At 35.1% G+C, this 144,179-nt stretch overlaps 8 protein-coding genes and 1 pseudogene across 14 annotated transcripts; 6 read left to right on the forward strand and 3 right to left on the reverse strand.

Moving 5' to 3' along the window:
• The first annotated feature begins 12,302 nt into the window (after window positions 1-12,302).
• Window positions 12,303-12,400, forward strand: LOC131172403 (small nucleolar RNA R71; annotated as a pseudogene).
• Window positions 12,401-30,494: 18,094 nt separating this feature from the next.
• On the forward strand, window positions 30,495-34,909 carry LOC110664757 (cell division cycle protein 48 homolog). The gene is made up of 9 exons (XM_021824597.2): window positions 30,495-30,662; window positions 31,065-31,230; window positions 31,321-31,549; window positions 31,663-32,429; window positions 32,526-32,747; window positions 33,118-33,189; window positions 33,320-33,601; window positions 33,747-34,106; window positions 34,403-34,909. The coding sequence occupies exons 1-9, from the start codon at window positions 30,619-30,621 to the stop codon at window positions 34,700-34,702; spliced, it is 2,442 nt and encodes an 813-aa protein (XP_021680289.2). The 5' UTR covers window positions 30,495-30,618; the 3' UTR covers window positions 34,703-34,909.
• Window positions 34,910-36,693: 1,784 nt separating this feature from the next.
• LOC110664758 (leucine-rich repeat receptor-like serine/threonine-protein kinase RGI4) lies at window positions 36,694-40,829 on the reverse strand. The gene is made up of 2 exons (XM_021824598.2): window positions 37,630-40,829; window positions 36,694-37,356 (listed from the first exon to the last, which is right to left on the reverse strand). The coding sequence occupies exons 1-2, from the start codon at window positions 40,463-40,465 to the stop codon at window positions 36,851-36,853; spliced, it is 3,342 nt and encodes a 1,113-aa protein (XP_021680290.2). The 5' UTR covers window positions 40,466-40,829; the 3' UTR covers window positions 36,694-36,850.
• Window positions 40,830-51,822: 10,993 nt separating this feature from the next.
• LOC110664759 (kinetochore protein SPC25 homolog) lies at window positions 51,823-55,706 on the forward strand. 2 transcript variants are annotated; one of them, XM_058132544.1, is made up of 8 exons: window positions 51,825-52,186; window positions 52,419-52,484; window positions 53,030-53,176; window positions 53,947-54,042; window positions 54,126-54,215; window positions 54,311-54,433; window positions 54,590-54,813; window positions 55,370-55,706. In XM_058132544.1, the coding sequence occupies exons 1-8, from the start codon at window positions 52,012-52,014 to the stop codon at window positions 55,379-55,381; spliced, it is 933 nt and encodes a 310-aa protein (XP_057988527.1). In that variant the 5' UTR covers window positions 51,825-52,011; the 3' UTR covers window positions 55,382-55,706. The 2 variants fall into 2 exon arrangements, with proteins under 2 accessions (XP_057988528.1, XP_057988527.1); XM_058132545.1 differs by lacking the exon at window positions 53,947-54,042 and having other exon boundaries at window positions 51,823-52,186.
• Window positions 55,707-56,260: 554 nt separating this feature from the next.
• Window positions 56,261-59,938, reverse strand: LOC110664761 (short-chain dehydrogenase TIC 32 B, chloroplastic). Its single transcript, XM_058132546.1, has 8 exons — window positions 59,302-59,938; window positions 58,339-58,570; window positions 58,159-58,238; window positions 57,420-57,573; window positions 57,184-57,262; window positions 56,809-56,896; window positions 56,667-56,713; window positions 56,261-56,540 (listed from the first exon to the last, which is right to left on the reverse strand). Exons 1-8 carry the CDS (start codon window positions 59,573-59,575, stop codon window positions 56,349-56,351), a joined length of 1,146 nt encoding a protein of 381 aa, XP_057988529.1. The 5' UTR covers window positions 59,576-59,938; the 3' UTR covers window positions 56,261-56,348.
• Window positions 59,939-67,868: 7,930 nt separating this feature from the next.
• LOC110664764 (FKBP12-interacting protein of 37 kDa) lies at window positions 67,869-73,477 on the forward strand. 4 transcript variants are annotated; one of them, XM_021824608.2, is made up of 14 exons: window positions 67,869-68,011; window positions 68,099-68,150; window positions 68,250-68,311; window positions 68,674-68,723; window positions 68,846-68,882; window positions 69,260-69,347; window positions 69,476-69,540; window positions 69,630-69,707; window positions 70,328-70,375; window positions 70,951-71,004; window positions 71,520-71,681; window positions 72,128-72,197; window positions 72,810-72,865; window positions 73,272-73,477. In XM_021824608.2, exons 1-14 carry the CDS (start codon window positions 67,985-67,987, stop codon window positions 73,431-73,433), a joined length of 1,011 nt encoding a protein of 336 aa, XP_021680300.2. In that variant the 5' UTR covers window positions 67,869-67,984; the 3' UTR covers window positions 73,434-73,477. The 4 variants fall into 4 exon arrangements, with proteins under 4 accessions (XP_021680300.2, XP_021680303.2, XP_021680302.2 ...); XM_021824611.2 differs by lacking the exon at window positions 71,520-71,681; XM_021824610.2 differs by lacking the exon at window positions 68,250-68,311.
• Window positions 73,478-75,187: 1,710 nt separating this feature from the next.
• On the forward strand, window positions 75,188-92,631 carry LOC110664762 (uncharacterized). Its single transcript, XM_021824605.2, has 3 exons — window positions 75,188-75,547; window positions 76,113-76,388; window positions 91,318-92,631. Exons 1-3 carry the CDS (start codon window positions 75,353-75,355, stop codon window positions 92,407-92,409), a joined length of 1,563 nt encoding a protein of 520 aa, XP_021680297.2. The 5' UTR covers window positions 75,188-75,352; the 3' UTR covers window positions 92,410-92,631.
• LOC131168828 (uncharacterized) lies at window positions 79,597-80,910 on the reverse strand. The gene is made up of 3 exons (XM_058132547.1): window positions 80,365-80,910; window positions 80,155-80,273; window positions 79,597-80,055 (listed from the first exon to the last, which is right to left on the reverse strand). The coding sequence occupies exons 1-3, from the start codon at window positions 80,894-80,896 to the stop codon at window positions 79,609-79,611; spliced, it is 1,098 nt and encodes a 365-aa protein (XP_057988530.1). The 5' UTR covers window positions 80,897-80,910; the 3' UTR covers window positions 79,597-79,608.
• A 28,833-nt stretch (window positions 92,632-121,464) lies between the features above and the next one.
• LOC110664765 (tryptophan aminotransferase-related protein 2) lies at window positions 121,465-125,362 on the forward strand. Of its 3 annotated transcripts, XM_058132549.1 has the most exons (7): window positions 121,465-121,780; window positions 121,878-122,141; window positions 122,275-122,556; window positions 123,830-124,133; window positions 124,219-124,499; window positions 124,582-124,880; window positions 124,991-125,362. In XM_058132549.1, the coding sequence occupies exons 3-7, from the start codon at window positions 122,303-122,305 to the stop codon at window positions 125,200-125,202; spliced, it is 1,350 nt and encodes a 449-aa protein (XP_057988532.1). In that variant the 5' UTR covers window positions 121,465-121,780; window positions 121,878-122,141; window positions 122,275-122,302; the 3' UTR covers window positions 125,203-125,362. The 3 variants fall into 3 exon arrangements, with proteins under 3 accessions (XP_057988532.1, XP_021680308.2, XP_057988534.1); XM_021824616.2 differs by having other exon boundaries at window positions 121,895-122,556; XM_058132551.1 differs by lacking the exons at window positions 121,465-121,780; window positions 121,878-122,141; window positions 122,275-122,556 and adding exons at window positions 122,696-122,843; window positions 122,952-123,636.
• The last annotated feature ends 18,817 nt before the right edge of the window (window positions 125,363-144,179 follow it).

The raw sequence follows: 144,179 nt of genomic DNA on the forward strand, positions 1-144,179 counted from the left end.
ATTGAAATATAATTTTTCCCTTTAATTACTTTATTTTCTCTGTAAATTGAAGAAAAAATAATAAGAGTAAAATAATTTTTATTTTTCCTTTTTCGATTATTTTCTTTTCATTTTTAAAAAAAAATATAATTTCAATTTATTTTCTTTTATTATTATTTTTTCTTTTTCTTTTCTGTGTATCCAAAAATGAATTCAGGTAAAGCAAAAGGTGCAAAAGAGATGTATAATATGCAAAATAATTATTTGTCTTCCATTACAAGACAAATAATCATTTAAAATACGGTAATGGGAAATGTCGAGTCCTTTCACTTTCTCCTTTTCCACATTTAAAATAAGAAAAGCTTTCTGCTTTTCCACATTTAAAATGAGAAACTCAAAAGCTTCCAATTGTAAATATGACAGCCCTACAAGTGGTGAAGGTCCATATTTCTCTTTTCTACCACTGTTTATTTCAAGAAAAATTATTATTTAATTTTTATATTTTAATAAAATTAATTATGTAATTTTATATATTTTAAAAAATATATTATTTAATTTATATATTTTCTTTTGGCTAAATCATTTAGTTTTTTTCATAAATTTTTTATTAATGAATGAATTATAATATCAATTAAATTATTATTTAATTTTTTTATTTTAATGATATTAATTAGAGAGTGTTTAATTCACCTGTTTAGATGGAGTTGATAGCTGATAATATCTAAACAGGTGAATTAGAGTGTTCGGTAAGTTTAAAAAAAATAAAGCTGATAGCTGATGGGTAACTGATATGATACTTATCAATTGCAGTTTATATCAGCTCTATTTTTAGAGCTGTTTCTAATTAGCTAATAGTTGATTTGATTTTATTATTTATTTTGATCATATTATCTTTTTCTATTTAACTTAAAAATTAATATTATTAATACTTTTATCTTTTTTATTTATAATTTTAACATCTTAATTAACGCATTTAAATTTTGTTAAAATATTTTTTTATCAAGAATAACATAAAAAATAAAATATTTATTTATATCTAAAAACTTAAAATTAATTATAATTTTTTTTCTTTATCAATAATAATAATTGTTTTATTATTTTATCTATATTTTTAAAGTTACTTAATTATTTTTTAAAGAATTTAATTATTTTCTTATTTCAATAATAAAATAAATAATATAATATAATAAATTAATAATTTTAAATCTATTTCAATAATATAATAAATGATATAATATATTAATTTAATAATTATATATTTAATTTAATAATAAAATAAATAATATAATATAATAAATTCATAATTTTATGTTTATTTCAATAATAAATCAACTATCATTAGTTACCTGCTATCAGGCATCGATTAACGGTAATAACTATCATTTAACAGTTATGAGCTACATTCAACAATTAAATCAAACAGGCCTTTATTAATAATGTATTTTGAAAAACACTATCTTAAGTGGATCTCTAATTCATTGGGTAGCTAGCCGATTAGCCGTCCAATGTAGACAGCAAGTTCTTTTCCTCGCAGGTCGCAGCAGACATTACCAAGTTTTGCTACAAGATTGTCTATCAAATTAACAAAATCTTCAAGAGTAAAAATGGAAGAGCGGTAGCCCAAAATATCAAACTACCAAAGCTTGTTTTGGATCTCTATTCCAATTCGGTTTGTTCATGTATCATCCCATAAATTCTGCCTACATCAATGCACAGGTTAAGAAACTCGTGATCATCTAAAGTGTCCTTCAAATCCAAGAAGAAGCCATGTTTTCCGATAACTTCTGTGGATTTCATTTTCAGTGCAATTTTCTGTATAGATACTAAATTAAAAATTAAATACCAAGTCACTTTGGATGAACTCCTGGGCGATGCTTCCATGTCTTTAGGTTGACAGTAGAGTTGGACCATGTTAGCCAAGAATAAACGTGCTAGGAATATATAAAAATCAACAAAGTTCATGCCAGGTGGAAAATAACCAATCAGTACACAGCATAGGGTATGTATAATCTAATGAAACAACTACTAGGATACTAGCCCACAAATCATGTGCCTCCCTCATGTTTGGAAGGTCAAAGATTAAAATCCCAGCATCTCGTCACCAGTTTAAAAATCTCATGTAACAAGGGGCAGCTTTTCTGGGATTCATTGTGCACTGTATGGTGAAAGATCAATCCACTGAATCCACTCCCCAACTTAAAAGCAAAATGGTAATTTCCTTTGCACCTATATTTCCTTCAATCATCTTTGTGAAGTCCAGCTTATGATGGTCAATGGAATTATATGCAGAGTCTTAATAAGTTAGATTATCAGAACTCTAAATTTGTTATTTTATTTCATTGGATTTGTGCTTATTTGACTGGAACTATTTCCTAAAAATGGTTCTGTTATATTCCCTTTAAAGCAAAATGATTCATAATTACCATCAGTCCACTGTGATTTAACGGACACTATCTAATCAAGTTATCATCATACAACGTTTATGGCTTCAGAAAATCTACTGTATTCATTCTAGCTGCACAATCGTATCCATAAAATAATGAAAGATATAAAATATGCTGTGATAAACTATATATTCCACTTGCCAATAATGTACCTGTGTCAGCGGCAAGATTGCCTTGGCAGACACCTTCAAAGTCAGCTCAGATGTCCCTAATGTCTTCAATGTACTCCTTCGCCTCCTCCTAATCTCTCCAAAGCAAATGCCACTGAAGGAATAAGAAAAATTGAAGACCCATGCTTGGCTTCCCCAAGTTTATTCAAATGCATGATTTTTTTTCCATGAATTAACCCAAGCAAGGTTGTATGCATTAAATCCATTGTGGTTCATTTATATCTTATCTTCTTGAAAACATTATGGACACGTGTTAAAGAAGAAAATAGATAAACAAATAAATACCACAAAAAATAAAGAACAATGTGATACATGCATATTAGATAGTCATTTAGGTTAAATTTCATAGTCATTTTATTAGTTTGATAGTCATTTTTAGTTAGTTTTATTAGTTATTTATTTAATTTTTCATAATTGTCAATTTTTGGATTAGTTTGTAATTTTTTTTTATTTTGTAGATAAAATAGTATTCTTGAGGGACTAAAAGGTAATTATGCAAGTGAGAGTACTTTCAAGTCCAAAAGTGCCAAAAATGAAGCTTGAAAATTGAAGAAATTAAATCTATCAAAATCTACACAGGGTACTTGCACAGCCTGTGCACCTTCACGGGAGAAAACTTAAACCTGCCGAGACTTTCATAGAATGTCGCACAACCTATGCAAGTTACCTGTGCATCTTAATGGAAGATCTTCAGAACTGCCAAAACATACACAACCTCCTGCACAACCCATGCAACTTGCTTGTGCACCTTCACAGGAGATCTCTAGACTTGCCAAAATGTAACACCCCTATATTAAGTAGGCTATATATTTTATTGATTCGGTGACTAGTGTCTGTCTGGATAGTTAGGATATCTAGAATTATGTTTAAATCATCTAAAAAAAAGTCATAAATGAAAATTAATAGAAATTATATAAAAGTAAAATGGAAATAAGAAAAACAAAGTATGATCAGTTAAATGAGCCGAGGTCCCGACGATGGGTGATCGAAATAGGAAGTGACTGCGAGCTCAGATGCTGCCCTAATTTCGTGTGGGACCCTGTGACATCTCAGGCCTAGAGATAATTGCAAAGTTATTAGAAATGTGAAAACCACAGAAAGTAATTAAGAACCAGCTCAAATAATTGAATCAGAGTTCAGGAAGCAATCTAGTGATATTGGAAAAACGGATCAGACAGATAAAGGGCAATATAGTCAATTCACTCTTAGAAGTGACTTTTGGCCTAAATGTCCATTAAAATGTAGGAAATTAAAATTATGAAAAATATATTTAAATTGAAGAGGTGAATGGAAGAAAAGGAAACAAAAGAAAAGAAATTCAAAAATTAAAAGTTTTATGACATCATGCATGACCTCATAAATTTATAATTTTAATTATTGAAAATTTGGGGGATAATTATAAGAGAAAATAAGACAAAAATTTAAAAGGATAAGAAATCATCTTCTTCCTTCCTAAGGGCCGGCCACACACACTCTCTCTCTTTCTTCTCTTCTTTCCTCCATTAAAGAGCACTTCAAGCTCTAAAATACCAAAATTTTCCTATATTTTCCATATCTTCTTGAAAGAAAAATTTATTTTAAGTCTTAGTAGTGAGATTGGAAGTAAGAGGAAGGGGAAAACTTGAAGAAATTGAAGCTTTGAAATTTGCCAATTGAGGTAATTCTCTCTCTTCTTTTTTAAAATGGCTTATGCTTATGGAAATGGTGTTATGTTAGTGAAAATTTCTTGGAAAAGTGAAAAATCATGCATGAAGAATGTTGTATGGAATTGGGCCACCTTGAGAAGGATTAGGGTTTGATGGTAATTGATGGTATTAAACATGTTTTATGATAGTTATGAAGTGTTGGATTTGATTAGTGTAGTGAAATTTACATGAATTAAGCAATTAGAAATTAAGGTTCTTGGCAATTAGGAAATTGGGGAAAATTTTGGTGAATTGATGCCCAATTGACATTATTGATGCTTAAATTGGTCAATTGGTATGCTTATAAGTGTGATTGAATGCATGGAATTGAATTAAAGTGTGAATGTGGTAATGTCCAAATCTGGACAGCTTGACCCTTGCCAATTGAAGTTTTATTGCTCCAATTGGTGTGAGGACAATTGCTCCAATTGCCTACTCAAATGGCTATAACTGAAATTTTATTGCTCCAATTGGTGTGAGGCCAATTGAAGATGAAAATTAATTCCCAAAGCAAAAATTTTCATGTAGAAACCTTGCCCTAAAACCGATCACAAATTGGTGTAAAATTTGGTTAAATCCGGATTAGGTACCCTACCACTGGACAAAACTAACCATATGAACAATACATGTTCAAATGGTCATAACTTAGTGTAGAAAGGTCCAAATGACATGATTTTTATATCATTGGAAAGCTTAGACATAGTAGAACAACTTTAATGAAGAATAAAAACCCAAATTATGACCATAACCTAGTCAAATTGCCAACCAAACTTAGGTCACCAAATCTGTCAGACCTAAATTTGCCTAGAATTTCTGAGTTTTGACTAATCCAGGCAGCCTTAGTAAAAATGACATAACTTGAGTTACAAAACTTCAAATGGAGTGATTCAAAAAGGAAATTAAACTAGGCACAATAAGGAACAACTTTTATGAATGAAGTTTAGCCAAATTTCCATTGTAGATTGGTCCAATAGAACAGTAAATCCAAGTGACTGATGGATTGTGTCCGCAAGTGCACGGGTCACAGTAGTATAGTTTTAAAAAAAAATGATATCGATCCCACAGGAAATTGTGCTTAAATTGAAAATAAAAGGATAAGCTAATTAGAATAACAAAATTTAAAGATATAAAATGAAATTTAAAATTTAAGATTGGTAATTGAGGAATTTAAGCTAAATCAAACAATTAACTAAATTAATTAAACTAGATTATCAAAATTTAATTTGAAATTTCTATTTATGAAATTGGGAGGAATTAAATCTAAATTCAATAAAAATTAAAGTGATTCTAGAGATTGGATTTTCCATATTATTTACATGTGGTTTATCCCCAATTTAGCCAAACATATGAGAATTGCAATTTTGAGGGAAATCAATTCTTAAATTTTTGAAACCTTTTTCAAGCATTTCAAAGTTGGTTTTCATTAAATCAAACCCTGTTTTCACGGTATTTCAAACCTAACAAAAACCCAATTAAAGCTCTAATTGATTTTGGAAAGTCCCCTTAATCCTCTTAGCTTATCTCCAACACCAAGAAAACTAAGTTTATTGTAAGATTATCTATCCCAAATATTCACTTTTCAGTCCATCTATTAAGGATTAAAGCTTAACTTAATGAGGGCCCATTCATCAAGCAAGGCAACAAGCTCACAAGCAATAAATTAAAATGTAACAAACCTCATTTAAATGACTAAATCAGTTCAAAACCACAATACAAAGCAATATTTACAAACCCATCTCTAGAATCTCAAATAACTACTCACAAATCATAGTTTCAAGACAAACCCAAGTGTAGAAATGAAGAAATATTGAAAATCTAAGTTAAGGAATAGAAAAACCCAGAAGAATGGTGAAGTATCAGCTGCTGGAGAGTTGCAGAAACGCCTCTGCTGCTGCTGCAAAAATGCCTTCACGTGCTCCTCTCTTTCTCTCCTTCTTTCTTGCCAAAACTGCCTCTCTTCCTCCTTTTTGGAAAGAAAATAAATAAAGGAGGTTTTATATGGGTCAGATATCTGCCCTAGAATGGGTAAAAAGGTGGAAGATTCCAGAGAAAGTGAGGTATGAAATCAGAGTAACGAAAATGCCACGTCAGCCATTTCCAGTAAAAACGACATAAGCTGAATCGGTTGTGTCGCGGGTTGTGTCGCAGGTTGTGTAACCTGCGGCCTGAGAAAAACTGAATATCTGACGATCGACACAACCTGCGACATAAGCTAAATCGGTTGTGCTGCAGGTTGTGAAGCTCTCGGCCATTTTTTAACTCAACTTCAAAAATTTTTGCAATTCAACTCTAATTTCCTCCAAATGGCTACTTTGATCAAAATACACCAAATTTCTCCAAATTTAACCTATAAAACAAATAAATTTCGAAAATTAAACTAAGAAGTGTAAAATTGTAAAATTGACTAAATATATGTTAATATCTATAATAATGGCTATGAAAAAGGGTAAATTATATGCAAAAATTACACCTAAATGATGATATAAAATGCATGCATCAAATTCCTCCATACTCAAACTCTTGCTTGTCCCCAAGTAAAATTTCATTAAAACACATTTGGAAGGGAATAGAATCAGTCTTTAAAAACACAAAAATCACTAATCCAAACCACCAACTTACCCCTAACCACCAACATTCCAAGTTCCCACCAGCGAAGCACAAAGAATGAAGCAATCACTCTCAACAATTACAGAATAGCTAAGAATTAACTAATCAACCCAAGCAACAAATAACAACCAGCTACAAGAGTCAATTGTGCTAAAACAAACCTAAATGAAATAGATAGCCAATGTGTCTCAAATAGATGGTGAGTAATGTATGGAAGATTATATTGCCAAACCCATATGCAAGCATAAAAGATCTAACTCTACTAATGTAATAAGCATTTTTCAAAGAATCATTAGGTCTTTTTAATGGTTGTAATGGGATCAAATAAGGTAAAATTGTGGTTAACAAAGAAAGGGAATAAGGAAAACAAAATATGAGAATAATATTAATCATGAAACTCAAAGTGCATCCAATTTTCTTTTTTTTTTTATATATATCAAGAGGAAAGAAATTCATGATGAATCTCAAGTGCTATCACAATGATTATATAAAGGGACTACTTTTATACTTTTTTTATTTTTTTATTTTATTTTTTTTTATTTTGTATGTGTCCCTATTTCATGTCACACCCAAAATTACCTTTGGGATATTTTGGTGACCTTTTTTTTTTTATCAACTTTTCACAATTACTCTAGCACTTTTCAAGATGTTTCAATGCTCCAATTTTTTTTTAAATCATTATTTTTTATGCACTTAATTGCTAAAATATTATTCTCATAAATAGGTGGTAGTGCTTAGGTTTTATGGCTAGGTAAATGATTTATGTTCCAAAGAAATTAGGGAATTAAGGTTCAAGGGGGTTTGCAAGAGTTGAAATGAGATTAAGGTAGGTTAAGGCTAAATGTGAGGTTTACAATATGAAGGAATGCCTAAATCATATTATTATCAAATGCAAGTTAAAATTTTCGCTTTGAAAGATCTAAGATGCTTGTTCTAGGAATGGTGAGACGACAATGACCATTTTCTTCCTTAAAGGCTTATTCAGACACTCAAAACTCAAAATAACTAATCAGAATCTGCATACCTAGATAAATATATTAATTTTCAGCTATTAAGTAAGAGAAAGAATAATGCTTAAGACTTTGTACCCAGCTGGAACTTTCATTCCACTAACCATCTAAAGGCAAGTTGGATTGCTTGAATAAGCAGCTTATGGAATTCAAAGACTAGTTTAAAAATTCAAAAATTTTAAATGAATAAATGAAATGCATGAGTGTATAAATGTATAGTCAACTTATATGTAACTAAGTATGCATAACTAAGTATATGAAGCTATATGCAGTGTATATAAGTGAATATGTGCAAGTATGAATTAATGAGTATGTCACTATATGCAAGTGAAAAAGAAAAATAATTTTTGCAAAAAATTTACCCTCTCTCCCATACTCAGAATGAACATTGTCCTCAATGTTAAAAGATTGCAAGGAATGGGATAATTTGGCTATATGTGCATAAAGAATTATTACCCTGTTTCATAAGTGATAGCACAACTTGTATTGAAAGTGACACAAGCTGAGATAAGAATTGTTACCTCATTGAAGGTACAGCTAATTTAAGTAAATAAAATTTGGACAACTGCTGCACTCATTACAAAAGAAACAGTGGAATGGAATCCATTAAATCAATTAAACTCAAAAAGTTGAAATAGGGAAGTTAAGCTCAAAAATATAACCATGAAGTGTAAATCCGAAGTAGCATATCAAAGCAAGTGAGCAAAGTACTAAATATTCAAAAGAAAAATGGACTTATGAGGAACTAAAAAATAAAAAAATATACTGAATAAGCAATGTTTCAAGTAAAAGAAAAGCACACAAGCAAAATATTAACTAAACAAGCACTAAAAAAAACTAATTAATGAAGCAACTAAAATAAAGACATGAAATGTTTTTTTTTTTTTTTATCATGGGTTAGTGGGCCTTTTTGGGCTTGGGGTGGTTGCGGGCCCATTCTGGTGAAGTGGGTTCTCAACCTATAAAACAAACAAACGACACAAGTTAGAACACAATGATGGGGGTTATGCCGGAAGTTGTGAAATAATCTGCCCAAATTTTGCCCAGTGAACATAAGCGACGACACAGCCAAAACCGGTTATGCCGCAGGTTGTGAAATAATCTGCCCAAAATGCGCCCAGTGAACACAAGCGACGACACAACCAAAATCGGTTATGCCGCAGGTTGTGAAATAATCTGCCCAAAATGCGCCCAGTGAACACAAGCGACGACACAACTAAAATCGGTTATGCCGCAAGTTGTGAAATCTGCTGCCCAAATTTGACAAAATTTCATAGTATCTGAAAAATTAAAACAAATTAGATTTCAAATGATTAGACCTTCATAACATGAATTCTAATTGTTCAACTTGTTATGTTCATCAAATACTCATAAAAAAATAATTTTTTCAAAACACCAATTCACACATCCACATTCAAATAATTTTCTTTTTAGACCAAGATGTCAAAATTTGGAAAAACTTCCTCTTAAAATTAACAAAAAGGGCAATAAATCCAGCAAGATTCACCAGCAAATACTCAACAATAGAAAGATGAAAATTATAAGCGAACGAATTTAAAACTAAAATTTAAAGCTAAAATTTAAAGCTAGAACTAAAACAAAAAAAAAAAAATTTTTATGCTCATTTGCTTGCAATGAATTGTATCCCATCTGCACAAGAAAATTGGAACAATGTTAAACTCTGAATAAAGAGTATAGAAAAACTTAAAACAAATATATATGAAAGAAATAAAGAATCAATGAAAAATTATAGGTTATGTCCAAAAGTGCTAAGTTTAGGTCTTTAGCTTGACCTTACTCACTCAAGATTTTTATGGAGAATGAGAGAGATAGCAGGTTGCTATCTTCTCAATTGGCTCACCAACTGAATAATGCCTCAACCTTTGCCCATTTACCTTGAAGTTACCATATTTTTCACCAAAAATTTCCACAACACCATGAGGGAAAACTTTCACAACTTTAAATGGACCTGACCATCTTGATTTTAATTTTTCTGGAAAAAATTTTAACCTTGAATTGAATAAGAGAACCAAATCTCCTTCTTTAAAGTCTTTTTTCTTGATGTGCTTATCATGCCATTTTTTAGTTCTTTATTTATAGATCCTAGCATTTTCATAAGCATTAAGTCTCAATTCTTCTAACTCATCAAGTAGTAAAAGTCTTTTGTGTCCAGCAGCTTGTAATTTCAGGATTTTCTTTTTCACAATATCCTTCTATGTAGGATTCAATCTTCTTTGGTGTTCAATAGAAGGTCTACTATTTGGCTCTAGGAAAATCCTATGCATACAGATTGTTGGACTAATTCCCTTTATATCATCAATTGCATAACCCAAAACTCTTCGATATTTTCTCAAAACTCTCAACAATTTTTCATTCTCAATATCAGTCAAAGATGCATTAATTATAACAGGATATGTTCCATTTGGTCCAAGAAAAGCATACCTGAGGTTGGAAGGAAGAGGTTTAAGATCTACCTTTGGGGCATCCTCTACCATTAATGATGGTGGTTTGATCTTCAAAGTTTGCACTTCTTCAAGCTAAAAAATTGTGGCTTCAGGATGTGGTGGAGAGCTCTCCAAGTATTGTGCAAAAGCAGCTATGTTGTGATTGTCATCATCAATGCTCCCACCATGGACTAAGCAATTTTCAAGAGGGTCTTGTGGATGGCTTTTTCTAAAATGCTCTTGAACAATCTCATCAATAATGTCTACCCGCAAACAAAACTCAACTTCTTCATGTTTCCTTTTCATGGCTGGATTGATGCTAAATATCATTTGATCATCTCCCACTCTAAGTGTCAATTTCTCACCCTTTACATCAATTAATGCACCAGCTGTTGCTAAAAAGGGTCTTCCCAATAAGATAGGAACTTTTGTGTCTTCTTCCATATCTAAAATGACAAAGTCTACCGGAATGTAGAATTTTCCAACCTTGATAGGCACATTTTCTAGAATGCCTTCGGGATACTTAATTGAACGGTCAGCCAATGAAAGATACATATTTGTGGGCTTCAACTCTCCCATATTCAACTTCTCATATATTGAAAGTGGCATTAGGCTGACACTAGCTCCAAGGTCACATAAGGCATTTGCCACACAATTATCACCTATATGACAAGGAACGGAAAACACACCCGGATCTTTGAGTTTGAGAGGTAACTTCTTCTGAATTATAGCACTGCATTGCTCTCCCAAGTTGATGGTGTCATAATCTTCTAGCCTTCTCTTGTTGGAAAAAATCTCCTTCAAAAACTTGGTATAATTTGGCATTTGGGATAGTGCCTCAGTGAATGGCACATTGATATACAACTTTTTTAGCACTTCAAAGAATTTGCCAAATTGTTTGTCTAGCTTATGCTTGATGAATCTTTGAGGGTAGGGAAGGGTGGGCTTGTAAGGTTCAGGTGGGATGTATGGTTTCTCTCCCTCATCTTGTTCACTTTTGCTTTCTTCTTCTTTTTCATTTTTCTTGCTCTAAACTGAATTTTCTTCTTTTGTGCTCTCTTTTTCTTCTCTTTTGTTTTCACTCTCTTGACCAACTTTCTTACCACTTCTCAAGATCACAACCTTACATTGTTCATGAGGGTTTTGTGGTTGGGTAGGTAGTTTGCCATAGGATTTGCTTCCTGATGAGCTTGCTTGTTGAGCCAATTGAGTCTCTAACATACGATTGTGGACTTGTAATTGATCCATGGTTTGTTTCATGTGTTGCATTTCTTCCTCTAATTTGCTATTCATCTTGCTTTGTTCAGCAAAAAATTTCTCCATCATGCTTTCCAAGGTTGGCTTTGGTTCATGAGGTGGAAGGGATTGTTGTGCTCTTGCTTGATATCCAGGTTAAGGCTGCCTTGTGGGCTGAAATTGAGGCTGAAATTGAGGCCTATTCTGCTGCATATACTGCTGGTTATGAGCATAATTTGAGCTTTGACCTTGTTGAGCAAAAGTTGCTTATGGTCTCCATGTTGAGTTGTTAACATTAGAGTAAGAATTTCCCATAGGTTTCTGTTGATAACCTCCTGCATAAGCAGCTTGTTCTAGCAAATAATCATCACCATAAGAAGAGTAATCAACTCCACAACTTTGGCTTCCATCTGTGTAGGCAACTTATTCCATAGTTGTAGGAGTTGACGTTGTTGCTTTTGTGCAAAAATCACTAAGAAGCTGAGTCAACTGATCAAATCTTGCATTTATGTAGCTAACTGAGTCAATTTCATAAATCCCGGCCTTCTTTGGCTTAAGTGCTCTTGGATTTCCCCACAAATGGGTATTATGCGCAATCTTCTCTAATAAATCATAGCATTCTTCACTTGTCATTCTCATGAAATCTCCTCCTGGTTGTGAATCAATTGTGTTTCTTATGGCTGGAGTAACTCTGGTATAAAAATTTTGAACAATCATCCATTTCGGTATTTCATGATGAGGACATTGCCTTTCAAGCTCCTTAAATCTCATCCAAGATTCATACAAAGTTTCATCATCCCTTGGCTTAAAAGCTACCATGAAATTCCTCAAATAAGTAGTCTTCCCAGATAGGAAAAATTGAGATAGAAAAGCTTGAGATAGCTGCTCCCAAGTAGCTATAATAGCTTGTGGAAGTGAGTCATACCACTCTAATGCTGAATCCCGAATAGAGAATGGAAATAAGGTGAGCCGAATCACTTCATCTGAGACTCCAGGCTGCCTTTGTGTACCACATATCATCAAAAATTTCTTCAAATGAGAATGAGGATTTTCAAGTGGACTACCTCCAAATTGTGAATTTTGAACCATTTGAATAAGACCAGTCTTTAACTCAAATTGATTAGCTCCAATAATAGGTCTGTTATCTCTCACATCTACACATCTAGGAAAAGCATAATCTAACATGGATCTTCTCTGAGGATCATTTTGATTAACCACTTCATTTTGCCTATTTTGCTCATTTCCTCCATTGTTTCCACCAATAGCTCTATTTTGATTCTCCATATTTTCAATTGTCACCTCTTGCTCAAATCTTTGTTGTTCTTCTTTTTCTGCTTCCTTTCTTCTCTTGTATTCCTTTTTGTTGGCTCGACAGAATTTTTCAATTTCAGGATTGAACAACAATTCAGTATCACTTGTGCTTTTCGATCGTCTCATAAACAAGAAAAGTACCTGAAAAACACAAGGAGCAATAGTGAAAATAAAAGAAAATAAAAATTCTAATTAGCTTAAAACAATTAAAATCCAACTTAAAAACAAACAATTCCCCGGCAACGGTGCCAAAAACTTGATGGATTGTGTCCGCAAATGCATGGGTCACAGTAGTATAGTTTTAAAAAAAAAATGATATCGATCCCACAAGGAATTGTGCTTAAATTGGAAATAAAATGATAAGCTAATTAGAATGACAAAATTTAAAGATAGAAAATGAAATTTAAAATTTAAGATTGGTAATTTAGGAATTTAAGCTAAATCAAACAATTAACTAAATTAATTAAACTAGATTATCAAAATTTAATTTAAAATTTTTATTTATGAAATTGGGAGGAATTAAATCTAAATTCAATAAAAATTAAAGTGATTCTAGAGATTGGATTTTTCATATTGTTTGCATGTGGTTTATCCCCAATTTAGCCAAACATATGAGAATTGCAATTTTGAGAGAAATCAATTCTTAAATTTTTGAAACCTTTTTCAAGCATCTCAAAGTTGGTTTTCATTAAATCAAACCCTGTTTTCACGGTATTTCAAACCTAACAAAAACCCAATTAAAGCTCTAATTGATTTTGGAAAGTCCCCTTAATCCTCTTAGCTTATCTCTAACACCAAGAAAACTAAGTTTATTGCAAGATTATCTATCCCAAATATTCACTTTTCAGTCCATCTATTAAGGATTAAAGCTTAACTTAATGAGGGCCCATTCATCAAGCAAGGCAACAAGCTCACAAGCAATAAATCAAAATGTAACAAACCTCATTTAAATGGCTAAATCAGTTCAAAACCACAATACAAAGCAATATTTACAAACCCATCTCTAGAATCTCAATTAACTACTCACAAATCATAGTTTCAAGACAAACCCAAGTGTAGAAATGATGAAAGAATGAAAAACTAAGCTAAGGAAAAGAAAAACCCAGAAGAATGCTGAAGTATCAGCTGCTGGAGAGTTGCAGAACGCCTCTGCTGCTGCTGCAAAAATGGCTTCACGTGCTCCTCTCTTTCTCCCCTTCTTTCTTGCCAAAAATGCCTCCCTTCCTCCTTGTGGAAAGAAAATGATAAAGAAGGTTTTATATGGGTCAGATATCTGCCCTAGAATGGGTAAAAAGGTGGAAGATTCCAGAGAAAGTGAGATATGAAATCAGAGTAACAAAAATGCCACGTCAGCCATTTCCAGTAAAAACGACATAAGCTGAATCGGTTGTGTCGCGGGTTGTGTCGCAGGTTGTGTAATCTGTGGCCTGAGAAAAACTGAATATCTGACGATCGACACAACCTGCGACATAAGCTAAATCGGTTGTGCTGCAGGTTGTGAAGCTCTCAGCCATTTTTTAACTCAACTTCAAAAATTTTTGCAATTCAACTCTAATTTCCTCCAAATGGCTACTCTAATCAAAATACACCAAATTTCTCTAAATTTAACCTACAAAACAAATAAATTCCGAAAATTAAACTAAGAAGTGTAAAATTGTAAAATTGACTAAATATATGTTAATATCTATAATAATGGCTATGAACAAGGGTAAATTATGTGCAAAAATTACACCTAAATGATGATATAAAATGCATGCATCAGTGACCAAAACTGAATTTTTGAAATTTCTCTTAGGGAGTTTGAAATTTCAATTGACAACCAATGCCAACACAATTGTAACTCAAAATGTGGTATGTGGGGGTAATTAGAATTAGTATACCTATTATGTATGAGAAAGTCAATATTTTACCCAATTAGTCACATGAATAGTAACCACCATAACCAAGAACACAAAGAACTCAATTTATGGACTATATAAAAAAATTTTAAATGCAAAATTTAATTGTTAAAATTATTATTAGAAATAAATTGGGTAAATATTGAAACACTTTAATTTTATGTTTCAGTGGCAAAAGAGCCTTCAGATGAAGGAAATAGAAGGGAGTGAATTAAAGAAGAGCTAATATACGAGGTTTGTGCATAATAATTTTTAACTTCTTATTTGCTATTTGAAAATTTTATTTGAATATGTATGGTGAACAATTTGTGTTTATTATGGCTTTGAAAAATGTTGTGCTGCCTATTTTACAAATGAAAATTTGGAATGAAAAATGCTTAGTGCTTTGCATGAAATGTTTGAATAATATGATTTTGAATTTGGTTTTGAATTCACACTTGGCATGGCAATATCATTGTGTTCCTCCTCCATTTATGGGATTGAGATTAACTATGTTCCTCCCTCTTTGGCTTACCAGTCTGAGGTTGAGATTGGATGAGCACTCATATAGCTAGCTAGCCACCTCCCTCATTGATTTCGATTAGTGGGGTTGAGATTGCTTTATCGTGGTATACAACACGGCATTATTTTGAAATTTTGTGTCATGACTTAAGTTGTGTTTTTGATTGGTAACACTATGATTTATAATTTATTTTGATAAAATAGTATTATAAATGTTAACATCAATTTTGTGAAATGTGATTGTGAAAGGTTTTAAATTTCTGTTTATCGATGAATGCTTTTATCTTCAGCAACTTTAAAATTTTTATTGTGCACCATTGAGTAAAATTAGTCAGCAATGACTTTTTATTACTGTCACAGATAGGGAAAAGGATAAAGCAGTAGAGTGAGCTACTACTCATTTTCGAGATCGGCTATCCCAAGGACTGATGGGAGTTCGTTCACAAGTAGATTCTCCTTCCTCTTGACTGGAGCCTATTTTTCCTTTGGCCAGGTAGGCTGATTAGTGATCGGAACGATAGCTGTAGTAGGTTCGGATTGCTCACCTAGTCTGGCCTCATGACTTTCTTCGAAGGTCCACAAAAAGTGAACGGAGGGCAGGCATACAACTCTTTGACTGTCGGTATTACTCATTTTCAAGAAACGAAGTTAAATTTGATTGGAAAAAGATCAAACTCTTACCAGATTGTAAATCGGCACTGGAAAAGTTGGGAAAATCGAGAGAGAGCATCGAGATGCTTGAAGAAATGGAGAGAGCAAAGTGTGCAAATGACAGAACCCCCCTTCTTATTTATACTCATATGAGCATTAAATGCTCGCGAGGCCCTAGGCGATGCATTGATAAGCAGGAAATCCAATCATATCCCAATTCTTTGCATCAAGAGAAGATTCTAGAGGGAGAAGAGATCGGACAAGTGAGGTTGGTTGCCAGGATTAACCAGAGATCAAATAGTAATAGGGTCCGGACGAAAAAGATCGGTTGAATAAGGGTATGACTAAAGATCAGATCGGATAAGGTTATGACGAGATCGGATTGGTTGAAGAGGATATTGGTTAAGAGAGAGATCGGAAGGACAATCAATGCAATGCAAACAACAAAGAACATAATAAAAACATAATAAATAAAATAAAATAGTGTCAATCTTAAATAAAAGTCCATTTTATTTTCAAAAGATCATATTACATCATTGGGCGGTCTTCCCCAACCCAATCATTAATTATAGATAAACCTAAATTCTACCCTACATTTTACCCATTTTGCTTCCACAGTTTAGACACCTTCCAATCTCAAGATGACGATCAAGAGATAAATGGAAATCGGGAGGGTGGTTTTCGTTAACTATGGTAAAGTCTATGGAAAGCTCGATGTCATTATCGATGTCATCAACCAGAACTGAGCTATAATCGGGACCCCTGAGATAGTTAGGAGCCAAATGAACTTCAAGAGGTGGCCATCGATATCAAGATTGAAATTAACAGTCCCCTTACCCAAGATCGGTCTGTAGTTTAGACCGGTAAGCTGATTAGAGATAGGCACGGTAGTCATTTTGGACCCTAATCGGCCATTTAGTCTGATTCCCTCACAATCATCAGATGATGTTCTCATAATTTTCTGATCATTGGTGTTGTCCATTTTCAGGTGATAGGCAAAGAAAGTTATCAAAAAAAGATCAAAACGGCCGCCATGTTGAAAGTTGGTGCCGGAAAGGCAAGGCATGGGGAAGAACATGACAGAATACTTCTAAAACTCTAAGCAGCACGTTAGGAAGCGAAGAATTTAATGCTTTCCTAATTTTCAAAGTGCACCAACAAAGACCATGTGAAGAGAACGAATGAAAAGATCGAAAATGTAATAGGAGGTCGGATGTAAAGGCAGAAGATTCAGAGATGGGATTGGTTAAAGATTGATGAAGGAAATCAAGAGATCGGATAGATCGAGAGGTTGGAAAATCAATAGAAGTTACTGTCGCAAAGGGATTTCGCGGTCGCCTGGACGATCACTCACCGAAGTGGGAAAAGTGAGGAGTCGCCACCTTAGTTTTGAGGGAAACTAAAGAAAACCATTTGGGAAGATAAATTAAAAATGAAACCACTTCAAAACAGAGATTCTAGGTTCGGGGTCCGTAAACGGGTGGGGAAGGTGTTAGGCACCCCACCTCGTCCCCTAATAAGGGTAAGTAGATTTAATTTTGCGTTCTTTATAAATTAGTTAGGAGGGCTTGAATGGGAATGTCAATCCTTTTGGCTAAAGGAACATTTGATTTCTCACTGAATTTGGATCACCCAGATACACAAGTAAATGAGACCACCTTAGTGAATTGACGTTACGAATTTTTTAGTTCTGAGATTATTTTGCGTATGGGTTAAGATTTGGTGTGAGAATCGGATAAGAACTCTCCTCCGATCTCTTTTAAATTAAAATTTTGGGAGGGAGATCGGATAAGAACCCTCCTCCGATCTCCTCTAGACGTTTATTAAAATTTTAGAGTTGAGACCGGATAAGAACTCTCCTCCGATCTCTATTTAATGGTTATTTATTAAAACTTTGAGTGGAGACCGGATAAGAACCCTCCTCCGATCTCTATTTAATAGTTATTAAAATTTTGAGTTGAGACCAGATAAGAACTCTCCTCCGATCTCAATTTAATAGTTATTAAAATTTTGAGTTGAGACTAGATAAGAACTCTCCTCCGATCTTTTTTAAATGTTTATTTATTAAAACTCTGAATGGAGACCGGATAAGAACCCTCCTCCTATCTCTATTTAATAGTTATTAAAATTTTGAGTTGAGACCAGATAAGAACTCTCCTCCGATCTCTTTTAAATTAACAGGAGCCCGAAAGGGACTTTTCCGATCTCCCGGATTTTAATTTCAGCTACATGACATAAGAGCCTAAAGCTAAGGATTCTGGCATTCGAAGATGCTGGGGATAAGGCTTCTCGATACCTTTTGGCTAGATGGGGAAAACTAGACTTGATTTACCGACCTTCCATGTATTCATTTTACCAATATCTATTAATGACCGATCTATTCTGTTTTGTTTATTTTGGTTTTATTCCACTTTATGACCTCTTTGTCGAATTGTCATTACGCCACCTAATAGTTTGGCTATCTTCCGACGCGTTATTCAGGTTCTTTCTTTTAAAAGGGATCCTTAAGTTGCAGTTACCTACGTCTTACCGGACCATTTACACGCTACTAGGAGCTAGAAAAACTTGCATTCAGAAACGACGAAAATTAATAAAATAACGGACTAATCACTAAAGAGATAACTTGAGAGTAACATTCTTTTGGGTCCTTTTGCACAAAATGAACTTGGAGAAAATCACATACGTAAGAAGAACAAAGAAAGTGTGAAAAATTAATGTAAACACTTAGTAAAGCAGCAATATGAACTCTTACCTGTGAGGAGCCAAATCTACTGAAATAGCTACGGGGTGGCAACTAGAGATAAGACAGTGGACTGATTAGCCTGAGCCGATATTCACTTGAAGTGAAGGGAGCTTAGCTAAAATATAATCAGATTAAGATAAAAGCCGAGTGGAATGAAGTTTAGCTTAGACAGTGGGAATGAAAATAGAGATGATAAAGGGCTGAAAGTGAGGGCGTGACCAGATAATGAACAAACTGGAGATGTAGAGTTCCAGTATTCAGAATCCTTTTCAAGAAACACTTCAGAAAACTAGTTTCAAAAGTTTTTCCAATCAACACTTCAGAGTAGCGGAATAACAAACTAAATGAAGTTTTCAGAGTTCTTCCGCTATAATAACAGCCTCTCCTTTTTTTCCGTCCGTCCTTGAACAGTTTTTCATGCTGGTATTTATAGGAATCGGGTGCTCCCCATGAAGGGTCAGGATTTATTTTGAGGGAGATGGAGGGTCAAGATTTCGAAGGACATGATCGGATGTCTAGGAATTAAAGAGAATCAAAATGAATGGCTGAGATCCCTCTTCAGAAACTTTGTCCTTTTCTTCTTTCAATCTGACGGTCCCAGATCTTCTTGTCCGGAACGATCTAAGGGCTAAGAGCGAAAGACGCTGGTATTGTCGTCTTCTCTCTTGATCCAAGGGTTCCGGGTTTGTCCTTATAAGTGAGATCAACGGTGGGGATTGGGATGTACAAAACTGTCACGACATACCCTGGCACCTATCAGCATTGTGGGCGATTCTTAGGCGTGCGGTGGAGATCTCGCCTGCAACGCTTTAACTACCTCGGCTCTGATTCTGACAACGGTTATTTGGGATTTGTCTTATTCCTTTTGTCTTCCGATCCCTCTTCTTTCTGATCTCTTTCACACGTTCTTTCCGATCTTTCATGCTGGTCTCCCATCTTCTGATCTATTATTCCGATCTTTCCCTTCCTTAGGTCCGGTCTGGTCAAAGCATTAATTGCCCCTCGATTCGTGCGTTAGCTTTGTTTTCAAGAATAAATGCTCATTTTCACCTATATATACCCCTGTCGACAGAGACATTTCCTTCATCTGATTTTCCTCTCTTCCTTCTTACTTTTCCTGTCCTAGCTGCTCCGGTGGAAGTTCCGGCCATGATGGTGGTTTTTGATCCCTTTCCGATGAGCTTCTTTAACCACCGGCTGAAAATTTATGATCCCGGTGATCGCATAACCCTAATCGACGATGGTGAGAGAACCGATTTGACCGACCTGTATGCGGACCTTGGTTGTACCGATCTCGAGTCGCTCAACCGAGTTCATTCGCTTCTCATCACATTGAGTGTTCCGACAATGCTTTCCTCCACATTGGGTGTTCCAAACGCGCCTCGGTTCGGTGACACCTCGTGGATCGATCACAATGTGACATTCCGATCCCTAGAGATCGCCCAAATGATGTATTTTGTTTTCAATGCAATCCGATCTCTAGAGATCACAGAAATGATGTAATCCAATTTTAGTGTAATCCGATCCCTAGAGATCGCCCAAATGACGTAATCCGATCTTTTGAAAATAAAGACTTTATTTTGTCGATTATCATCTTATTATTTTGCATTGATTATTTTCTGATCTCTAATGTGATTATCCGATCTGGTTCTTTACCTTAATGACACTTAACTGATCCTTTATTCAAAATATTTAACTTATTATGCCGATCTCCAATTAACCGATCTCGGAACATTCGAATATTTGAGAGAAGTGTCAGAACAGCTGTCGAGTCCCGCCAATCGATGCGTTGCCTAGAACCTCGCGAGCATTAAATGCTCGGACTAGTATAAATAGGGGTGGGAGGGTTAGCCAGTTGTTCTCTCATTCCATTTTTAATTCCCTGCTCACAACTTCGAAGTTCTCTCGTTTTCTCAAGTTCTTCCGACGCCGATCAGACTCCGGTAAGGGCTTTGATCTTCTTTTTTAGTTTAAGTTCTTTATTCCTTTTGAAAATGAGCGGTGCCGAAGGTCAGAGAGCGGCGAGCCCTCCTTCCATTCAGTTCTCATGGTCGTCTGATGACGAAGAGGTAGTCGGGCCAAGCACGCAACCCGAACCCCCTAGGGTCTCCGCTCCAGCTCGGGGGCGGATCATACCATCAAGGCGCACTGCTTTGTGGAGGAGACTCTCCCTATAGATGAGCTACCTTCGGTTCTTCTAGTATCCGATCCGCAATCGCTTAGCCAAGAATACAACATTCGGCCCGATTCGAGCTAATCAAGTGCCACTACGATCTTTGTGTCGATCACTCCTTTGAAGAGAATGACATGGTTATGGTGTACGAGGAACGCTTAAAGGCCGGTCTTCTGGTTCCGTCTAGATGACTTCTATAAGGAGGTCCTAAAACTTCACCGAGCGTGCATTGCTCAAATTCACCCTAACTCGTGGCGGATCTTGGTAGCCTTCCGAGGTCTATGCCGAGCTAAGGGAATCAGACCTATGGCTAAGGTTTTCGCCGAGCCGCATGCACTAACTCACCAAAGGATGACGAACATCGGTTCTTTCAGCGAAGCCTCATTGCGGCTCTTTTCCGATCGCCTCATCCCTTAAGAAATGGAAGAACCATTTCTTCATTCGAGGAGCAAAGATCCGAGCCGCTTTGAGGACTTCCCGTAGTGGTGGTACGTGGGCCTTTGCTTCCAAGCATATTACCAATCAGAGGAAAGCTTAATAGTGATGGATCTCAAGAGTCCGCCGCCACTCAAAAGTATTCTTGTTTGGATGCGGTGATCAGTTGCACCATTGGACCATTCAATCGCTCATCGGCCAAGACCGCGAACTTCCGCTCTCTCGACTCGGCAGTGGTATTTTCTATATCTCAGCTCTCCTGACCTTAGAGATCTCACGGACCTTTTCTTTGTTCATGTATGGCTGGTGGTGAGGGTTCTAGGAAACGGAAGAAGGACAAAGAGATCTCCCGGAGAATAAAAGAGATGAAGCGTTCGGAAATGCTTCGAACACCTGATCATGAATCTGGGGAAGTACAAGGGGACCCGCCTCAACCTTCGGATCTGCCGATCAAGCCGTCCGATCTCTCCTAGATTGGAAGAGCAACCTCCGGCTCTTCCAGCTTGTTCCAAGCACGGAAAGGGGTCCTTCTCAATCTTGAGGACCTCTTCTCGTGGCGCTCAAAAGCTAATCGAGTCCTCAAGAATAACCTGATCGTCGAGAACCCCGGTTTTGCCCAAGTCTTGGGGTCTTCCATCTTTCTTCGGGAGGATCGGGACAGGCTATCCTTGAACAGCCTTGATGATATCTTGACTCAATCCATGAGCCTGAACGTGGAGTGCCTGGTGAATCAGACCATGGTTTGGGACGTCTGGGTAAGGAGATCGGGAAGAAAAATCAGGAAGTGGCTTCCCTCCGATCCCAACTCTCATCCGCTCAAGATTATATATCTCAAGTTGAGGGGCGGGCGAAGTTTTATGAGGACAGGGTGGCCGAACTGAATCTTGTTATGGCTGAAAGGAATTCTCGGAGAAGTCCAGGCGCTACAGGCCAACGAAGCTGCTCAGGTCGCCCAACTCATCGACGAGCTTAAAGAGAAAGACGGGGAGCTTAAGGAGAAAGATGAAGAGATGGTGACGGGAATAGCCGGGGCCTATGTGAATGCTCACAAGGACCTCTTGGCCGAACTCCAGAAGCGTTACCCAGGGGAGGACTTCTCTTGGATGGCCGACCTGGCTCCTGAGGGCGACGATGAGGACAGTGAGGGGGAAGCCGAGGGTGAGAGAGAGAGTGAGCAAAATGTAAATCAGGCTGGGGGTGACCCTCCAGCTGAATAGCTTGTACAAAAAAATGAAATGAAATGGGCTCTCTTTTGTTCAATGAATGGATGTGATTGGAAAATCTCAATCGCCTAAGTATTTGATTGTATGAGCATAGCGAAACAAGAACTAAATGCAATTATTAATCTAAGTATAAGAGATCGGAAAGCACAATAAGCATGAGATCGGTGGGGAAGAAATGCTGAACGGGACTTGATTAAAATTGAAAATTTAACTTGAACACTTAAGATCGGAATCCTTATTAAACCGAACCAAAACCTTAACTCTTAAACTTTCGAAAGGGAGATCGGCAATAAAACTGGTAGGAAAAGATCTAGTGCCAGTTCATTTATCAGGAATGTACTTGACGGGTCCTGAGTTTCGACAATGGGTTTGAGAGATCGGTGAGCGACAGACTGGTAAAGCTTTGACTGATGCGAGAACTTAACAATTTGATTTAATTCTTTGCAGGGAGAGATCGGAATTGTGACAGCCTATCAAAGAGGGATCGGAAATGTGATTAGCTGTCCGAAGGAGACTTAGTACCGGGGATCGGTTTCAAAGTTTTATTGATTTTGGGGATCGGCCAAAATATGGTGTCGACAGTTACTTTAGGCCATGACCCTCGATCTACGAAGTCAGCTTTCCCCACCATTGGATTTGAGTTTGTTAAAGCATTTCATGTACGATCTGATCCCTACTATCCACTTCATTTCAAAACAAGAATCTGAACTGTTGGATCTGAGGAAGTTAAAGAGGAAGTGAAAGCATTTGGTATGCCCCAATCTGTAACTTTGATTTCACCTGTAAGGATGGATTTTGGACTATTGGATTAAAGTAAATAACATATTCAGCACCTTTCATTCTCAGCCTTTAGATCCATTCTGAAAGGTAAGGCCCTTAGCCACTGGATTAGTGAAAAAAGGACAAAAGAGTCCCGAGCTAAATCTTAGCCTTCAATTTTTTTGGTCTCTTTAATTCCTGACCTTTGGATTCAGTCCTTTTAAATCCACAGCCTTCAATCTTGCCATTTGAAATCCTGGTCGTTCATTCGAAGACCCCAGTTCCCTATAAATACCCAAATGCTTCACTGTAAGAGGGGCTGGAGTCTGGGTTTTGAGATTTTGGGTATTTGTCCTTGGCTTTTGATCTTGAGATCTTGATCTTGAAGTTTTCCTTAGCACTTTGATCTTTGGTCTCAAGTTTTAACCTCTGGTTTTCATCCATTTCCTGGAATATAGAGTGATTGGTGTGAAAGAGGCTTTAGAAACGTGTTTTCTAAAGAATCTTGTCTCCAGAAGTTGCTAATACTCCGTCCGATTCTTCAGTAGATTTTGCTCAGTAGTTCGTTCAGTGGTCCAACTTTGGTTTCGTTATTAGGATCTTGTTCCCATTACTCATTGTCTCAAAAAGGTGTTCCTGGTCAGCTTAGCGACCCCATCTTTACGTGAGACATCAGCACTGGCTCTGCCATCACCCTAGTAGCTCTCCACAGGTAAATGTCTTAATAGTCCTTCCTTCGATTGAATGCAACGAGGCTGTATTTATGATGTAAGAACTTTTAGGATATCGAATCATACCAAATTTTTAGAATATATTAGTGCTAGATTGGTTTATCTCACAAATATTACCTTTGGCATGCTATAGTAACCTGTACGTCATTTCAAAAGATTTTTTATTTTTATTAGTGTAAGAATAAGAGTTCAGATGATATAAATGTTGCTGGAGTTTTGGAAGAATAGTAAAGAGTTCGAATGGGAGAAAGGTAAATACGAGAGTGATGACATGGAGAGTTCGGATTTGATTAAAGAGATGGGAAATAATAAGGGTGAGTAAATGTAAGTTCGGGTAGATATGGAAGGTTCGGATAACTAATAAGAGATCAAAAGTCAAGAGGATGGGAAAGGATTTCGAATAATAGGAAAGGAGATCGGAAGTCAAGAGGAGGAGAAAGGAGTTCGGACAGTAAGAAAGGAGACCGAAAATTAGGAGGACAAAGAAAAGAGTTCGGACATCAATAAAGAGATTGGGAGATAATGCATATGATTTACCATTTCACATTCTTTATATCATCCCAGTCTTTTAGAGGGAGTTCAGGAGAGAGTCCTTTCCTCGAACCCCTACAATTTTATATTTTATTATAAAACTCATCCTTTATAAATATAGGAGTTCGAAAGAAAATCCTTACCTTGAACCCCCTTTTGTTTTATGGAGATCATTCTTTACAAAATTATGAGAGATTGGGAGAGAGTCTTTTCCTTGAATCCCTGGTGATTTTCACAAAACTCTGTGAACTCTTACTTCTTTTAAACAAAAATTATCAAATATGTTTTAATGTTCGATTCAAGGGAGAGTTCTTTCAAGAACCCCAAACTTCATATCGGGGCTCAATGGAGAGCCCTTCTTGAAGTCTTCATGCTAATATTCTGAAGGAGAGTTCTGCCTTTAGTTTGGTTTAATTAAATAAAACACCATAGCCACAAAAATATTAAATAGCTCAAGATGAAACGATAGGGGTAAAGGTTTTACGGGTAATGATGCCGATGATTAGACATTTCTTCATTAACTGAGAGTCCTCATTAATGAAGGGAACTCTCTAGGTTTTAATTAGCCCATTCTTTTTGAGTTAGAGTCCTAATTAAAAGGAATGAAAATCTATAACCATATCGGTTCATGCATATTCACTACACATTCTGCACCTTCAATAATTTGGATGCCAATGATGAGGTGCACGATGCATGAGCTGAGAGTCCTCCTTACTCATTATGACCAAAATAATACCTCTTCGTAATTGGAGTCCTAATTTCAGGGAGGGAGGAATTTAATAAAACACATTTATAATGAATTTAATAAACACAATCTCAACTCACTTCGGGGCTGTCCCACTTACCCGTGTTTTTGGGAAACCCAGAATAGTGAAGTATCAGACGTTCTTTTAATAAATAATAGGTACCAACATCATAATTTTAATCCCAAAATTATCGGTCTTAAATTATAATAAGCACATTGTTAAATACACTTGCTCTCATTGAGGAACGATGTTGGGTGCCTAACACCTTCCCCACACGTATACAAACCCCGAACTTAGAATCTCCTATTTAGAAGTAGCTTTACGATTTAAAAAAAAAAACAATAAATAATTTTCTTTAATTTTTCTCAAAATTCAAGTGGTGACTCTCACTTTTCCACTCCGGTGAGAATCGTATGGCGACCACAAAACCCTTGCAACATACATAAAATTTCAATATGATTTCTAAGTTGCTTGCAATGCTTTTTGTTTTCCTTTTCTTTACGGCAATCAATATTTACAGCTTCTTCTTCCTCGGTTCCTCCTCTCCTTTTTGCATGACTGGCTAGTTATATTTATGTGACGAGTGCGCAAAATCAATAAGAATGAAAGAAAATAAGGCCAAGGATGAACTGGAAAGAAGATTCGTGTATCTAATTTAATTAGAGCTCTTACTTCCTCATAAACAGCCATGTTATGATTAACATTTGATTACACCTTGGACCATTATACATCATCCTGAAATCAAAACTTAAAATTCCAAGAATTATTTTATTTCAGTTAAGTGATGCAACAAACAGTTAAATACACGGAAACTCAGCTGTGCACCAAAAGAAACATTGAAATTGAAAACGCCAATTAATGGAGAAACTAACTTTAAAACTGTACCTTTACAAATGCCAGTCCTTCAAATATAGCAGTGACTTGCTATTACCTTCAAGCAAATGATCAATAAACTCTGAAACTGTCATTTCTACTCTCTTCTGATACGTAAAATCTCTAACCCCACAATCTCGCACTGAACTCATTATAGGTCAGTTCTTTGCCATTCACCTTCTCTGTTTTCTCTCCGATCTCTATATCCATCTCTCTCTCTCTCTCTCTCTCTCTCTCTCTCTTCTCGGTTTAGCAGACTTCTCACGGAGAAAGAAACCGAAGCACAAGAATTGTCACTGATCTCCTTGAGCAAGTAAACTCATGCCAGTTACACGATGAGTCGTTTCAGAAGCACACCCTTCAATTCCGACATTTTATCAGCAGTCAAACGACTGACCGCGTGAGTCTTGTCTCCGTTGATGCGTGAAACGTCGTATCGTTTTAGTCCACCAATGACAATTTGATTTAATGGGATGGAGGATATAGCTGAATTTGATAATAATAAATTATTCTATATTTTGATTGGTTGAAAAATAATATAATATTTTATTATTATTTAAAATTTTTTTAATATGTTTGATTTGTTTATTTTCAATTTAAACTCAAAATTTATTTTATCAAGAAATATAATTTTATTAATAATTTTTTAAATCAAATTGAAAATTAAATCAATCAATATAAAATAACATTTCAATCATATTATAAAAGCCTATTCTAAAATCATATTAAAATGCCATGTTTTTCTAAAGGAAAACCGTAATTTAGACATTATGACCAATTTCAAGTTAGTTGAAATTTGGTCTTTTTCTATTAAGGTTGAATTTTTTCAATTTAATTATTAAAATTTATTATTTTATTTTAATATATGAAAAATCCTAACATTAATGAGAAAAATACATTACTTGAAAAATATATTATAAATCTTAATATCACAAAAGCAAAATTAAAATAAAAAAATCTGAAAAAAAAAGAGAAAAATCTTATCAGAAATTATGTTTTCTAATTTTATTTTTTATGGCTTTTTCTTGTAAGCCTGAATTTTTTTCTATTTAATTATTATTTTATTGCTATATAAGAAAAATATTAATAATGAAAAAAAATACATTACTTTATATATTATAAATTTTAATATTACAAAATAAAATTGAATGGAAAAAAAATAAAAACTAGTATTATGAATCATTAAAACAAGAGAAAAATAAGTATTTTTCTATTAAATTCCATTTCAACTTGACAATTATATAAATATATTTAAAAAATATTTTTGAAATCCAATTATTTTCTACTAAAATTATATCTTATCTTATATATTAAACTACTTGCATGAAAATTGATATCTTACTTAACAACTTTCTTTTTTTACAAAAAATAAAATGTTATATTATTTAGGTTTCATATATTAGTATTCAATTTGATTAAGATATTTTAAACTCTTTAATTTATTAAATTATTAAATTAAGTAAAAAAAAAGCTAAAAAATTTTAAATTTAATGCCATACAAGTAAAAATTCTTAATTAGAGTCAATCATATAAGTCAAAAATTTACTAGCTACTATCCACTATTGGTAGATGTTATATATATATATATATATATATATATATATATATATATATATATATATATGTGTGTGTGTGTGTGTAAAACGAAAATTTTATATTAATTTTAATGTTTATTAGTTGATCAGTGTGAAGTTTTTTATGAAATTAAATATAAAGAAAATTAAATTATGAGTATATATAATAAATATAAATACATATAATGTTGATAACAAAATTAATATTTAAAAAATACTTATAAGTATTTTAGTTTATATTATTAAATTAAATATAATAAATAAATAATATATATGATATTATATTATATTTATTAAAGTTTATTATAATTTATAAATTTAAATGAATCATGTGGATCATTTTAAATATATTTATTTAATAATACGTTTCAATTAAAATTAAGAATTTAAAATAAATTAATTAAATTAAAATTTATTATTTTTGTATTATATATAATAAAATGACAAAATATTCAATTTAGCCCGTTTACTTATCAGTAAAGTCTAATTTAGCTATTTTCAATTTTTGTTCAAATTAGTTCAAAAGTTTCAATTTAAGCTCACTTTGGCTCAAAAATTAAATTTATGGGATAAATTTCTTAATTTAAAAAAATTTAAGAAGTTCAATTTCTTAATTTTAAGATAAAATTTATTAGTTTATTGATTTAAACTCAAAAATCAATAAGCTCAATTTCTTGATTTTATTCATTTGTATAGCTTTAAGCCATATTAAAATTTATGATACATTAATAAATTTTAATTTAATGATATTAGATTAAGTTTTAAAATTATAAAATTTAAATTCAATTAAAGTTAAATTAATTTTAAAAAACTGTTGTTTCAAGTGTAATCTTTTTTATAAAAGAAAAAAAAATGCAAACAATTAAAATCTTATTTTTCAGAAATGATATAGGCAGAATAATTATTTTATGGTGGTAACTATTATATATATATATATATATATATTTTCATGATCAAAAATTTTTTTTGTAGTATTGCCCTTTTAAGACTTGTTACTTTTACGGTGCGTATAAGATATTAAATCAACAAATATAAATGGAATGATAGACCGTATATCTATCGATAGGATATCATTATTCACAACTAAAAGTATCGAGTACTTTTTATATTTTTAACTTTATTTTAACTTCCATAAAAAAAAACTTTATTTTAGTTTAATTGCTAATTTTAGTTAATTGATATTTAATTTTTATAATTTTGATATTTTTAATAAATTTTGAAGTGAATTGAAAGTTATTAATGTATTAGGAGATGATTTGAAGAGGTTTGTAATTTTGAATAATAAAAAATTTTGAAAATATCAAGTTTTAGAAATTAAGCTCATTAAGATTAGCGCGAGAAGTTACTTAAAATCCCGCTTATGGCTTGGGTTAAGTTGAAAATATACTTATTTTGTGTCGTTAGATAGTGCAGCGCCTGGGATCTTATTTAATATATTACTTAGAGTTAAACAACTCTGTCAATAAATACTTTAAAAATATGAAAATATATGTTGACTTATAAATTTTTTACACTTCATTTCTTATTCATTCATTTGTCCTTATCAAATTTTAAACATATTTTAGGATAACTTTTGAGACCATATAAAATGATTTTTTTTTTTTTTAATTTTTACCTTAAGAAGAAAGGAAGAGAAAAAATCAAAGAGAGGAAAAGGAAAGAAAAAACGCTATTTATTAATTCTGAGCAAAAAGAGCTGCTGGAGATGTTTGAAAGCTAGAGTTCAGTTTTGGATTATTCCACTTTTTTTCTATTTTTTAACTTATTATCATGTTTCTCTCTCTTTTTTTTTTTCATTATTTTTTCTTATAAATATTAATACGAGTGAGCAAAATTTTTAGATTTCAAAGTTGAAAATTATGTTTTAGATTAATTTATGGGTTTGGATTGGTTTATTTCAGATTTTATATAAATATAAGTTTTAATTCTTTTTCTTGTGTGCTTATTTCACTTATCTAATATTAATAACCATTGGATATTATTTTTAATATTTAATTGAATGACTGAAAATTATTGTTAAATAATTAAGGATTAAAACTTCAAAATACCTAGATTTATAAATAAATTAAAAATTTAAGAGGATTTATTGATTAATTACAAAACTTAATAGGTTTTAAGTAAATCAAATATCGTATGATAAAAGTATATTTGATTTTCTTAAAATACTCTTTGATTTACTTGAAAAAGATATTAAAAAATGTAGAATCAATAATCTTCAAACTCTATTTTATTATAAAATTAGATAAATCAAGATAAATTATAATTAATTTATGCATAAATCTAAACTCTGAAAAATCTTTAATTTTAATTACTCATTATTAATTTAATTTAATTACATATAATTTAAAAATTTATTTATTTTACAATTTACTTATTTTACTTAAATTTATTAATTTCATCAAATTTATTTATATTTACACTTTACTTTTATTATCATTAGCTTAAATAATTTCTTCGTTTTATAATTTGATGCTTAAACGTAAATCCACATGAGAATAATATTTAACTTAGCACTTTATTACTTGACCCTACTAATATATTTACAGGGTCAACATCATATATAAATGGCCGTTTGGAAGCATTGCACTGAATATTTTCTCTCTTCTTCAAGAGAAATTAACCTGACTCCTCACACAACGTGGATAGTTTTGACTGGAAACAAGACCAAGAGAAATTAACCTGACTCCTCACACAACGTGGATAGTTTTGACTGGAAACAAGACCAGATGGGATAAATTCATTGGATAATTCCTCATCCCAATTTATTAGAAAAATCCTCACCCGCCTTTCTGTTTTCTACTGAAGTTTATCTCAGAAAGCCTTCGCTCCAGTTCCAAACTTACAAACACAGGTTTTCTAACACAATTCTCCACAAAGGATAATACCTTTTATTAATGGCCGATCCAAGCTCTACCCAGCCCTCCTCTTCCTCCGACCCGTACGCTTCATCTCATATTTCACGCTTCTCTCTTTGTATTTGATTTCTTTTTGAGTGTTTATTTGTGCTTGTATTCTATGATGATCATTGAGTGACGAACTTTTTTAGAGCTATTTTATATGTTCTGTTCCGAAAGCTTCCAACTTTCTTTTTGGTTCTAATGATTAAACGTTAAATTTCACAGAAAATAGGAAAATTGTTTTGTTGGTTTGATGGGTTTTTGTGATTTTGTTTAAAGAAGAATATTATCTTATTTTTGTTCTAGTTTTCTGTTGATGGTATGTACTTCCTTTGACCAAACTTTGAACAAATTGAATTTGAGCTTCTATATGAAATTGTGATGTTGTCTTTTTGGGGGTCTCCAAATAATTCACTGTGATGTTGCATATTAACAAATAATAGGAAAAGCGGTAAGAAAGATTATTCAACTGCAATTTTGGAGCGAAAGAAGTCTCCCAACCGTCTTGTTGTTGACGAGGCCATTAATGATGACAATTCTGTGGTCCTTATGCATCCTGCTACCATGGAAATGCTTCAGTTTTTTCGAGGAGACACTGTGCTAATTAAGGTAATTTTTATGTCCCATCCTGGTTGACATTGTAGTGGTTTTTTACTCTCAGAATTTTGAGTCTCAATTCATCCATTTTCCTAACTCCAGGGAAAAAAGAGAAGAGACACAGTTTGTATTGTTCTTGCTGATGAACAATGTGAAGAACCAAAAATCAGAGTGAACAAAGTTGTCAGAGCTAATCTTAGAGTACGCCTTGGAGATGTGGTCTCTGTCCATCAGTGTCCGGACGTGAAGTATGGGAAGCGGGTTCACATCCTTCCAATTGATGACACTATTGAGGGTGTTACGGGCAATTTGTTTGATGCATATTTGAAACGTAAGTTCCTGTTATTGAATAGGTTCAAATTCTTTTTGTATTGTAATCCGTCTCATTTTTCAATTTAATTATGTACTTTTTTTTTTGGCTGATGTTTCTTATTTGGACAACAGCATATTTCTTGGAATCTTACCGGCCTGTGAGGAAGGGTGACCTTTTCCTGGTCAGGGGTGGTATGCGCAGTGTTGAATTTAAAGTGATTGAGACAGACCCTGGTGAATATTGTGTTGTTGCGCCAGACACTGAAATCTTCTGTGAAGGAGAGCCTATCAAGCGTGAGGATGAGGAGCGGTTGAATGAAGTGGGTTATGATGATGTTGGTGGTGTCAGGAAGCAAATGGCTCAAATTCGTGAACTTGTAGAACTTCCCCTTAGGCACCCACAGCTTTTCAAATCAATTGGTGTGAAGCCCCCAAAAGGTATTTTATTATATGGGCCTCCTGGGTCTGGAAAAACTCTGATTGCAAGAGCTGTGGCAAACGAGACTGGTGCATTCTTCTTTTTAATTAATGGCCCTGAGATAATGTCAAAGTTGGCTGGTGAGAGTGAGAGCAACTTAAGAAAGGCGTTTGAGGAAGCTGAAAAGAATGCTCCATCCATAATCTTTATAGATGAGATTGATTCTATTGCTCCAAAGAGGGAGAAGACTCAGGGTGAGGTGGAGAGGCGTATAGTATCACAACTTTTGACTTTAATGGATGGCCTAAAGAGCCGGGCACATGTGATTGTTATTGGAGCTACTAATAGGCCCAACAGCATTGACCCAGCCCTGAGGAGGTTTGGGAGATTTGATAGAGAGATTGACATTGGTGTGCCAGATGAAGTTGGACGTTTGGAAATCCTTAGAATCCATACTAAAAATATGAAACTTGCTGAAGATGTAAGTTGCTTAATGGCTACCTCTTTATATACTACATAAAGCATAAAATCTTTTGAGAATAAAGTGAACAGATGTTCAACTGATATTTTGTTTTAGGTTGATCTTGAACGAGTTGCAAAAGATACCCATGGTTATGTTGGTTCAGATCTTGCTGCCCTCTGCACAGAGGCTGCTCTTCAGTGTATTAGGGAGAAAATGGATGTTATTGACTTGGAGGATGAGACAATTGACGCTGAGGTGTTAAATTCAATGGCTGTGACCAATGAACACTTCCAGATTGCATTGGGATCTTCAAATCCGTCAGCCTTGCGAGAAACAGTGAGTACATTTAGAAATATATAGTCTGAGTTATATTTTTTCTCGTTTATCTTTTGCCCCACACAGGGAGAGGAGGTGGCATTTTAATAATATTTTGGATGTTTGGTGAAACCATGTGCTTGAAAAAGCTCATGAAAATTTAGCTTTTATTGACACTAATCATAGATGGCTTTTGAAGGAACTTGGAGCAATTTGTTCCCTACATTTATGCCAGCATGAGATTCACTTATGAGCCTCCTAAGCTGGTGTTTGTATTATGTTGGTTTCAGTTTGCTATATCCTGAATTTTCTTAGTTTCTTACTCTGCTTCACTACTGTTTGGTGGTTCTTTTTAACCTGAGAATAACAAACATATTTTCATACTTGGTAGGTTGTAGAGGTTCCTAATGTTTCATGGGATGATATTGGTGGATTGGAAAATGTTAAAAGAGAGCTTCAAGAGGTTTGTGATTTATTTCAATTCAATGTTCTCACTTATGAACAGTGTTGTATATGCGCTTCAGCCTTTCCCTTGCTTGTCCCATTATTTCTTGGACTGCTTCTTACTTTAATAAGTTTGTGGCTGCTGGCAGACTGTCCAATATCCTGTGGAACATCCTGAGAAGTTCGAGAAATTTGGCATGTCACCTTCTAAAGGTGTTCTCTTTTATGGACCCCCTGGCTGTGGTAAAACCTTACTTGCAAAAGCAATTGCTAATGAATGCCAGGCCAACTTCATTAGTGTTAAAGGTCCTGAGCTGCTGACTATGTGGTTTGGAGAGAGTGAAGCAAATGTGCGGGAAATATTTGACAAAGCACGGCAGTCTGCTCCATGTGTACTTTTCTTTGATGAACTTGATTCCATTGCAACTCAGGTATTCATGATTTTAACCTTTAGCGGATGGTGTCCTTGCAGTTGCATTGCAACATAATTTGTATTTAGAAACACTTATTCCATTGTCTTTTAGACTAATTATCAATTACTCATGCCATTTTGTGTTTGCTTCTCCCTGTTTCTAGCGTGGCAGCTCTGTCGGTGATGCTGGGGGTGCTGCAGATAGAGTACTGAACCAACTTCTGACAGAAATGGATGGGATGACAGCTAAGAAGACAGTTTTTATCATCGGGGCCACAAACAGACCTGATATCATTGATCCAGCATTGCTGAGGCCTGGTCGTTTGGACCAATTGATTTATATCCCTCTACCTGATGAAGCTTCCCGACTTCAGATATTTAAAGCATGTTTGCGCAAGTCACCTGTCTGTAGGGATGTTGACCTAGCGGCTCTTGCACGATACACTCATGGTTTCAGCGGTGCTGATATAACTGAAATTTGCCAGCGTGCTTGCAAATATGCTATTAGAGAAAATATTGAGAAGGTAATAGACTTTCCTTGGAAGTAGCTTGTTTTTGTTGCAGGTGCTGAAGTTCAATTCCTGTGAACTCATTGATTGATGAACACATGTATGCATCTGTTTGTTTCTGTGTGATTCAGTATATTAATAAATAAGTTCAGTAGTGTTTTTTTTCTCAAGTTTCTTTGCCTTCATTAAGCCTGAACTTTGCTTTTTATTTCTTGTGAAATATTTTCATCGGGTAGTTCTGCCATTGGGTCTGATAATAATCTGCTTATGTGGTCTGTGGTATTTTCATTTAACAGTTTGAGGAATGACAGGATATTGAGAGGGAGAAAAGAAAGCAAGAGAACCCTGAGGCCATGGAAGAAGATGATGTTGATGATGTCCCTGAGATAAAGGCTGCTCATTTTGAAGAATCAATGAAGTTTGCCCGCCGTAGTGTTAGCGATGCAGACATCAGGAAGTATCAGCTCTTTGCGCAGACCCTACAGCAATCTCGTGGATTTGGGACTGAATTTAGGTTTTCAGATCGTACTGAGAATGCTGCAGCTGGAGGGGCTTCAGATCCATTTGCATCAGCAACCGCTGCTGGAGATGATGATGATCTGTATAGCTAAACCGAAGGTTGAAGAGCTGGTGTTTGTTATGTAACTTCTGGTGCTACACAACAATATAGACAATAACATATCACAGATGTCCTGCTGAAGAATTTCACTTGTTTTGTTTTATGAGTTTTGCCGGATATGTAAGAATTTTACAACCACAGAATGTTGAATGGATCTTTGATCTTGGTAATGAGGTGAAAGAAAAGGCCTTTGTTTTTATTGTTATCATCTTGACGTTTGTCCAGCTGCTGCTGCTGCTGGTATACAATTTTTAATCTAATACTATAATAACAATACTACTTTAATTGGGGTTCGATCATATGTATTTGCTCCAGTAAAATTAAATGCCGGGAAATTCGACTATAATTATGAATACTTTAAAAATTATGATTTTTTTTTATCCAATAAGTTTTTATCAAACAAATGGGTCACGTTCTTCCTTCTTGGCTCTCATGACCTCTCTCTCCTTTTTTGTGTTGTGGTCCAAAGGCTGTTGCTTACTGCAACTTTATAGCTGCAATCTCTTGTTTTATCTGTGTACTTATTAGATGTGACCTTGATGGAGAAGAGCTCTGTTCAGGCTTCACAATTGTTTTGGATATTTTCCAATGGGGTTGCCTTCTCGTGTGTGCTCACATTTACTTGCATCATTGAGCGTCTTTGTTTAGTTATTTCATTTTTCCTCGAAGCACGCTCTTAATTCAATATTAATGGACAGATCAATTGCTAATGCTTTGTTTTTAGCATACCATTTTCTTTTCTTTTTTTTTTCAACAATACATATATTTATTTTGAGCCAAATAATAAACAGAGGTGAAAGTAATGTGAGGTGGAAAGTGGGGGCATTATTTAAAGCAGTGGCCAGTAAGGGTAGGGTCACATACGACAGAACACAAGATTAATAAGTTAGTCCTTTATTATTATTTTTTTTTTGAAAAATTGTTAGTCCTTCAGATCTAACAACTGACATTTGGTGATTAATTTCGCAGTTTGGAATTTCGATTTAAGGTCCAACAACAAGGCTAGAAATCTCCCCTAGATCTCGATCTCACGTTTGAGAGGGGCCCACTACGTTTTCAGCTAACGTACTTTTTTGTGTTGCTCTATTTGCATGTGCATCACGTGATCAAGGACACTAAAGCGTTTTTTTTTTTTTTTTTTTCGGTCAAGTCAAGGACACTAAAGCTAAGTTTCATCAATCAAAGACCATCCACCCATAGTGGGACTTCCGGTTTAACTATAAGCCTACTATTCTCGCTCTCTCTTTGTTTTTGAATGTTGGTTTCGGATACATGCTGAAATTTTCTGGTGAATTCTAGGTGGGTTTTGCCCAAGGTTCTTTTTTCTGTCTCCTCTCTGACTAATTGCAAAGAAATTACTTTATTCAAATAATTTAATCTTTAATGCTAATATTTCAGATTAATTTAAAATAAAAATAATACGTCCTTTATTATGTTTTGAGTGTTCCTCCTTAGTTATTTTTAGAGGTAAATTAAATTTAATCTATTTTTTAAAATTTATATAAAAAAATTTTTAATTAATATTAAGCTTGTCATGAATATTTTACACTACAAAACAACATTTATATAATTGTGCCGTGGAGGTGGAGCTGGAAAAGTTAAGAAAATGAAGTTTGGAAGAAAAATCAACCGTAAATTAGAGACTTGAAGATTAGAAGTTGAGGGGTGGGGTTGGGGGGCCACCCAGACAATACAGTATTGATCTGACATTGAAAGAACAATTTGGATAGTTATTGTTGCTTGTTTTTGTGTGTCATAATTCTAGTTTGTTATCTTTCTCTCGTTCACGTGGTGGGGAACATTTGATGGTAACGTGAAAGCCCAAGGGAGCTAAAGCTTAGCTTAAACCTCCCTCCACCGTGGGACGACAAATCTTCACAGAAATAATGTTAAAAAGACTCCCCGTTGAAGCAAACTTAGGCCCACTTCATTTTATTTATCAAATTATTGATCCCCTTATTGGCATTGCATACCTCAACATTGTTTTAGAGGGGGGAAAAATTAATTGACCTCATTCAAGTCCGTTAATTATATATACTTGATTTTTCCAAAGCTAGGATCATCAAAAACACCCTAATGGCTGGCTAATTAACATCTTTATGTACCCTAACCTATTGAGATCTCTTGTACAAGGATATTGCTATTGATTTTTGGAAGCATAACTAGCCGAGGAAGACGAGTAAGCAAGTGAACAATGAGAAGAGTTTTGAAGCAGCAACAGCTGAGCCGGGGTCACTGAGGACGATGAATACGACGGGGTAGTTTCTGTGGCTTTTGTGGAGTTATTGGTGGTCGGCTTGTGGGCCTCGCTCCCTACTGCAGGCTCGTGTCGAATTTCTTTCAATAATACTGCTACATCTTTCATTGTCGGGCGATCCTCTGCGCGATTGCTCGTGCAAAGGAGAGAGATTCCCAGTGCTTGAAGCATTTCTTGTATTTGTGTATCCGGGTGGCCTTGTAGTTTTTGATCAAGAATCTCCACTGGGTCCTTCTTACTCTTCAGCTGCTCTCTCACCCATTGGATCACATGTTGGCCCTCAGGGAATGATGGATCCACTGGCTTTTTTCCTGTTATCATCTCCAAAAGCACTACTCCATAGCTATAAACATCGCTCTTCTCCGTGATTTTCAGCATGCATGCATATTCTGCAAGTTTCAAACCATTTTTGTAAGCATGCAACACACAAGACGACAATTAAATGTAATACCCATTTTAAACTCTTAATTAGCACAAAAAAACCCGTCTTGGTTAAGTCTCCAACAATCTAATCACCCCATTTGTCTCATCCCCTACATGATATTCAGATAGAAAGCGACTCCAACTTCCCTCAGATACGCTACTACTTAATTCAGGTTCTGAAATGGGGATTTCATGCTAATCCAAATCTAATTAATTAGAAAATGAAAATGAAAACTCACCAGGTGCCATGTAACCATAGGACCCTGCAAATTGTGGGTTCGCCGAGAACGAACCCTGCTCATCTTCAACCAGCCTAGCCAACCCGAAATCTGCTAAACACGCCTCGTATCTGTCTCCAAGTAAAATATTATGGGCTTTCACATCCCGGTGCAAGATCGCCGGTACGCAGTCATGATGTAAATAGGCTAATCCCTCCGCCACGCCCAATGCTATCTTGAACCTTGTCTCCCACTCTATTAGTCCAACACTTCCTTCATGTAACAATTCTCCTAATGTGCCATTACTCAAGTAATCATAAAACAGTAATTTCGTTTTCCGATTAGCTCCCCACCCCAATAACCGTACGATATTTCGGTGTCGAATTCTCGCTAATGTCGCAATCTCGGATGAAAATGATGCTGCCGCGATTTTCTCTGCTGACTTGAATCTTTTAACGGCCACCGTCGTACCGGACGGGAGGGTCACCTTATAAACGACGCCGGATCTCCCGCGTCCTATGACATTGTCGGCTGTCAAGGATCGTGCCACGTCTTCAATTGACAAGTCGAGTTTCTGGTATAAAGTCACCTCCCATGGTGGGCCCATCTCAATGTCGGTATCGCTGTTGAGATCGTAATCGCGGGACCCGTGACGTCGTTTTTTGCCCGCAAGGATAATATAGAGCGCCGCCAGTAGGAGCGCACATGCGGTGCAAAGTAGCACCACCATAGCCACACGCGCCGCCGTCACGTGTTTCATGCGCTTGCCATTAGCACTGGTGCACTGATTGCCGGGGAAGCATAACTCGGGGTTGCCGGAGAGGACGCTGAGGGGTAGCTTCGAGAAGAATGGTGTGTCCGGTACTAGCCCTGACAAATTATTGTGCGAGACATTGAGAACGACGAGATTTTGCAGGTTTGCGAGATACCTCAGATCGCCGGAGAGCTGGTTGTGAGAGAGATCCAGGATCCCAAGCTTATCTAACTCCGTGAACTCTTCCGGAATCTCACCAGTGAGTTGGTTACAGCTCAGATTCAATGCAATTTCCAGCGATGGAATCTTTGCCACGCTCGACGGAATATTACCTGAGAGCTGGTTGCTGCTCAGGTCCAATAACTGTAGCTTGGAGCAGGAACCAAGTTGATTCGGAATCGATCCTGAGAACCGATTCTTGGCCAGAATGAGTTTGGTGAGTGAATGCAGCGAGCCAAGACTTGGACTCAAAGTGCCGTCGATCAGGTTATCAGAAAAATCAACTAATTGCAGTGAAACAAGTTCGCTTAAACTTTGTGGCAAGTTACCAGAAATAGAATTTGAATGCAAATCCAAGAACGTGAGATTCTGACAACCAGAGAATTCCTCTGGTGTAACTCCGGTGAGACGATTGGATCCGAGATCCAAAAAGTTCAAGTTCTTCAAGTTTCCAATCTGCGGTGGAATTGATCCAGTGAGCTTATTGTCGTTGGCCCTAAATCGAATGAGCGAGGAGCAATTCCCAATATCGGGCGGAATTTCACCGGAAAGATTGTTGGAGAGGAGCAACAGTTTGTTGAGTTGCTTAAGCTGAAATATTCCCTTGGGAATGGGGCCCATAAGGCCGTTTTGAGACAAATCGATAGCCTCCAAATTGTGACAGTTGGAAAGGGTAGTTGGTATATTGCCCTCAAGCTTGTTCTGCCACAGGAACAACAGCGTCAGATTTGATAAGTTACCCAATTCAGGAGGAATTGCACCGGTGATCTGATTGTTGTCGAGCTCTATGTGTGTGATCTTCTGGCAGTTTCCCAGCAGATTGGGGATTTCGCCGGAGATTTGATTGACACTTAGTTGAAGTTCTTGGAGTTCAGTTAAATTGCCAAATGATTGAGGTATAGCTCCGGTTAGTGAATTCATGGATATATCGATGACCAGCATTTGGTTGCAGTTTCCTAGCTCTGGAGGGATGATGCCAACAAGGTTGTTCTGCCAGAGCAATAGGTTTTTCAGATTTGGGAGATTGCCTAATGTGTTTGGAATGGATCCGGTGAGAGAGTTTTCATAAAGATAGATGTTTTCCAGTTGGGTGCAGTAGCCGAGTTCTGGAGGGATTTGGCCAGAAAGGAGGGAAGTATAGATGGCAATGGTTTGGAGTTTCTTTAAGAGGCCCAGACTTGGGGGGAGAAAACCTGATATGCTTGTTTCTGCGAGCCCTAGCAGCACCAAGTTGCTGCAGTTGCCAATTTCTTGAGGCAATGGGCCTTCAAGATTCTTGTTGCCACCTGCTCTAATTACTTGAAGATTCTTTAACTTGCCTATGTTGTATGATAGGCCACCACTAAGTTGGTTGTCATAGAGGATGAGCCATTTCAATCTTGTCAGATTTCCGATTTCGGCTGGAATTGAGCCTTCAAGTTTATTGGAGTTGAGATATAGTTCTTCAAGCTTGAGCAAGTTGCAGAGCTCACTTGGGATTTCACCTGTTAAGGCATTGTCGCTCAAGTCCAAGCTTGTCAACAGGGAAAGACCTCCAATCTCTTTTGGGATGGAACCAGTAAGGTTGGTTCCGGATAAAATGAGCTTGTTCAAGGAAAACAGTGAGGTGAAATTGGAGGGCACGTTTCCAAACAAATCCACATACCTCAATTCCAATGCCACCACTTGATTGTTAAAATTGCAAATGACTCCAAACCATTCGCAGGGAGTTTCATCGGTAGCCTCCCAATTACTCAAGACCTCAGGCAATCCGTTGAAGCATGTCTTCCATGAGAGAAGAGTTTGGCCTTGTTGATTAACGGCGAAAGTTGCAAAAGGAAAAGGAAATAGGAGGACAAAAGAGAGGATGGAGAAGGAGAAGAAGGTCCATGGATTTACAGGCATTACAGCTATGCTACGAACTCCAATGAAAGGAACAGAAAGAAAGGTTTGAGCCTAGGGAGTGACAATGGGAGAAACCAAATCATGTCTTGCGGGCTATATGTTTTGTCAAATTTGTATAAAATAGAAGTGCATTGTATAAACAAATTGAAAGAAACCCATAATCTCGGGATCCAAGAAACAGCTAGGCCATGATGTTTGTGCAGAGATTAATGGAATTTTAGATGGGTGTTTTAGGCATTTGCTTCTGGTGGAGAGGTGGGGAGGGAGGATAACTGTATTTTAATTTGAATGGGTGGGTGAGTGAGTGAGTGAGTGACTTTGTCTATAGTTTTTTAGTATAAGCTTTTTATCTTTTTATCTGTGGCCTTGGACTAAATTATCATTCATTTTCTCTTTGAAAAATCATTATTATTATTATTATTATTATTATTTCGCTTTCTTCAAACAAAACAGATGCCAGTTGCATCATATTTGTCCAGTAGGAGTTGAGTTGAGGAGTCTGACTCAGCTTTGTCTCGAGTAGAGTTGGATAAGCCTGGATTGCAAGCATTAATACAAATAAATTACTCGCGTATTTATGTAATTAAATCAATTTGGGTGTTTTGTATTAGAATTCTCTGTTAAAATACTTGGCTTGAAAATGAAAGCGAAAATTTTACCCAAATGGGAAATATAATGAAATGAAAATGATGGACAAACTTACTTGAGGTAGCATGACCTGGTTGTTGAACCAATAATTTATTTAATTACAATTTTCTCTTCCATATTGCAGTTCAAAGTAAATATTCCAAACGGCTACTTGCTCATTAAAATTATGTCCAAAACCACACTTTTAAATTAAAGCTGCATAAAATGGAAAGCTGCATGTAAAAGAGCAGCCAAAAATCTGGTGCAGGGTTATATATATATATATAAGATCTAGATCTAAACCAGAATTAGAAAAATATGGAAAAATAAAAACAAATTATTAATATAAATCGTCAGATCTATGACATATGGGTCATTATTTATAGTATGCATGAAATCATATATCAAATTCAAAACAAGATTAATAGCTATATTCATGACAATATATTTTTATTTAATGGAGTCTGGCTAATAAGTTAAATAATAATTAATGGTCTGTAAAATGAAAGATACCTCTTTTCTTTTGTATGATTAATCTCAAAAAATAAGTCATTTATATACATTTGATCATAGCCTGCGAGCCACAAAATCAGAAACCCTTTTCATAAAGAAATCTGGGCACAGCAGGGTTTCTAATAATAGGAAATAAAAAGGAAGAAGAAGAAGGTATCTCGAGTTGAGTGAGAGGAAAGGCAAGAGTAATTATCATTTGGTTTAGGGTTTAATTAGTTGAAAATGCATAAATTGGGAGCCTCGTGACCATGTTGTGGAATGATATTATTTTAGTGAAACTATCTTACAATTCTGTCTACTAAGAATCTAAGCATATGGCAGCACATGATAGAAAGAAAGAGAGAGATAGTTTTTTAATTAAGAGGCCAAACCAGCAGCCATAGACAGCCCCTCAATCTCATCAGTAAAAAATCTTTTTTTTCAATGGCTGAGAAGAAGAAGAAGAAGAAAACACGCACAGCCCATTAAAGAGTAGACTAGCCCCCTGCCAGGCATGCACCAGCTTCATGCACATTTCTCCTTCCCATCCACATCATCATCATTACTTGTAATGCTAATAAGAAATGTTGTTCCTTTGATTTTTAAAAATAAATTAATTTCTGAAATATTAATGACGTTGCAATTCCTCATCTGGTGCTGGTGCCTTTTCTTTTCATGATACTGGGAAGGAAAATATATATATATATATATATATATATATATATATATATATATATATATATATATGTATAAAGATCAGAATATTTATAGACCTAATGAGTAAGGCATTTACAATATGAATTCATTCCATGATCATCAAGTGATGTCACCTTTTTATCCGATAAACCTAGTGAAATGACCTGAAATCGACTTCATCTCCTTTCTCATAATTCATTACAGACATATATCTTTAAGGGAAAGAGACTATACTTCTAATGCCACACCTTCTAGATAATTTCTTTGCTTTTCTTTTCATTTTCAAGTAAATATGGTTAGATAATTAGGTTACTGGTTATGAATATTGATTTTAATGAGCTTATTATTTTGGTTTATTCCATCAAAAGGTTTTATAGAGCTTGATCCTAGTTGAAAACCTGAAATTGAGAGGACAGGCATGCAATCAAGTGATTGCTAAAAGGTTAATTCCATCAATTTAATTATACCTACTGTCAATGTCTAAGGATAAGACCCCAATATCTCAAAATTATGTGGATTTTTTTTAATTAGTGGAAATTAATGGTGAGATAATCATCCGTTAGAAATTGGGTAAATGTCATAAATAGTTAGGAATTTTCTCCTTTACATGTTTGTCCCCTTCCCATGACAATATCAACATCTTCACATATTTACCTCCAAATTGGAAGTTAAGATTGAACATCATGGAAACTTATGATGTTTTGTCGCATTTTAAGTTTATCACTTGTTATGTTCTCAATTTTTATGTGGATAACCCAATATTTTTATTTATTTATTTATTTTAACTAGTTAAAAATAATTTAATATAATTATCTAAAAAAATAATATTTTATTAGATGGCCTGCTTATTTATTTTTATAGATATATTATTTTTGAAATTAAATATATATCTATAATCTGAACAACCCAGTTCAATAATAACTCTTATCCCATTCTACACCTAATGGAACTATTGAAATATATATACCATAATCAACTCTTTCTGCTAAACTTTGCTCTCAAAGCCTGTTTATCATCTCATTTTTCTACAAAATACTCTCAACAGGTATTTTTATCTCAACAGGTATTTTTATCATCTTTTATACGCAGATAATCCATAAATTCTTACTTCTCTATTCATCACCTTGGATTCTATTTTCAAAGAGATTCGAATATTCTATCTGTCAGCTGAAATTGTCTCTCTTTCATTGAATATAACTATTGTCTTGGAGATTTCAGGTGAGCAGTAACTATAGTACATGACACCATTTTAGTCCCTTTTAAAATTTTTTAGCATTAAATTTGTTATTAAATGAAATTTTAAATCAATATTTTAACAAATATTTTACATGTGATTTTCTAGAGTTTTATTTTATTATTGAATTTTATTCTGATTTTGATTAAATAATTGATTTTGTCAATTATCTTTGCATTAGAGCCATTAGGATTCCGGGAACAGGCCTTTAAGGTCTTTACATTGATTAATATCTGACTAAAAAATTTATCGATGTGTTACACTGAATTTATTCGAGATTGATTTGATTTTATTGACTCTCTGAAATTATTGAAATAAACATTTGGAATTGCACTATCAATTATTATTTGCTATCTGAAATTTTTTTATTGATTTTGATCGATTTGTACAAATTGATTTTCTGTTTTGAATTGGTACATGCGCCCAGTATCTGTATCTGTTATCTGGCCCCACCGTGTGAACTATCATGGTATTAGATTGCATTCTTGAGTCATGCATCATTGCAATTTATGGTTTGCATTAGTATCATATGCATTGATATCTGTGAAGGAGGAAGAATGTATCTAATATCTGGTAGCGCGCTTACCATTTGACCTTTGGTGATGTGGGGTATCATCACCCTGGTGTACTGTACCATAAAATTTTATTGCAATTTTTGAGTCATGCATCATTGCAATTTATAGTTTGCATTAGTATCATATGCATTGATATCTGTGAAGGAGGAAGAATGTATCTAATATCTGGTAGCGCGCTTACCATTTGACCTTTGGTAATGTGGGGTATCATCACCCTGGTGTACTGTACCATAAAATTTTATTGAATTAATTTCTTTTACATATATATTTTATGAAATTATTTTATTAATGATTTTGATAGCATGAGCATGATTTTATTGAATAGAAAATTTATTGTGAAATTAATCAAGTGTCTGTATGTTCCTATTCCTTTGTGTGCTATAATTATCATTCACTGATCATTAGCTCAAACCATGTTTTCTCTGTCTGTTATTTATTTCAGATCAGTAGAATTCTGCAACTGATTCAAATATTCTGTCCATTTTCTGCAGAAGGACAATCTTTGATTTATTCTCATGGTATGCCAAAATTCATGTTTTATCGGGCTAATAATTAGTTTGTTTATTAAATAGTTTAAGTTTTCATTTGAAATCTGTAGAGACTTCACAGTTTATTTATGGGATATTTATGATGTTTATTCAGTATTTTATTTATTTGGATTTTGTATATTTTTTTGAGATTAGTAAGTGACAATATATTTATTCAAGATATTCTGATAAGGTTTACATGATTTAAGAATACTTAAATTATGCGCCAGTCAATGCTCAGAATTTTGGGTCGTGACAAAGTTGGTATCAGAGCCGCTTCTTAGAGCGATTTCTCCCTCCTAGTGTTTAAGAGGCTAAGGCTTTGGAGTTTGAAACCTTGAAGCAAGGCAACATGACAGTTATAGAGTATGAGATGAAGTTTACCAAATTATCTCGCTTTGGTAAACACTTGATTCCAAAGGCTCACAGGTTTAAAAGGGGCTTACGAGACAGGCTAATTGATCGTGTAGCTTCTTTACGAATACGTAAATATGAGGAGGTGGTTGATCGGGCTAGACAGATGGAGATGTATAATGATGAACGTTGGACTGGTTAGCCACTTATCATATTTTATTGGATTGTCATAATAAAGTTGTGTTCTTTAAAATTCCTGGGGAGATAGAATTTCAATTTCAGGGAGATCGTAGTATAGCATCTAATAATCTTATCTCAATAGTGAGTGCCGGGCAATTATTGCGAAAGAGGTATAAGGGTATCTAGCTTATGTTAGAGACATTCAGCCAAAAGGTGTAGGTTTGTAAAATGTTACAGTGGTTAAAGAGTTCCCTGATGTGTTTCCAGAAGATTTATCAGGTTTACCCTCTGAGCGAGAGGTAGAGTTTAGTATAGACTTAGTTCCTGAAACTGAGCCCATATCTATGCCAACTTATAGTATGACACTTGTAGAACTTAAGGAGTTGAACGAGCAATTAGAAGACTTACTAGATAAGGGGTTTATTCATCCTAGTGTTTCTCCATAGGGTGCTCCTGTGTTATTTGTGCGGAAGAAGGATGGGTCTTTGAGAATGTACATTGATTACAGGCAATTGAATAAGGTGACAGTGCGTAATAAGTATCCTCTTCCATGCATAGATGACCTGTTTGACCAACTTCAAGGTGCAAAGTGCTTTTTCAAGATTGATCTTCGATCTGGGTATCATCAATTGAGGGTCAAGAAAGAAGACATACTCAAGACTACCTTTAGGACTAGGTATGGACACTATGAATTTCTTGTAATGCCTTTTGGACTGACCAATACTCCAGCCGCTTTTATGGATCTCATGAATGGAGTTTTCAAACCTTTCTTAGATCAGTTTGTTATAGTGTTCATTGATGACATTCTAGTGTACTCAAAGAGTAAGGAGGAGCATGAGCAATATTTGAGAATTATCCTTCAGACCTTATGAGAACATAAGCTATATGCCAAGTTCTCAAAATGTGAGTTCTGGTTAGATAGTGTAGCTTTTCTACGCCATACAGTGTCTAAGGATGGGGTGTATGTTGAGACAGTGCTTCATTGGCCTAGACCCACAACTGTGTCAAAGATTCATAGTTTCTTGGGTTTAGCAAGGTATTATAGATGATTTGTTCAAGACTTCTCTCATATTGCAGCACCTTTAACTAAATTGACATAGAAGAATGTGAAATTTCAGTGGCATGATGCTTGTTAAAAAGTTTTCAAGAGCTTAAGAATCATTTAACTACAGCACCAATGTTAGCCCTTCCATCTAGATCAGGGGGTTATGCAGTGTATTGTGATGCTTCTAGGATTGGTTTAGGATGTGTTTTGATGTAGCATGGATGGGTTATTGCATATGCTTCTCGTCAGTTGAAAAGGCACGAGCAGAATTATCCAACTCATGATTTGGAAATGGCTGTAGTAATTTTTACTTTGAAAATCTGGAGGCATTATTTGTATGGTGAGACTTGTGAAATCTTCACCGACCACAAAAGTCTCAAATACATCTTTGACTAACGTGATCTTAATCTTAGGCAAAGGAGATGGGTAGAATTGCTGAAGGATTATGATTGCACCATGCAATATCACCCTATAAAAGCTAATGTGGTGGCTGATGCTCTAAGCAGGAAGTCTTCTGGTAGTTTAGCCTATATATCTACCAAGAGGAGGCCTCTGATTAGTCAATTACATGAGTTATTAGATCATGGAGTAGAGTTTGAAATCGTAGCTGGATTATTCTTAGCACATTTTCGAGTTAGGCCTATCTTGATTGATCGAATTAAGGCTACTCATAAGAAGGATTCTCAGTTTTGTGAGATTATAGATAGTATTCATCAAGGCCAAGCTCAAGGGTTCAAGTTAAATAATTATGGCGTTCTTTATTATGGCACTAGACTTTGTATCCCCAATGTTGATGAGTTGAGAAGAGAAATCATGGAGGAGGCACGCCATTCTGCTTACACAGTACACCCAGGTTCAACTAAGATGTACCGTGATTTAAGGGAGCATTATTGGTGGGGTGGCATGAAGAGGGATGTTGCAGACTTTGTTGCTAAATGTTTGACTTGTCAATAGGTTAAGGCAGAACATCAGAGACCATCTGGGTTACTTCAGCCGTTGCTTATTCCCGAGTGGAAGTGGGAGCACATTGCTATAGACTTTGTTGTGGGTTTACCTAGTACACGAGATGGTTACAATGCAATCTGAGTGATAGTGGACAAATTGACAAAATCTGCTCATTTCCTTCCTGTGAAGCCTACATATGACTTTGCTAAACTTGCACAGTTGTATATAAATAAGATTGTTAGTCTTCATGATGTTTTAGTTTCCATTGTCTCTGATCATGGTACTTAGTTTACTTCTCGATTTTGGAAAAAATTTCAAGAAGCTTTGGGAATACGAGTAGACTTTAGTACTGCTTTTCACCCTCAGACATATGGACAGTTAGAAAGGACCATACGGATGTTGGAAGACATGCTTCGTGCATGTGTTATGGATTTTGGTGGCTATTGGGATCATTATTTGCCTTTAGTGAAGTTTGCTTATAATAATAGTTATCAGGCAAGTATAGAGATGGCTCCACACGAGGCATTATATGGTCGAAGGTGTAGGTCACCAATTTGTTGGGATAAAGTTGGAGAAAGAAGGCTTACTAGACCAGAGTTGATACAGTTAACTTCAGAGAAAGTATGGTTGATTCGTAATAGACTTTTGACTTCTCATAGTCGACAGAGAAGTTATGCTAACCTTAAGCGTAAAGATGTAGAGTTTATAGTTGGTAATTATATATTTCTGAGAGTTTCTCCTATGAAAGGAATCATGAGGTTTGGGAAGAAAGGGAAGCTTAGCTCTAGTTTTGTGGGTCCATTTGAAATTTTGGAGAGAATTGGAGCAGTTGCTTACTGTTTAGCCCTTCCAACTGGTTTTGCGCATGTACATCCAGTTGTCCATATTTTTATGCTTAGGAAGTATGTACCAGATCCATCCCATATTTTGCAACCTCATACCATACAATTTAAGGATGATATGTCAAACGAGGAGCAACCAGTAAAGATTTTAGATCAACAAATTAGGAAACTCCGGTCTAAAGAAGTAGCTTTGGTCAAAGTCTTGTGGCATAATCACTCAAGTAGTGAGGCCACATGGGAGGCAAAATCTCAAATGTGAGCCAAATATCCTCACTTATTTGATTCTTCAGGTTAGAATTTTGTCTATTTAAATTCGGGGATCGAATTTCTTTTAAGGAGGGAAGTATGTGGAAACCCAATATTTTATCTATTTATTTATTTATTTTAATTAGCTAACAATAATTTAATATAATTATTTTAAAAAAAAGAATATTTTATTGGATAGCCTGCTTATTTATTTTTATAGATATATTATTTTTGAAATTAAATATATATTTGTAATCTGAATAACTCAGTTCAATAATAACTCAGTTCAATAATAATTATTATTCCATTCTATACCTAATGAAACTCTTGAAATATATATACCCTAATCAACTCTTTCTTATAAACTTTGCTCTCAAAGCCTATTTATTATCTCCTTTTTCTATCAAATACTCTCAACAGGTATTTTCATCATATTTTATTATTGTTATATATGTGTGTGTGTATATATATATATATATATATATATATATATTTACGATTTATAATTTGATGTGCACAGATAATCCATAAATTATTACTTCTCTATTCGTCACCTTGGATTCTATTTTCAAGGACATTTGAATATTCAATCTATCAACTGAAATTGTCTCTCTTTCGTTGAATATAACTATTGTCTTGGAGGTTTCAGATAAATGATAATTATAGTACACAGCACCGTTTTAGTCCCTTTTAAAATTTCTTAGCATTAAATTTGTTATTAAATGAAAATTTAAATCAATATTTTAATAATTATTTTACATGCGATTTTTTTGAGTTTTATTTTATTATTAAATTTTATTCCGATTTTGATTAAATAATTGATTTTATCAATTATCTCTACATTAGAGCTATTAGAATTCTGGAAACAGACATTTAATGTCTTTATATTGATTGATATCTGACTATAAAATTTATCAATGTGTTACACTGAATTTATTCGAGATTGATTTGATCTTATTGACACTCTAAAATTATTGAAATAAACTGTTGAAATTACACTATCAGTTATTATTTGCTATCTGAAAATTTTTTATTAATTTTGATAGATTTGTATAAATTGATTTTCTATTTTGAATTGGTACATGTGTCCAGTATCTGTATCTGTTATCTAGCTACACCGTGTGGACTATCACGGTATTAGATTGCATTGTTGAGTCATGTATCATTGTAATTTATGGTTTGTATTAGTATCATATGCATTGATATCTGTGAAGAAGGATGAAGGTATTTAATATCTGGTAGCACGTTACCATCTGGCATTTGGTGATGTGAGGTATCATCACCTTGGTGTACTGTGTACTGTACCATAAAATTTTATTGAATTAATTTATTTTACATATATATTTTATAAAATTATTTTATTAATGATTTTGATAGCATGAGCATGATTTTATTGAATAGAAAATTTATTGTGAAATTAATCAAGCGTCTATTTGTTCCTATTCTGTTATGTACTACAATTATCATTCACTGAGCATTAGCTCAAACCACGTTTTCTCTATCTGTTATCTGTTTCAGATCAGTAGAATTATGCAGCTGATTCAAATATTCAGTCTATTTTCTGGAGAAGGACAATCTTTGATTTGTTCTCATGATATGCCCAAATTCATGTTTAATCAGGCTAATAATTAGTTTAGTTTATTAACAGTTTACGTTTTTATTTGAAATCTGTAGAAACTCTGCAGTTTACTTATGAGACATTTATGATGTTTATTTAGTATTTTGTTTATTTGGATTTTGTCTATTTTTTTGAGATTAATAAGTGACAATATATTTATTCAATATACTCTGATAAGACTTGTATGATTTAAGAATACTCAAATTATGCGCTGATTACGGCTTAGAATTTTAGATAGTGACACTTTCACTGCTCATTAGATGGACATATTCCATATAAAACAACATGCAGTGCAGATATTTAGTAAAAAATTGAGAAATCGAGTAAGTAATATGTCTCTAGCTACTGAATCAAGCAGGATTAAATGATTGTGGGTAAGATATTCTCATCGTGGTCATGAAACATTACTTTTGCTTTTATTAATTTTCTCTAAATAATTCCAGACAAAAATGAATCCAAGTGATGTAAGAAATAATTCATGTCAAATATTCTTCAATTATTTCATTCTATTTGTATTGATGCTAGTGGGGTGGGGAGCAGTCAGATTCAAAGGCAAGTGAGGTGTATTATTATCTTCATACATAGTACCACATTGTTTTTCTTTTAAATATTTTATTTCCCAAAAAGAAATGAAATTATTGGTTTCCATGTTTAAAAAATCATACTAAATTGACCCCAAAAAAAGAATTAATTCGAAACATATTAATTTCTCATTGAATTCCTTTTCAAACCAGACAGATTCCCAAATCATGAAGAAGATCGATCATCAAACCACTACATAGTTAAATTATTTCATGGATACATAAGCTTTTTGACCACATATATACAATTGCATCAATATTAATTAGCTAGAAGGATATAATAAAAGCAACAATATTCTATATGGTTTCGTTTAATTATATCCCAATTATTAGCCATTCGTGTTCCTAATATTTTCTTATATGTTTGATTTTCTTTTAATTAACTATTAATTAAAGTATTTAGGTGAAGGAATGGACCGACCAACCCAAAAGATACAAATGGGTGGTAAATGTAATCACACAATATATAATTAAATATTATCAATTGCTTGCTTTGATGGTTTACTAAGCCTTTTGTGTTGTTTTTGTAGCTGGAAATTGGTCTCTTTTTACCTTCAAATTAATATTTTTTAATTTTAGCACCACTCTCTTGGAATGTTCTTCCCTTCTTTCCATGCTACTCCGCCTAATTAACTTTCCCTCTTTCGGCTCTAAAGACCTAATCTATTTTAATTTTATATTTTATTTTTTCGCCCCTTTTCTTCGCCCCCGGGATGAAGCTGCTTTTTTAATAAAAATATTATTTTAAATATTATTAAAAAAAATAATTTTATTATTTTAATATTTTTATAATTAAAATTTATTTAATTTAATTTTAAATTATTTTTTATATTTTTTAATTAATATATTTAAAAATATATATTTTTTATTGCAACTTCAACAAGTACTTAATCTAACAAGTAACTTCTGTAAAAGAGCCACTATGCTGTGCACAGAGATGACGAAAGAATCGAATATTTAAGTTGAACAGTGCAATTTTAGTCCAAAATTTAAAGTTTAATTATTATTATTTTTTTCTTTTTTCAAATTGCATTAAATCAGACCAAGAGCATGTGCTATTCAATAAGGACGTAATCTTGGTCCATGGAAGACGTTTAAACAAGCCCAACTGAGACCCAAAGAGCACTGGCTTAACTAAACCCATGGACTGGACCCTACTTGGGCGGTTGGAGGCTCGTTCTCAAGACTGTAATCGCTTTTATAAGAATATAATATAATCTTTTTTTTTTTTTAAATCTATTTCTTGCTTAAGAGAAGAAAAAAAAAAAAAAGAAAATTTAGATTAGTAAATTTTAGAGTCTACTTTTATTAATTATTTAATTAATGATTTTATTATTTACAAAATATATATATTTCTTTTTTTTTAATTAAAGAAATAAAGAAAATTATTTCCTTCCCCTTTCATTGTTTTCCTTCTTACCGTCCAAGCAGATTGTAAAAGTGAAATCTCCGTTTAAACGTTCCAGTAAAATGGCGGGCGGAAACTAGACTTTCATTCAAATCCAAACCCTTTCTCACTTCACTTGTTTTTTCTCCTGTCGGTCTCTCTCTCACACACACGCGCCCCACAGCAAGCATTCATACATGCAAGTCCAGAGTAAAGAGGGGGAATCTTTGCGGATGAGAATGGAGTCTTTGCGACGGATCTGCGACAGAGAGATCCCCGTTGCACTGCAGAAAGTCGACTCCTTTGCGGCGACGTTTGATCATTTTCTGGATTCGACCACTTCCACATTAGATGAAACCCTCCAAAATCAAGGTCAGTATTTGTCGCATCCTGCCTCACTTCAAGTTAGGGTTTTCGGTGTTTTTTATTCAGTACATTCTACATTGTGTGAGATTAGGGTCTTGCGGGTTACTCTGCAATTTTGGGTTTGGTGGGGGGTGGGGGGGGGGGGGGGGTGGGGTGGTGTGGGGGAGGGGGTGTCAGGATTTTACGAGCTCTGAAGCGTTTTTATTGAAATTCATGACTTCGGCTTTCTTTTTTGCAGGGAAATTAGGCAAGTTGAAATCTAGCTTGCGGGAAGCTGAGGATGACTTTGTTAAAGTGCTGGCGGGTTTGTATCTGCTCTATGCAATTAAAATTTGAAAATTCGTCTTGATATTCAGTAAGGGTGTCACTCTCTAATTTCTACAATTTTATACATGATTTTTGGACTTATCATCTCAAATGCAATTGCATAATTCACTTATGTCTAGACTTGCATAAGAATTACATTTTCAGTAAGAGAAGTAATGCATTTCAGTCAGTGACCAATGGTAAATCCTGTAGAATTAACTTTGTGACAAGGCAGCCTAATATCCACGTTCTCTGTCTCTTCAAAGGATGTCATTGCAGTTTTAGATGTTAGCATCTTTCCCCAGTTTGCCTAAATATATGAGGCTTTGTATCAGCATCTGATGCAGTTGTTGTTGTTGTTGTTGCTGTTGTTTTTTTTTTGCTCTCTAAGCACTTCCCCCTTGTTGTGGTCTATATGTTATAACTTTTATGTATGTTCTTTTGAAATAACATGCTTCCAAACCTGATGTCAGTTTGCTTTTAATAAAGATGCATGATTGTTTAATTTATATGTATTCTTTTTTTATTTCTTTTCTGTTATAGTGAAGACTCGTAAGGAGGCTAAACAGTTGGCTATAAGGGACTCCATTTCTGCTACGAGAGCTAGAATAGAAGAACTTGAAAGAACTTTGCAAGTTCAGAGGGCTAGGAGGGATGAATATGCAGCAATTATGTCCCAACAATCTGTTGGTAATATCTTTTGCTCATATCACTTGATCATTACTTGTTTGTACACAGACCTTATTGCTATGCTTATTTTCAAGAAACTTGAATAGTTTATTTATCCTTGATTGTTGTTTTTCAACCAAATTGAACAAGAGGAGAAAATTGTTACCATAGGTTATCTCATGGGAACTCAAGTTTGGTGAATCTAGACCATGAATGAGGGCTTCTATTGTTAGTTGAGTTTGGATACGAAAGATTCTGAAAGGTTGAGATTTCTTGGAATGTGTTATCAAATTGTTTGGACTTGTTATGGCACTGGGGGAACTCATGCAGGCATCTATCAGCATGGGCATGGTACAGTGGAATACTTTATAGTTCCCTTGTCAGATATTGGCACTCATTTTATCCATCTTATCTAGGGTGTTTCAACCTAACTAGTGGTTAGTTTCTGATCTATGAATTGTTTACACCATCATAGTTTATAGGAATATGATTGGCAAGGAAAGAAATCCTGTTGATGTTTGTGGATTTTGAATCATGGAATGCCGTAACATCCTAAAGTTGTCCACAACATAGAAAACAATTTTTTAAAAGAAATTGCTTTCTCAACTCATGACATGCTGTAATATTTCTTATGTGTCTTTCTTTGTCAATTGTATCCAAAAATCATATTTGGATTTGATTTGATGCCCTAAACTTTTGAATTGTAACATAGGTAATAAAATTACTTATAATTCTTTGTTTCTTCCTTTTTCATTTTTTGGTATCATTTATGGTTTTGGCAAAATATGAAGAAAAGGGAAACCGAGACATTGAACATATAGGAGAAATTCAAGAGGCGATATTATGGTATAATAAGGTTCTTGGTTTCCAAATTGAAGGCGGAAGAGGTAATCATAGCCATTTCATTGTGAAAGATTTATTTCCCTCTTTCTTGATGCATTCCTTACCTTGAAGCTTTTGGTATCATTAGGGGTGAAATTCACATTCAACTACATCAATGTGAGCAATCCATATGAGGAGTACAATTTTACCATTCGCCATGAAGAGGATACATATTCTTGTAAGCAATGCCCACCTGTTGGTTATATGTCATTGTTGAATATGTTCTTGTTATATCTATTTTGAGTTTCATTTTTTTCCTTCTCTTGATTTCAGTGTTGGCTTGTAAACCCCACTTGAATGACACCAAAGACTTGATCCGCGAGTTGAATAGAACCAATGGCTTATTCAAATTTGTTAGAATAATGAGAGAGAAGTTTCAAGAAGCTGCTTCACTTGGTAGAGTTTTTTTCAAAAGCAATATGTATCACATACCAGTTTAATCCTGTGCCAAACCATGAATGTGTAGTGAAAATTGATGAATGGGCTCCTGTCCGTGTTTTTTTCAAAAGCAATTCAGTACTCACAAAAGAAATTGTATTGTTCTTGGCACAGGAGGAACTTTGCCTCAATCCTCAACTCTTCATCAAGAGTCTGCAACAATAGCTGCGTCTGCTCCGGCTATGTCAGTTTCAACTGACACAAGTGACTCTCCTGTGAAGGAAAATGTGTATCCACATGAAGTAAAAAGACAGTCAAGAAAAGTTAATCTTGGAAGAGGGGCTAAACCATCAATTTTGTCCCCTGCATCAGTTCGTCGGTCCCCTCGTTTTGTTAAGGTATTATCATTTTGATTCCATGTTATATACCTGCAGTTCATGTTTGAAGAAATATGTCTTCTTGCAGAACACACTAGGGAACAGATTATAATGAGAAAACAGAGAACAAAGTTGGCTAAGGCCTAAAAAGTCTAAAGTCCTTTTTTTTTCCTCCAATTGAACAATATCAACTACATCATGAATAGAAGAACAAAGGTTGAAAAAGGAACTAAGGAAGGTTGTAAATTGAAGAAAACGGTGGATTTGGGTTGTGATTATGTTGAAGCCAGTGTTTCTACTTGCATGTGGAGTTGTTCGCTAATGGCACATAGAACTCTCTACTCTTTCGAAATCACCAAGCAATACCATCAGTTCTGAAAATAAGAGATTCACATATTGTAGTTGTTTCCATCCTTATCATACATATGAAGGCATTCTCACTACTTTTCATGCTCACATAAAGGCACTCCTGCAGATAATATAAGTGGATATAATTTCAATTTAGTTCTTTGATTCGTACACTGAAGACAAAATGGTACATGTTTTTTCTGATAAAAACATTGAATGTGAATGGCAGCGCAAGGAATGAAGATAAAGTGAAGCTGGTGATTGTCCCAGCGTGTTTGGCATGTATTGTGTGTGTTTTGACTTGCTCAGCTAATCATAGTTTCTGACTCATTTGCTTGGCACTGGACATGTGTTGCATGAGCCTGATTTATGTAAGAAAGTTTGGTTGAAAGAGATCCCGCGGCAAAGCTTTGCGACCCAAACATTGTCCTCCATCAACAACGGTATTACCTGAATGCCACCGGGGGTATATTTATATTGTTATCCTGTAACAATGAATTTACGACCGATGGAATGTAAAGAACTCATCATAATAATTTTAGATTCATCAACATTAGACGCTAGAATTTCCCTGGTTTTGATCTCATCTATTGATTTCAATTTTTTCTACAACAATATTTATTGCTATGTGCAAGTATTAATTCTCTGCAGGAAAAGGAACGCATAAATGCTTAAAAGGCTTGCATATTACTTGACTACCTTTTTTTTTTACCCTTCTTTAGCATGCTCTGAGCATCATTAATAGGTTGAGTTGAGGGCTGGGTTCTTCGGGCATCCCTCGCTTGCTTTCATCTATGTATCCAAAATTTCTCTTGTAAATCATTAGGGCATTTGCTTCAAATGAAATTGACTCTGAAGTATGCAGGCTTTTCTTTTTTAATTATAGCAGCACATTTAAGTAAATAATTATAAAAACTAAATTTAATAACTATAAATATTTAATATATTTATCAATCAAGATTTAACCTCGTTAGAAAGCATTTTAAAATCATTATTATTTTAATTCATTAAATAGATGTGAGGAGACGCCATTAAAATTATTTGAACAAAATATTTAATCTTTTCGAAGATATCATTTGCTATATGTGAGAAAGGATCAGCCCCTACCTACCCTTGTAATTAAATTGCCATATGCACATATAATACACTAGTTTACAGGTTATATATACAATGTGGCTCCTAAAATCTGTAGTGTTAAAGTATACACATCAAGCTGGTGGTGGTTGGTAGAGTGAGACCCGTCTGTGGATGAGTGCTCTGGTCTGCCTCCACAGTTTCTGTGCCTCAGATTCATCACAGGCCAGAGCTGAGCAGCTGCTTTCATTACAGTCTGCGAAGTATTTGCCACTTACACCTTCTGTCTGTGGACTCAAGGCAACATAACATGTGGTTGATGCACCCTGCAGCAAGGGACAGTGTTTCATGTACTAAGTGCTCAACTAACTTCAAGAAACTCCACCTTCTCTCCTCTATATGTGTGTATGAATCTTTTGGGCAAGGAAACTGACAAGTAATTGTGGACAAACCTGAGATGTTGATTTTAGTAACTTGGAGGCAATGAAGTACAGGGAATCTGCAGATAAGATTTTTATTTACTTTTTAGATTTCACTTTAATTGCCACAGCATAATTAATCCTGGACTAATTACATATAGATAGATAGATACACCTGTGATGAAACCCTTGTGAGCTCTAATTATTCCTGTTTTTACAATGCCTGGATGTACTGCATTGATTGTTACTCTTGCATTCCTTCCCTGCGAAGTTTGGATTTATGAGAGACAAACCCTTTTTCTGTTTTAATTTGTGTTCATCATTATCAACATTGAAGTATTTATGGGAAAAAAAATAAATTTAATTATGGACAGAACTGAATCCTTGACCCTCCACCCTACCTAAGCGTTGTATTGTATCACTTATTCACGAACTTTCTTGTTATAAATCAGAAATTGTTGCTCCATTTGGAAGCCAAGAAAAGAAAATATGAGAAATAATTCATGGTGAAAAGAGGAAGAAAATAAAAGGGATAGATGATGACTTTCACCTTCAACTGTCTAGCCATTTCCTTGGAATGTAATATATTTGCCAATTTGGATTGAGCATAAGCAAGTGTGCCACTGTAACTGCAAAAATGTAATAAAAAAAATACATCAAATTCCATTTTCTGTTAAAATAGTATGTAAGATCACCAGAACTTGGTAAAAATGGGTAAAAAAAAAAAAATAGTAGAATCACAAGAACTTGGTAAAAATGGGTAAAAAAAAAAAAGTAGAAGCTTACTTCTTTGGGTTTAGCATTTGATTGAAGCAAAAAGAATCTCTCTTCACCCAACTGTGAATTACAGAGGAAAGATTTATTATTCTCCCCTGGATGCCTGTCTCTGATGCTGTTTCTACCATTTTCTCCAATAGCAATTCTGTCAACAAAAAATGTCCTGCAAAACCTTGCAAGTATCAAACTTTTGAAAACCCATTATCTCATTTTTCAACATTACAATAATTTTTCCCCATTTTTTGACCCAATCTACTGCTTAATCAACCTTATTGCGTTGTGTGGCTTGGCTGCAATCCAAAATCTTACAGTTCTTTGGAATCATATGCCTGCAATAACCAAGAACTGAAGCGCAAGGCAGGCCAAAATTGTAATCTTTAGATTATTTTATTCAAGCCTGCCAAGGTCAAGCATCATCTCAACATGACTTTGCTCATTGTTAGTGGGCGTGGGGGCTACCTTGCTGTTTTTACTTTTTTTTTTTTCTGATTTCTTTCATTTTTTTTAAAGATAATCATGATTTAGGAAGCAAATATTATTTTTATGTAGAAAGAAGCTTAATGTGTGAGTGTAAGTTGAGCGTGCCTAGGATTAGTCTCTCAGATTTCATATCGGATGTGGAATGTACTTGTGTGTGGGTTATATAAAAATAAAAACTCTATTAAAATCATCACTATCTATTTTTGTCACTAACCCATATATATGTGTGGTCTATCTATTGAAAAAAAAAAAGCTATCTAAAGTTTACCTAAGCAATTTGTAGCGAATGTCATCTCAATTTTGTCTTCTGAGAATTCCAAATTCTGAGAAAATATCCCAGCATTATTTCTGAAAAATTATTTCACAATCAGAATCAAATTAACTTTGCGTTGTCAACTTACCAAAAAACTCAAAAAAAAAAAAAAGGGAGAATAAATCATATACTCACATGAGAATATTGAGGGGTATTCCTAAAGCAAGAAAATCAGAAGCAAATCTCTTCACAGAAGCAAAGCAACTTAAATCAGTCTCAAATATTAGTATCTCTGCCTTTGGAGTCTCCTTCTGTATAGCTTCTTTCACTTCAGCTGCTTTTTTCAAGTCTCTTGCAGGAATCACTAGTCTCACACCTCTCTTAGCCAATACTCTAGCAGTTTCAACTCCAATACCTGAGGTAGCCCCTTCAAATCCAAAAAAAAATCATACGTAGCTTATCATTTTATAATGTTAAAGAACAGAAAAATTTATGCATGAAATGTCATATTCTTTTCTCTTATCGACAACAAAAATCTAAAAAATATCCAGGTGAATATACATATATATTTACATATGTTAAAGAGGCAATGAATGAATGATTGCTTCTGAGTATGAACCAAAAAAAGAATACCATTCAGAAGAGACAAAACCATATCTTGCTAAGTCAAAAGAGGCACTGGATTAAATAATTGTAATACTCAGCTGGTTATAGGTACTCAAATTAAAATATAACCATGGAGATTATGCTTAGCAAAAAGTAATAGCCAGAAGAATATTTTTAAAAAATTATATTCATGCATCCATTGAATTTTTTGCAGAAGATATGCAAGAGAATTTTTGGACAAATCCATCAAAATTATCTGCAAAATAAGAAGTAAATAGACAAGGAGAACAAGATAAAGTGGAAAGTGATATGAGAAGGCAAGAAGATCATTTTGAACATGAAGACATACAAACACGCACACAGAGGGAAGAAGAGGGAGAAAGAAGCTTTCTAAGCTGAACATCAGACGAAGAAGATTCCTCAGAAAACAGAACAGAAGCTAGCTAGGACTTCATTTTCAACTGTATTTTTCATGCCATAATAATTTAAAATAAAGGGGTGAAAATATCATATTTGTGGCAGTTCTCAGGGAGATGATGAAGAGAAACTAACCGGTGACGATAGCTGTTAGATGGAGAGGAACTAAGCAGGCACAATCTTGAGTGACTTGCTCAGCTGTTGAATTTGAGCCATAGCCACTTGGGCCTGCAATGCCTGCCAAGTACCTCAGTGTTTCTTTCATGAGCAGGATGCTGCTGCTTACAGTCTTGGACACCAAGGGAAGCACTTTAGCCTTGAGAGTTGAGATCATATAACAATATACATATGCACATACAAATATATAGAGGACATATATGTACCCAATAGGGAACCCAAGAAATATCATACAGTGATCACAGCCTTATTTTAAGTGGGTAGCCATGACCAATCGGCTCTAACATGTATCACTATTACACCAGCAGTGAAATAATTGGTTGACACCACCTACTTTGGATGGTCCATAGACTAGTTAAGCTTAGTGATTGTGAAAATGCACCATTTTTTTTTTCTCATAATGACTGTCAAGCATTGTGATTGGAGAAATGCAACATTAATTGATTCTCTCCTATATATATATTTTTTTAGTTTTTTTTCTTCTTTTCTCATTATTACTGTCTGTCCCTTATTGAGTGGCTTCCATTTCTTTCAGGCTTATAAGGGAAATTGTTATTTCCAATCAAATTTTTGCTGCATTTAAGTGCAATTTCATTTGCTTAAAGGAAAGGCATATGAAATCAAAGATTGACAATTTACTTGAGATGGATGAAAACTGTCCTTTAAATAGTGTTTTGATGATTATTTTCCTTCTCTTTTATTGTCATTATTATTTTTTAATCTTCTTTTTAGTTTAATTTGTTGGATCTAACATGGCCACAATTATATTAGCTTATCATATAAACTTTATTGTTAGGAAATAGTCTAATATGAGACATTAATATATCTTAATTTTCAAATTAATAAGGGACAAAACATTGTTCATGTTTGATTGATGCAAGCAGATTGTGAGTCGGAAAATGATAGTAACATTGTGAATAAACATTCATAATTCCAAGTACTTAGATTAAAAGTTATATATGTTTAATCTTGTTGTCCTAGCTAGGTACAATAATATTACATTAATTAGTCAATGGTTTCAGCCTACCTAGCTAGGCCGGCAGACGTCTGAGCTTGTATGAAGATCAAGTTCGACAAGAAATTGATATAGAAGACACTGGCAAGACGAATTGGGATTGGCCAACCAACAAATTCATCATCAACAAGCATATGTAAAATTCAGTGAAAAGATCAGACACCAAATCCATGGATATAGATAAAGAAATAAAAAGAGAAGGAAAATTGATGTGCATGTAGAAGTATTCACAGGTGTGTGTCTAGAAATATCTGTGATAATTACATGCAAAATAGAGATAAAGATGGGGAGAGAGAGAGAGAGAGAGAGAGAGAGAGAGAGAGAGAGAGAGAGGAATGAATTATTAATTGGAAACAAGTATTAAAGTGGTTATTGGCGTAGTGAGACCGGCCGTGTCCTTCACGTCTACTTTTTGGTCACAATGGCCAAAATTTTCAATCCTCCACTTTGAGAAAAATGATAGCCATTGTTGGAGGATTGATGGACTAAAAGAGACCATTGAGGACGACTCCTCAAACATGCAGTTGTCAGGGACCCATTGGTTCCCCAACCTGCATACATTCTCATCACTTAATTTGCCACTGCTTATTCACCAACTTCTCTCTACTTGCCTTCCCGCCTAGCTATTTGCCTTCATTTTATTTGCGTATTTTATCTCATTGATGGCATGCCATGCATGCTCTCCAAAAAGTAATATTAAAGCTTTGATTGGAACCCTCCTTTTACTACCCATACACGCTTGTTGGGAACAATACATGATTTCCCACGATTCAAGATCGAAAGAGAGCTAGCTTTCCAATGCCAAAAAATTAGGGTTTGGATCATCACTTTAATCACAATGTTTTTCTCATCAAGATTGAAAAATATTGTAATTTCATTTGCACCTTAAGTACTTTAGGGCTCAAGTGTCTGCCTTCATGCATGAAACCTCACTTGATGAAGTGATGTGCTAAAAACACACCATATCACTAAACTTAGGATAAATATTAATTATTATGAAACATTTAGCCTCACGTGCCATTCGCCATTCGAGAGATGACATGTGGCAACATATAGTGGGTCCGACACTCTATGAGCCAATCACGGGAAGGGTGGGACATGCCTTATCTAGTGATCATTGCCCTTTGTTGATTATTAGCTAAATGATAGATGTTTAACATGATCATGATGATGATGATGTTTATCTATGGTAAATACAAAATAGCAATAGATTTCCATGTTTTCCCTTGCGTAGGTCCTTGTATATATGAAGATTTGGAGAAAAGGTTGTTTGTCTTCATCTTTCTAACTACATCTAACAAAAAAGAGCAGTGGGTAAATCAATTCAATTAAAATAGATAAATAAATAAACAAGAAATTCCCCATATTTTATATAAGATAAAGAAAATGGGCACACACACACATATATATATATACAAATAAATAAAAGTTGGAGTTTTGTAGCTCAAGTTATGACCATTTTACCATAACTGGCTGGATTGACCTGTACCCAGAATTTCTGGGCAATTTGGTTCTGTCAGATTTGGTATCCTAACTTGGACTAGCAATTTGAATTGGTTAGGTTCAGAATTTGAGTTTGTGTTCTTCATAAAAGTTATTTTAAATTGTCTAATCTTTCCATTGATATAAAATTCAGGTCATTTAGATATTTCTACATTGAGTTATGGCCACTGTTCATTTGGTTAATTTCCAGGACCAGCAAGTTAGTTACCCGGATTTGGTCAATTTTGAGGGTATTGTAAGTTTATTTTCTAGGCAATATTTTTTCATCAAAGTTGTGCCATTATGTGTCTAGTTTCATGTCCAATTAGCCTTGCACCAATTGAACTTACAACACTCAAGTTACAGCTGCCCAAACTTGCTGGACTCATATCTAGCCCTGCAAGTCCTATGAGGCAGCATACCCAACCTCAATTTCAAAGCCATAATTCACTTCATTTCCTCATCAAACACAGCCAAATGGTCACTAATTGACCATTAGGACTTTCATTCACCAACACATGAGTAAAAACCAAACTTCATGCCTCAAACCCTAATTCTCAAATATCCATTCATGCACATACATCAATTCAATATACTTAATGATGTTAGAAGTCTCATATTCACATTCAAAGCCACCCATAAACAATTTTAACTCATTTAAAACTCATCAAACACTTCAATCATCAAGGCTGCCAAAAATTGAAGTTGGTCCATACATGATTATTTTCTTTGAATTCCTTAAATTTCCAACTCAATTCATGCTCCCAACATGAAATCTAAAGAGAAAGTAAAGAGAAATAGCACTAACCTCTTTGAAAGCTAACCCCAAGCTTGATAAACTTCTTGGTTTCTCTTCCTTTTTGCTGCCTAGGGGTTGTTCAAGGTACTAAGATTAATTTTTGTGAAGACAACTAGTAGGTTTTGGGTGAGATAAAGAAGGAAATAAAATTCAAAAATTCATCAATGGTGGAAGGCTCATGGAAGTGTCTCAGCAAGCTGAAGAAGAAGAAGGAAAAATCTGATTTTTTTTTTCCTTTGATTTTTATCTCTTTTAATTGTTTTAAGAAAGTTTATTGCATTGTGATTGGTGGAGGCATGTTAAATGACATCATCTTATGTCATAATTTCAATTTTTATTCATTTTCTTTTCTTTTCTTTCCTACTCATTTTCTATTTAATTTTTAGTAATATTTATTCATATTTTATGCCATATAATTCACTTACTTAAATGGACAAGTCGGTCAAAATTCGTCTCTGAAGGCGAAAAGACCAAAATGCCCTCCGTTTTGCTTAAGGAGCCAAAATCGTCTGTACCGATTGATAAAATTCTCCTAACCTTTTCTTAGCATTCTAATGCTACCTAGCGCTCCGTAACTCTTCTCTGGCATCCTAGAAATTATTTCACGGAATTCCCTTCGGGTTTAGAGCTACTAGCTGTGAAGACAGCAATTTCCTGTTAGGGTCACCCATCACCGGGGTACCGGCTCATTTAACTTTGTTGTATTTCATTTTTAAAATTTTTCCTTAATTTTTCTTATACTTATTTGAATTATTTGTGACTCCTCACTCTAGTCTAATTATAGTTTCAGATATTCTAGCTGTCCGGTCAGACATTGGTCACTGGAATAGTAGAACATACGGACTATCTAAAGTGAAAGTGTTACAGATTAGGTCTTAGGTATAGAGGAAACTCTATCGAATTTTTGATACAAATCCAAGTAGACTTTGGTTTTTTTAATTAATTGTTTTTGGTCTATTATTGATAGTTATTTGGTATGTTTGCTTAGGTGATCCAAATCAACAATTTTCTTCTTCTCAGTAGAACCAATAAGTATTGGGTTATACTCTGAGTTTGGTATTGATTTTATTTGTCATTTTAATATTATTAATTTATATTCAAGACATGCTCATGCATTCACTTATATGTATGTATATAATTAGTTAAATGTTATGCACGCTCATTTGCTGCATATGTTATTGAGTTTGTTTGTGATATCGCCTTAAGACAACTTGGAGCTTTATGTGTGTGTGTGTTAGCGTGAGTATGGTGGGGATATGAAAATGAGTAGGACGAATAGTCGCGGCTGAAGCTTGACTCACTAAGACCCGATCCTTATATATGGATAAGTAGGAATGAGCACGGTTTTGAGTTGATTTCTCTGGTCCCTACACTTAGATTATTAAGCGAAAGTTCGGTTTGAGTTGACTCGCTGGTAGGTATTGGATTAAGAAAACTGTATAGGGGATTAGCTCCCATATTGTATTGATGTGACACATGGGTGTGTGCATACTCTAACTTATCTTTTATGCGAATATTGGTTGAATTATTTGAACTATGCAGACGTGTTGCATTTTATACACAGATTCCTGTATTAGATTTGGATAGTTATAAAAAATATATTTTAAATCAATATCTTACTCTCTGAGTTGAACGTTTAGTTCAACTATTTTTCCTCAGGTGATAGGTGGCTTTATTTGTGATTAACCTACTTTCTTTTCCCGCATGTTTAAACAGAAAATATTTTGATTTACTTTTATTGTCTTTTATTTAAATTTATAACTCCGTATGGATCAATAGTTGTATTTTTATTTGAATTATAATAATTTAGTTATAAAGTTATAAAATTAATTATGTGAGATTATATGGAAATATGAGATATTTATTATTAATGATGGAGGGAGCTGAGCTCCTAAATGTTGATATATGTGATTTGAGGATTGTGAGGATGAGCTAAGCTTCTCATCTTATTGATATTATTTGTTTACAGGTCGGGTGAGTTAATACTCCCCATTGGATAGTTCAATTTATGGCTGGATTTTGTCCATTTTTTTTAAATCGGGTTACCTTAATAAGCTTTATGAATAGATTAGAAATAATTAAGCTTTCTACGGGATTCGGGGGCCTTATGTTGACCCAAGCTTTAGTTTCGATCTAACTCAAAAATCGGGTCATGATAATATATTATAGATGTCTAATTAAATTAGGACTTTTATATATAAATATAAAATTTTATGATATCTGAATTAGTGTTAGAATTTTATTAGTATTATAATAAGATTATTAAAAAGCAGTGTGCAACTAATATATTTTTCAAAGAAAAACAAATATTAACAATGTAATTGGCTAGGTTTATATAAGTTAAAAATATTTGTAAATTAAAATACATTAAGTAAAAAATATTTTTTTATTATAAAATTTTGTAATTAAAATTTTAATTTTATAGTTATAAGTAAAACTCAAATCCAACTATGAATAAGGATGTGCAAGTTAAACTAAATAAGGATATATAAATAATTATAATTAAGAATTTTATGATATAAATAATTTAATAAATAATTAAATAGTAGCAATATTATAATTATCAAAGGTATTATAAAGGAAATAATTATTAATTATTGTAAATAAATTAATTTTTTTAAAAAAAATATATTTGTGTTTATAAACTTAAAATAGATTTTTAATAGAAAAATAATTTTTTTAAAATAGATTTTTAATAGAAAAATAATTTTTTCTTTTTTTAATGATTTCACTAACTTAATTAATTTTTAAAATTTTTTAATATCTTTTTTTAACAACTTTTATATCTTATTTATTTATTTTTTTAATTTTTGGATATCATAAAAAATAAAAAAGTATCATACCTATTTTAAAATTACAATTTAAGTTTTCAATATTTGGTTAAATTTAATTTTTTACTAGTATAATTAATTTTAAATAACATAACCAATAAAATTTAGTCATTTATTATTATAGTACTAAATTATTATGATGTTTTGGGTAAAACCGATGTTCCCACTTTCAACATTGTTATATTATATAAATTATATATTAATTATATTTTTTATTTTTTACTTATTAATTTTTTATTTTAATTAATTTTTTTATAAAATTTTATATTCAATTATAGTTAAGTATAAGTATAAGTATAAGTAGGATTAAGTATTTAAATTTATATAAACATTATAATTAATTTAAATAATAAAAATATAATTGTTATTAATTTGAAAAATAAATGTTAATTTTGACAAAACTAATGTTTCCTATTCCCACATATATATATAATATAAATTATATGAAAATATAAGTAAATTTATTTTTTTGGATAAAAACAATAATTTAAATCTTAAATTTTAATTAACAAATCTGTTATATTTCTGTATTTTTATTTGAATCCATCAATTTTTTTTTTGTTTTTAATGTATGTAATAATTATACTATTTCAAAATCATGAAAAGGAAATTTTCTAAAAATTGAAGACTATTTTTATTATAGTAAAATAATAATTTTAAAACATTACAAAACACATGAAAAAGAAAAAAATATATTTTAATTTATAAATTATTGAATAAAATTAATAAGTTTATTGATAAAATTAATTAAAATTGTTAAAATTGAAAATCTAGTTTTAATCAATTTAATAAATCGGTCGAAATCACCAAAATTAAAATTATTGAAATAATTTTAACTTGAGATATATTTTTTTTAATTAAAGTTATTTAATTTATTGATATTATAATGAAATAATTTCTATAAGGAATGTGATATGATTTTTTTATTTTTTATTTATAATCTAATATTTTATTTAAAATTTGTTTAATGAATTTTAATATATATTTTTAAAATATTATTATGAATTAGTGTTAAAATAATTATTTTTATTAAAATTTTATATTGTAATATTAAAAAAATAAACTTCATATCAACTGTGTTGGTATAAGTGATAAAAAAAATTCAACATCTTTTAAACAAAATCATGTATTTGATTCTTTAAATAGAGAAAATCTTTGTTGGGAGTGCTTTATACTCATAAGGAGTCTCTCAAACATGAGTAAACTTAATTTACTAAAAAAAACTTTATAATATAATTTTTAGTATTTGTCAAAGTGATAATTTAATTTTTTCTTATTTGAGTTGCTAAAACATTTTAAATTTTACTTTTCTATTAGCTCGATTAATAATATATAGATTTTGATAAAATATAATTGAAAGTTTTTAGATGTATATTATTTTTGAACAATTATTTACATGTTCTACTTTTTAGTTAGATTAAATAATTATTTAATAAAATCATGAAAATAAAATAGAATTTATGATCTACTTAATATTATTTTTATTAATCAAAATATACAATTAAAAAAATCAAAAATTTATTTACATAGAAATTAATTAGTGATATGTTAAAATAATTAATTAAAATTTATTAAATATAAGCCGCATACTAACTTATTTTCATTGTCTCTAACTTTTTATAAAAAATTTTACCATATTAAATTATTTTATCATCAATATTTACATATTTTTAATTATTTTATTAATTTTTTATGATACAAATTTATAAAAAGTAGCCATTATGAAATATTAAAATTATAAAATTTTATATTATAAATATCTAACTAAATAAAATGAGTATATATATATATATACTCATTTTATTCTTCTATATATTAGAAGAGACTTATTAATTTATTAAACAAATTAATTAACAAGATATTAGAGAAAAAATTATAAAAAATAAATTTAATAAATAAATTATAAAAAATAAATAAACAAGATAAATTATAAAAAATTATATACTCATTTTAAAATTATTTTTAATTATATTTTTTATTATTTAAAAAATAAATTTTAATTAAAATAAGAATTAAAAATTATTAGTTATAAAATTCTTATTATATTAAGTCTCTAAATTAATTATCATAACTTTTATTAAAAATAAGTTAAAAAAATAAAATAAAAGGATATTATTATTTGAATATTTTATGAAATTAATTTCTCCTATATTCCTTTTAATCTTATTTAGTTTTTCATTAATAATCTGCTTATATTTTATAAAATATGAATAATAAATTTATAATAGTAATATATATACTTCTTATTAAATTAATATTCCAAATAATCTAATTATATTTTATAAATATAAATAATATATTTATAATATTAGTATACAGATTTTCTATTAAATTAATATTTTTAAATTTTGTTTAATTATATATATTATAGATAAAAAATAAAGAAATCCGTTAAAAAAAAAAAAAAAAAACAGAAAGGTAGCATACACTGCACAGAGTCCTGGCTTCCCAGCCTCCCTCCCATTTTGCGCACAAAATCAAACATAAAAATTAGGGTTTCTTTCCTCCATTTCGATGGCCTCTCACAACCATCTCGACGATGTAAGCTCTTTTTCATTCTCTCATTCTCCTGTTAGGGTTTCTCAGTATTTCGATTCGCAGAATCTAATTTCTGAAAACGCATATTAGGATGATGTTTTTGGCGGTGATTTTCCTGGCAGCCACAACACCGTGCATTCAGGTTTTGTTTCGTTCACTCTCTCTCGCTGCCGTTTCTTAACTTGTGATTCCTATTATTTGTTTATCTAGTGAATGTGTGTGCCTCTGTCACGGAATTAAGGTAATAAGAGAAGCTTTGGTGATCTTGAGGACGATGAAGATGATATTTTTAGCTCAAAGAAGGTAAAAGCATATACAAACAGAAATATTTCCACTTTGAGGAAGCTTGCCCATATTGAACTCTTAAGACTCTAATGAACTTATGGTCCTACAATGCTTCAGGGTAATTTATTTGTGTGCTGTGGAATTCCAGTGAATTTTGTAGAACTAATATTGATGTGAAAGAAACCATTATGGGTGTGTCTTTGATAGGAATTCTACTGTGTGATCCACGATCATGTTATGTTTTATAGTTCTTTACTAGTGTTTGTAGATCTTTGAGCGACTCTTTCAAGTCATGAAATCAAAAGTTTGTCCAGTTGAAACTTGAAAGTGCCAAAGAATTGCTTAGTTTTGAGAGTGAAATCTTGCTTCCTTTATTGCAGGGTAATACAAAAGTAGAAGAAACTGCAATGATTTTATCTCTTCGTGAGAGGTACTGTAAGGTTTAGAAATTTACTTGTATTGTATCTTAAGGCAAAGAAGAATGATTTTTATGCTGTTTCTAGTTTATGTTTAAATCTCTTTAGAGCCTTATGCCTTCTTAGTCTTTTGCAGTCTCGACAATTGTAAAAGTGCACTCACAACATGCCAAGTATGTATCATCTGTCTATTTGCTTCTTTGTTCAATATGTAAGATTCCATATTATTCACAGACTTTCGATTGTTTGTGTGGGCACGCTATCAGTTCTTTCTCTAATGGCAAAATAGAAAGTGAAAATTTCAGTGTCAAAAATTAGGAAGAGTTTTTTTTTGAAATATGGTCCTGGTGGTTTGTCCATAGTGATATCTAATTTGTTGATATTGAGAGAATTTTTCTTATCTTTTTACAATATAATTTAGGAATATTGATGTTAGTTACATTGTTGAAAATATACTCTTTTACAATATACTCCATCTTACTTTTTAATTTTATGGTTTTTTACCCACTGGCATTTTCGCAATATCAAATTGTGGTAATGTTGATTTCAGACTGAGCTTGAAGCTGCAAAATCTGAAATTGAGAAGTGGCGTTCAGCATTTGAGAATGAGTCTTTCATACCTGCTGGGGCATTTCCTGGTTAGTTTAAGTGATTGGCATTTTGCATAATCACAAAACATGCAACTTTTGAAGAACTTATGCTATTTCTCATTATTATTATTATATCTGTTTCTTTCACAAAAATTGATTTGTATTGTTATTTGTAGAACCTGAACTAGTGATCAATTATCTTCAGACCCTGAAATCCTCCGAGGAGTCTTTGAAAGAACAGGTATAGTGATAAATAGAGTGTTCTTTATCTACATAGGAAATTTTTGTCAATCTTGCAGGATTTAGTTTATGTTTTGTTCTTGTTATCAGCTAGAAAAAGCAAAGAAAAAAGAAGCTGCCTTCATCGTAACGTTTGCTAAACGAGAGCAAGAGATAGCAGAATTAAAGGTGAGAGTTTGTGTATGTGTGACATTTAATGCTGCATGTCATAATAATACATTTTCTTAGGAGGCGAATCTAATAGAAATATTGGAGGAATGACTTTGTTGGATAAAATGGTCGAAATGTGAAGAACACTAGTGTATGAGCGATGGAACAAAAAATTTATCAATTATCTCTCAGTAAATGGCTTCCACAATTGGCCTTAACATTTACACAATATCTATGAACCTCTTAGAGGAAGTCGAACTTGAATGGCTGGCAATGCCCATGGATTTTTCTGGAAGTTATAGATTGAAACACATTTTGTGGAATCGTTTTCCTTCTGGGTTCTTTCTTATTAGAAATTCTTATGGTTTCCTTAAATGAAAATAATATGCTCTTTGCTTAAAAGCAAACCAAAAGGAAAAGATGGATGTTAGGATTGTGATTTTGAGGGAGGATGTATTAGCCTGTAGATATGGTTTTTGTAGCATATGACTGAAGGGCAACCTTTAAAGCCATCTTCTATCTTGTTTCCTACTCATTATAGAAAATTTACTAGGGCTTCTTTATTGACTATGTCTACTCTTTCACTTACTTGTCTGGTTTCATGCCTATCTAACACAAAACCACTTCTGGATTCCCAGTCTGCAGTTCGGGATTTGAAAGCACAGCTCAAACCACCATCAATGCAGGTACTGACAAATCTTAAAAACTTTCCATTTCAAAAGCTTAAAATAAATGTTTTTTTGAGCTTTCCAATAGAATTAATGGAGTGGAGAAGAAGCATCAATATGACTGTCCTTTACAAATCCAGGTCTTTATTTACACAATTTAAACTGTCACATCAAATCCACATCACTTAGTTTCAAATACCTTAACAAGGTCCAACCAGAACGCATATTAGCTTGTGAATCGGGCTCATCTGTATGAATACTAGATCCTGTCAATAGTTTCTTCCTTTCATGCTGCATCTTTAGTCCTTCCTGTATGTTAGTATCAGTTAAAATTTGAACAATTTTTATTGTTTTTATCAATAACATGTATTCTTAATGCACTTCTTTTCAAATATTGTTCAATGAATGCCACTTCGTCTTGGAGTTTTTTTTGGGAGTTGAGTACTTGTGCTCTTATCTAATTTTAGCAAATTGAAAATATCCATTATTCTAGAATTAACATGCCGTGCTTCAAATGTCCACTGCAGTTTTTAGTTACTTTTCCTTTTAGTGGTTCCTTGTTTATTCATTTAAAATTTTGGTTGTCTTGACAGGCAAGGAGGTTACTACTGGATCCAGCGATCCATGAGGAATTTACTCGTTTAAAGGTCTCTGATTAAACTTCCTACTTGCAGTTAAATTTTGCAAAGCTTATGCTTTACGTGTATATGGTGGCATTTTTTTTTTTCTGGTTGGATCCGGTATGTGACCATCAACTTTACTTTTTCCTGTGATGATTCATGTCTCACCATACTTTTTCCCATTTCAACTTCTTATTTTGATCTTCTCTATCTCCTTCCCATCTCACTGTCATTTTCTTCTTATTTTTTCTCTTTCTCTTGTCTTGTTTCTACTTCTAATCAGTGGCCCTTTTTTTGGATTTTTAAATCCTAAAAATGTGTTAAGAAAGAAAATTTTAAAAATATAATAATATTATGCTGGAGATCGGGCTAAAAATTGACCCAAAAGTAGAAGTTCTGGTTTTATTAGTCCAAAATCCAAATAAAAGTTTGGACAATTGCGTATTGGCTAATACTTCAGGGTTCAACCTTGTGATATTGTTAATCACAAGCTCAATTCCTTTGCAAACTTTTTTAAATGGCTTCTTTTAATGCAATAACAGAATTTGGTTGAGGAGAAAGACAAAAAGGTAAAGGAACTGCAGGACAATATTGCTGCTGTCAATTTTACCCCACAAAGCAAGATGGGGAAGATGCTTATGGCAAAATGTAGGACCCTGCAAGAGGAAAATGAGGAGATTGGAAATCAAGCTGCTGAAGGAAAGGTGCTGCTATTGCAGTGACTCTTTTCAGCTTGTATTTGGGGTTTGCTTGTTTTTCTTTTCTCTTTAAAAGTTCTTCCCAGTCTATTATTCATTTATCCTTGTTCCTGTGAGAAAAATGATAAGCTAGTTCCCAGGTTAGTTATTTGGGATCTTTGTGTTGAGAGTGGGGTTGGTGGCTTGGGCAGTGTGCAGATAGATGATGAAAAGTTTTCTGCAACCTCATTTGAAATTTTTAATTTTGTTATTGAACATGACTTTATTTGCAATGGATGAGAAATACCTTAAATTCTGAATATGATTGATAAATTGATATTGTTCTTGACTGAGAGTTATACGATATATATATATATATATATATATTTTTTTTTTTTTTGGGGGGGGGGGTGTGGTTTCTTCTGGGATACATATTAAAATTTTATTCATTAATCATGTTTATTAATGTGCAGATACATGAATTAGCAATGAAACTTGCCTTGCAGAAATCTCAAAATGCAGAACTCAGGAGTCAATTTGAAGGTTAGTTGTGTCTGTAAATCTAAGATTTTATTGCTAAAAATTATTGTTACCTGCACTTACATTGTTATATTCTACCATGCCTTCTACTTTTTTGGGCTTAGGGAATGGTTGGGCATGCTCATGTGTTATTCTAATTATATATGCCTGTCATTTTCTTAATCATTGGATTTCTGTGTCCTCTCTCTCTCTCTCTCTCTCTCTCTGAGCGGTTACTTCTTTTCTCTTTGATTATATTTCCTGACAGATGTTGATATCTTGTTGGGCATGACAGTTGCTTACCTCTTTTCCTTTTGATGTTGGCTTGTTGACATCAAGAGGAGCTTAGTTATCATGTTTGGTGGTTCAATTCAATTTCCATAGGGCTTAAAAATGCATTTTGTTGTTCAGAGCTTTTTTTTTATTTATTCCCCATTTTCTCAAACATCAATCACTTGCATTTGTGGTGGCTTTTTTGTGCTTTTGTGTTTATTAAAGAAATCCATTTTGGCTAGGGTACTGTTCACCTGGATTTTAATTGCTTTTTTTTTTTTTTTAAACGTATTGTGTAGCCAATATTTTATATCACGAATATACCTCATCGGTCTTACAGCATTTTGATTCTTATGTGTCCAGGACTTCACAAACACGTGGATGGCCTGATTAATGACGTGGACAAATCAAATGCAATGGTTATTATATATTTCTTTCTCTTTTTGCTACTTGAGTTTGTCATAGCCAAAATAGTTTTTTGTAGGCTTCTTTCGGGTGGGTTTTTGGGGGGTGGGGTTGTAGAGTGCAGTTTATTCACCAAGCCTTGTTTACAGTAAATTCCATTGCCTTTGATATTGACTTCCTTTGGAATAAATCATTCACAAGAACAGAATTCAATTGAATTTCCACAAAATCATGCTTGATTTAGATTTTTTTTAAAATGAAAAGTTTTTTAAATTAAAAATAATTGAATTCATTCATTACAAACATGAAAATTAACAAAAAAAAGAAATCAATTTATTTAAATTCTTGTAAAATTCTACATTTTGGACAAGGGGATTATGAATGCATAGTGATTCAATTGTTCATGCCTTGTTACTTCAGGTACTTACATTGCAAGAGAAGCTAGAAGAAAAGGATCTCGAACTTAACAGGTTGAAGCTTGAACTCCAGCAGAAAGGCATTGAAGAGGGCCAAACTGATTCAGCTCATAATGTAGACAGTGATGAAATAGTGAAACCTAAACAGGAAACTGATATAGACTAGACTTTAAACAATTTTGGTGGAATGTCATCATTTTTTCCCTTTCATGTTTGTACTTTGTACATTAAACATGCCTCTTATTTTTTGAACTGAAGGTTAAACTTCATCAGATAAACGATAGAATCTTAAGGCCTCAAATAATGCCATACTTAAATAAAACAAATCCACTAAAATAAGTTTGAAACACTTACAAAACTAATTCAGGGGGTACGATCCTGTCGCTAGCAGCAGATGATAAAAACTTGGTTGAAGTTGTGGTTAAGGGAAGAAGAGAAGTACAAGCCAATGGCTTGCAAGGTAGATGATGTTAGAGTTTAGCTATGACGATCAAATGGTGACAATTCAAGTTCCATGGCCTAACTCATCATGATTTTCTTTAACCGAGTACTAGTGTTAAGAGTTGTTCTTGCCTTATTTTACATTGCTGTTTCTCAATTTGATTTCCATTTCCTTCTGAAGTTTGACAACACATGACATTAACAAAAATAGCTTCATGATTTATTTTAATATTTATGATAGACGGAGATGGATGAACTACTCATTTGAACCATTTATGCATTGTATACGTTGAAGTTCCGTGTATGTAATTGAGATTATACCAATGTTAATATATATACTTTCTATTGTTTATATATAACCAATGATCATTTCTAGATTTTACGTTTAAATTTCAATCAAAATTAATTTCATTAAAAATATAATATATATATTCAATTAAGGTGTAAATACAAAATAAAAGAAGCACTATTTTCATACATTTCAAAGACGAAAGTGAAAATCATAAGTTATGACAACCTCATTATTTATATATTATATAATTATACATTTACTTTTTGTAATAAATGATAACAATTAGTAATAAGTTATTTTGTAAAATATAAATCAAGAGATTTTTGACAACATATGAAACCATAAATTAAATCAATCAAAACTGATTATAAATTAGAATTTCAAATTTCATTTGGTTAAATTGATTTAGATTGCCTGGATTTAATTCACCATATCATGGGGCAACAAAAACAAAACAGTAAGAGTAAAATTATGGCAGGGGAAAAAAAAATCTAAATTGAAAAGGGAATAAGGGAAAAATGGAATAAGGTTTAATTTGCTCCGTGTATTTGTTGGGGAGGTTCAATTTAGTCAATTTTTAATTTTTGATCTAATTTAATTCATATATTTTGATTTATGCTCAAATTAGCTCAATTAATAAAAATGTATAATTATTTAATTATTTTTTAAAATATTAAAATATTATTTTTATATTATATAATTAATTAATAAAAATAAAAATATTATTTTTATTATTCAATATTATTATTATTTTAATTATTAATATTAAATAATAAAATAATATTTTTATTTAATCAATTATATAATATAAAAAATAATATTTTAATATTAAAAATAATTAAATATTAAATAATTTATTTAAATAAATTATTTGATATATAAATAAATAAATTAATTATAAAATATAAAAATAATATTTTAATAATAATAAAAGTCATTTTTTAATATTATTTAAATAAAATAATTAAATATTTTAAAAATGATATTAAAATATTATTTTTATATTATATAATTTGTATAATTAAAATATTAAATAAATTATTTTTATTTTATATTTTAATATTAAAAAATAATATTTTTATTAATTAAACTAATTTAAATATAAATTAAAATTTATAAATTAAATTAAATTAAAAATAAAAAATAAATTAAATTGAATTTATATAAGTACAGACAAGTACAGAGTTCAATTGAACCGGAAAATAGCCCAAATGAAGAAAAGACCAGACCGCAAGCAGAAGTGAGGGGCAGTGGAATAAGAGATAAAAAATGTAGCTTGGGACTGAAAATCCTTTGTCAGGACGATTCGCATTTCTGATTTACCGAGTTAGGAATCCAACATTGAACAAGAGATGAATTCCTCCAAGTACATGGATAAGCAAATTACTAACCTTTCGAAAACCCCGATTCGCACTTTCTTAGACGACGAAGATGATGTTGATGAAGAAGAAGAACAAGAAGTAGACCATCAAGATCAGGGCTTCGATTTCCACCCGATTCGCTCCTTACATTCCCGTGCAAAAGCTTTTGATGGGATCCACCTCAGTGTATCATTCCACAGCCAATTCTCTCTCTCTCTCTCTCTCTCTTTGTAGCTTTGGTTTTTTTATTTTTTTTATTTTTTTTCCTAAGTGGTATTTGTTTGTCCTGGAAATGGCGGAAATTACAAGAATCTAAGGCCGGCTATCGAAAATTTTACATGTAAAATGCACATAATAAGTCACCCTTTAATTTCTTGAGTTTCCATCACTGGGTATTCAATAAAGACCCTAACTTTATTGTATTTCTGGTTTGAAGCGAAGCTTACTCGATTTAAGTTTTATGTTACTAGAGAGTTGGATTGTTTATCTTGCTTCCAGTTGATTTTGGGTTTGGGGGCATGATGTTAAATTTTATTTAGTTGAATTCACTCAGTTTTCCATGTTGTTCAATTATTTATCTAAATAATCAGCTATATCTCCAATTTGTTTTGTTGGACAACTGTTATTAGATCGCACATTGGTGCATTAGTTTGCATAACAATAATTTACTGTATATATGTTCAAGTAATATACATTATGTTCTAGGTGTTGTTTGAATACTTGTTTTAGGTGTTGCTTGTATAAATTACAGGGTTGGAATTCGATGGGCCAACATTCTACAAAATTCTCTGGTGAGAAAGTTGGGATTTTCAGCGATGTAGAATTGATTTCCAGGATTGATCAAAAGTTGAAGGAACATGCTGATGTTTTGCTACACTTAGTGGAGTGTCTCAGTGCACGACTATCTCAGATGGAAAGTAGAACACGGCAAGTAGAAAATACCTTTGATGATTTGAAGGAATCAATTGAATTTAATCATGGAAGAACCGACAGAAAGCTAAGGGAGTTAGAGAATATTCTAATAGAGGTATGTTTTAACTTTTTACATTCTAATGGTTTGTTTTGGCCTTTATCCCCAATTTGTAGTTGGAATATGTTTGGGCTTCATTAGATGGACTCATTTTGATATTAATAAGTTGATTGAGGTACATAAACAACAACAGCTTGATGTAGGACAGATAACAATATTCCAGTGTTTGTGTGGTAGGTTAGAGCTTGGAAAGAAATGGGGGTTTAGGGTTTGGAATTAGAGGAAGGAGTGTCTAGAGTTTGTAGATTGAATTGGGATTAGACTGATTGGTTAGTTAGATTCAGGGTAAAAAAGGCTGTTATGTTGGCTGCAAGCATTGGACCACGTTGCAGTTTTTTCGGTCAGTAGTAAAGTCATGCTTTTTGTTTTTTTTTTTTGGGATACTTAGTTAAAGGGGAAAGGCTGGATGTATCTGAAGGGTTAAAGTGTTTTGATCTGTACTTGTGGCACCAATTTAGGGGTTGGTTTTGGTCGCTATCCATGCTTATTGAACAGTTGTACCATATTAAGAATGTTGGCAACAGATGCATTACTGCTACAGAATGCTTTTAGTGAAAATGCTAAAAATATAAATGCTTGTTGACAGAATTAAATTTATTAATCTCATCATGAAGTACATGTGACAATTAACTCATCTAACAGAAGCATAGTACTGATAAATCTGTGACAGCACACGTACTGCATGGCTAGATAAAAGATGAAAAACTTTAATTAGAATAAGTAACCCATGGCAAGAAAGGTGCCATTTTGGTCAAAGGGAGTATGCCACTTGTGTCATCTAGGCCTCAATTTATAGCTGATATAACTTGCTTAGATTTTTATGCTTTGCTATGTCAAGGATCTTTGTTAATCCTCTACTTTTGTTGGAAAAGACCTTAGTTATAACCAAATGAATCTTCTGATTAGTTTTACCTTATTTTGATTCTGAGATCTAAAAGTCTTGGAGCTTGTAGTCTCATCATAATTAGTAGGAAATCTGTGTGTATATATTATTGTTAGGAATCTTGAAGTGTTAGAATTTTCACATCGAAAAGAGATGGAATGAATGAGAGATATATAAGTAGAATGGACCAATATGCCCATTGCCTTAAGGTTTTGGGTTGGATGTGGTTTTAAACCTATGAGTGTGTTCTTTTACAAGGCCCATCAAGAATTATTCTTCCCTGTTATAGAAGTTTTTTTCCATTAGGAGATTGACTCCTATAGGATATCCTTGTTAGAAAAGGATTCCTAATCAATGTAGAAGTAGACTTTCAATCCATGTAAAATAGGAGATGATTGTATATATATGTAGTCGTGTATTAACACTTTTGAATATATGAAAAATACCTTCGATTATATGGTATCAGAGCAAGGTGCCAAAGCCATCTTTGTTCTTTCCTTCGACTCACTGCAACCTAGGAGAACCCCGTAGGGTTATCACAGTATCTCACAGCCACCCTCAGGAAGTGACCCAAGTGCCATTCGACCTCCCCTAAAAGTCCGGTGATCGGACTTGAAGCGAGTGGCCTCCACGCGCCACTTCGTTGTTTTTGATTCCTATTCCATGTGCCGGCGCGTGTCCGTGGGTGTGGCATTTTTCGGCAACGTCCAACGGCCGGACCTCCTTCCCTGGCATCGGCCCAACGTAGTGATTCCATCCCTGCAAGCTGTGTTTGGTTTTGAGGCTTCGTTCTTGGTGGTGCTTGAAGAATCTCCTTTTCGGGTCACTTGATCATAAAGATCTGTTAATATTCAACAGTCTCTTGGGTTATTTGTGGACTGTGGACAGTTAAAGTGCAATGGTTGAGGGTGAGACTAAATCTATAATTACTGATGTAGTCCCGGTGATGACTAAAATCACCGAATACAAAATCAATGGCTTGTATTGCTTGGAATAGAGCAAAACTATTCGGATTTATTTGAGGAGCATTGATAAAGATGATCATCTCGCAAAAGATCCACCGGATGATGATACCGGGCAAGCTTGGCTGAGGGAAGATGTTTGTTTGTTCTTACAACGTCGGAATTCAATTCATAGTGAGGTAATGAGTCTTATTAATTACTGTGAGTATGTTAAAGAATTGATGGAGAATTTAAAATTTTTATACTCCGACAAAGGCAATATTTCTCTCATATACGATGTTTTCAAAATTGACTTAAAAAACAAGGTAAGACTCTTATAGCATATTTTATGGAATTTAAACATATTTATGAAGAGCTTAATGTTCTGTTACCACTCAGTCCTGATATAAAGGTGCAACAAGCTCAACGTGAGAAAATGGCTGTTATAAGTTTTTGCTTGTTTATTCTCAGAATATGAGACTGTTAAATCTCAGATTCTCTCTGGTTCTGAGATTTCCTCTCTTCATAATACTTTACACGTGTCCTTTCTACAGAGAGCACTCATTTTTCACAACCCACTAACGGTGTTCTTATTAGTTGGAATATAAATGGACAATAGGGAAATAGAGGAGGATATAGAGAAGGGGTTACTAACAACGAAAATAATCAACGTAATAGGGAGGTTAGTTCTAATCAGGACTCGGGAGGAGTTATTTGTTATTATTGCCGTGAGTTTGGACACAAAAAACGTAACTATTTGAAACTTCAGAGGAAAAATCAGCTATCCCAGGTGGCAAATATCAGTGTTATCAAGGCGAAAGGCGACACTAAGACGATAGAGTATTCTATGGCTTTAGGCGAGAGGCGAGAGGCGAGAGGCGAGGCGAGGCGAGGGCCCTTTTGAAGCGAGGCGCCATAACCTTAATTGTTTAAATTATATATATATATATATATATATATATATATATATATATATACTTTTAAATAGTTGATAAGTAAAAAAACATATTAAAAAGAAAAAAATATGATTTACACTATGTTTGTATCTAAAATAAGAGAAATTGAAAATAGTGCATACCTGTATTTCCAGCTTAAGTATAAGATACAAGTGAAAGTATGAGACTGTAAAATTAAAATATATAGCATAAGTAAAAACACACATAATAATAAGAAATGTTAAAAAAAGAAATAGTTCATACCTGAATTTTCAGTAGATGTATATGATAAAAGTGACGCTATAAAATTATACATAATAAATAAAAAATTAGAAATAAGTCATAAGTTACATAATAGAAAATATAAATTATAGAAGTTCAGACATTAATACATAAAAATAAGTTGTAAGTCATAATAAACAAAATGCAATAAGTACATAAAAAACTTAAAACTAAAACTACTCATCATCAAGATTTCCAAAATCATCTTCATTTTCAACAACGGCCATCACAAATTCTTCCTCCTCTTCATCATCATCAACTTGCGAAGAGGATGCACCTCTCATTGCACGAGGCCTTCGAAATGATGGAGTTTCAACTGGTGGTGTTGATCTTGCAGCCGATCTCGATTCATAACGAGATTCAGAAACTCCAGCTGCTCTACCAACATCACCCCAGGTCAATACGTCATTCATGAAAACAAGAGAATCATCATCATCATCATCCCCATCACCTTTTTCTAATTCACCAAGCAACCATTCATTACTCTCATCAATATTTGCCAAATCAATAGGTGTTGTGATATCCCCAAAAGTGTGTCGGCGTAGCAACGCTCTATTATACTTCACATATACCAAATTGTCCAAGCGTTCTTGAAATAGCCGATTTCTTTTCTTACTATGAAGCTGTCATTTATTTTACAGTAACACATAAGTTAAACTTCAAACTCAAAAGGCTCAAGATAAAATAACAAATTAAGAAATTTATAAATATATATTACTTACATGCTCAAATACACTCCAATTTCTTTCGCAACCACTTGCACTACATGTGAGACTCAGAACCTTTACAGCAAACTTTTGTAGGTTTGGAGTTGAAGAACCATATGTTTTCCACCAAGCAGCTATTAAAATATAGAACCAATGATTGTTAAATTCATGATATAAATTAATAAATGAGCAAAATGAAAAATTAATAAGAATTAAATTAATAACCTGGAGATTTGGTTGTTCTTCCTCTAATAGCTGAAGGAAAACCAAAGGTCCCTGTAGCTGCCTTGTATTTCTCAATTTCATCAAGAATCATATCAACTTTTGCTGAATTTTTTTCCATTTTATGAATGCATGAAAGCAATCCTGTATTGACCTCTTCATCAGATTCAATTCTCATCTTATTTGGATAAAAAAATTCAGGATTCAAAAAGTATCCAGCAGCATGCAAAGGACGATGCAATTGAAGTGACCATCTCGCATCAATAATCTCAAAAATGCTCTTGTATTTCTCTTCATTGCCATTGAGTGAGTTGGCAATGGCTTCTTTAGCCCTATCCATGGCTTCATAAATATATCCCATAGCTGGTTTTTTTTCATTATCAACAAGTCGAAGCACACGAACAAGAGGACCGGAAACCTTAAGAGCATAAACAACATGATTCCAGAAGGCAGGACTCAAAACCGTCCTTTCACACTTTTTGCCTTTCACCTCTTTAGCCCATTTACTAGTTGTCCAACTTTCCGAAGTAAACATTTTTCTAATGTTGGCTTTCTAAAGATGCATCCTTCCCAATGTAATAAAAGCAGTAGCAAATCTAGTTTTCCCTGGCCTTAGCAATTCTACTCCATTAGTAAACTTCCGCAACATATTTAGAACTCCTGAAGAGCCATATGTGAAACCAGTAAGCTCAACAGCTTTGCGGAATGTTTCTTTGAAAACACGGATCTTAAAGATATCCTCCAACATCAAATCTATACAATGAGCTGCACATGGAGTCCAGTATAGATGAGAAAAAATTGCTTTCAATATTCTCCCTGTCATAAACAAGTAGAAAAATTCATTCCATTAATAATAAAAATAAAATGATATTTTTTTTAGTAATATAAAAAATTAAATAAAAATTTTACCTGCTGCAACATTATTTGATGCATTATCTGTAACAACTTGAACTACTTTTTCAGGACCAATTTTCATCAATTCTTTCTCAATCAAACTAGCCAACAATGTCGCTGTCTTTGATTCATCACTTGCATCAACTAATTTAATAAATACACTTCCCTTTGGACTATTAGCTAAGAAATTAATCAAGGTTCTCCCTTTTCTATCCGTCCATCCATCACACATCAATGTACATCCATAATTTTCCCATTCTTCTTTATGAGAATCGAGAAGATCATTTATGATTTGTACTTCTTTGTTAAGTAATCGAACTCTAACCTCATGAAAACTTGGAGATTTCATTTCTTTCCCATAATTTCCAATTGCTCGAATCATTTCCCCAAAGCTATCATAATTCACAACATTAAAAGCTATTCCCATATCATACATCCATCGTGCTATGGCAACACAAGCACGCTCCCTTAACTCCTTTTTAGCTGGACTATTTTCATCAATGGTAGTTTGCCTCATATTTTTTCCCAAAACAGCAGGTCTAGGGGAAAAATAACAGTCAATAGGCCATCTACTACTTTGTGGTGATAAAACTTTTGGTTTTTTAAAAGCACCAGTACCTGTAACTTCCAGTGCATGCCTTCTCCTTTCACTGCCAATTTCTTGCATCAACTCTTCCTCTTCCTCATTTTCATCTAATCCCAGTACTTCAACATCATCAAATTCAGGTGGTCTTTCCATATTCATAATTGATTTTTGCTTTCTTTTTTTAGCAATGAATTCCTGCATTTGATTCCTTACATCTTCTGGACATTTTGGACACCGAATTACATTTTTGTAACTTTCAGCAAGATGTTGCTTGATTCTATTAATTCCTCATTTATAAACTTTCATACACTTTCATACAGTACATGCATTGAAGATCATTGGTATTGTTTTCACTAACTTGAATTACATGTGCCCATCCTGGGTCCGTTCTTCTATTACTAGCAGAAGATCCAGATGTATTATTCTTATCACCCATTTATAATCTAACAAAAAAATTAACAAGAATAAAAAATAAATTAATTAACAACAAATTAACAATATCCAATATAAATTAAATAAGTAATTAACAAGAATAATAAGTAAAAAGTAAAACAGTAAACTAATTAACAACAAATTAACAATGCCCATATAAATTAAACAATTAATTAATAAGAACAAAAAGTAAAATCATAAATTAACAATGCCTATATAAATTAAACAATTAATTAATAAGAACAAAAAGTAAAATCATCAAATTAATAATAAATTAATAATACCATATAAAATAAACAACTAATGTCTAATTAACAAGACAAAAGTAAAACTAATTAATCTAACAACTAATTAACAATGATAAGAAGTAAAAAGTAAACTAATTAACAACAAAGTAATAATGTCCATATAAATTACACAATTACTTACTAAGAACAAAAAGAAAAATAATCAAATTAACAATAAATTAATAATACCCACATAAAATAAACATCTAATATCTAATTAACAAGAAAAAAGTAAAATTAATCAAATTAAAACTAATTAACAATAATAACAAGTAAAAGGTAAACTAATTAATAATAAATTAACAATACCCATATAAATTAAACAATTAATTAACAATAATAAAAAGATAAAAAAATTAAATTAACAACAAATTAATAATACCTATATAAAATAAATAAATAATTAATAAATAATGTCTAATTAATAAGGTAAAAAGTAAAACTAATCAAATTAATAAGAATAACAAATAAAAATTAAACTAAATACCAACAAATCAATAATACCCATATTAATTAATCAACTAATTAAACAAGAATACAAAGTAAAATAATCAATTTACCAATACCCATAAAATTTAAATAATTAATTAACAAAAATAAAATAATTAAATTAATAAATAAATAAATAATTAATAATAACTAATTAATTAAAAGGAGAAGGAAAAAAAAAGAAAAAAATAAAAAGGGACTGCTGAAAGAAGGAGAGGAGAGAAAAAAAAAAGAAAAAATAAAAAACAGAGCAGCAGGAAAGGGACAGGAAAGGGACGTGAGATCGAACAGAGGAGAGCAGCAGTAGAAGAAAAGTGGAGAGGGAGAGAGAAAACAAAAAAAAAGGGACGTGAGAGAGATCGAACAGAGCAGCGGCAAGCAGCGCAGCAGGAAAGAAAAAAAAAAAGGACCTGAGAGAGAGATCGAATAGACGTGGAGAGGGAGAAAAAAAAGAAAAAAAGAAAGGGACATAAGAGAGAGAGAGAGATCGAAGCGGGAGAAGAAGAAGAAGAAGAAGAAGAAGAAGAAGAAGAAGAAGAAGAGAGAGAGAGAGAGAGAGAGAGAAAGAGAGCGTACCTATTGTCGTCGTGAAGTCGAGGTTGAGCCGTTGAGGAGAAAAGCGTCTTCGTGAGGTTGAGGAGAAAAGTGTCTCTGCTGGTGGAATGGCTGCATCAGGTACGCAGATAGGTTTATTGATTTTTTAATTTAAAATTAAAAAAAAAAACACTTACCGTTGCTGTGAAGAGGCGCCGCCTCTCGCCTCTCTGGCCGGAGGCGTCGCCTCCTCCAAGTCGAGCCAGGCGTTCCAGTCGAGGCGACAGAGGGGCGCCTCGCCTCGCCTCGCCTCGCCTGGGGGCCTCGCTCGCCTTTGATAACACTGGCAAATATGGTAACAGAAAATTCTATAGTGTCTTCCTCCTCTGAGAAGACATCTCTAAAGCCTACCAATTCCTCAATCATTGCAATCGCTGAGTTATGTAAATTCACTACATGCCTTGTGTCCTCCTCGTCCAAATGGGTCATTGATTCTTGTGCTATAAATCATATGACAGGTAATTCTGATCTTTTGTCTGATTTTTAGTCTTTTACTACTCCTTCCACAGTTACTTTAGCTGATGGATCTACTTCGTGTGTCATGAGTTATGGAACTATGAATCCAACAACATCTATATCTTTGTCATCTGTCTTATGTCTACCTAACTTCTCTTTTAATTTACTCTTTGTTAGTAAACTCACTCGAAGCTTAAATTGTTCTATTTCTTTTTTCCCTGACCATTGTTTGTTTCAGGATCTTACGATGAACAAGATTATTGGTAAAGGGCATAAGTCAGGTGGTCTCTACATCCTTAACAAATGTGAACTATGATTTATTACTTGCTCTAGTACCTTAACTCCTCTTGAAGTTCATTGTAAATTAGGCCATCATTCCTTATCTACCTTGAAGAAATTGTATCCTCAATTTTAGTCTTTGTCAGTATTAGAATGTGAGTCATGTCAGTTTGTTAAGTATCATCGTTTGCCTTCTGTGCCTAGAGTTAATAAACGGGCTTCGTCCCCTTTTGAATTAGTTCATTTTGGTATTTAGGGTCCTTGTTCTATTACTTTTACACTTGGATTTAGATAATTTGTTACTTTTGTGGATGATTACTCTCGTGTTACATGGTTATATTTAATGAAGAATCATTCTAAGTTATTTTCTATCTTTAATGCTTTTTGTGTTGAAATTAAAACTTAGTTTAATACTTCTGTACGCATGTTAAGAAGTGATAATGCTAAAAAATATTTTTCTGAGCACTTTCAGACCTATATAAATGGTATTCTTCACCAGTCATCCTGTCTTGATACACTATGCCAAAATAGTGTTGCCGAAAGGAAAAATCAATATCTTCTTGAGGTAGTTAGGGCACTTCTTTTCCAAATGAAGGTACTTAAACATTTTTTGGCTAATGCAGTTTCTACATGTTTTCTGATTAATCACATGCCATCTTCTGTCCTTGATGGGAGCAATTCTTATACTATTTTGTTTTCATCTAAATCATTGTTTCCTATTGAACCTGGGTTTTTCGTTGTACTTATTTTGTGCGAGATATTCATCCACAGTTTTCTAAATTTGATCCAAAGTCTCTTAAATGTATTTTCCTAGGATACTCGCAGCTCTAAAAAAGATACAGGTGTTTTTCTCCGACTCTTAATCGTTATATTGTTTCTACTGATTTTACATTTTTTGAGTCTACTTCATTATTTTCTCAAACATCTATGTATGAGAATTAGGGGGAGGATGATGACCTTTTAGTAATCCTCCTCCTCCTCCTCCTCCTACTCCTTCTGTCCCTATCCCAGTCTTGGTCAGATCTACTGTTGTTTATGTTTATTCAAGGAGATTGCAGACTACAGACTTAGATCCTCCACCGTCTTCGTCATCGGAAGATCCAGTTACTACCACTGATCAGTGATCCTAATTTAGATCTTCCCATTGCTCTTCGCAAAAGTAAATGTGTATGTACTTACCCTATTTTTTCTTTTATTTCATATAATTATTTGTCTTCTCCTTCTTGATGTTTTGTAACCTCTTTAGACTCTATAAAAATCCCTAAAACAGTCATTGAGACATTATCTCATCTTAGTTGGTGTGCTGTTATGAAAGAGGAAATAGAGGCCTTAGATACAAATGATATATAGGAACTAATACCTATGCCCACTGGCAAGAAAGTTATTGGTTGCAAATAGGTTTTTTCAGTGAAGACGAATCCTGATGGTTCTATAGCCAGATTGAAAGCAGGTCTTGTAGCCAAGGGATATGTTCAAACGTATGGGGTGAATTACTCTGATACTTTTCTTCCTGTAGTGAAACTAGCTTTAGTTCAATTGTTTATCTCTCTAGCAACTATATATGATTGGGCGTTACACCAATTAGATATAAAGAATGCCTTTCTTCATGGTGATCTTTAGGAGGAGGTCTATATGGAGCAACCACTAGAATTTATTGTTCAAGAGGAGTTGGGTAAAGTTTGCAGACTTCGAAAGGCTCTTTATGGCTTGAAACAAAGTCATCGGGCTTGGTTTGGAAGATTCAGTGAAGTAGTACAGGATTTTGATATGCAAAAGAGTAAGTGTGATCATTCGGTGTTTTATAAGTAGTCTAAGGCTGGCCTAATTTTATTGGTAGTGTATGTTGATGATATTGTTATCACTGGGAGTGACTCTGCAGGTATTTCATCTTTTAAACACTGTCTTCAGACCCAGTTTCAAACAAAAGACTTGGGCCTACTCAAGTACTTCTTGGGTATTGAAGTTATGACAAGTAAGAAAGGTATCTTCTTGTCTCAGTGGAAGTATGTTCTTGATTTACTGACAGAAACTAAGAAATTAGGTGCTAAGCCTTGTAGTGCACCAATGACTAGGGGTGAGCATTTCTCGGTTCGAACCGAGAAATCAAACCGAACCGATTGATTTCGGTTCAAACGATTCAGTTATTTAGGTTTCGGTTTCGGTTCGGTTAATATATTTAGTTGATTTTTCGGCTGGTTCGGTTTTCGGTTATAACCGAAAAAATCAAATAAACTAAAATTTAAAGCCCAAAAGTTTAACCAAGCCCTTGTCCAGGCCAAGCCCAAGGATAAAAACATAACCCTAAGCCTAAATATAGTCATCTATCCTTGTTCCCTCTCATTGCTGTTCTCTGCTCTTCTGACCTCTCTCTTGCTTCTTCTTCTTCTTCTTTTTTCTTCATATAACATTGTTATCTCATATTCTCATCATATTCATGGCCTTACAGCTTGTCAATGGAGTCATCCTTTTGCCTTGCATGTGGCTTTGTAGCATGAGATTCAGTCGGTCACCGCTCACCAACTCACATTTCGCTACTGCTATTGTTCATAGACTTCTTCTTCTTCATCTTTTGCGCTAGAGCAGATGGGAGATGATTGAAGCGAAGAAGAAAATCCGCTTTTGCTCAAGTTTCTTCGGTTTCTCACGTCGGTTTGATGTATTTTTTTTTTTTTTTATAGAAGTTTGATGTATTTTGCTGGGTATTGTTTTTGTAATGGGTATTGCCAAATATAGGCATATTGTGGGAATTTGTAATTTCTTGCAAAATGTAGGCAGATTGTAAAGGGTATTGCAAAATTTGCTATTGAAATTGTGTAATTTTTAGTTTTTTTCAATAAATTGATTAATGGGTACTGCATCTGGAATTCTGTTCTTGCATCTGGAAGATTGAATTTGATTATTATGTTTTTGTTCATAAGATTGTTTGAGACTTTGAGTATTTGGGATTTAAGAACTTGATTTGAAAGCCTTCAATTTGCTCCTGTAATGTTGGGTTTAAGGTTTGTTCTTGTTTCTGTTTAAATTATTTGGGATTTTTTGAGTTGTTGGGATGGGATTTATGTGTGTAAAGTGCGTGTGATGTTGAATTTCTGGAAAGTTTGGTTTAATTGGTTTCGAACCGAACCAAACCAAATTAAGTCGGTTATTTCGGTTCGGTTCCGTCTTAAGGTTCAGTTTGGTTCGGTCTTTAAAAATCTTTAACTTCAGTTTTTGGTTTGTTCGGTTCGAAATCGAACCGAACGTTTGCTCACCCGTACAAATGACCCCAAATCTGCAACTTGGAGCAGAGGATGGTAAGCTATTTGAAGATCCAGAAAAATACAGGAGGTTGATAGGCTAATTGAACTATTTTACAATAACTCATTCTGATATTGCATACTCAATCAGTGTGGTAAGTCAGTTTATGTCTTTCCCAACTGTTGTTCAATGGGAAGCTTTGGGACAAATTTTGTGTTACTTGAAGGAAGCTCTAGAGTGAGGCTTATTATATAGTAATCATGGGCATTTGAATGTTGAATGCTTTTCAGATGCAGACTAGGCAAGTTCTAAGGCTGATAGAAGATCAATTACGGGATATTGTGTCTTTGTTGGAGGTAATTTGGTGTCCTGGAGAAGTAAAAAACAGATTGTCATCTTGCGATTTAGTGTTGAATCAGAATACAGAGCTATGGCACAATCAGTGTGTGAAATAGTGTGGATATTTCAATTATTAGATGAGATTGGCCTTAAGACCTTTCTGTCTGCACAATTATGGTGTGATAATAAAGCTGCTCTTCATATTGCTTCGAACCCTGTGTTTCATGAACGGACCAAGCATATTGAAATTAATTGTCATTTTGTCCCTGAAAAGCTTCAACAAGGGATCATCTCAATACAACACATCAAAACTGGAGAGCAATTAGGAGATATGTTTATAAAAGCTCTAAGTAGAGCTTAGGTTGACTACATTTGTAACAAATTGGGCATGATTAACATTTATATTCCAACTTGAGGGGGCGTGTTATAGAAATCTTTTTCCATTAGGAGATTGACTCCTACAAGATATCTTTGTTAGAAAAGGATTCCTAATTAATGTAGAAGTAGAATTTCAATCCATGTAAAATAGGAGATGATTGTATATATATATATATACAGCTGTGTATTAACACTTTTGAATATATGAAAAATGCATTCGATTACATTCCCCAAGTGTTTTAGGCTCCCTAGATTTCGAAAAAGAATATATATATATATATATATATATTATCATGTATCCTGGGTTTTCTTAAAATCGACTGTTGTGAGTTTGCCATGTGAGATTTGTTAGGATATGAACCCTAACTTTCAGTTATTGCAGCAATTTAGACGATAAACAGGGGAAAGAAAGGGATAGAAGAGAAAGAAATAGAGAAGTTACAGAGGAAATAGGAAGTATAGAGAAAGAAAGATAGAACAGAATCTAGAGAGAGAGTATGAGTTTATTGGTATTTCTTAGAATGCCTTTCTCTTGCTACAATGCAGTTACCTATGCAGCTGATTACAGCTGCTATAACTGTTCCTACCATTTCTAACTACCTCAAACAACCTCTACTCAACGCTTCAACTACTCTAGTCCACTCTAACTTCCTGCTACCCTTTCTATTCTATTGCAGCCCTCATTTATTTGACTTCTCCATTATTCTTCTTAAATCTATCCTTCTATACGTAATAATACCTCCCCCCATGAGTACATTCTTGTCCCCAAGAATGTGAAAGTTCAGGAAACCAGTGAATAGGACTTTCTCTAGGTGCTTCAACTGAAATGGCCCATAAAATTGGACTGAAAGTTTCAGATACTTCCTCATTTGCAGCTGGGAATATGAGCTTGTAATTTTCTTCCTTTTTCTTCTCCAAATTTCCCATGCTTGTTCCTTCAAGATTGCAATACCATTTGATGTCTCAACTTTTTTCCTTTGTCTTCTCCAAATTTCCCATTCTTTTTTTTTCAAGCTAACAATGCCATTTGATGTCAATGACAAAATAGCATCGTCAGCAGCCAAGAAATGATTTTCCATTATATAAAAGAGTTCTGTAATCCCTGGTATCTTTGCAGCAGTCTTGGGCCTCTTAATAATAACTTCCTCCATGTTTTTCTGAGTCATAATCATCCTTTTTGTCCTTGAGCAAAGAGCAAATTCAGCTCTTGTTTCCCCCATTGCAAACTCTGATTGGCCAAAATCACCATCTTCATCATTTTCCTCAGATGAATTTCTTGAAATAGTTACAGAAAACAGGAACTGGCAATTCTTGATCTTCATCAAGATTAGATATCACGTCAACATTGGAACATTCTTTTTGACTCCTCTCAACTACAAAACATTTATGAAACCCCATATCTAATTCCAGATTTTGTCTTCCATTCTTGACATCAAGGATCTTGCCATCAACAATTGAAGTGCTCAATTTAGGTTCACTATCAGCTTGAATTGCAACTCTAAAATCAGATTCTTGAATAGGCTCCAGGTATTGTCCAGATGCTAATGCAACTTCTTTCATCCATCATTACTAAGGATTGCAACATTTCCACTTGTATTAATTCTTCCAATTTTTCTAGTTTCTGATCCACTTTTTCCAGCAGCTCTTTTTGTCTCTGAATGCATCTCTCATTACCTTCAAGCATGCCCAGAAGGATCTTTTGTTGCCAAGGTCATAGTTCCATGGTCTGATTTGAAGCAAAGGCCCCTCTCGGAAACTGCAGCAAACAGATTTGGAAGCAAAGCCCCCCTGGTACAGTGCTCTGATTACCAAATGTTAGGATATGAACCCTAACTTTCAGTTACTGCAGCAATTTAGAAGAGAAACTGAAGAAAGAAACGGATAGAAGAGAAAGGAATAGAGAAGTTACAGAGGAAATAGGAAGAACAGAGAAAGAAAGATAGAACAGAATCTAGAGAGAGTACAGAGAGAAGAGAATAGAGAAGATAGAGAGACAGAGTATGAATTTATTGGTGTTTCTTAGAATGCCTTTCTCCAGCTACAATGCAGTTATTTATACAGCTGATTACATCTGCTATAACTGTTCCTGCTATTTATAACTACTCTAGCAATCTCTACTCAACACTACAACTACTCTAGTCGACTCTAAATTCCTGCTACACTTTCTATTCTATTGAAACCCTCATTTTGACTTAACCATTATTCTTCTTAAATCCATCCCTTCTATACGTAACAGAATGAATTGAAAAAAGATTGCAAGACTATGTACTGCACTTGGTGATCTGAGATATAATTGAGGAAGTAGAGCATTAGGGTATGATGGTTTAGGTATTATAGGAGATTAATGATTCAGTTCACCCAACCCAAGGCTAAGATGTTGGATTTAATTGTTGCACTTTAATTACCATTCACACCTCACAAGGAACAGTTTGTTTGAGGATCAGAATTTGAGCGCAAACTGTTGTGAAAAAGGTGGAACTACAATAAGAAAGAAAAAAAATAAATGGGAACAGACAAATTTTTAATTCTCAGGCGGGATTTTGTATAATAGATACCTTCAGTAGGCAGTTCTTACACATTTCATTGCTCTTTTCCAAAATGTATGTTTACGTGCAGGCTCAGGGTTTAAGCTGTTGCAATCTGTATCTACCATCTAGGACTATATACATCCCAAACAAACTTGCCATCCCCTGGCTTAGGAAGGCAATATTTCAAATGTAAATGAATATCAAGAAGATAAACAGCCAATGAAAATTTAGTGCTTTGAAGTTTAAACATAGGCCTCACTTTGACAGGGCAAGAGAAATGGCCAGGGAGTTGTAACCTAATGTTCCTTCAAAAATTCCATCTGTATGAGTGATATCATGAAAAAAAGAAAGTTTTGTTGGAGCAATTGGGTTAATCATGAAGATATTTGATGCTTGTCTGTGCTTGTTGACACAGTGACTAACTAAATGACAAATGCAATTTGCAAATTTCTTGCAGGTCCATGGTGGGATCAAAGATTTGAGGGATAAACAAGAGATAGCAGAGACTCAGCTGCGGTTGGCAAAGCTTCGTATGTCCAAGGATGACTCACAACTGGAAAAGCAAAACAACACTATTCATTCTAGTTTGGGAACAGAGGCACTGTCTTCAGTCTCTCAGCAATCAAACCAACAACTTCCAGTCCCAGTTGCTTGTCCACAACAAGTTCCTTCTTTGTATTCTAATATTAAAAACTTACCTCTTCAGAATCAACCTCTGACAAAACCTGCAGCTGCAGCGCAACAGTTTCCCACACCTGCAGCATCTCACCTTCCGACAATTTCAGCAACTGCACCACTTCCCTCGCAATTTGTCCCCTCTGTTCCACAGCAAGAAACTTACTACCCACCACTTCCAGTTTCCACTCCAGGAACCAGTCATAAAAAATATGTAATTCCAACTCAACAATCACATCCACCTTATAGTCACCGGCCTTATCAACCACCACGTCATCTTCCCCTAAATTCACACTTGTCTCAGTTGCCTCAAGTGCAGTCATCTTTCACTGTGGTAAATCCTCAATTCCGAAGCCACCATCCTGAAGAAGTTCCTTTTGTGCCATCTCAAGGCATTCACAGATCCTCTCAACCACATGATAGGCCTCTCTCTCCCCAGTTATTTAATATTGGTTCTACTGATCAACCCACAAACTTGCATCATTCAGAGTGTACTTCTGCAAATCCACCACCACAGGGGTACACTAATATTGTGGACTTTAATCGTTATAATACTCCTACCCACAATTGCAGTTCAACTATGAAATCCATTCAACCCTCACCATCTCCTTCAGTCAGCACTGGTGAAATTGGTTTCTCACATTTGCCGACTGCCCGCATATTACCACATGCTATTCCAACTGCCTCTAGCGTGGACAGTGGATCAAGCTCTGGTGAGGGTGGAGACAGGATGCCTGTTGATGATGTTGTTGACAAGGTTGTTGCTATGGGATTTCGAAGAGACTTGGTGAGAGCAACAGTGAGAAAATTGACAGAGAATGGGCAATCAGTGGACCTGAATATTGTTCTGGATAAGTTGATGAACAGTGGGTAATTTCAGAATGTTGGATGATGCATTGGGGTATTATGTTATCTTAAGATGCTTTATTTTCTATATTTTGTATATAATAGTGAACTGGTAATTTATGAATCGACATTCCTCTATTGAGAGGTTTTACACCATTTCATGTTGGTTGCATTGTAATTTAGATGTTGTGCCTGGAACTGATTTGTTCTTTTGTTTGTGAATGTAAATATTGGTTACCTTGCCTATTCACATCTTTCTTTATATGCATTATCTTTTTGGGTCTTCTTCTTCTTCTTCTTCTTCTTCTTCTTTCTTTTTTCTTTTTTCATTTTTTTTTCACGAACCCCTTTTTCTACCAGAGCACATGCTTACTTCCTGGTCTTTCCAAGGCACATGTTTTTCATCCCAATGCCAACGTTTCTTATTTTGGAATACATTGGTAATGACAATGGTCAAGTTGTGGAGTGTTTTAATGGGGAATCGTACTCTGCCAAAGGCTCAGAGGGTTGGTTCCCTACGAAACAGGATGCTTTGATGGCATGCGTGGAAAGAAAATGGAAACAGAAGATTTGATTATAGGTGGAAATCGTCCTCGGGAAAGGTTAGAGAATAATTCTGTTATTTCACATAATTTCCTTTTATGTGCACAAGAGCAGGAGGCCCATGTCCCATTATTGCCAAACTGACCCAAAAAGTGTTTAGGAATCTTGGGCTCGATGATTGAGGCAATATTTCTCCGGTGGCACTTACAATACCAAACTTGTTGATTATTCTTTTCTTTTTTTTTTTTGCAGAAGTTGGGGTAGAGCGCCATTAACAGCTGCCATAATAAAGGACCTTTTAACCCCACTTGCTCGCTGTTTAAGTACGTACAGAGTTGTTTCCTAATTCATTTTAAATCCTGCTATGAATTAGGAGAGTTTCAAAATCTGCACTCGTGCATGCATGCATACATTAAAAAAAGAAAAAAAAAAAAAAAAAGGGAAAAAGTGAGCTTTTTCCCCTTGATTTGATACAAGAGAATATAGATGGAACTGATTGAATGCTACTTTATCTGTATGGTCATTTGATCTGATTGAATGCTACTGATTTACACGTATATTTGACAAAATCTTTGATGAGCTCAATGAATCAACACCAACAAACATATATTGTCATGTTTACCATAAGAAATCCTGTCGGTCCAACCTACTGTTGGTTGCCAATGCCCCTTTGGATATTCCACAGAAAACAAACATGAACTTACAAATTCAAACTTCTTGGCAGCAGAATTATGACCTTATGGTCTATTTTATAGTTGGCTAGTAGCATCAGGCAGTAACAGTAGGTTAACTTATTAGTTTCAATTGGCAAAAAGTACCTCCTTCAATGACACATCATGATTGGCCAGATTCCCACTTCAGAATTGAGGACCATCTCCTTAATGGGTGCAGCTTCAAGAGACAGTAGAATTCCTAGATGGAGGACCACTGTTTTCTTCCTAGGCTGTGCTGGTTCTCAATCATGTGGAAGGGATTACCATGACTGAGCTCTCAAGAACTTAAAATCTGGTCCCAATGGCTTGAATGCTCTCTAACCTTCCTTTTTCCGAGTGGTGATTTTGTGGACCCTTAAAAAATTTAGGTTCAACCAATTTGTACGTTAAGAATTTAGGTGTTTGTTCGCTTTCATCTTTAATTTTCATTCTGAATGATTTTTCAGAAAGAAACCACACACAGATGGGGTTTTTAGTACCACTCACTTAACTCTCACCGACTTAGCTGTAGCTGCCTTGCCATTTGGAATCCCACTAGGCCACATGACTTGGGTTAAAAATATAATTAGAAGAATTAAATTATTTATAAAACTTAATGGGTTCTCTTTTTTTTATATAACATTATTTTGATCAGTCACGTTTCCGCCCTTTTGGGCATGGAAGCATCTTCTACCACTGAGTCTTGGCCTGTCACAAAAGGAAAACATGAATAATTTGAAGGGCTATAAGAAATGGAGGATCAATCGAAAAATTACGGTGGCATTTACAAATTGCTCACAAACAAAAAGGATGGTTAGTAGAATTTGAATTATTAATCTCATAGAAGCGTTGATCGAGTCCTATTAACTAAATTAATTAATATTTTTATTAATAAAAGTTTAATTTTATTGAAAAATAAATTTTAATTATATTTATTTTTCAGTGTGACTTGATAATATTCTGATTATAAATATTAAAAAATAAATAGAAAATAAAATCTTTATTTTTCAAGAAGTTCGACTTTTTAAACGAACACTTAATACAAGAAAAAGATCTAAAGATATAAATTTCAATGTCAATGTCAGAACACATCCTAGTTAATTAATGATGAATATAACACAGCTAAATCATTGGTGATCTCTCTCTAATATGTTAGAGAGAGAAACTTTCACTCATCTTGGTTTTTCTTCGGTTTCAGACTCAAAAGTTTCTATTTGTACTGAGCTCTGTCGGCTATCCCCTATCCGAAAGGGCAAGGGATGGTCTCCCTCTCCTTGCCCGGACATATGTTATCCCCTCTCCACCTTTAGGTAGGTTTTGTGAATAAATAAAATGTTGATTTTTGTTAGCAGATTGAAGGCCTTCATGTGAGTGATATCTTATTGATTTGCCTTTTTTTATATGGTTGCATGCAGGTTTGGATATCTTATTATACTTTATTCTTCGGTGCTCTCCAAGGGGAAATTTTTTGGATGTTGGTAATCAAGGGTATCTCGCCAGCTCTACCTCTCATGACCAACCCCAAAGGATGCTTCTGCCATCTAGAGCTCTGCCTCATCTCCCTTTGAAAGCGGTTGTCTTGCATGCGATCGTTCTACGGATTACACGATTTTAGTCTGCGATGCTCACTATTTTTGTTTCTTCTTTCGAGTTGCTTGATCTTATTGTGGTTGGGATAAACAACTGGATGAGTTTTCTGCTAAGACCTTTTTAAGTCTCATTGTCGTTTCTTGTCCACCGAATGATAGAGCTCGTCCCTGTAAATCTCATTGTCCCCCATTTCTTCCCAGCGTCGTTGTATCAAGGTTTAAAATCTATGCCCATATTTCTTTGAGTGACTTGATTCCCTTAGGTCTCTTTCTTATGAATTGTGAACTGCATTATTTTGAGCTTAATGTTTTTTTTAAATTAATGAATTATATCTTCCTATAAAAAAAAATAATGATGAATATATTCTCTCAAATTTAGGATAAAGAAATTCTAGTTTATTAATTTTCAGATGGAAGAAACAAAAGGAGAATTCAACATATTTATTCATGAAGAATCTTTCTTTTTTTTTTTAAACAAAAAAAGAAAAGAAAAGGGTATTTCAATTAAATACTTCATTATTAATTATTAATAACATCATAGGTTTCTGGTGCTTTTGAGAATCAGATCCCTCTGAGATGTATGCGGCAGCCATGATTATATTTAATTAAGATATGAATTAATTAATCACTCAGCAAACATTACCAATCAAGTTAACTCACTCTGAAAAGGGGGAAAAAGTGAATCTATAGATAACTCGAGCTCAATATATAAATTTATGTATTAATTATATATATTTTATTAATTTTACATAATTTTTAATATAAATATATAATTTATTTTACAATTATTAAATTCATAATCATAAGAAATTCAACTTATATTAGATTTATTTAAAAATTAAATTAAAGACTTTTTATTTTAGGATGGTACTTACTTGAGTGTCCATTATGTGCCAATAAATAAGTTAAATTAAAGCTAACCGTTAAATATTTAGAATTTTTATGATTACTGTTTGCTTAAAAATAAGTTGGCTAACGTCTTAAATTCGAGGCGTGTTAAACATTGAATATGTCAATAAAAAATATGTTGACTGACTTAAAAAAAAAAAATCAAATGATGAAGAATTAACTAGACTGAACGCAATTTCATCATTAGAGCGTAATGAAATTGAAAATTAATTATAGTAAATTAAAAATACTTATATGCACTGCAGTACAAAAGAAATTTTGTTTAATTTTGTAATAAGTATTGAAAACAAAAATACAGAACTTAAAAATGAAATTGCTATAATAGGAATTATAAAGAAAATGACTGAAATTGAAATAAATAAAGATTGGAAACTAAAAGAAATTGATTTTGGTTTGATTTGTTATATTGATCGTTTAAGTGGCAGAGTTTTTCAAATTGATTGTGGGTGCCCTCATGTTTGTGTTTCTTTTTTTTCTTTTTTTTTTTTTTTCTTTTTATAGGCTTTTCACGAAAACTCTAATTCCCACTTTCTCACACAGTTACTTCACATTTGCATATTTGTTGCAAGAGTTTTGCAGTCGCCGGATGAATCTCACCGAAGTGGGAAAAGTGAGAAGTTGTAACTTTATTTTGAGAGAAATTAAAGAAAACCATTTATAAAAATTAAAATCCACTTTGAAAATAGAGATTCTAGGTTCAGGATTCGTATACGGGTGGGGAAGGTGTTAGGCACCCCATCTTGTCCCTCAACAAGGGTAAGCAGATTTAATGATGTGTTCTTTATAAATTGATAATTTAGGGGGTAAAATGATGATGTTAATTCTTTGTGCGGATAAAATGAATATTTGATATTTTACTATTTTGCATTGCCCAATAACACGAGTACATGAGATAACCCTTCAGTGAATAGGTGTTATGTAATAGATTTTTAGAGGGTTAATATGAATGCTGAAGTTGTGATATTCTCAGGGAAATTTTGTCTTATAAATATGAGTGCCTTGAGGAGAACTCTCTATAGGGCCTCAACCTAGTATTTGGGATACTTTGGGAAGACCTCTCTCGCCTATCCCTTGGTGTGTTAAGCATTTAATTCGAGAGCTCGGGTAAGAACTCTCCCCCATTCTCTTAGTATATTTTAGTTTGAATTTAAGCTAAGAGAATTCGGATAAGAACTCTCTCCCAATCTCTTAATGTATTCTGTTAAAATTTAGGCAGAGGATTTCGGGTAAGAACTCTCCCCCGATCTCTTAATGTATTGTGTTAAAAATTAGACTGAGGATTTCGCGTAAGAACTCTCCCCTGATCTCTTAATGTTGTATTGCGTTAAAAATTAGACTGAGTTTGAGTAAGAACTCTCCCCCGATCACTTAATGTATTGCATTAAAAAAATTAGGTTGAGTTCGAGTAAGAACTCTCCCCCGGATCTTTTAATGTATTACTTTAAAAATTAGACTGAGTTCGGGTAAGAACTCTCCCCCGATCTCTTAATGTATTGTATTAAAAATTAGACTGAGTTCGGGTAAGAACTCACCCCCGATCTCTTAATGTGTTTATTAGAATGGCATTTTATAGGAACTTTGAACTAAAGATTCTAGTAAAGGGTCTTTCTTGACCCCCTTTTTATGAAGTACCAAAGACATAGGAAACCCCTATGTAAAGGTTTTCCTAGCCTATGGGACCTTATAACTAGATGGTGGATAAAAGACCGAACTCCTTGCCGATCTTCTGCATTATCGTTTTATCAGAACTCATTGATTTGCGTCATCCGATCTCTTTTTAGTCGCTCGCCCGGGATCCGAACTTATCTTGATTTCCGATCTATTATTTTAAAGCCTAGGTTCGTTTCAAGGCCCGACCTCATAACTTATTTGTTTGACCTAATCTTGTTTCCAACCTATTCGACCTTTGTTACACTATCTTCCTTTATCATTTTTCATTTATTCAGACTAAAAACTCTCATGTTAAAGTACTCCTGCCTATATTCTTTAGAGCATTTATGAGTCGCCGATGACTCGAACATCTATTCTCGAAAGGAATGAAAACTAGGTGACGATAAATGGAGTTTACGAATGAATAAAAAGAAAGCACAGGAAATAACTACGGGCCTAGATAACCTATTCTGAGATTTAGTGTGACTGGATATAAAAGAAACTTTAAAAGAAAATTGGAGAAAATAAACTAAGGATATTCAACAAAATGACAGTTTAGACGCTTACCCGTGGAAAATTAAGGAGACAGGCGAGCTGACTCCGATATCCACAAATCTTGGAGAGGTGAAAACTGACGGCCGAAGGACTTGAGCTTACCCGAGGTAATGGGAATAGATCAAAACGAAGTTGAGCTCGGAGAGTAATGCATAGATACTAGGGCGGTGGGAATGAGGCGGAGTGAAGATGGTTTCACAAGGTGGTGCACAGGAACTGAAAAGGAAAATCTCAGGATTTAGAGCTCCTTTGGATGAAATACTTCAGAAAACTAATTTCTAAAGTTTCTCAACACTTTGAAAGCTCCGAATAACAAGTAGCAAGACTGAATCAAAGTCCAGAGTCTTTCCACGATAATCACCACTTTTTTCCTTCTACAGTGTTGCATGCAGGTATTTATAGGGAATGGGTGTCCAAAATGAAGGGTCAGGATCTTATCAGGGGGAGACAAAAGGTTTAGATTCAAAAGGACATAATCTAATGTCTGAGAATTAAAGAGAATCAAAATGGAAGGTCGAGATTCTGTTCAGAATATCTGTCCTTTCTCCCCTTAATCCAATGGTCAAAGGTCTCACCTTACGAAATGGATCCAAAGGTTGGGAATAAAAAGCATCGAACCTGCCATCTGCTTTTGATTTGAGGGCTCCAGATCCATCCTTACAATTATAATCAACGGTGTAGATCGGGATGTATAGGGCTACTTTAACCGTTTTGGCGTCTGGCGGCTAGGAGGGTGTCCTTGAGAATGAGATGTGTGGTGAGGATCTGATCATGTCTGTAATGCTTTAACTAACTCGAATCTAATGGTGGGGGAAGCTAAATAACGGCTATGATTGGTAGTTATTCAGCTCCCTAAGTTTTTACAGGTCATTTTTTGCTTTTCTGATCTTCCCATTATGACCATCCCCTTTTAGGGTCATTATTCCGATCTCTATCTCTTGCATCGGGTCCCCTCTTATTTCCCGATCTCTCTCATTCCTGATCTTTTCTCTCTATCTAACTTGCATTGGTCAAAGCAATAAATTCTTTAGTTACCTATGCGTCCACTTCAGGTTCTGTATGCAATAAATGCTGGGGCCCTATATATACGCCGAGTGATTTTCCTTTGCATATTCATAACTTTATCCGGTGAACCTTCAATGTTTCATTCTTCAGTTCCTAGCTTTTCTGGCAAGAATACTTCCCATGACAACCACTTTAATCTTTTTCTGAATGCTTTCCTTGTTCATTTCCCGAAAATGAGCAACTCCGGTGATCAGAGGTTTATGAGGGTGTCATCCGATGATGGTGAGGGAACTGGACTAATTAACCGATCAAGGTCAAAACTGACTAACGCACCGATCTCGGATCAGCCCATCGGCATAGCTAGTAGACCGATCTCTGACAAGAGCTAATTTCAATCTTAATATCAGTGACTGCCTCTTGAAGTTCACTTGGTTCCTTACCATCTCGAGGGTCCTGATTGCAGCTTGGTCCTGGTCGATGACATCAACAATGACGCCGCTCAATATCATGAGAGTTATAGTCACCCCACCTGAGCTGTACATCTACTCAATATTTATTGCTGGCTTTCTGATCAAACACATCTTTTGATTCAGCCACAAGACTAGGCTTTGATATAAGCCCGCATGCTTCAGAATAGTCTTAAGCTAGGTAAAATGTAGTGCTGATTTTGAGAGATCGCCCAAATAATCAGATCTTTTAAGATCGCCCAACTGATGCAATCAGATCTTTTGAGATCGCCCAACTGATGTAATCAGATCTTTTGAGATCGCCCAACTGATGTAATCAAATCTTTTGGAAATGAAATGAAATTTTTACTTCGAATGTTTTTATTTTGTTATTGCATTGGTTATTTTTTCGATCTCTGATAAGTGTACTCGATCTGATCCCTACACAAATCACTATTCACCGATCCGTGGGTTTGGAAATTTGTTCAATCTGATGAACTTAGTTGACCAATCTCATTTATCCGATTTTTTACTATGTTTATGGAACCTTCTTGCGACGTGTCAAGGAGGTGGCCCGGTTTCGCTAACCGATGCATCACTTGGGACTTCGTGAGCATTTAATGCTCAGACGGGTATAAATGGGGGAAAGGTGAGTCATTTGTTTCCTTATGTCATTTTCAGACCTTCCCCTACCGATTTCAACACTTCCTCTCATTTTCTAAAGTTTTCAGGCACCGATTCACACTCTGTTAAGGATTTTGATCTTTTCTCGGTTAATTTTCCTTTTTATTTTGTGAAAATGAGTGGTACCGAGGGTCAGAAAGCTGCGAGCCCCCCTTTCGTCAATATTTCATGGACCTCGAAAGAAGGCGACGTGATTAGACCAATCGGATGATCCAGCACAGCCATCATTTCGATTTCTGGTCTGGCTACCAGACCGAAGCAAGGAACGTCTTCGATAAAGGAGAACCTGCCAGTTGATGAGCTACCGTCAGTCCTTAGAGAGACTGATCTCTAATCCATAAGTTAAGAATGCAATCCGTGGATCAACTCTTTTGAACTGATCAGATGCCATGGCGATCTTTAGGCCAATCACTTCTTTGAAGAAGGCGATCTTATCATTGTGTACGAGGAGTAGCTGAAGTCCGGGCTCCACTTTCCCTTGGACGGATTTTATAAGGCTGTCCTAAAATTCCACCATGTCTCAGTAGCTCAAGTGCATCCAAACTCCTAGCGGACTTTAGTAGCCTTCAGAGGCCTCTACCGAGCCAAGAAATTGGAGCCCACGGTTAGAGTCTTTGCTGAGCTGCATAGGCTTGCCTGAAGAAAGGATGATGAATTCTGGTTCTTTCAGGTGAAGCCAAACTACGGGCTTTTCACTGATCTCCCTTATTCGTTGAAGAACTAGAAGGATCGATTTTTCATCCTTAGGAGCAAGGATCGGAACGGCTTTGAGGGAATCCCACGTAATTGGAATTAATTGGTCCCCCAAGTCCCTAAGAAGCTTACTTTGAATAAAGACTAAGACGCCTTGGTGAAAGAATTAAAAACTCAGGCAGCCACCCATAAATATTCATGCTTAGATGCAGTCATGGTCGAACTAAAATGGTGGATGATGCAGCTGATCTCCGTCGAAGATTATGAGCTTCATCTTTTTGACCTTGGTCCTACTATCGATACAATCCAGAGCTCTAGTCTCTCAATCTTAGCTAACTCATTGACTTCTTCTTTGTGCAGGTATGGCAGGTGGTGACGCTTCCAAAGAGAGCCACAAGCGAAAGAGGGAGGTCTCCCGAAAGGTATAAGCAATGAAAGAGGCTACTGCCACTTCTGCTCAGACACCTCAAAAACACTTGGTAGAAGTACCAATCTCCCCTCCTCGACCTCAGGAGCAGCCGGTCTCGGAAGTAGAGGTCGTCGTCTCTCCTCCTTAGTAGATTGAATGTCCGCCTCCTCCGATCTCTTCCAATATAGAAGGGGAGTCTTCTGGCCCTACTATTAGAACGCTCTCCCGAGGAGCTCAACTCCTTATCCAATTGCTGGAAAGAAACCGTTCCACCCAAGGGAATCCTGGTCTAGCTAAGGTCATGGGCGCTTCCATCTGCTTCCAAGAATATCGAAACCGATTGGCTGAGGAGAGTATTGACAATATTCTAACTCAAACCATGAGTTTGGGCTTGGAGGCCATTGCGAACCAACACATGATCAGAGAAAAAGCCCACGTCTTAAGGAAGTAGATTCTTAAGGCGATCCAGGATGCATCAGCTACAAAGGCTCAGCTCTCCTTTGCCAATGATTACATCGCCAAACTGGAAGATAGAGTGAAGTATTGCGAAGAGAGGATAGCTGAAGTGAAGCGAGAACTCGAAGTCTCCTGGGCTGATCGATCTGTCGATCTTGCTCATTTTTCTGAGAAACTTCGGGTGAAGGAGGAGGAGCTCTAAGCAAAGGAGGAGGAGAGCACTACAAAAGAGGTTGGGGCATATGTAAGTTCCCATAACAACCTCCTGTCTAAACTAAAGAAGCGTTATCCTGAGGAGGACTTCTCCTTGATGGATAAGCTCATCCTAGAGGTTGAAGAGGACAGCGATGAGGAGCACAAGGGTGAGGAGGGAGAGAGGAATGTAAATGGAGCGCAGGGCGGAGAAGACCCCCCTTGCTAATTGACTTGTATATATTTTATTTTCGAAACGAATTTAAGTCTTTTATATTCAATTTCTTGATGAGATCAGAAAGCATCCAAACCAAACTATCTGAGTACTTAATTGATTGAATGCGGTTGATCATTAAACCTGAGAACGACTATTAATCAGAAGATATCACATTACCTCGAGAGATCGAAAAAACGTTACACGCAAACATGAGACCAAATGGAGCCCTAACCAAATATAGAATGAAACTTTAGAATATTAGAATTGCAAAGATTTGACACTGACTTGAACTTTTAAGGTCTGAACCATTATTAGACTGGATAAAAACCTTAACTTCATTTTCAGGAATATCTGGGCAATTCGAGCGAGAAGTCCGATTAATAACATTAGTCAAATGAAATTCTGCGATATTTGTACATAGAGAGATCGGAGAACAACAGCAAGTAAGATTGGATGGTCTGGAGACCCAATATTGACTCGAACTCATCTGATGAAGACTAAGAGATCGAAAAGCAATCTAACTTAAGCATGAGATCGATTTGTTCCAGGGACAAGCTATCAGTAAGTTCAGAAAAGCTACCTGTGATTGGGACATCGGTCGAGAACGGATAATAAAGTTTCAATTTTAAAAAATCATTACCTTTGAAGGTTAGCCAAAATATGCTATCTACAGCTACCCCTCTTTACATAATTTCTATTAACGAGAATGAAATTCTCTTGTATAGGAATCATGTAAAGATTCAGAACCATATTTTGGGGCTGGGATATTAGAACCAAAGATCAATAAGAAATTAAATGATGAAAATTAATATCAACTTGGGTATTTAACCCAAAGGTTGATGACAGGAAATGCTGAAAATTAAAATCAACTTGGATCTTGAATCCAGAGGTTGATAACATGAAATTAAATGCTGAAAGTTAAAATCAACTTGGATCTTGAATCCATAGGTTGATGGCAGGAAAATAAATGCTGAAAGTTAAAATCAACTTGAATCTTGAACCCAGAGATTGATGGCAGGAAAATAAATGCTGAAAGTTAAAATCAACTTGGATCTTGAACCCAGAGGTTAATGGCAAGAAAATAAATGCTGAAAGTTAAAATCAACTTGGATCTTGAATCCAGAGGTTGATGGCAAAAAATTAAATGCTAAAAGTTAAAATCAACTTGGATCTTGAACCCAGAGGTTGATAATAGGAAATTAAATACTGAAAGTTAAAATCAACTTGGATATTGAATCCAAAGGTTGATAGCATGAAATTAAAATGCTGAAAATTAAAATCAACTTGGATCTTGAATCCAAAGGTTGATGACAGGAAAATAAAATGCTGAAAATTAAAATCAACTTGGATCTTGAATCCAAAGTTTGATGGCAGGAAATTAAAATGCTGAAAATTAAAATTAACTTGGATATTGAACCTAGAGGTTGATAGCAGAAAAATAAATGCTGAAAATTAAAATCAACTTGGATCTTGAACCCAGAGATTGATAGCAGGAAATTAAAATGTTGAAAATTAAAATCAACTTGGATCTTGAATCCAGAGGTTGATAACAGGAAATTAAAATGCTAAAATTTAAAATCAACTTAGATCTTGATCCCAGAGGTTGATAGCAGAAAATTAAAATGTTGAAAATTAAAATCAACTTGGATCTTGAATCCAGAGGTTGATGACAGGAAAATAAAATCAACTAAGAGATTGAGGGTATGAAATGTTGTGTTTGTATCTTTAATGATCACAAAGCAAACCTGACACAAGATGTTCCTCCGATCAAAGTGTACTTAACAAGGTCTCGAAGATAGATGATTAATGGAGAGAGTTATAATGAGTACCAAGGCTTGGCCTACAATTTCCTCTTTTTACTCACGTTTTCGGGATGCCCTTTCGGGTTTTTTGCTTCTTACTCATTTTATAAAAAAGCGTCCTTGCCGGTTTTCGCCCTCTTTCACACATTTTGCTAGGAGCACCCTTTCGAGTTTTCACTCCTACATTTTTTTTTTAACCAATTGCCCGGCCATCATTTATCCCCTGCAAATCTCATAGCAAAGTATATGAGGTTATCAATATTTAAATCCTCATCTTATAATAAAGTTTTAGTAAATTAATAGCGCATAAATCAAGGTATATAAGAAAAATAAATTAGAGTAAAGGAACAATTTTATTATGGTTTAAAAACAAAGGTACAATTTCAAAGAAAAAGGGTATAAGAATAGATCTCACAAATTCCTTATAGCTAACTTTGAACTCCCTTAACTGCCACTACTTCAAGTAATCTTCCGATGAACGTTCGTGCCGTGGTAACTTATTACCTGTTCTGGTCTTGAGCCCCCTTCCTTATTTCTCTGTTTTCTGGCCCTAGGAGCACCCTTTCGGGTTTTCACCCCTAGAGTTTTTTTTTTTTTTGCTCACTTTTTCCAGGATGCCCTTTTGGGTTTTCACCCCTTACTCATTTTGCAGAAAGTGCCCTTGTTGGTTTTTGCCCTCTTTCAAATATTTTGCTAGGAGCACCCTTTCGGGTTTTCACTCCTACATTTTTTTTTCAGGCATGATATCTTTTTACAGTATCTGCATTCACGGGTCTTGGGAATTCTTCGCCGTCCATATGAGTCAAGATTAGTGCACTGTCAGAAATGCCTTTTAACCACATAGGGTCCCTCGTAAGTTGGTGACCATTTGCCTTGAGGATCATTTTGATTTGGGAGGATCTTTTTCAAAATCAGATCTCCCAATTGGAATTCACACGGGCGAATGTCTTTATTAAATGCTTTAGCCATTCTCCTTTGGTATAATTGCCCATGACACGCTGCTGTCAGTCTTTTCTCGTCTATTAGATTCAGGTGATCTAGCCTTGATTGAATCCATTATGACTTGTCGATTCCCGACTCTTTTAGAATCCTTAGGGAGGGCATTTCCACCTCTATAGGTAAAGCAACTTTTCCATAGACCAATGAATATGGAGTTGCCCTAGTCGATGTCCATATGGAGGTTCGATAAGCATGAAGGGCGAAGGGAAGTATATCATGCCAATCTTTATAAGTGACGGTCATTTCCTTAATTGTTCTCTTGAGATTTTTATTAGCGGCTTCCACCGCTCCGTTCATTTGGGGATGGTATGGTAAAGAATTGAGATGTCGAATTTTGTACTGGTCACATAAATTTCGGATCTTTGGGCTATTTAAATTCTTAGCATTGTCGGTGATAATTTCGCTAGGAAGGCCATATCGGCAAATAACATTATTCTTGAAAAATTTGAGGAATATATTTTGCGTGATATGAGCATATGACGTTGCCTCAACCCATTTGGAAAAGTAGTCAATAGCCACCAAGATGAACATGTGCCCATTGGATGCTTTGGGATTAATAGGACTGATTACATCGATGCCCCACATTGTAAAAGGCCAAGGTGAGACAAGATTAAAAAGCTGATAAGGCGGGACATTTATCGGATCAGCATAAATTTGACATTTATGACACTTCCGAAAGTACTCAATACAGTCTTTTTTCAAAGTAGACTAGAAGTATCCCCGTCTCATGATGTGCTTGGCCATCATATGCCCATTGGCGTGAGTAGCGCAATTCCCCTCATGAGTTTCGAAAAGGATCCTCTTTGCTTCTTTTGCATCCACGCACCTTAACAATTCGCCATTGGAACTTCTTTTGTACAAAATTTCCCCACTGGGGAAGTATTCTAGTTCTAATCTCCTTATCATTCTTCTTTCATTTCTGCTTGCCCCAGGAGGGTATTCCCTAGTTTTGATATAGAACTGGATGTCATGATACCAGGGTTTACCATCTGTTTATTCTTCGATCATGAAGCAGTACGCTGGCTCACTCCTTGCTTTGATTTGTAACACTTGTGTTGTCTGTCCTTTTTCCATCTGAGTCATGATAGTTAGAGCGGCTAAGGCATCGGCGAATTGGTTTTTGTCACAGTTGAGGTGAGTGAAGGAAATCTCTTCGAATTTTTTGATCAATTCTAGGAGATACTTTTGATACGGGATCAGTTTCGGTCTTTAGTTTGCCATTCCCCTTTGACTTAGTAAATGATCAAGGCCGAATCTTTGTACACCACTAATTTCTTGATCTTCATTTCGATGGCAGCCTGTAAACTCATCACACAGGCTTCATACTCTGCAATGTTATTGGTGCAGTCGAACCTTAGCTTGATAGCTATTGGGAAGTGTTTTCCATCTGGGGATATCAAAACTGCTCTAATCCCATTATCGGACAAATTGACTGCTCCGTCGAAATACATTTCCCATACGTCATTCGACTCTTTGTCATCGCTACTGACTTCATTAACATACTCATTGAGGATCAAAATCCAGGGCTTCATAATCTTGGATCGGGTTTTCTGCTAGGAGATCAGCAATCACACTTCCTTTCACTACCTTTCTGGTCATATAGACAATGTCATATTGAGAAAGTATGACCTGCCATTTTGCTATCCTTCCTGGCACGAACAGGCTTTCAAATACATACTTGATTGGGTCCATTCTGGAGATGAGCCATGTTTTATGATTCAACATGTAGTGCTTGAGTCGATTTGCCATCCATGCCAATGCACAACAAGTTTTCTCTAGGAATGAGTATCTCGACTTGCATTCATTGAATTTTTTGCTTAAATAGTAAATGGCTCTTTCCTTTCTTCCCGTGTCATCATGCTGTCCGAGCACATATCCCATCGAACTTTATTGAACTGCCATGTATAAAATCAACAGCCTTTCCATTACTGGAGGAACCAATATTCGCGGATTTGACAGGTACTGTTTAATCTTTTCAAAAACCTCTTGAAAAACTTGATCCCATTAGGCAGTGTTATTCTTCTTGAGTAGTTTAAAAATGGGCTCAGCTTTACCAGTGAGATTGGAGATGAATCTCGAAATGTAGTTCAGTTTTCCTAAGAAACTACGCACCTCCCTTTCTATCTTTGGGGATGGCATTTCTTGAATGGCTCGAACTTTGTCTGGATCCATTTCTATTTCCTTCTCGCTTACTATGAATCCCAATAGCTTACCAGACCTAGCCCCAGACACACACTTAGCCAGGTTCTGTTTCAGTTGATACTTCATGAGCCTTTCGAACACCTTTCTCAACACCTACACGTGACTTTCTGCTTCTCTAGATTTGATAATCACATCATCCACATACACTTCCACTTCCTTGTGCATCATGTCGAGGAATAATGTGACCATGGCGCGTTAGTAGGTAGCTCCGGCATTCTTTAATCCAAAGGGCATCACCCGATAGCAAAATATCCCCCACTGGATGATAAAAGCAGTTTTGTCTTTGTCCCCAACCCAGATGCCCCGTCGATACATGAACATCTTCCCAGCCCTACAGTGTTGTTGATCAGTACATCTATGTGTGGGAGAGGAAAATCATCCTTCAAGCTTGCCTTATTGAGATTCCTGTAATCAACACATACCCTTGCTCTTCCATCCTTCTTCATTACAGGGATAACATTAGCTATCCACTTGGGGTATTTGACCACTTCCAGGAATCCAACATCATACTGCTTTTTGACTTCATCCCTAACTTCGAGCAGCGTGTCAAGGTTCATTCTTCTCAATTTCTGTTTCACTGAAATCGTCTCAAGAATCAGAGGGATTTTATGCGTTACTATCTGAAGATCCAATCCGGGCATGTCATCATAGCTCCATGAGAATACATCAATGAATTCCTTGAGCAAACTGACCATACTCTCTAATTCTCCGTTATTCACGACCTTAAGTTCCCTCTTCATTTCCTCAGTCCCTAGATTTATGGTGTGCATTTCATCCCCACAAGGCACTAGGGAAGGTTCATCTCTTTCGCCCTGTTCTTCTACATATTCTTTTTCGGAATCACTCGAACCAATGGCAGTTATGAGAGTTTCAAAGTTAACATAAGGAACTTCAGAGTCAATTGAATTATTAGGTGTGGATTGGTCAATGGTCTCGAGATTAAGCACGGGGATATCTTCTGCTTCCCAATTATCAAGTTCTTGCCCTTCAGCAATTGGTGAAATCAGCGCCTCGGACATGGAGTCTAGTTGTATGACATCGATGGATGGTTCTAAAGGAGACTCTTCACTTTCTTCTGGATTCTCGATGATTGGTTTGGTAAAAATATCTGTGATTTTCGGGACAACTTTTACTTTTTCAACTGTTCGGTCAAACCTTTTATCCCTGAGCTTATTCCTTATCCGGAATCTTCCATCTACTAAAGCATCTTCTTCATATCCCAAGCCAAAGCGACCGATCTTCTGAATAGCTGGTACAGGTTCGACAATCCCCTGTAATGCTGCACCCAATCCCTTGCCCTTTACATAGCCACTCTTCAACATCACCTTTGCAACCATTACCACAGCTCCTTCATCCTTCGGAGTAGTTCCTTGTAACTCCAGCGCTTAGAAAGAACTTTCTAAGGATCTTTCGATTGTTTCTACATAAGGAACTGATTGGGGCTTAGTGACTAGCATGCCTTCCTCCCCTCTTACTGTGATGATTTTGCCGCTCATGATGTATTTGATCCTCTGATGCAAAGTTGAAGGTACCGCGTTTGCCAAATGGATCCAGGGTCTCCCTAACAACATGGTGTATGCAGGCTCAATATCCATTACTTGGAATGTGACGTTAAAAGTGCATGCCCTGATCTGAAGTGGCAAATCGATGTCCCCTAGTACCTCTCTCTTTGTACAGTCAAAGGCTCTTACTACTATGGCATTTTGGCGTATGGCTGATGGATCAACAGGTAATTTTGCCAAGGTGGCATTAGGCAAGACATTGAGGGCAGATCCATTATCAATCAGGACTTTAGCAACTATGCACCGCTTACACTTGACTGTCACATGCAAAGCTTTGGTATGTTTCAAGCCAGCTGGGTCTACTTCATCTTCTGAGAAAGTGACAAAATTGGATGCCTGAATTTGCTCAACCATTTTCTCAAATTGCCTCGGTGTGATATCCAGGGTCACAAAGGCATGGTCCAGAACTTTTTGCAAAGGGTGGCGATGCACTTCCAAGCTTAAAATCAGTGACAGCAAGGAAATTCGAGCGGGTGTCTTTCTTAATTGCTCGATGATGTCATATTCACTTTGTTTCATAATCTGTAGTAGCAGTTCCTCTTCTTCTTTCTTTTCACTAGGTTCCCCTTTCTCAACCTTACAGCCTTTTCCTCCATATTTTCTTATGGCTCTCCCTTTTTTACTTTCCCCTTCTTTTTTTCTGCTTCATCATTTCAGTAACATCTCCCACTCCTGGTTATAAATTCTACCTCCTGATCATGTGGGAGCAAGTTACTGGTTGTGATAGGTTTTGGGTTTGGTTGGGGAGTAGTATTGTTGAAAGGTCCTATGTAAGTCATCTTGAAGTGCTCGTGTAGGGCAAAGCATGGCTTAGGAGGGGTGATGGGTTGACTGTGGGTATGGTTGAGGGTAGGAATTGAAGTGCTGTTGGATGCGCTCTGAGTAAAAACTTGGAGGTTGTAGTTCCAAGCCATTTCTCTCAACTTTTAGCCATTCATTCCTGATCAGAGCTTGTACCCTTCCTCGAAGAGCTCCACAATTATCAGTTGAATGCCCTACTACCCCACCATGATATTTGCATCGGACATTAGCATCATACCACCTAAGATATGGTGGCTGAACCGGGTCAAGGGGGATGGACACTATCTGATTTATACCCAATAGGTATCTGTAGATTTCACTGAACAGAAGGGGGAGAGGTGGATCAGGATTCCTTTATGGTATTGGGTTAGTTTGAGGAGCAGGTGGTCTCAACTGAATAGGTTGAGCAGGCGGTTTAGGGTGGTAAGTAGCTTGAGGTGGATATTGTGGGCGAGGGTGAGGATAATTTAGAAAATGGGGTGGAACATTTGCTATTATTGGACCCTGAATTGGAGGGTATGGTCGAAAGTTATTTTGAGGGAGGGGTGGTTGAGCTTGTCTGGTGATAGAGTGCACAGCACCTTCCTTCTTTCTCCTGAAACTAGCAGTTTTCTTTGCAGAGTTTTCTCCAGTCAACTCCTGCAACCTTCCTAACCTGAGGTTAGCTTCAATTCTGCTTGGATAATGTCGGAAAAGCTATTGGACGTATTTTCGATTGTTAAATTGAAATATGGGGCCTTTAGGGTTTCAATGAATAGAGAGCAAAGCTCATTGTCAGTAATTGGAGGATATACCTCAGCTGCCTTCTCTCTCCATCTCTATGCATATTCTTTAAAGCTCTCCTTCTCTTTTTGCACTAGATTTTGAAGGTCTCTTTGTGTCGGGGCTACATCACAATTGAATTTGTATTGCTTGAGGAAAGCATCAGCCAAATCTTTCCAGGAGGGTAGTTTACTCCTATTCAGTTGTATGCACCATCGCAAGGCTGCCCAGGAGAGGCTTTCATGAAAGAAATGGACTAGAAGTCTATCATCTTCCATGAGGGCGGACATTTTGGCTATGTAAGTGGCCAAATGGATGCGGGGGTCTGAATTTCCGGTATACTTGTCAAAGTTTGAAACTTTAAACTTAGGTGGTACCACTACATTCGGTACCAATCTCAGTGAAGATACATCAACTGAGCCATACATGTTCAAACCTTCTATAGCTCTTAGTCTTTCCTCTACAGCAGACAACTTCTCATTTTCTTTTTCTTTATTTTCACCCCCTGCTACATAAGCCACGCCTCTGGTTGGGAAATTAGTTGTAGGGTAAACTGAAGGGATTGGTATGGAAGGGTGAAATTCAGCGTTTGAGACAGTCCGATGATAAGAAAAGGGTAAGTCATTATTTGGGAATGTTGGACTGACAGTAATTGTCGGATCAGGAATAGGAGGCTGAAAGGTGAAAGAGGTTGAAGCTTGATGGGAATAAACCGTCATTGCGAATGGGGGAGGTACTGGTAAATTTGGTTCTAGTGTAGGTTGAATGGTTTCTTTACTCTGGGACATCTCCTTCATCAGTTTTATCAACTCTGAGACTTGGTCTCTCAATTCCGAAACCTGTCCTTGTAGGTTCTGTACTTGTTCCTGGTCTTCCATTATCTTATTTGCTCAGGACCTTGTTAAGTACACTTTTTTTTGTTGAACTGCTTGCTCGATTGGGTTTGCTTTGTTTGGAGAAATGTTGATTTCCTATGGAAAGTTTTTTTTTTTAGTTTTAAATTCTGTTAGAGTTAAAGATCCTAACTAGACAAAGGATACAGTGGCAGATAACCGCCAAAATGGAGTCTGCAGAAGGCAAATTGTGTCAACTTTATCATGGTATCACTCAATAGTCTAACAGTGAATGACGGGATCGTATGTGTGTCTATGATACTTGTCCATATGACGCATTCATCTTTTCATATAACCCTAACGAGGATAGTTTCCACGGGAGTTACACTATTCATTCATATTTTGCTAAACATGGTTCAAACAATTCATTAACAATCTGTTCATACATAACATTCTTTGCTATTGTCTAGATTCAGGAAGACTTTTTAAAATATAATGACATTTTTCGAGGTATTCACAGAGTCTTTTTTCTTGTCTGGCAGGATTGAATGTCTTCAAGGCGTACTCAGATTTTAGTAGTAGTTCTTGTTTTCCTTGTGCTATCATTCTTTCTAACTGGTCAACATTTTCTCTCAGCTCTTGATGAAGGGTTGCTTGCCTTTCCTTTTCTTTCCTTTCTTTGGCACATTCTTTCAAAATGTCATTAATAAGTTGTGCCTGCTCCTTTAATTCAAGCTTATTCTTTTTGCTTTCCTGTTTATATTCTTCCATAAGTATTTCTTAATATTCCAATTTCTCTTGTAATTTCCCATTCTGCCTCTCTCACTGCATTTTGAAGCGATGTCTTTTCTTTCTCCCACTGTATTTCCTGTCTCTCAAATTTTACTTTTTCCACTATCACTTCTTCCCTGAGCCTTTTTACCTTCTTTTTTAGGATTTGCTGTCGGTCTTCCAACTGTCTTATACGTTCTTGTAATTGCTGGTTCTCGGCGCTCAAATTCTGTAGAGAGCTGACCAACTTGGCACTAACTTCTTCTGAAAGAACTTCTCGATGAGGCGTGCTTCCCTTAACCTCTGCTAGTTCGGAAACTTGATATCCCTAGTCTCTGCTTGTTCTCCATCTGAGGTAATCTTCCGTGGTGCTTGGCCTTTTAGGCGACCGTTCAATCATGGTGACCTTTTCCCATGATTTGCAAAATGCTTTCAGTTCTTCCTCTCTGCCGGGTTTATGATAGAAATGACCTTGATGAAACCCTTTAACATTGGGCATGAACTGGGTGGAATCGAATTGCCTCAATACCAAAGCTGGGATGTAACTTGTGCACCCAGTCAGTCCTATCAAAAGTACCAAGTGATTATCCCCTGTACTGAACAAAATGGGCTGGCCCATAGTCCATAACTTCCTCCCGCAATAGTTGTGAATGTTGAAGCTTAGAATCTGCTCTTGCCATTGTAGTTCATTCTTTGGACTTATTGCCAATCTAGCCATTTTTTCGATGAGAGGTTGGCTGGGATACCAGGTTAATCCCTTAGTCTCCAAAGGACAGATGTAGCTGAGGATCCAAAGATGTAGCAATTGAGAACAACACTTGATAGTTCCCTTACCCTATCATCGGCAATACGTTAGAGCCAAAAAGGTCTCTGCGAGGATGGCAGGTATTGGGTTGACATTTTGCTTCTCTACCGCCCAGAACATTTTCGTGACGCTATAAGTTATAACTCCCAAAGGCCCAGGAAACAAGATCAGGCCGTAAATTCCCAAAGTTAGTGCCAACGAAGCCTATTCCCATTGCTTGCTCTGAATATGCAAATCCAAATGCTTTTTGATATAAGTCCAATACCACCCATGTGTGCTTCCCTTGATGGTTTCCTTTGCCTTTGCTTTATCTGCAGAGATTCCAAGTATATGCGCGAACAGTTTCCAGGTCTGCCTATGCTCAAGGTTTAGATAAATCCGATTCTGTGCCATATAAGGGATTTCTAGCAGCGCCTGATATTCCTCTATAGTGGGAATTGTATCGATATCATTGAAGGAGAACACCCCATACCTGGGATTCCAAGTTGATAGCATGGTTTTTAATGCAGGAACTTATACTCTGACTCGTATCAAAGTTGTAATCCTCTCATTCTTTTTCTCAAACTTTACTTTGACATTATCGGGAAGTGATTTCCAACTGCTGGATAAATCCTCAAGATCGGTCATTCTAACCTCAACCTTACTTGGATCCAATGGAGGTAATGGGCCAATATCTGCCCCTATGTCATCAATCTGTGGGGACTTTAAACAATGAATTAGTTTGGACCATTGTCTAGCATTCTGTTCTTGCCTTTTAACTCCTTCAGTTGACTGACTTGAGGATGCCATTTTAAAGTTTTCCTTACCCTTGGCAGACACCAATTTATAATGCCTACAGAGAAAATACGTCAGCAGAATAAATTTAGGTAATTTTGAATTATACTGCTGGCGTGACAATATCTATACACCTATCGAAGTAGGAAGGTGTTTAGATCATCCTGACAGTATGATTCAAAATTACCTTCATATTATTTAAGAAAAATTTAAAAATATAAACAAAGTAAGATAAAAGCAAGTATGTCCCTTTTGTCCTAAAATAGAGTAACCATGACACCGGGTGGGTACTATCTAATCGGATGATCCTACCTTCAAGGATGGCTTATCATAGGCTGTGACTAATGTGACGATTTAGCTCAAGGTCTAATTTTCCAAAGCCACAGGTTCCCAAATCGTCACTACTGTAAACAGTAGAGCCTCATTTCACCATTATGATAATGACGAAAAAATTGCTGAAGTGTGTGAGGACATCGTGTAAGTAATCAGTGTGTGAAGGGACATATTTACCTCTTCCCTATATGGGGGGAGTTTTAGACGAAGATTGCTGTCATAAATAAGATAATCAAAATAAGCAAAATGGTTAGAAAGAATAACAATAATCAATATATTAAGAATTTCGAATTTTGTAAGTTAAGCCCCCTAATTATGATTTTAATTTACATGAGCATAAAATTAAATCTGCTTTTGGACCTCTAAACCAGGGTTAAGGTGATAAGTCCCCAGTGGAGTCGCCAAGCTGTCGCAAGGGTTTTGCGGTTGCCGAATGAATCTCACCAAAGTGGGAAAAGTGAGGAGTTGCCACTTTAATTTTGAGGGAAATTAAAGAAAACCATTTGTAAAAATTAAAATCCGCTTTGAAAACAGATATTCTAGGTTTGGGGTCCGTATACGGGTGGAGAAGGTGTTAGGCACCCCACCTCATCCCTCAACGAGGGTAAGCAGATTTAATATTGTGCTCTTTATAATTAATAATTTAGGGGGTAAAATGATGATGTTAATCCTTTGTGCGGATAAAAGGAATATTTGATATTTCACTATTTTGGATTGCCCAAGAACATGAGTACATGAGATGACCCTTTAGTGAATAGGTGTTATGTAATAGATTTTTAGAGGGTTAATATGAATGCTAAAGTTGTGATATTCTCAGGGAAATTTTGTCTTATAAATATGAGTGCCTTGAGGAGAACTCTCCATCGGGCCTTAACCTAGTATTTGGGATACTTTGGGAAGACCTCTCCCGCCGATCCCTTTATGTATTAAGCATTTAATTCGAGAGCTCAGGTAAGAACTCTCCCCCAATCTCTTGGTATATTTTAATTTGATTTAAGCTAAGAGAATTTGGGTAAGAACTCTCTCCCGATCTCTTAATGTATTCTGTTAAAATTTAGGCGGAAGATTTCAGGTAAGAACTCTCTCCTTATCTCTTAATGTATTGCATTAAAAATTAGACTGAGTTCGAGTAAGAACTCTCCCCCGATCTCTTAATGTATTGCGTTAAAAAAATTAGGTTGAGTTCGGGTAAGAACTCTCCCCCTGATCTCTTAATGTATTGCGTTAAAAATTAGACTGAGTTCAAGTAAGAACTCTCCCCCGATCTCTTAATGTATTGTGTTAAAAATCTCTTAATGTATTGTGTTAAAAATTAGATTGAGTTTTGGTAAGCACTCTCCCCCCAATCTCTTAATGTATTGCGTTAAAAATTAGACTGATTTCGAGTAAGAACTCTCCCTCGATCTCTTAATGTATTGTGTTAAAAATTAGATTGAGTTCGGGTAAGAACTCTCCCCCGATCTCTTAATGTGTTTATTAGAATGGCATTTTATAGGAACTTTGAACTAAGGATTCTGGTAAAGGGTCTTTTTTGACCCCCTTTTTATGAAGTACCGAAGACACAGGAAACCCTTGTGTAAAGCTTTTCTTGGCCTACGGGACCTTATAACTAGATGGTGGATGAAAGACTGAACTCCTTGCCGATCTTCCGCATGATCGCTTTATGAGAACTCTTGGATTTGCGTCATCCGATCTCTTTTTACTCGCTCACCTGGGATCCAAAGTTATCTTAATTCCTGATCTATTATCTTAATGCCTGGGTTCATTCCAAGGCCCGACATCATAACTTATTTGTTTGACCTAATCTTGTTTCCAACCTATTCGACCTTTGCTACACCTATCTTCCTTTATCATTTTTCATTTATTCAGACCAAAAACTCTGATGTTAAAGTACTCATGCCTATATTCTTTAGAGCATTTACTAGTCGCCGATGACTCGAACATCTATTCTCGAAAAGAATGAAAACTAGGTAACAATAAATGGAGTTTATGAATGAATAAAAAGAAGGCACAAGAAATAACTATAGTCCTAGATAACCTATTTTGAGATTTAGCGTGACTGGATATAAAAGAAACTTTAAAAGAAAACTGGAGAAAATAAACTAAGGATATTCAACAAAATGACAGTTTAGACGCTTACCTATGGAAAATTAAGGAGACAGGTGAGCTGACTCCGGTATCCACAAATCTTGGAGAGGTGAAAGCTGATGGCTGAAGGACTTGATCTTACCCGAGGTAATGGGAATAAATCGAAACGAAGCTGAGCTCGGAGAGTAATGCACAGATACTAGGGCGGTGGGAATGAGGCGGAGTAAAGATGGTTTCACAGGGTGGTGCACAGGAACTGAAAAGGAAAATCTCAGGATTTAGAGCTCCTTTGGATGAAATACTTCAGAAAACTAGTTTCTAAAGTTTCTCAACACTTTGAAAGCTCCGAATGACAAGTAGCAAGACTAAATCAAAGTCCAGAGTCTTTCCACGATAATCACCACCTTTTTTCTTCTACAGTATTGCATGTAGGTATTTATAGGGAATGGGTGTCCAAAATGAAGGGTCAAGATCTTATAAAGGGGAGACGGAAGGCTTAGATTCAAAAGGACATAATCTGATATCTGAGAATTAAAGAGAATCAAAATGAAAGGTCGAGATTCCGTTCAGAATATCTGTCCTTTCTTCCCTTAATCCAATAGTCAAGGGTCTCGCCTTACGAAATGGATCCAAAGGCTGGGAATAAAAAGCGTTGAATCTGCCATCTGCTTTTGATCTGAGGGCTCCAGATCCATCCTTACAATTATAATCAACGGTGTAAATTGGGATGTACAGGGCCGCTTTAACCATTTTGGTGTCTGGCGGCTAGGAGGGTGTCCTTGCAAATGAGATGTGTGGTGAGGATTTAATCATGTCTGCAATGCTTTAACTAACTCTGATCTAACGGTGGGGGAAGCTAATTAAAGACAATGATCGGTAGTTATTCAGCTCCCTGAGTTCTTACGGGTCATTCTTTGCTTTTCCGATCTTCCCATTATGACCATCCCCTTTTAGGGTCATTATTTCGATCTCTACCTCTTGCATTGGGTCCCCTCTTATTTCCCAATCTCTCTTATTCCTGATCTTTTCTCTCTATCTAACTTGCATTGGTCAAAGTAATAAATTCTTTCCGTTACCGATGTGTCCGCTTCGAGTTCTGTATGCAATAAATGCCGAGGCCCTATATATATGCCGAGGGATTTTCCTTTGCATATTCATAACTTTCTTCGATGAACCTTCAATGTTTCATTCTTGAGTGCCCGTTTTTTTCGGCAAGAATACTTCCCATGATAACCACTTTAATCTTTTTCCAAATGCTTTCCTTGTTCATTTCCTAAAAATGAGCAACTCTGGTGATCAGAGGTTTATGAGGGTGTCATCCGATGATGGTGAGGAAATTGGACTAATTAACCGATCAAGGTTAAAATTGACTAACGCACTGATCTCAGATCGGCCCATCGGCATAGCTCGTAGACTGATCTCTGACAAGAGGACCGCTAATTTCAATCTTAATATCGGTGACTGCCTCTTGAAGTTCAATTGGTTCCTTACCATTTTGAGGGTCCCGATTGTAGCTCGGTCCTGGTCGATGACATCAACAATGACACCGCTCAATATCATAAGAGTCATAGTCACCCTACCTGAGCTGTACATTTGCCCAATATTTATTGTTAGCTTTCTGATCAAACACTTCTTTTGATTCAGCCACAAGACTAGGCTTTGATATAGGCCCGCATGCTTCGGAATAATCTTAAGCTAGGTAGAATGTAGTGCTGATTTTGAGAGATCGCTCAAATAATATGATCTTTTGAGATTGCCCAACTGATGTAATCAGATCTTTTGGAAATGAAATGAAATTTTTACTTCGAATGTTTTTGTTTTGTTATTGCATTGGTTATTTTTCCAATCTCTGATAAGTGTACTCCATCTTATCCCTAGACGAATCGCTATTCGCCAATTCGTGGGTTTGGAAATTTGTTCAATCTGATGACCTTAGTTGACCGATCTCATTTATCCGATTTTTTAATATATTTCTGGAATCTTCTTGCGACGGTCAAGGAGGCAGCTCGGTTCCGCTAACCGATGTGTCACTTAGGACTTCGTGAGTATTTAATGCTCAGATGGGTATAAATAGGGGAAAGGTGAGTCATTTGTTTCCTTATGTCATTTTCAAACCTTCCTCTACCGATTTCAACACTTCCTCTCATTTTCTAAAGTTTTCAGACACCGATTCACGCTCCTCTAAGGGTTTTGATATTTTCTCAGTTAATTTTCCTTTTTATTTTGTGAAAATGAGTGGTACCAAGGTCAGAGAGCTGCGAGCCCACCATCTGTCCATATTTCTTGGACCTCGAAAGAAGGCGATGCAATTAGACCAATCGGACAATCCAGCACAGCCATCATTCCGGTTATTGGTCTAGCTACCAGACTGAAGAGAGGAACGTCTTTGAGAAAGGAGAACCTGCCAGTTGATGAGCTGTCGTCAGTCTTTAGAGAGACTAATCTCCAATCCATAAGTCAAGAATACAATCTGCGGATCAACTTTTTTGAACTGATCAGATGCCATGGCAATCTTCGGGCCGATCACTTCTTTGAAGAAGGCGATCTTATCATAGTGTACGAAGAGCAGCTGAAGTCTGAGCTCCGTTTTCCCTTGGATGGATTTTACAAGGCCGTTCTAAAATTCTACTATGTCTCGATAGCTCAAGTGCATCTAAACTCCTGGAGGACTTTAGTAGCCTTTAAAGGCCTCTACCGAGCCAAAAAACTGGAGCCCATAGTTAGAGTCTTTGCCAAGCTACATAGCTTGCCCGAAGAAAGGATGACGAATTCTTATTCTTTCAGGCAAAGCCGAACTATGGGCTTTTCACCGATCTCCCTTCTTCGCTGAAGAACTAGAAGGATCGATTTTTCATCCTTAGGAGCAAGGATCGGAACGGCTTTGAGGGGATCCCACGTAATTGGAATTATTTGGTCCCCGGAGTCCCTAAGAAGCTTACTTTGAATAAAGATGAAGACGCCATGGTGAAAGAATTAAAAACTCAGGAAGCCACCCATAAATATTCATGCTTAGATGAGGTCATGGCCGAACTAAAATGGTGGATGATGTGGCTGATCTCCGTTGAAGATTATGAGCTTTAGCTTTCTGACCTCGGTCCTACTACCGGTACAATCCAGATCTCTAGTCTCTCAATCTTAGTGAACTCACTGACTTCTTCTTTGTGCAAGTATGGCGGGTGGTGACACTTCCAAAGAGAACCGCAAGCGAAAGAGGGAGGTCTTCCAAAAGGTACGAGCGATGAAAGAGGTTATTGCCATCACTGCTCAGACACCTCGACAAGACTTGGTAGAAGTACCGATCTCCCCTCCTCGACCTCAGGAGTAGCCGGTCTAGGAAGTAGAGGTCGTCGTCTCTCCTCCTCAGCAGATTGAATGTTTACCTCCTCCGATCTCTTCCAATGTAGAAGGGGAGTCTTCTGGCCCTACTGTTAGAACGCTCTCCCTTGGAGGTCTTCTTATCCAATCGCTGGAAAGAAACAGTTCCACCCGAGGGAATCCTAGTCTAGCCAAGGTCATGGGTGCTTCCATCTGCTTCCAAGAAGATCGGAACCGGTTGGCTGAGGAGAGTATTGACGATATTCTAACTCAAACCATGAGTTTGGGCTTGGAGGCTATTATGAACCAACACGTGATCAGAGAAAAAGCCCACGTCTTAAGGAAGGAGATTCTTAAGGCAGTCTAGGATGCATCAGCTGCAAAGGCTCAGCTCTCCTCTGCCAATGATTACACCGCCAAACTGGAAGATCGGGTGAAGTATTGCGAAGAGAGGATAACTGAAGTGGAGCGAGAACTCGAAGTCTCCCGGGCTGGTCGATCTGCCAATCTCGCTCTTTTTTCTGAGGAACTTCAGGCAAAGGAGGAGGAGCTCTACGCAAAGGAGGAGGAGAGCACTACAAAAGAGGTTGGGGCATATGTGAAAGCCCATAACGACCTCCTGTCCGAACTAAAGAAGTGTTATCCTGAGGAGGACTTCTCCTGGATGGATAGGCTCATCCCAGAGGCCGAAGAGGACAGCGATGAGGAGCACGAGGGTGAGGAGGGAGAGAGGAATGAAACTAGAGCATAGGGCGAAGAAGACCCCCCTTGCTAATTGACTTGTACATATTTTATTTTTGAAATGAATTGAAGTCTTTCATATTCAATTTCTTGATGAGATCGAAAAGCATCCAAACCAAACTGTCTGAGTACTTAATTGATTGAATTCGGTTGATCATTAAACCTACGAGCGACTATTAATCAGAAGATATCACATTACCCTGAGAGATCGAAAAAAAGTTACACGCAAACATGAGACCAAACGGAGTCCTGACTAAATATTGAATGAAACTTTAGAATATTAGAATTGCAAAGATTTGACACTGACTTGAACTTTTAAGGTCGGAACCATTATTAGACTGGACAAAAACCTTAACTTCATTTTGAGGAATATCTGGGCAATTCGGCGAGAAGCCCGATTAACAACATTAGTCAAATGAAATTCTGTGATATTTGTACATAAAGAGATCAGAGAACAACAGCAAGTAAGATTGTATGGTCTGGAGACTCAATATTGTCTCGAACTCATCTAATGAAGACCAAGAGATCGAAAAGCAATCTAACTTGAGCGTGAGATCAATTTGTTCCAGGACGAGCGATCAGTAAGTTCGAAAAAGCTACCTGTGATTGGGATATCGGTTGAGAACGAATAATAAAATTTTAATTTTAAAAGATCCTTATCTTTAAAAGTCGATCAAAATTTGGTGTCTACAATATTCATATCAGTAACTCAAAGTCTCCTTTTACTTTATTACTTTTTAATTTCTCACTCATAATTAATTGCATCTTTTTCCTTATTTTTACCTATTTATTAATTTATTAAATTATTCTTTTAAGTCTTTCGATTTAATTAAAAAAATTATATTAAAAAAATTAATTAAAATAAATCATTGAGCTAAAATTAAATTTAATATCCAAAATATAATTTTTAATTTAATTTTTTCTCCTTATTGTTTATATTTTTTAAAAATAAAGCAATTAAACAAGTGCATGGCACGAGTCACCAAAAGTAAAAATCTGTCAATTCTCAGTCCAAAGCAAGGACTCCATAATTTACAACTCGATAATGATAAGACATCTTTCACAAGCAAAATATCAAAAAAACAAAAAAAGAAAGAAAATTAAAAAGCATGGAAATGGAAAAGGAAAATAAAAAATTAACCGAGAAAAATAAAGCATAAGGGATTTATCAGCTTTTAATATTCCTTTGTCCGCTCGCGCTTCAATAAAACAAAATAATAATTTATTTATAATAGTTTGTATGTACATATCAAAATTTTTTATTTACGCGCAAAGAAAAAACAAGAAAAGGAGCAGTGAATCTGCACAATTTAAATTGAATGGTAGTGTTCTGTATTTTCTTGAGATCTAACATAGCAAAACTTGGGATTTTTTTTTCCAGGAAAATAAGGGGTGAGATTTCTTGATTCTTGAGAAAATTTCCTTGTCGGAAGTTTTTTCGAGAGTGGGCAATAGACCTGCGAGCACATATTAGCGCCCATCCCCATCATACCATTTCTGGGTTTTGTCTTGTTTCTTCTTTCGTTCTTTGTTGATCCAAAATCAAGAAATGCCAGTTTATCTTGAACAAGGTGAACAACTATCGTTCTTTCCTGCTTCTGCTTCTGAATATTCACTTTCAAGTAACTTAAACGTCTCTCTGCTGATTTTCTGCAAACTTCTGAACAGATTTTGTTGCTTTTCAGTAAAGACCCATGTTTTTAATGGGCTAAAAGGCTCTCACTGATTTCCATCGGTTTCAATGGGTTTTTAGAGTCCTTCCAAAGTCCTCCCGAAATTTCTCTGCTCATTTCTCGTCTGAATTGCTGTTGATGAATTGTAAAGCTGTCTGTTGATAAGTTTTTCAGCCCTTTCCCCAGAGAATCATAACGCGAAATTGCACAATAACCATAGTCGTAATCGTACACTTCTTCCTGACCACCAATTTGTCAAGTAAAGCTTTTTTTATCTTTTGGGCTCTGTTATAAACTTCTTCCTCTTGGCTCTTCATTGCTCACATCTACAGTGTTCTCAAAAACAGCTATAAGCTCTGTTTTGCTCACTTCAAAGAACTCTGTTCTTGCAGTTCGGCTTTCTAACCTTTTCTGGAAGAAATGGCTAGGTTCTGGAATGTGTTCACTTTGAGGAACTTGCTGGTGTTATCTCTAGCCATCAATGTGAGCTTCATGTTGAGGCTGGTGTATGTGACCGTTGACATAAAGAGAGAGCACATGATGGCAGTTGACCGTTCCCAGAGAGAGGCACTGCCTATGCAGGGGGCATATCTGTCTGTGTCCTCCGCCACCTCGTCACCTTCCTCGGCTACTTTCCCTGACGGAGACAGAGACAGGGCGATCAATCTCGACCAGTAAGTGAAAGTAATTTTTTTTTTTTTTCGCTAAACCCCTTTTCTCGTCGCTTGAGAAAATTGTCAAATTCCTCCCTAGATGTTTTAGACATTTCTTGTGTACTATTTATCATCATAGCCTGTTGTTCTGTCATCTTTGGTCTTGGTTTTTTTTTTTTTTTCAGCAAAATTAATATTTTGTTTCTCCTTCGTTATAAATTTTCAAGCCAGGGGCAAAACTGAAATATCATTATTATCAAGGGTAATTTCGCAATAACATTTTTCTTCATTTATTTATTACTGATTCTGTGCTGGGATTCCATAGCGCGTGCTGAGGGGCACGCATACCTCAAGCATTAACAGCCATGCTTGGTAGTTGGCAAGCTATGGTGTTAGTGTTTGGACAGGGTAGACAGGTCATAGAGTCACAGGGCTTTGTGTATTTTAGATTTTTTACGGTGGATGTTTAGACTTGAGGAGGTGCCTTTTTTTTGGTACTTGATGACTCTTTTTTTGTCATCTCTCTGTTCCCAAGTTGAAGGGGGTGTGAGTGATGTTTGTGTCAAAAATTGTCGCAAAATTGCACCGTGGATGGTGCTCGGTGCCATTTTGACCAGCACCATCATTACGTACCAACGTTGTGGACCTTAAAACTCCACATATCTTAATAATTTATATACCTAATTGCAATTTGGAGGAGCCCATGGGTGCACGTTTGCACAAGGCATTATAGGGATTCAGAAGTAGATGCATGTTTGTGGGGGCCATGTGAGTTCTATAAGCTGACTGCTAAGTCCATCCTTAATGACCTGTTTTAAGTTCTATGGAAAGTGGGCGTTTGTGGGTCTAGCACTATGTGGGTCCTATAGAGACGTATACCAAAAATTGTAACTGAGACTCTGCTTAGTGGGTCAGCAGCTAGCCAGCGATACACAGATGTCAGCCATGCATATACACATCATCTAATCATTTTAAAGGGGTCCTACCATTTCCGCCTTCCTATACCTACTCCACACTCTTTACAGTTTTTCAGAACTTTACCTGCTTGCTGTGTGCTTGTGGGAATTTTGCAAGGAGGCCAAATCAGAATCAACGTACATGGTTATTTCTTGCCACAGATTCTGAAACAGCAGATTTCTAAATTAATCAAACAGATATGAGAGACATGAGTTGAATTAAAAATTTAGTGATTTCTTGTTCCTATACAAATAAAATACTGCTAATATTATTGACAACATTACATTTATTAAGGTTCTAATTTTCTGTTTTTCTATACTTAACTTGCTTAACGCAGTGGTGATCCCACCATGTACGAGAGATTCTGGCAGCAAGAAGGCGACAAGGCCACAATTGTGATCCCTGGCTGGCAATCAATGAGCTATTTCTCTGATATTGGAAACCTATGCTGGTTTCTAGAGCCGGAGTTTGCCAGACAGGTGCTCAGACTGCACAAAATCGTAGGCAATGCGGTCACTGAGAACCGTCATATTGTGGTTGGTACGGGTTCTACTCAGCTATTTCAAGCTGTGCTATATGCACTTGCTTCTCAAGATTCAGAGGAGCCTGTCAGTGTTGTATCTGCAGCTCCATACTACTCTGTAAGTGTCTCTTGGCGTCAATGAGATCGTAGATTCTTCCCTCCACATGTCTTCGGACTAACATCGGTGTGACCTCTTGTTCCAGTCTTATCAGGCAATAACAGAATGCCTGAAGTCTGGGCTATACAAATGGGAAGGGGATGCCCGAAGTTTCGCAAAAGAAGGGCGATTCATCGAACTAGTGACATCCCCTAATAACCCAGATGGATTTTTGAGGGATTCTGTGCTGAATAGAAGTGGGGGTGTATTGGTGCACGATTTTGCTTACTACTGGCCACAATATACTCCCATCACTTCTCCGGCTGACTACGACATTATGCTGTTCACCGTCTCCAAAACCACTGGGCATGCTGGAATGCGCATTGGGTAAGTTAATCCCACTTTTCTACGCTAGTTGCTGCTATATATAGCAACTTCTGACTAACTCTTCAGTTTCACTGTTGACCAGCTGGGCTCTTGTTAAGGATAGAGAGATCGCCAAAAGAATAGTGAAATACATCGAGCTCAACAGCATTGGCGTTTCCAAGGATTCGCAGCTGCGGGCTGCAAAGGTTTTGAAAGTTGTTTGTGACAGCTGTGAATCTTCCAGCAATACAACGGAGTCCCTTTTTGAGTTTGCCTATCAACTCATGGTAGAGAGATGGCAAAACCTGAGGGTGGCGGTGAAACATAGTGGCATGTTCAGCTTGCCGGAATTCTCTCCTGGATTCTGCAAGTTCACGGGAAGGATCTTCGAGCCTTTGCCTGGTAAAAATTCCGCCCATTAGTCATTACCCGTGCCAATTTCTTCTATCCTTATGTACGGAAATATAATGAAGGAATTAACACACTTACCCATGTATGGTCTCTTTGTGCAGCTTTTGCATGGTTGAAGTGCGAAGAACCTATTGAAGACTGCGAGAGCTTCCTACGATCTAACAAGATCTTGACGAGGGGTGGGAGACACTTCGGAGTTGGCCCGCAATACGTTAGGATTAGTTTGCTAGATCGTGATGACAACTTTGATTTGTTTGTGGAGAGATTGTCCAGCATTCGCAAGGATAATCTCTACCAACACATGGGGGAGTGAGCAGCAGACTGACTTCCTTTTTTTCTTTTTGTATTGAAAATCTAAGAGTGAGGCGGCTAGCATGGGCCTTCTCGTATTTGTAATCTAATAAAGAGATTAATTTGCTCGTTGCGATGAAAAACACAGAAATGAAATCCTCCTGCTGGTTTTCCAACAATAACTGAACTATATGCTCATAGTTTGAACATTAAAACTTATCTCCATGCCTTAATTTTCAGGCTATGATAACCAAAAGAACCCATCTCAGGACTGTAAAATCTCACATGATTCTTGTAACACCCCAAAATTTTAAATTTTATTATTTTATGAGTATTATTGATATTTTAATTTTATTTAAATTTTAAGAAATTATTTGAGATTTTTCGAATTTTAAAAATTGGGTTCGATTTTTTGAAAATATAAACTTTGATGATTTTTAAAAATTTATTTAAAGACCACGTGGCAAAACTAAAAATATATTTGGAGTTTACAAATTTTTCTGAATTTTCTAGAATTTTTTCGGAATTTTTGGACCTCGTTTTCGGTCCTAAGGCAGAGTAAAAATTTAAAATTTTGTATCCTGAATCGAACCGGCCGAATCGAACCGGACCGGATAGGACAGGTCGATCGGACCGGTCTTCTTCTTTTTCTTCCTCCTCCCCGCGCGCGTCCCGACCTCCCTCCCATTCTCTCCCTTTCGCCGCCGCCTCCCCCCTCCCCTTGAGCGCCGCCGCCTCCCCTGCCACCCCAGCTCGCCGGCGCGCCGCCCCACCACTCCTCCACGGCAGGCCGAATTCCCAGGCGGCCGGAAAACGCTCGCGAACGCCCCCTTTACGCGCGAGCGACTTTTTGATTTTCCGGCCAAAATCCGGCCGATTCAGCCACCAATCGGACTGGGTCTTGTGTCTAAACTCATCTACTCGTCGAGAGCTTTCCATAAACACCAAGAACACCGAAATCCATCTAGCGGTTTGTCCAATTTTTGCCCGGGAAGTTTTAGCCCATTTTGACTTTCGGGCTAGATTTCTCGCAAACCGTGAACCCCACGAGAAAACCAAGAGTACCAGAGCGCTCCACTCGTCGAGAGTTTCGCGGGGATATAAATTTCAAAATTTTCCGACACCATTTTTCGGTGGGTCCCACGAAACTTCACAGTGTTATTCCGAGCATTAAATGAGCTTAGAAAATTCTGAAAATTTTATGTACTAACCCCCGTGTTGTGGGCTTCGTGTAGGTATCCTCAATTTACGGAAATTCGACAGTTATCCAGGTCTGTGAATTTCCGGCCAGACAGACCCGCTATAAGAAAAGTCTCCGAACTGGATCGAGGTTTTGGCTACCCCACCATTGTTAGACATCCCGAGCGCGTTCCCTAAGTTGGAATCGGCAAAGGTAAACCCGAACCTTGCTTTTTCATAAATTTCTAGTGCTTAAATAGGATTAAAAATTCATAAAATATTCTTGGTAGCTCAGAAAATTATGATTCTTTTTGCAATAGCCTAGTAATATTGCTGAGGACACCGGGGCAAAGTTTTAGAATTTTTAGAGCTTGTTTGGGTAGTTTTTGCAAAAATGATCAATTATAAGGACTAAATTGAAATTTTACATATTGTGATGGATGACGGATTTGATGGGCCCAGGAGGGGCTGTGTGATGTGACTGAATTGTGGATATATGAGTTGCGAATATAGAAGTGTGTTTTGAGCCCTTTTGCAGGTTGGGTAGGTCTCAGGTATAGGGGAGACTCTGCCGGATTTTCGGCACGACTTAGGACGTATTTGGTCTTTTCATGATTTGTATTGAGTCAATTGTGTTAAATAATTGTAATGTAATTGTCAGTGAGCCGATGACCTTCTTCCTCCGCTACCGCCACAAAGTGACCGCTGTCAAGTCTGTGAGTAAAATATTAATTTTAATTGTAATTTCGATATTATTATATGTTCAAGCATGCTCATGCATCACTTATATGTATATATCTATGTAGTTAAAATTTAGGCACGATTTATGTTGCATTCATAACTGTTAAAGTGCCATGGATGTTGTTGTGGTAATTTAGAGCAGTGTGCGTGCGTTAGCGTGCGTGTGATGTGGTGTGGACTATGGATAGGATGGGTAGACACGGCTTGAGATCTTCGCTGGGACCCTGTCACGACCCAAAATTCTGAACCGTGACCGACGCATAATTTAAGTATTCTTAAATCATACAAGCCTTATCAGAGTATCTTGAATGAATATATTGTCACTTACTAATCCCAAAAATAGACAAAATCCAAATAAACAAAATGCTGAATAACATCATAAATATCCCATAAGTAAACTGCGGAGTCTCTACAGATTTCAAATAAAAACTTAAACTGTTCAATAAACTAAACTAATTATTAGCCCTAGAAAACATGAATTCGGGCATACCATGAGAACAAATCAAAGTTGTCCCTCTCTAGAAAATGGACTGAATATTTGGATCAGCTACAGAATTCTACTGATATGAAATAGATAACAGACAGAGAAAACGTGGTTTGAGCTAGATGCTCAGTGAATGATAATTATAGCACACAACGGAATAGGAACAGGTAGACGCTTGATTAATTTCACAATAAATTTTCTATTCAATAAAATTATGCTCATGCTGTCAAAATCATTAATAAAATAATTTCATAAAACATATATATAAAATAAATTCATTCAATAAAAATTTTATGGTACAGTGCACCAGGGTGATGATACCCCACATCACCAAAGGCCAGATGGTAAGCCTGCTACCAGATATTAGATACCTTCCTCCTCCTTCACAGATATCAATGCATATGATACTATTGTAACCCATAAACTGCAATGATGCATGACTCGACAATGCAACCTAATACCGTGATAGTTCACACGGCGGGGCCAGATAACAGAAACAGATACTGGGCACAGGTACCAATTCAAAACAGAAAATCAATTTGTAAAAATCAATCAAAATCAATAAAAAATTTCAGATAGCAAATAATAACTGATAGTGCAATTCCAATAGTGTATTTCAATAGTTTCAGAGAGTCAATAAAATCAATCAATCTCAAATCAATTCAATAAAACCGAATCAATCTCAAATTAATTCATTCAATCTCAAATCAATTCAGTAACACATCAGTAAATTTTATAGTCAAATATCAATCAATATAAATACCTTAAAGGCCTGTTCCCGGAATCCTAATGGGTCTAATGCAGAGATAGTTGACAAAATCAATTATTTAATCAAAATTGAAATAAAATTCAATAATAATATAAAACTCTAGAAAATCATATATAAAATAATTGTTAAAATATTGATTTAAAATTTTATTTAATAACAAACTTAATGCTAAGAAATTTTAAAAGGGACTAAAACGGTGCCATGTACTATAATTACCACTCACCTGGAACCTCCAAGACAATAGTTATTTTCAATGGAAGAGAGACAATTTCAACTGACTGATTGAATATTCAAATCTCCTACACACCCAAAATATAAGAAAGAAAAAGAGAAAAAAAAATATTAAATAATAATAAAATATAATATATATATATATATATATATATATATATATATATATATATATATATATATATATATATATACATTTGGATATGTGCATGTGGGACGAATGGTTTGGGGATTTGCGGTGGAGGATTTGTGCATGTGGGAGGAATGGTTTATACTGACATATATATATATAAACGTGATGAATGGGATGGGACGATGGGACGGGTAAACGTGATGAATGGGATGGGATGATGGGACGGGTCGAACAGCTATACCTTTATGTATATATATATATATAACAATTAATTATTATCCAATAATAATTATGATCAACCCAATTCAATACTAATGATCAAAGAAAAAAAATAGAAAAAAATAAATAATTTTCTAGGGTAGTTGTAAAAAATCAATGAAAGAAAATAAAATCAAATTCACCTATTATTGAATAAAAAATGAGAATTTTTACCTTGAAAACAGAATCGAACGTGATGCATAGAGAAGTAAAAATTTAGGGATTCTCTGTTGAGAGTATTTGATAGAAAAAGGAGGTGATAAACAGGTTTTGAGAGCAAAGTTTAGCAGAAGAGATAATTAGGGTATATATATATTTCAAGAGTTTTATTAGGTGAAGAATGGGATAAGAGTTATTATTGAACTGGGTTATTCAGATTGCAGATATATATTTAATTTCAAAAATATCATATATATATATCTAAAAATAAATAAGCAGACCATCCAATAAAATATATATATATATATTTTATAAATATATTAAATTATTGTTAGCTAATTAAAATAAAATAATTAATAATAAATATATATGGGTTTCCACATACTTCCCCCCTTAAAAAAAATTCGGTCCCCGAATTTGAATAGATAAAATTCTAACCTGAAGAATCAAATAAGTGAGGATATTTGGCTCGCATTTCAGATTCTGCCTCCCATGTGGCCTCACTACTTGAGTGATTATACCACAAGACTTTGATCAAAGCCACTTCCTTAGACCGGAGTTTCCTAATTTGTCAATCTAAAATCTTTACTGGTTGCTCCTCATATGACATATCATCCCTAAATTGCATGGTTTGAGGTTGTAAAACATGAGATGTATCTGGTACATACTTCCTAAGCATAGAAATATGGAAAACTGGATGTACATGTGCAAAACCAGGTGGAAGGGCTAAACGGTAAGCAACTGCTCCAATTCTCTCTAAAATTTCAAATGGACCAACAAAACGAGGGCTAAGCTTCCCTTTCTTCCCAAACCTCATGATTCCTTTCATAGGGGAAACTCTCAGAAATACATGATCACCAATCATAAATTATACATCTTTACGCTTAGGGTCAACATAACTTTTCTGTTGACTTTGAACAGTCAAAAGTCGATCACGAATTAGTCAAACCTTCTCTGAAGTTAATTGTATCAACTCTGGTCTAGTAAGCCTTTTTTCTCCAACTTCATCCCAACAAACCGGTGACTTGCACTTTCGACCATAGAATGCCTCATATGGAGCCATCTCTATACTTGCCTGATAACTGTTATTATAAGCAAACTCCACTAAAGGCAAATGATGATCCCAACAGCTACCAAAATCCATAACGCATGCACGAAGCATGTCCTTTAATGTCTGTATGGTCCTTTCTGACTGTCCATCCGTCTGAGGGTGAAAAGCAGTACTAAAGTCTACTTGTGTTCCTAAAGCTTCTTGGAATTTCTTCCAAAATCGAGAAGTAAACTGAGTACCACGATCAGAGACAATGGAAACTGGAACTCCATGAAGACTAACAATCTTGTTTATATACAACTGTGCGAGTTTAGCAAAGTCATATGTAGTCTTCACAGGAAGGAAATGAGCAAATTTTGTCAATCTGTCCACTATCACCCAGATTGCATTGTAACCACCTCGTGTACGAGGTAAACCCACAACAAAGTCCATGGCAATATGCTCCCACTTCCACTCAGGGATAGGCAACGGCTGAAGTAACCCAGATGGTCTCTGATGTTCTGCCTTAACCTGCTGATAACTCAAACATTTAGCAACAAAGTCTGCAATATCCCTCTTCATGCCACCCCACCAATAATGCTCCCTTAAATCACGGTACATCTTAGTTGAACCTGGGTGTACTGTGTAAGCAGAATGGTGTGCCTCCTCCATGATTTCTCTTCTCAACTCATCAACATTGGGGACACAAAGTCTAGTGCCATAACTAAGAACTCCATCATCACTCAACATGAACCCTTGAGCTTGGTCCTGATGAATACTATCTATAATCTCACACAGCTGAGAATCCCTCTTTTGAGCAACCTTAATTCGATCAATCAAGATAGGCCTAACTCGAAAATGTGCTAAGAATGATCCAGCTATGATTTTAAACTCTACTCCCTGATCTAGCAACTCATGTAATTCACCAATCAAAGGCCTCATCTTGGTAGATATATGGGCTAAACTACCAGAAGACTTCCTGCTTAGAGCATCAGCCACTACATTAGCTTTTCCAGGGTGATACTATATGGTGTAATCATAATCCTTCAGCAATTCTACCCATCTTCTTTGCCTAAGATTAAGATCACGTTGGTCAAAGATATATTTGAGACTTTTGTGGTCAGTGAAGATTTCACAAGTCTCACCATATAGATAGTGCCTCCAGATTTTCAAAGCAAAAATTACTGCAGCCATTTCCAAATCATGAGTTGGATAATTCTGCTTGTACCTTTTCAATTGACGAGCTGCAATATGAGAGAAGTCTTGAACAAACCGTCTATAATACCCTGCTAAACCCAAGAAACTACGAATCTCTGACACAGTTGTGGGTCTAGGCCAATGAAGCACTGCTTCAACTTTCTTCTTATCAACGCACACCCCATCCTTAGATACTGTATGGCCTAGGAAGGCCACACTATCTAACTAAAACTCACATTTTGAGAATTTGGCATATAGCTTGTGTTCTCGTAAGGTCTGAAGGACAATTCTCAAATGCTGCTTATGCTCCTCCTTACTCTTTGAGTACACTAGAATGTCATCGATGAACACTATAACAAATTGATCTAGAAAGGCTTGAAAACTCTATTCATGAGATCCATAAAAGCGGCCGGAGCATTGGTAAGACCAAAAGACATTACAAGAAATTCATAGTGTCCATACCTAGTCCTAAAGGCCGTCTTGAGTATGTCTTCTTTCTTAACCCTCAATTGATGATACCCAGATCGAAGATCAATCTTGGAAAAATACTTTGCACCTTGAAGTTGGTCAAACAGGTCATCTATGCGTGGAAGAGGATACTTATTACGCACAGTTACCTTATTCAATTACCTATAATCAATGCACATTCTCAAAGACCCATCCTTCTTCCGTACAAATAACACAGGAGCACCCCATGGAGAAACACTAGGGAGAATAAACCCCTTATCTAGTAGGTCCTGTAGCTACTCCTTCAACTCCTTAAGTTCTACGGGTGCCATACGATAAGGTGGCATAGATATGGGCTCAGTTCCAAGAACTAAGTCTATACCAAACTCTACCTCTCGCTCTGGGGGTAAACCTGATAAATCTTCTGGAAACACATCAGGAAATTCCTTAACCACTGCAACATTCTCCAAACCTGCACCTTCTACCTGAACATCTCTAACATAAGCTAGATACCCTTTACACCTCTTTCGTAATAATCGTCTAGCACTCACTACAGAGATAAGATTACTAGAGGCTATACTGTGATCTCCCTGAAATTGAAATTCTGCCTCTCTAAGAATTTTAAAGAGTACAACTTTACTTTGACAATCCAATGAAATGTGATAAGTGGCTAACCAATCCATGCCTAAAATCACATCAAACTCAACTATATCTAAAGAAACAAGATCTGTAGCTAATTCCCTATCTCCAATGTGAACTATACATCCCCTATACACCATATTAGTGTCTATTGCGTTCCTCATAGGTGTTGATGCAGATAAAGGATACTCTAACAAATTAGGTGGTGTACTAAATATCATGGCAAAGTATGGGGAAACAAAGGAATGGTTGTGCTCCAGTCTTAGCCATAAGTGTCTGTTCAAATGTCTGATTAATAGTTTGAAGTGGTACCTCCCTTGTTAGATCAAGGTTTGCACCATTAAGACCCTTGGCCTTAGTTCTCCTCTTACATCTAATAGACCCAAGCACCTATTCATTTTAATAAACAAGCATTAAATTTGAAAATGTGAGCCAAATTAAGACAGGCGAAAAAGTACGAAGGACGCAGATATCTGAAGCAATGATAAACTGAAAAGACGTTAAGGATCCTATGCTCCGCAAGTTTACTAGACCTCAACCTGGCTCTGATACCAACTTTGTCACGACCCAAAAATTACAATCAGGACTCGCATAATTTAAGTATTCTTAAATCATGCAAGCCTTATCAGAGTATCTTGAATGAATATATTGTCACTTACTAATCCCAAAAATAGACAAAATCCAAATAAACAAAAGGCTGAATAATATCATAAATATCCCATAAGTAAACTGCGGAGTCTCTACAGATTTCAAATAAAAACTTAAACTGTTCAATAAACTAAACTAATTATTAGCCCGAGAAAACATGAATTCGGGCATACCATGAGAACAAATCAAAGTTGTCCCTCTCCGTAAAATGGATGAATATTTGGATCACCGCAATTCTACCGATATGAAACAGATAATGCATGAGAGAAAACGTGGTTTGAGCTAGATGCTCAATGAATGATAATTATAGCACACAACGGAATAGGAACAGGCAGACGCTTGATTAATTTCACAATAAATTTTCTATTCAATAAAATTATGCTCATGCTGTCAAAATCATTAATAAAATAATTTCATAAAACATATATATAAAATAAATTCATTCAATAAAAATTTTATGGTACAGTGCACCAGGGTGATGATACCCCACATCACCAAAGGCCAGATGGTAAGCTCTCTACCAGATATTAGTTACCTTCCTCCTCCTTCACAGATATCAATGCATATGATACTAATGCAACCCATAAACTGCAATGATGCATGACTCGACAATGCGACCTAATACCATGATAGTCCACACGGCGGGGCCAGATAACAGAAACAGATACTGGGCACAGGTACCAATTCAAAACAGAAAATCAATTTGTAAAAATCAATCAAAATCAATAAAAAATTTCAGATAACAAATAATAACTGATAGTGCAATTCCAATAGTGTATTTTAATAGTTTCAGAGAGTCAATAAAATCAATCAATCTCAAATCAATTCAATAAAACCAAATCAATCTCAAATCAATTCATTCAATCTCAAATCAATTCAGTAACACATCAGTAAATTTTATAGTCAAATATCAATCAATATAAATACCTTAAAGGCCTGTTCCCGGAATCCTAATGTGTCTAATGCAGAGATAGTTGACAAAATCAATTATTTAATCAAAATTGAAATAAAATTTAATAATAATATAAAACTCTAGAAAATCATATATAAAATAATTGTTAAAATATTGATTTAAAATTTTATTTAATAACAAACTTAATGCTAAGAAATTTTAAAAGGGACTAAAACGGTGCCATGTACTATAATTACCACTCACCTGGAACTTCCAAGACAATAGTTATTTTCAATGGAAGAGAGACAATTTCAACTGACTGATTGAATATTCAAATCTCCTACACACCCAAAATATAAGAAAGAAAAAGAGAAAAAAATATTAAATAATAATAAAATATAATATATATATATATATATATATATACACATTTGGATCTGTGCATGTGGGACGAATGGTTTGGGGATTTGCGGTGGAGGATTTGTGCATGTGGGAAGAATGGTTTATACTGACACATATATATATATATAAACTGTTAGTAGTATGCCCTAGAGCATATCATTTAGTATGTATCTTGTACATAATTTTATTAATAAAAGGCATTTCCACTTTTCCGTTTACATAATATATTTATGTGTAATAGAAAATGTCCATTGATATTTTGTTAGAAATATTATTCTTAAGTTGTTAAGAATATGAGTGACAATATTTCTAGCACAAAGTATCATAAATAGGTTCACAATCGAGGATACTTCATAATAAGGACATGACTTATCCAGAAAGATTGTATTCATGTTTATTCCCAAGTTATTTATATGAGATATAAATAAGATGGAATGGTGAGTCTCATGCCATATAACAAACATGATAGGCACTTATAAATGATAAGTAGGTCAACCGGTGACACTTATGACAAGCACATGGAGTTTACTCTTGTCAATGTTTTGTCATAAATCATATCGGTGCATATAATCTTTAGACCTGAGATAGCACAGTTATCTTGTATATAGGTAGTTTGAGTTTGATACTGCTTTCATACTTGTACTATGTATGGGTATATGGGCATGTGTTGGCTCCTACTAGTTATATATGGAGATAGGTGTTGATCAAGATGGAATCTGCCTCTAAGTAAATAGAGATAAAATCCTATGTTCATTTAATTGTTCTTGATGTTTCAAGTTCCTGCCAGACAGATAGATTTATTCTAAAAGAGTTTCGATGAGAAAAATCTTTTAATCAAGAACTGGAATTAAAAGAGAACATAATATTCATAGCAAATGGAGTTTGACATAAACCATGACTCACTTGAGTTGGGATTTTGTAATGAGAGATTCTAGTGCATGGTAACATATGATTATAGGTTCATTTAAGGTAAACCTTATTACTAATTGGGTGGCCATGGCATGCTATGCTAGGTATTAACCATGGTCTATGAGGTTCATAAAATGATTTAGAGAAATCATTTATGGTAAGAAAGAGTTCTAATGATATTAAGAGTTGATATCATGTCTCATTGCCAATTAGTGATGAGCCTAGTAAGTCACACACATACACAAGTTATCACCTATTTAAATATGATTTAATTAATTAATTAAAGAGTTTAATTGATTAATTAAATAGGTTTGGTTTGCAATTAGATTGCAAAGTCCCTAGCATGACTTGAAACCAAATCTAGATTATTGGATGTATAATATAAGTTAAATTTATATTTAAAGTGTTTAAATATGAATTTAATTGATGAGAAATTAATTAATAGAGATTAATTAATTAATTTATATTTGATATAAATTAATTAGAAGAAGAAAATAATTATTTTGGGTTAAGAACTCAAAATTAAGACACATGGGGCATTTTGGTCATTTTGTACTGTGACACATGGCACCATGAGATGGTGACACATGGGATTACACATAAGCTTGCCAAATGTTTTTTTAATCATGTAAGATGATTAAAATCAAGATTAAATATAGGTTTGACACTTGGCACAATGTGATTGGGTCACTTAAACCTAGAGCTAATCAAAGGGTGACATGTGGCAACCTAGCTATTTAAGTGTTGTTATGAGAAAATAAAACACAACCAGCAGCCACACTCCTTTGTCACGCCACTTTGAGGGTTTTTATCTCTTCTTCTTCATCTCTTATCAATTCAAAGAGATTAGCCATCAATCTCTTGAATTAAGAACACTAGAAATTGTTTCTAGTGTCCTGTTTACATCTCTAATCTCTTAAAAGGCAGAACTTGAATTTCTAATTAATAGAAAAGGCTTTAGAAGCTGTTCAAGGGCTGCCATAGGTGTTCTTGGTGTGGACAAGCTAGAGGGACAACATCTGGTGTCCTGAAGATGAATCTCAGAGGCGCAGACACGCTGCAGCACATCAAGAGGTTAGTGTAATCGTTCTTGATTTAATCTAGGGTTCTAAAATTAATCTGATTAATTTTAAAATCTTAAATGGCAAATACAGATCCAAAAACATATTAAAAGAGTTTTAATATGTTGTTTATCATTGAAATCAAATAGATAAAAATAAATCTTGCATGGTGCATGTGACCCTAGGTGAAAATTTTTGAATTCAATGGTATAATCTTGTGTTTTTCACGCCTGCCTTCAATTGGTATCGAGCCACTATATTTGCCATTTAGATTGTTGATTATATGATTTAATTGTGTGATTTGATCATAAGATGATTGATTCATTGCTGGTTGGATTAAGAGGTGTGGCGTCACACATGGTGAAGCCACCAATGGTGGCGCAACAATGGTTCCATGGGTGATTCAAGGTTTGGCTTTTAATTCTGTAATTGTTGTATGATCTAAGGCCTATTCTTTGACTAATTAAAGTGTTTAATTAGTTGTTTTAATCACACAATTAAATTATGATTCAAATCAGAATTTTAAAAAATGTTTGAATGTGATTCAAATCTGAATTTTAAAAGTTGTTTGAATGTGATTCAAATCTGAATTTTTAAAGTTGTTTGAATAATATTTAAATCTGATTTTTTAAAATTGATTCAATAAAATTCAGATCTGATTTTTTAAAAAATATTTGAATGTGATTCAAATCTGATTTTTTAAAAAATATTTGAATGTGATTCAAATCTGAATTTTTGAAGTTGTTTGAATGTGATTCAAATCTGAATTTTTAAATTTGTTTGAATGAGATTCAAATCTGAATTTTTAAATTTATTTGAATCATATTCAAATCTGGATTTTTAAGTTGAATATGAGATATTCAATTTAATATAAGTATGTATGTTTTATTTAATTGTTAAATAGTGATATGCATGATGGATGATCATGGACTATAAAAGACCAATGTGATTGGATTTATTTCTTTTATGTTTCTTTGAGATTGTAAATTAATTTATTTTAATTTATTTTGGGCATGTATTATTAAGTTTGTAATATTTTTGGGTTGTAATTTCATTTATTTAAGTTCTTGTAAATTCACCTTGGTATGCCAAGGATTACTATGTAATATTGGATTGCAAGAAGTTCAAGGAGGTCAAGAGCATTGGTGGGACCAGTGGGAGGAATTCAATATCAAGTGTTGATTATGTACTCCTTCAGCAACTCTTGTAAAATGAATGAATGAAATGCACCTAGGAATGCCCTGATTCAATTCTTGGTGGCTCAGAATTGAATCCCTTAGAAAGTCCATGATCATACCATATTTACTGCTTATCCATGAATGCATGAGATGTATGGGAATGTATGCAATTATATGATATATGCATGCTAAATGGATAATGTGCAAAGTGAGACCTTAATAGTAATTAGGATGGCTATAAAATCTTCCAAACAAATGATTAAGTTGGAAATGCTATAATTAAAGTAATTATAACATAAGCCCTCCATTGGGGCAATTATTTTAAGAAATTTTAAATAGTTGCATGAGATGCAATTAATTTAAGAGATTTTCTTAAGAAATAATTGTTAAGCATGAAATGTTGTAAATATGTAAATGGTTTGGTGGCCAATATTGGATGTACCTGAGGACATTAAAATTATTTGCATAATTACTGGCTCAATGGGATCAACTTAACTAATGCAAGATAAGTCAATAATGGATGTACCTGAGATTTTGAGCATTAGGGGCTAGGCAAAGGATTGAACCTCACAAGAGATGTGATGGGCAAGGAGTTGCTCACTTATAGTTTATTGTAATTCCAATAATGGATGTACCTGAGGATGATCAATAGAATTATAAGAATTCAATCACCCACTAGAAATCCATCCAACTAGGATTTCCGTTTTCTACTTTGGAAGTGTAGGATTCGCTAAGTTAGTGGGAGGACCAATTTGATTAAAAGACCATAATCATTTTGGTTAATTACATGATACATTTACTAATTAATCTGGTTATTTTCTGCAGCTTAATTTTCTCGATAAAAATGAGCACAAAACAACCACCACCATCCAATATCCTTGCAAGCATACTTGATCACAACAGTTGACAGACCTAACTGTCTGATTGGCTAAGAAATTTGAAACTTGTCCTGAACCTTGAACATATAGGATATGTTCTAGATTCAAATGTTCCTGGTCCCTTACCTCCAGAGGCCACACGAGAGGAACATGAAACTTTGGACAAGTGGAAGGAGCATGATATGAGAGCTAAGTGTTACATGCTTGCTTCCATGAGTAATGAGTTACAGAAGCAACATGAGAACATGCAGAGTGCGAGTGAGATCCTCCTTCACCTACAAGAGTTGTATGGTGAGCACAGCAGGAATGCTAGGTATGAGATATCTAGGCAGCTGTTCCGCATGAGGATGTCTGAGGGACAGAATGTTGGGGATCATGTCCACAAGATGATTCGGCTGATTGAGCAGTTGGAATATCTTGACTTCAACATGGATTTCCAACTACAGACGGATTTGATCCTTCAGTCCCTTCCTGAGTCTTTTGGGAATTTTGTGACAAATTTCCATATGACTAAATAGGAATGCACCTTAGCTGAATTACTCAACATGCTGGTTATTGCCCAAAAGAATATGCCAGGCAATAAAGGAAAAGAGGTAGCTTTGGTTGCATCTTCTTCTGCTGGAAAGTCCAACAAGAAGAAGGGCAATAAGAAAAAGAAACTTCAGATTCCTGGTCCTTCCAAGAAAATAGCTAAACAGAAAGGGAAGACCAAAGCTGACAAAGGCAAAGGAAAGTGTTTCCACTGCCAATAGGAAAGTGTTTCCATTGCCAGTAAGAAAGTGTTTCCACTGGCTAGAGTATAGCAATCTAAAAGAATGCAATGCCATGGTGAAAACCAACTCAATTTCAAAATATATTTGGCACTTAAGGTTATGTCATGTTGCAGAAGATAGGATTGCAAAACTGGAGAAAATGGGGATTCTATCCTTATTGGACTCTGAGCCTACTCCAACTTGTGAATCTTGCCTTGTGGCAAAATGACTAGATCACCCTTTGTTGGACAGGGGCTAAGAGCTGAAAATATTTTGGAGCTAATACATAGTGATGTATGTGGTCCATTTAAAGAAATGGCTAGAGGGGGCTTTCATTATTTTATTACCTTTACTGATGATAAATCAAGGTTTGGGTATTTGTATTTGATGAAAAACAAACATGAATCTTTTGAAAAGTTCAAAGAATTTAAATCTGAAGTAGAAAATCAAACAGGAAAGAATATTAAAGCTCTTCAATCAGATCGTGGAGGTGAATATTTGAGTACTGAATTTGATGAATACTTGAGAGAGCATGGCATTGTTTCTCAGCTGACTCCTCCAGGAACGCCGCAGCTGAATGGTGTATCTGAAAGGAGAAATCGTACCCTATTGGATATGGTACGTAGTATGATGAGCTATACTGATATGCTAATCTCCTTTTGGGGATTTGCATTAGAATCAGATTTGTATATTCTGAATAAGATTCCATCAAAATCAGTTTCTTCCACACCTTATGAGATATGGCATGGAAGAAAACCAAGTCTTAAGCATGTTAAGATTTGGGGTTGTCCAGCTTATATCAAAAAGCTGAACACTGATAAATTGTAGACCAGATCAGAAAAAGGTCGATTTGTTGGATATCCAAAAGATAGTTTTGGATATTATTTTATTTGCCTACTTCACAAAAGTTGTGATAAGTAGAGATGCCACATTTCTTGAACAACAATTTGTCAAAAAGGAGGCAAAGGAAGGCAAATAGAGTTAGAATTGGAGAATTCTGACCAACCAACAGATCAGATGGATATAGATCCATCTAGTCAACCTATACCCGTTGATGAAACATCTACAGCTGTTCCTCGTAGAACAACCAGGGTATCTCACCCACCAGTGAGATATGATTTTCTTCATGAAGAAGAACAAGAGTTGTCTACTCATGAAGAAGTAGATCATGGAGATGATCCACTTACCTATGAAGAAGCTATATCAGATATAGACTCTTCAAAATGGATTGATGCTATGAAATCCGAGATTGATTCCATGTATAAGAATCAAGTTTGGGATCTTGTTGACCCACCTGAAGGTATTGTACCTATAGGGAACAAATGGGTTTTCAAGAAGAAAATTGGTTCTGATGGAAAGGTAGAGACCTATAAGGCAAGGCTAGTAGCGAAAGGGTTTCGCCAAAGGCAAGGAATCGACTATGAGGAGATTTTCTCAATTGCTATGATGCTTAAATCAATTAGGATTTTATTAGCAATAGCTGCGTACTATGATTATGAGATTTGGCAGATGGATGTCAAAACAGCTTTTCTCAATGGATACATTGAAGAAAACATTTTCATGGAACAACCTAAGGGATTTGAATCCCAAGATGGTTCCAAGGTATGCAAGCTAAAGCGATCCATTTATGGGTTGAAACAAGCTTCGAGGAGTTGGAACATCCATTTTGATGAAGCCATTAAATCCTTTGGTTTTATCAAAAATGAGGATGAGCCATGTGTATATAAGAAGGTTAGTGACAGTGCTATCACTTTCCTTGTCTTATATGTGGATGACATACTGTTGATGGGTAATGACACAGGTATGTTGACGACTATAAAGGTATGGTTGTCAAATACATTCTCCATGAAAGACTTAGGGGAGGCAACCTATATTCTTGGGATTCGCATCTATAGAGATAGAGCGAAACGAATAATTGGTTTATCCCAAAGTCTATACTTGGAAAAGGTATTAAAGAGGTTTAACATGCTTGATTCCAAGAGAGGATTGTTACCAGTGAGACATGGTATCCATCTTTCTAAAGAGATGTCTCCAAAGACACCTGAAGAAAGAGATAAGATGGCCAGGATTCCATGTGCTTCGGCTATTGGAAGTTTAATGTATGCAATGTTGTGTACTAGGCCGGATATCGCATATGCTGTTAGTTTGACTAACAGGTATCAATCCAATCCAGGTTTGGAACACTAGATAGCTGTCAAGAATATCCTTAAGTACTTGAGAAGAACTAAGGATTTATTCTTGATTTATGGAGGTGGAGACTTGCAACTAGATGGTTATACTGATTCTGATTTCCAATCAGATATCGATGATAGAAAGTTTACCTCTGGATATGTGTTCATTTGTAATGGAGGTTCAGTCAGTTGGAAGAGTTCCAAACAGAGCACGACTGCAGATTCCACTCATCGAGGTGAGTATATTGTCGCATCGATGTCGCAAAGGAAGTTGTTTGGATAAAGAAGTTCGTGATGTAACTTACGTGAGTTCCTTCCATTGAGTCGCCAGCTCCATTACACCGTGACAACAATGGAGCGATCATACTGAGCTAAGGAACCAAGGTCTCACCGTAAATCCAAACACATAGAAAGGCGCTACCACATTATCGAGAAATAGTTGGGCTAAGCGATGTAGCCATGCAGAAAATAGCATCACCAAAATCCGGTGATCCATTCACTAAGCCTATGTCACAGACTCAGTTAGACCGACATCTTGAGAAGATAGGTCTAAGATATTGTAATGAATGGCTCTAGTGCTAGTGGGAGATTGTTAGTAGTATGCCCTAGAGCATATCATTTAGTATGTATCTTGTACATAATTTTATTAATAAAAGGCATTTCCACTTTTCCGTTTACATAATATATTTATGTGTAATAGAAAAGGTCCATTGATATTTTGTTAGAAATATTATTCTTAAGTTGTTAAGAATATGAGTGACAATATTTCTAGCACAAAGTATCATAAATAGGTTCACAATCGAGGATACTTCATAATAAGGACATGACTTATCCAGAAAGATTGTATTCATGTTTATTCCCAAGTTATTTATATGAGATATAAATAAGATGGAATGGTGAGTCTCATGCCATATAACAAACATGATAGGCACTTATAAATGATAAGTAGGTCGAACTGGTGACACTTATGACAAGCACATGGAGTTTACTCTTGTCAATGTTTTGTCATAAATCATATCAAGGCATATAATCTTTAGACTGAGATAGCACAGTTATCTTGTATATAGGTAGTTTGAGTTTGATACTGCTTTCATACTTGTACTATGTATGGGTATATGGGCATGTGTTGGCTCCTACTAGTTATATATGGAGATAGGTGTTGATCAAGATGGAATCTGTTCCTCTAAGTAAATAGAGATAAAATCCTATGTTCATTTAATTGTTCTTGATGTTTCAAGTTCCTGGCCAGGACAGATAGATTTTTTCAGAAAAGAGTTTCTGATGAGAAAATCTTTTAATCAAGAACTGGAATTAAAAGAGAACATAATATTCATAGCAAATGGAGTATGACATAAACCATGACTCGGCTTGAGTTGGGATTTTGTAATGTAGAGATTCTAGTGCATGGTAACATATGATTATAGGTTCATTTAAGGTAAACCTTATTACTAATTGGGTGGCCATGGCATGCTATGCTAGGTGTTAACCATGGTCTATGAGGTTCATAAAATGATTTAGAGAAATCATTTATGGTAAGAAAGAGTTCTAATGATATTAAGAGTTGATATCATGTCTCATTGCCAATTAGTGATGAGCCTAGTAAGTCACACACATACACAAGTTATCACCTATTTAAATATGATTTAATTAATTAATTAAAGAGTTTAATTGATTAATTAAATAGGTTTGGTTTGCAATTAGATTGCAAAGTCCCTAGCATGACTTGAAACCAAATCTAGATTATTGGATGTATAATATAAGTTAAATTTATATTTAAAGTGTTTAAATATGAATTTAATTGATGAGAAATTAATTAATAGAGATTAATTAATTAATTTATATTTGATATAAATTAATTAGAAGAAGAAAATAATTATTTTGGGTTAAGAACTCAAAATTAAGACACAGGGGCATTTTGGTCATTTTGTACAGGACACGTGGCACCATGAGATGGTGACACATGGGATTACACATAAGCTTGCCAAATGTTTTTAATCATGTAAGATGATTAAAATCAAGATTAAATATAGGTTTGACACTTGGCACAATGTGATTGGGTCACTTAAACCTAGAGCTAATCAAAGGGTGACATGTGGCAAGGGTTTAATGTGTTAACCTAGCTATTTAAGTGTTGTTATGAGAAAATAAAACACAACCAGCAGCCACACTCCTTTGTCACGCCACTTTGAGGGTTTTTATCTCTTCTTCTTCATCTCTTATCAATTCAAAGAGATTAGCCATCAATCTCTTGAATTAAGAACACTAGAAATTGTTTCTAGTGTCCTGTTTACATCTCTAATCTCTTAAAAGGCAGAACTTGAATTTCTAATTAATAGAAAAGGCTTTAGAAGCTGTTCAAGGGCTGCCATAGGTGTTCTTGGTGTGGACAAGCTAGAGGGACAACATCTGGTGTCCTGAAGACGAATCTCAGAGGCGCAGACACGCTACAGCACATCAAGAGGTTAGTGTAATCGTTCTTGATTTAATCTAGGGTTCTAAAATTAATCTGATTAATTTTAAAATCTTAAATGGCAAATACAGATCCAAAAACATATTAAAAGAGTTTTAATATGTTGTTTATCATTGAAATCAAATAGATAAAAATAAATCTTGCATGGTGCATGTGACCCTAGGTGAAAATTTTTGAATTCAATGGTATAATCTTGTGTTTTTCACGCTTCCGTTCCTTCATAAACGTGATGAATGGGATGGGACGATGGGATGGGTAAACGTGATGAATGGGATGGGACGATGGGACGGGTCGAACAGCTATACCTTTATACACACACACACACACACACACACACACACACACACACACACATATATATATATAACAAT

Source organism: Hevea brasiliensis, chromosome 13 (assembly GCF_030052815.1).
Source record: "Hevea brasiliensis isolate MT/VB/25A 57/8 chromosome 13, ASM3005281v1, whole genome shotgun sequence".
Classification (NCBI taxonomy): domain Eukaryota; kingdom Viridiplantae; phylum Streptophyta; class Magnoliopsida; order Malpighiales; family Euphorbiaceae; genus Hevea; species Hevea brasiliensis.

Excerpts from the sequence above, each read along its gene's own strand:
- LOC110664757 (XM_021824597.2), top strand. The coding sequence starts at position 30,619 with ATGGCCGATCCAAGCTCTACCCAGCCCTCCTCTTCCTCCGACCC. Across the intron at positions 32,748-33,117 it reads CGTCAGCCTTGCGAGAAACA|GTTGTAGAGGTTCCTAATGT; the intron begins GTGAGTACATTT and ends CATACTTGGTAG. Across the intron at positions 33,190-33,319 it reads TTAAAAGAGAGCTTCAAGAG|ACTGTCCAATATCCTGTGGA; the intron begins GTTTGTGATTTA and ends GGCTGCTGGCAG.
- LOC110664758 (XM_021824598.2), bottom strand. The coding sequence starts at position 40,465 with ATGCCTGTAAATCCATGGACCTTCTTCTCCTTCTCCATCCTCTCTTTT. Across the intron at positions 37,357-37,629 it reads CTATGGTTACATGGCACCTG|AATATGCATGCATGCTGAAA; the intron begins GTGAGTTTTCAT and ends TGAAACTTGCAG.
- LOC110664759 (XM_058132544.1), top strand. The coding sequence starts at position 52,012 with ATGCAAGTCCAGAGTAAAGAGGGGGAATCTTTGCGGATGAGAATGGAG. Across the intron at positions 53,177-53,946 it reads TATGTCCCAACAATCTGTTG|AAAAGGGAAACCGAGACATT; the intron begins GTAATATCTTTT and ends CAAAATATGAAG. Across the intron at positions 54,216-54,310 it reads TGAAGAGGATACATATTCTT|TGTTGGCTTGTAAACCCCAC; the intron begins GTAAGCAATGCC and ends TCTTGATTTCAG.
- LOC110664761 (XM_058132546.1), bottom strand. The coding sequence starts at position 59,575 with ATGATATTTCTTGGGTTCCCTATTGGGTACATATATGTCCTCTATATA. Across the intron at positions 57,574-58,158 it reads ATTCGCTACAAATTGCTTAG|GACATTTTTTGTTGACAGAA; the intron begins GTAAACTTTAGA and ends AAGGTTTTGCAG. Across the intron at positions 56,714-56,808 it reads TCACAAGGGTTTCATCACAG|ATTCCCTGTACTTCATTGCC; the intron begins GTGTATCTATCT and ends TCTTATCTGCAG.
- LOC110664764 (XM_021824608.2), top strand. The coding sequence starts at position 67,985 with ATGGCCTCTCACAACCATCTCGACGAT. Across the intron at positions 68,312-68,673 it reads ATATTTTTAGCTCAAAGAAG|GGTAATACAAAAGTAGAAGA; the intron begins GTAAAAGCATAT and ends CCTTTATTGCAG. Across the intron at positions 72,198-72,809 it reads ACTCAGGAGTCAATTTGAAG|GACTTCACAAACACGTGGAT; the intron begins GTTAGTTGTGTC and ends TTATGTGTCCAG.
- LOC110664762 (XM_021824605.2), top strand. The coding sequence starts at position 75,353 with ATGAATTCCTCCAAGTACATGGATAAGCAAATTACTAACCTTTCGAAA. Across the intron at positions 75,548-76,112 it reads TTGATGGGATCCACCTCAGT|GGTTGGAATTCGATGGGCCA; the intron begins GTATCATTCCAC and ends TATAAATTACAG. Across the intron at positions 76,389-91,317 it reads TAGAGAATATTCTAATAGAG|GTCCATGGTGGGATCAAAGA; the intron begins GTATGTTTTAAC and ends AATTTCTTGCAG.
- LOC131168828 (XM_058132547.1), bottom strand. The coding sequence starts at position 80,896 with ATGTTTACTTCGGAAAGTTGGACAACTAGTAAATGGGCTAAAGAGGTG. Across the intron at positions 80,274-80,364 it reads AAGAACAACCAAATCTCCAG|CTGCTTGGTGGAAAACATAT; the intron begins GTTATTAATTTA and ends ATATTTTAATAG. Across the intron at positions 80,056-80,154 it reads ATTGGAGTGTATTTGAGCAT|CTTCATAGTAAGAAAAGAAA; the intron begins GTAAGTAATATA and ends AATAAATGACAG.
- LOC110664765 (XM_058132549.1), top strand. The coding sequence starts at position 122,303 with ATGGCTAGGTTCTGGAATGTGTTCACTTTGAGGAACTTGCTGGTGTTA. Across the intron at positions 122,557-123,829 it reads AGGGCGATCAATCTCGACCA|TGGTGATCCCACCATGTACG; the intron begins GTAAGTGAAAGT and ends TGCTTAACGCAG. Across the intron at positions 124,500-124,581 it reads CATGCTGGAATGCGCATTGG|CTGGGCTCTTGTTAAGGATA; the intron begins GTAAGTTAATCC and ends ACTGTTGACCAG.